Here is a 144,179-nt window from a genome sequence, read left to right as displayed (position 1 = left end):
ACCCAGGGATCACTGTATGGAGAGCAACTAGACCACTGAATGACCACCATGGTGCAAAAGACTGGAGCAAGTGAGCCCGGGCACAGTCAGCTGTGATCATGAATCCCCCCCCCTTCGGCATAAGTGCTTCCAACTTCAGACTTTGGGGGGGGGGGGACACCAAGAAGTCTAATGTTGTGAGCTCCTTGCCTGAATGGTCTCCTCTCTTCCTCACTGTGGTCACCACTGCCAATTATCTTACCCTCTCCATCTGGGTAGGCTGTGCAGATTGGGCTCAGATGGCATGGTGACAAGAGGCAGACTCTCCTTATCCTCCTTACTCCACCTGTCTACTGCTGAACTGTCTTAAAAGGTGAGGAGCACAAAGGCAGTGACTGCACAGAGAAAAAGAAAGCAGGGCCACGAGGTGTCAGGGGGCCCATGGCTATGATGGGAGCCTTGGCAGCTGCCCAACAGTGCTAAGCCCAAGCTATAAGTGCACATACTTAGCAGTAGGTTTCGGTCTCTTTGGCTGACCTTGCTTCTGTTGGGATCAGAGGTAATCATTTCGTATTTTGATATTTGGGTGGCAAGTGATTTCAGTTCAGCTACGGAGTCCATAAACGCTCTGTTTTGAGGCTAAAGGCACCTTGGACAAAGAGTGATTTGTATCAGGTCTGTAGCATTGAGGTAAGGAATGAGGTCCTTCTGAGCTGCTTTTTGTGACACAAAAATGCATGGGGATTTATTATGTTCATTCATGTTATTCAATACCTTTAAAAATCAACTGCACCCTGCCATTCCAAAAGGTTCAAGGCAGCTAACAAATAAAATACAGAGACTATCTATTGATTTAAAAAAATGATGAAAATTCAATGAAGGTGCTTCATCCTGATTTGCTTGCACAAATCTCTCCCGCAAAATACTGACAGCGTGGAGGCCTAAAACACAGAAAGCATCATTATTTAAAAGAAGAATCAAGAGCAGCCAGTGCTTTTTCGGAAGAAATGTTTAGGGGTACTCTCAATTTGACTCAGGAAAAGCACCATTTTATACTTCAAATCGGGGAAAATAAATACAGCAAGTGGACAACAGTACAAAGGTTCACAAAATGTTTAGGGGTATATGCGTACCCCTGCGTACCCCCAGAAAAAAGCACTGAGAGAAACAAAAAACAAAAAATGGCAGAGGAAGACTTTCAGGGAAGGAATCTTCCATGTCACGTGGAATTTGACTTGGGAACATGGGGTAGAGGTAGAGACTTGCTCCACTAAATGGTGCCTCTGCTTAAGATCATATACTGACCCCTTTCAGTTTTAGTGAGATGGATATACACATAATTAAATTCAATGATTAAAATAAAAAACCTGCCCATTTAAGGCCAGAGTTAAGGCTATCTCCCAGTGGTTCAAGTTCCAGAAGCCAGGGAACTAGAAGCCTAGGCTGATGTCTTAACAGGTGTGTCCTGTGATCAGCAGTGCTTTTGTGCAATTCCACAATTTGCACTTGGTTAGAATTAACCTTCCATGCAACCTGAAGTGCCTTCTGATATGACACCACCATTTAATGGGGTGCATAGTTTTTTGCTATGTATGTCATTTCCCACACCGTTCTTGACATGGCATGAAGAGCTCCCTGATACTCAAACTAGAGTCTAAAGAAATCTTTGTCATTGGCCCCTGTCATATAAAGGCCACAATTCAAGTCACATAATCACTATTTCCACCACCCCCAGTCCAACGTTGTCCCTCTATCAACTTTTTTTTTGGTTTGCCTTTAGATAACAGTATGGTAGATCTCATTCATATATTTTCCTGGGGAGGGATCACTATTAAATCCTAAAGTATATTTTGTGCATCTCATGTTACTGTGAAAGATTTGAGCAGCTAACCCCTATTCTATCTGCCAGTGTCTGTATTTTAAGGTGGGGAGTTGTACTGAAATCCACATCCATTGTTCTTGCTGCTTAATAATCCTAAAATTACTTGGAAGTACTTTTGTTTGAGAGACCTTTCAAGCAAAGCCAAGGCAGCAGATTAGAGGTTTTTCCCCCTGTTTGTAGACAAAAATACATTAAAACAACCAAGGGAGCTATTACTCTTCCACGTAATTATTTTTAATGTCTCCTTAGACATGTAGAAAATGCCTTTTCGCTCCTTGGGGAGAAGAGCTAAAAGGGGGGGGGAGTCCTTTTTTGTTTTTACATTTTGCAGTGGGGCTTTTGTTAAATGTTGCTATGTATTCCCATTGTGCAACACTCACCCTAAAGGACTTTAAAAACATTTTAGGGTTCTAATGTCTAATAAAATAAATGGCAGAAATCCACAGCCACTGTTAGGTTATGATTTACTGTATTTATATACCACTTTTTGGCACAAAGATTCCCAAAGCAGTGAGTAACACATTAATGCTAACGAGAGAGAGAATGAAAGTACAATAAACACAGTAAATCAACCAAAACAGGATAAAATAGCACCATCGCCAAATACCCACCAATCACATTTGTGAGATGCATTCATGCTGTCATCACAGATGCAGCGTTTTCCATGAGAGAGCGCCCTGGAGGAGTGACACAAAGGGGAGAAGGCCCCTTGGTGTCACCCTCTTGCCCACTGAGGCCAACCTACCAGCAGCAACCCACCACCAACAGCCTCCAAATAAATAGGCTTTGCCGCTGGGAACCACTTGAAGCTGTGCCAGAGTTCTTACTCTTCACGGGTGGGGCTAGCAGGCCAAACCCTCTGACTCCCTGCCAACAGGCTAACATTCTGCAAGTGCGTGAAGCCTTTAAGACCTATGCAATGCTTTTGGGTCCTAAGTGGCATACCAAAAAACTGGAAAAAAATATTCATTAATACTAGTATTATATATGTACAGATGTTAAAAACAGTAGCCATCCTAAAATTATCAAAATGCAGATCAAATCAACAGGGTTGGTTTTTTTAAAACAACAACAAACAAACAAAACAGTTTTGTTCCAATATTAAGACCTGCCTGATTTTATTGATCTATCTCTGCTATGGTGTATTTTTACTGTTTATGTTTTAAGAATGTATGTGTAAGCTGCCCAGTGATCTTCAGGTACTGGGGCAGTACAGGGATCACCATTAATAAACAGCTAGGATTGGACTGGAAGCGAGCCCAAGAAAATATATCCTTTGAAATCAAGGATGAGCAAATGAACAGAGCTATCAAGGAAGTTCAGAAAGAATGAAGCAGCCCTTCAAGTTCTTTGTTCAATATAGAATGTTAATGTTCTGGGGAGGAGCAGTGTGTGCCAAGGAGAATCTGCCCAGGTATACACATTTTGATGACAAAATGAGAACCTTTGCCCATAACCCAACATAGAGTTAGGTGAATTTTAGCTCATTGATCTCAATGTGCAGTGATGACACAAATCAGAAACAATTTCCAACGGTGTAGCTATGTTTCTTTGTTTGTTTGTTTGTTTGTACCTCACATTTCCCCCTAACAGGACTCAAGGCAGCTTATGCTAAAAATACGAACTGCTAAAAACATAGAAAAAAACAAAACAATTAAAGATTGATAGAATTAAAACTATGTACATATAGAAAATCTATTAAAACCACACAAATAATTACAATAAAAACAGCATGGCCTCAGCCTTTTCATTAAAAACAATCCCAAAAGCCTATTGAAATAGGAAAAACAAAATCGAAAATTCTTTCTAGTAGCACCTTAGAGACCAACTGAGTTTGTTCCTGGTATGAGCTTTCGTGTGCATGCACACTTCTTCAGATACACTGAAACAGAAGTCACCAGATCCTTAAATATAGTGGGGGAGTGGGGAGGGGTATTACTCAGAAGGGTGGTGGGAATGGGTGATAGGCTGATAAGTGTGGAAAACCTGTTGACGACTCTAAACGGCTGCAATTAGTCTTGCAGGGAAAGGCAAGGGGTGAGATGGCTAAAGATGGCTTTGTTATGTATAATGAGATAAGAATCCAATGTCTTTGTTCAAACCAGGTTTCTCCATGGTTTTAAGTTTGGTGATTAGTTGCAATTCAGCCACTTCTCTTTCCAGTCTATTTCTGAAATTTCTTTGTATTAAGACAGCTACTTTGAGATCTTGCAACTAATCACCAAACTTAAAACCATGGAGAAACCTGGTTTGAACAAAGACATTGGATTCTTATCTCATTATACATAACAAAGCCATCTTTAGCCATCTCACCCCTTGCCTTTCCCTGCAAGACTAATTGCAGCCGTTTAGAGTCGTCAACAGGTTTTCCACACTTATCAGCCTATCACCCATTCCCACCACCCTTCTGAGTAATACCCCTCCCCACTCCCCCACTATATTTAAGGATCTGGTGACTTCTGTTTCAGTGTATCTGAAGAAGTGTGCATGCACACGAAAGCTCATACCAGGAACAAACTCAGTTGGTCTCTAAGGTGCTACTAGAAAGAATTTTCGATTTTGTTTTGACTATGGCAGACCAACACGGCTACCCACCTGTAACTGAAATAGGAAAGTTACAAAGTCAGGGAGCAGCCACCGAGAAGGCCCTTGGTGTTAGTCTATTGCAGCAAAAATGTCCTTAAAGATGAACCAACTTATTATAGCAGAAATGTTCCTGGACAAGAGTCCACTTACTTCATGAAGGACCTTTGCATCCTAAATCTTCACTTGATTCCAGCATCTCTAGTGCTCATCTCCTTATCTTCCCGCAACTTATTTCTCATGGCCCAGCTGTCCTTCCCTTGACCCCTTTCTTGACCTCTTGCAACTCCTACTTCTCATGCTGAAAGTTGACCAGGGGGTGATAAGAGGGAGTGTTTCCCAGAATTTGTTTAAGAACTGCAATTTGTTCAACACCTATCTTTCCTTCCATCCCTGCAAAATGGATGCAACAGGAAAGGAACAGGAACTTCTGAGATCAGTAATAGTGGAGGCAAGGCACTGAGGTGCTTATAATTCACGAGTTCTTCCTCTGGTCCTGTCTGTTTTCCCCAGGCCAGGAAGGCTAAAATTTGGGAAAGAGCTGTTAGTTCAGCAAGGAAGCTGCTTTAGATAGGGAGCTGATACAGAAGCTGGAGAATCCACCTCTTCCTGGCTCTCAGCATGGCCCATGCACTTCTCTATCCTCCTAAGATAGCCTCAGATGCAGCTTTTGTAGCAGTTCTGAAACCCTGCCAGGCTCACCATGTCCCTTGCTCCTGTGGCCATGGGGGAGATTGGGATGTGGGTTGCCTGAGAGTATGAGGAAGAAATACAATTGTATGAACTGGGATCTTGCTTTGGGTAATCCACTACCTTGGTCTTGCTGATCAGAGTTAAATGCCTTAAGTGCAAGGGCCAATGTTGCATGATGGAGACTTTAAAAAAAAACTCACAATGTAGAGTTATTGCATGAAGGCATAATGAATAATGGAGGTAATTAAGGAACGGAAGGAGCTTGAGTAAGGAGAAGATCTGTTAGATTATGAATTCATTTCTTCAAGAACATGATGGAAGTCCCACAGTGTGGGAAACATAACATTCAATTTGACAAAGAGTTGAAATGTGTGCCACAGGGAACAATCCTGCATTGCCATGTGGGGCTTGACCTGCATGGCCTGGTCGCTCTTTTCCACTTTTTAATGATTGTGGATCCGGGATCACAGGGAATTAGCCCACTTGGTGTAGGAGACTGGCGTTAAGACCCCTTGACTGAATTTCCATGACTGATGCATTCTGGATGACAGATACAAATATGCCCTTCAAGGTCTGTATTTCCCTGTATATTAGAGCATTTTAAACTCTTTAAAGTGCTCAGATTTAATTAAGAGTCGGCTGTTTAACCACTGAGTTAATTTGCACAGACAGAATATTACATTTCTTGCATATGCAAAGTGGGTAACAGAGTAGTAGTGGTAGCAGCAGCAGCAGCAGCAGCAGCAGCAGTGGGATCTTCAACAAAGTTTTTGCAGTGTATTATTCTCCCTTCAAAAAGGCATGGTCCTGTTCAGGCTTCTAGACAGCCATTCACTCCGAGCAGGGCAAAAATTCTCCCAGATTCATATTTGCTGATATTGAACACAATTACTACCAATTTCCTGTGTGTTGATGAAGAACAATAAAAGAGAGAGAGAGAGAGAGAGAGAGAGAGAGAGAGAGAGAGAGAGAGAAATAGATGATAGAATAAAATAGAAATAGGGTTTGCTTGTTTTTATTCTACTGCTACATAAAGATAAATTAGAAACATGTTATGTTTCATATTCTTTGTCTGTCCAGAAAATTGTAAGAAACTAGTTATATTGTCCACATATTCACATAACAGCAATAAGAAGCAATTTGATTGCTGGGGCAAGGGATGGAAGAAGGTCTGTCAATGTGAACTGGGAAAGGTTTACTATAGCAAAAGGCAGCTTAGAGAGCTCAAGTTTTGATAGGTGGGTAGGTATATGAGATATCATGTGTGTAGAAGGGAAAGTGCTTTTACAGTTTGAAAACACACACACATACACACACACACACACTTTTGCCCAAATAGAATTTCAGTACAAGCTGCCAAATAAGGTATGATCGGAGTCGGATTTTATCCAAGGTCTGTTTTTCTTAATTATCATTATGAAAGAGCTACGGTCACAGGAATAAAGTTGTAAAATATTAGATGTGTAAAATCGTCTCCCTAGGACAGTCCTGTGAACAAAGAAACACACTGTTTTACGAAGACTTGGCTGCAATTTAAGATGGAACTTGTAATCTGCTACTTCAGTGGTTGCCTAATGGAAGGACTTTTCTTGCCATAAATTGGGGAGAGGGGGGATCTTCAAGAACTGTGGTGCATGATGGAGGGTGCTAATCTGCTAATCTGTTTAGGAGATTAATCTGAGGTTTAGTACAAACAAAAGAGAACACCATTTCCTCATATAGTGCATCTTGTAAATTCTTAGCAAATGTGAGTTATGGAATCAGACTAAGGTCTATTGTCATGATTTCCTGGTGCATAGGACCAATTTGCAAACACAACCCCATTCATGTCAACTTGCGTTCAGTGCAGAGCTGTCAACCTTCCTTCCTTCCTTCCTTTTTTGCATTGGGAAACAGCCATAGCTGTCAACTTTCCCTTTTTTTGCAATGGGAAATGATGCTGGAATAAGGGAATTTCCCACCGAAAAAGGAAAAGTTGACAGCTATGGTTCAGTGGGGCAAACTTCCAGGTAAATGGGTATAGGATTGCAGCATTAATTGTTAAAAACAACCACCACTCAGAGCAAAGAAGCTGTGAGCTAGTCACAGATTTGGCTGCTTCTGAGAAGGAATAATATGGGATCTGAAATAGGTATTTTAATTATTTGTCATGCTTTGACAGTGAATTACAGTCTTTTACAACTTGGGCAATAAAATATGTACTGCTATCCTGACATTTGAAATATGATCCTAGTTTATGTTGAAATGAGTTTTGGGACAAGCGGCCACAAAAGGAGCAAGCCAATGGGTGTTGTGCTATTGAAGGGAATATAGCTGTATATCATCTGCTCCTGGGATACTCAAGGATCGAGTGACCAAAATAATCTCCTTGTATTGCTGACAACCATTCTTTCTTCTGGCGATTTAAAAAGTAGAAACATGAAGTCATAGTCTGTCCTCAGCATTGGTACTTAATTGGGGTGGGTGCCGGAAATGTAGAACATTTCATCCTGCTTAACTGTTTGCACTATATCTTTGCTACAATAAACATGGCCTTGACTTCTCTTCTGTCTCAGAGATGTTACAAATGACTTACATTGACTCATCAAATTGTCTCTCTGTGTCTTCCCAATGACTCACACTGACGCAACAAAACATCTCGCATACTGTACTTCTTTCTAAACACACTTATTGATTCACTAGAGACGTGTGCTCCCCCCCCTTCCAATGGGAACGCTTTCTTGTTAGTTTTGGGACATTAAATTGCATTTCTGAACACACAGGCTTGAATCCTGGTGATATAAACACTTCATAATATTTTTCAGTATGTATTTTTCAGTGAGAGCTGGACCATCAAGAAGGCTGATCGACGTAGAATTGATGCTTTTGAATTATGGTGCTGGAGGAGACTCTTGAGAGTCCCATGGACTGCAAGAAGATCAAACCTATCCATTCTTAAGGAAATCGGCCCTGAGTGCTCACTAGAAGGACAGATCCTGAAGTTGAGGCTCCAGTACTTTGGCCACCTCATGAGAAGAGAAGACTCCCTAGAAAAGACCCTGATGTTGGGAAAGATGGAGGGCACAAGGAGAAGGCGATGACAGAGGGTGAGATGGTTGGACAGTGTTCTCGAAGCTACTAACATGAGTTTGGCCAAACTGCGAGAGGCAGTGAAGGATAGGCGTGCCTGGCGTGCTCTGGTTCATGGGGTCACGAAGAGTCAGACACGACTGAACGACTGAACAACAACAACAACAAATTGCTTTATCTGAGCTTGGATAGCTCATTTGGTTAGAGCATGGTGCTGATAACGCCAAGGTTCAATCCCCGTATAGGACAGCTGCATATTCCTGCACTGCAGGGGGTTGGACTAGATGATCCTCAGGGTCCCTTCCAACTCTACAGTTCTATGATTCTATGTTGAAAGCAAATTGAATACAGTGGTACCTCTGGTTACGAATTTAATTCGTTCCAGAAGTCCATTCTTAACCTGAAACCATTCTTAACCTGAGGTACCCATTTAGCTAATGGGGCCTCCTGCCGCCGCTGTGCGATTTCTGTTCTCAACCTGAGGTAAAGTTCTTAACCCGAGGTACTACTTCAAGGTTAGCAGAGTCTGCAACCCGAAGTATCTGTAACTTGAGGTGTTTGTAACCCGAGGTATCACTGTAAAAGATAAACCTCTGTAAACTGGGCATAATCCAGTTATCTGACCTGGGAGTAAATCCCATTGAACTTTGTTGTTGTTCAGTCGTTCAGTCGTGTCTGACTCTTCGTGACCCCATGGACCAGAGCACGCCAGGCACACCTATCCTTCACTGCCTCTCGCAGTTTGGCCAAACTCATGTTAGTAGCTTCGAGAACACTGTCCAACCATCTCATCCTCTGTCGTCCCCTTCTCCTTGTGCCCTCCATCTTTCCCAACATCAGGGTCCTTTCTAGGGAGTCTTCTCTTCTCATGAGGTGGCCAAAGTACTGGAGCCCATTGAACTAAACAAGGCTTATTTCTGTATAAAGGTAAAGGTATCCCTGATGGTTAGGTCCAGTCACGGACGACTCTAGGGTTGCAGCGCTCATCTTGCTCTATAGGCCGAGGAAGCCGGCGTTTGTCCACAGACAGCTTATGGGTCATGTGGCCAGCATGACTAAGCCGCTTCTGGCAAACCAGAGCAGCGCACGGAAATGCATAGACATAGACATAGACATAGACAATTGTTACTAAGCCCTGCTGGTGTAGCAAAGTCGCTGTGTTAGTCCACCGTTGCAAAAAACCAGCAACCTCTGGCAACAAAGGCAAGGACTTCTTTCAGCAGAATAAACTCTCTGCCACAATAAACCTTTGCCTTTTCTTGGCCTTCATAGCAGTTAACATTCACTGTGTTCATTTCCTTGGAAGGAAAGTTTGTTGATTTTAGTGCAGTATGTTCCATATCTAAATGCCAATAAGGAAGTGATGCAGAGGGCCAATTAATGTGCATCTTGATGCATTTGGGATCAGCATAACAACCTTAGAGGACCTTTTCTGTTTCCATCTCTGAAAATGACTTAGAAACATTTTATTTTTTTAAAAAGCCAGCAGCTGGTTGGCCTAATGATTCTTCCTCCTTGAAATCAACAGGACTTTTATTTTTAAAATAATGCATTTAGGATTCAAGATTAGGGCTACCTTATTCAAATTCAAAAAGTGAAAATCCAGAAAGAAATGTTGTTGAGCTTTTCTTGGCAAGAAGCGTTTTTGGCAAAATCACAAACAAATTTGACTTGTTGGGCTATTTTTCAGGAAAACTGGCAAAAACGACACTGCCAACATGCGTTGCCATATGTCCAGATTTTCCCAGACATTTTGCCAATGTCCGCCCCGACACTGCTTCGGACTGCAGTATTCCAGGTATGTCCAGGAAATTCTGGACATATTGGAACCCTGTTCAAGACCTCTGCAGTAGCAAATGTGGAGAGTCATGAGGTCTGCCCCCTTTTCCACCAATTTGAAACTGAATAGGAAAGGTTTTAGACTCACTTTTATTTTTCTTGTATATTTGAGAAGACCTAACCACGGCTACACTTTCTGAGCAGCCCCAGCTAATCTTTCCATAGATCCTATTGTGTGTCTGAGATGTTTAAAACGTCACATAGATCTGAAAGATGTTACCGATACCTACTCTTATATGAACTCTTATTCACCAGAATCTTGGCTGGAACTAGCTGTAGAGGGATATTTTATGGCCTTATGCAGCCTCGTGATTTATGTTCAGTTTTGCCCTAGCAATATGCTAATAAATTTAACAAGACCCCTGTAGTACCCTCGTACTTCATTTAAAATGAAGCTTGGTGCAAGGTGAGACATTGCTTGTGGGGGCAGGGAGGCAGAGAAAGGGGGGCGATGCTCTAGAAAACTGGAAGAAAGAGTGCAATTCACAAATGCAGGAAGTAGTAACGTGTGGACCTAAACCGGTTAACAAACCAATCTGTGAAAACAGCTTGAGCAATTTCAGACAGCTGCGATCCTGAACCCACCGGCTAGAAATAGAGCTGGAAATCATTATGGGACTTAAAGAACATTGTGATATTAAGCATACTTTCAAGTTAGTTGAGTCTAACCTCCATTCTGAACCCAAGCACAGCCCCATCCTATGCATGTCTACTTGGAACCAAGGTTGCAATCAAAACATAGTCTGCATTGAAACACAGGTTACCTCGCAAGCAAATATGGATATAGGATTGTGTTGCACCATACCCACCCTCAGTTCAATGGGTTTTACTTTTCTATTAGGTAGGATTAGTGCTTTTTTTTCTTTAAAAAAAGTTTAGGGGTACTCTCATTTTGACTCAAGAAAATCACCATTTTATAGTTCAAATTGGGGAAAATAAATACAGTAAATGGACAAAGATTCACAAAATGTTTAGAGGTATGTGTCCCCCTGCGTCCCCCCCCAGAAAAACAGCACTGTTGCATAGGATTGCAGTTGATGCCATCCTGTGCACATTCATTCTGATGGAACAAAGGTTCAGATCAGGGCTTTCATTTGGTACAGAGCTTGCTTCCAGACAGGGGAGTTAGAGGGATCCACTCCAGTTCAATGAAACCCCAGTAGTGAGTCATAAACCCAGGTACAGGCTTAATTGGTTTATGAAACTGGTATAGCCCCAGATGCTGCAAGCCGCTCAAATGGAAGTGGACCAGCTTAAGAGGTGTGGATCCCAGTCACCCAACTGCCCCCACTCCACACCCATACACATAGGTAAAGGTAAAGGGACCCCTGACCATTAGGTCCAGTCGCGGACGACTCTGGGGTTGCGGTGCTCATCTCGCTTTACTGGCTGAGGGAGCCAGCGTACAGCTTCCGGGTCATATGGCCAGCATGACTAAGCTGCTTCTGGCGAACCAGAGCAGTGCATGGAAACACCATTTACCTTCCCACCAGTTGTTGTTCAGTCGTTCAGTCGTGTCCGACTCTTCGTGACCCCATGGACCAGAGCACGCCAGGCACGCCTATCCTTCACTGCCTCCCGCAGTTTGGCCAAACTCATGTTAGTAGCTTCGAGAATACTGTCCAACCATCTCATCCTCTGTCGTCCCCTTCTCCTTGTGCCCTCAATCTTTCCCAACATCAGGGTCTTTTCTAAGGAGTCTTCTCTTCTCATGAGGTGGCCAAAGTACCTATTTATCTACTTGCACTTTCACATGCTTTTGAACTGCTAGGTTGGCAGGAGCAGGGACCGAGCAACGGGAGCTCACCCCGTTGCAGGGATTCGAACCGCGGACCTTCTGATCGGCAAGCCCTAGGCTCTGTGGTTTAACCCACAGCGCCACCCATGTCCCATACACATATCCTGCCGCTATAAGGATCAGTGCAAGGTTCCTAATCCAGAACACCCTGAGGCACTCTGTTAACGTCAAGGGCTCAGAATTTGCAGCCAAAATCTTTCTTATGGTTGGGAAAGATATGACAGTATAAATACCCTCCGCCCGGCAGACAAGTGTTCATAGGATCATTTCGAAATAGTTTGGAGAGGAATAATGTTCTGGGAAAAGAGATTAGAAGCACTGTGTTTCCTACAGGTGCAGAAAAAGCAACTTGGTCCCCGCCTCCCCTGTTTATCTCTCTCGAGACCCCTCTCCCCTTGTCTTTCTTTCTTTCTCTCCCCTCCTCTTGTTCTTCCCCAAAGTTGAATCTGGGGTCAGAACTTCTAATTGTAACCTCAGACTGGAATTCCAGATGGTGTGTTCAGGACTCAGAGCAAGTCTCAGTTCATCAATTTCATGTGCTCGAGTGTCTGCTCTGGCTGCGGCCCCGACTCCATTCCCAACGTGGCATTAATGCAGAACAAATTGAGACATATCCTCTCGATAATTAGTTCCAGGATTGCCCAAGATTTACGGTAAAATAATAGAGCAAACTCCACAAAAGCTGGGGGGATTTTTTTTTGCCTCCTACCACCAAACAAGGAGGAGGAGGAGGAGGAGGAGAGTGATTTGGCTGAGATGCTGCTGCTGCTGCTGCTGCTGTGCAAAGTTGGCACTGGAGAGGGTGAAGAGGGAGCCAGGACTCCGGATTAGTTGCTGGTATGGGAGTGAAACAATTAGCAGTGCATGAAGCTAGGAAGGAACCCAGAACAAGAGAGTGCCATATATTTATAAGCTGGGCGAGGATGAAGAGGGTGGGATACATAGCACAGCGCAACCTATGCAAGCCTACTTGGGAAGGATGTGGAGACTGTATCACATGTACTCCTGTCTTGCCCCTTATATAAAGACTTGAGGGAAGAGATCATCATGCCGCTTATACTCACCATACCAGGCCGCTCGCCCGAGGACATACTGTTTTTCCTCCTGGCAGACCAGAATACCCAGACAACGGAGAAGGTAGCCAGATTTGTTGAGAGGGCCATGAAATTGAGGGCTGCCAGCTGAATAACAGTGCCCCCTCATAATTAAGATCTCATTATTCTTGTTTTAATTGTGCCGAATCCCGATTCAGCTCATTTTATTGGTTATATATGGTTTTTATCAGTATCTGTAATATTTTTTTTTTAATGCAACGGCCTGTGGGCTATGCAAATAAATAAAGTTTGTTGTTGTTGTTGTACTTGGGAAGGAGCCCAATTTAAGGCTGACTTCCGAGTAAACGTACATAATAATCTTGGGTCTTGGAACTAAATAAGTCCTACTGGTTTTATGGAATTTTCTCTCTGTGCGGGGGTTTTAAAAGTAAAGGATCCATGGTCTGTCTACTAGAGGGAGGTCCATACACTCCCAACAGCCTGATCAGGCCCCTACTTTTTTCACCCCCACCCCCACAAAAGAGCACAATCATCTTACCGCATTTATAACTGCCAGGAGGTGCGGTGCTAGCAGGGAGGCTTAAGATAGCTTGAAAAAGTTCTCCAGTGGAAGCCTCCGTAAGTAAGTTGCACCGCGTGGGGTTTGTTCTCAGCCAAGTGGGAATAGGATTGCAGCCCGAGAGTCTCATCTATCCACCAGGTCCCAAAAGGCCCCCACTAGTTTGAGCTGTGGTGCGCCTGGCATCAAGCAAACCACAGAAAACGGCTACCCCTCCATTGTCTGGCCCCATTTCCTAGCAGAAACGGCGCCATGACCCCGGATGGAAATGGGAGGGCCTTTGGTCTGATCTGGCAAAGGAACTCAGACAGACCAAGCGTCTGCACATGCAGCCCCAGTGCGCTCAATAGGGCTTAGTCCCAAGGAAGGATACAATACATAAAGTCTTTTTTATTTTTTAAAATTAATAATCCAGCACAATAAATTTACAACACAGGCTATAAGTTAGACACCCAAAAGCAATAGCAGTCATATCCCGTGACCACACAGAAACAGATCAAAAGTCTTCCTCGCTGTTGGCTGGGATCTGTCAGATGCAAGAAGGAAAATAGGTTTTCTTTTCTTTTCGTATTGGGCAGATTCCCATAAGCACCCCCAAAACAAAGGGCATTACCCTCTCATTGTGTTTGCAAGAGGTTTAAGATAGACTAGGCCCAGATGAACTTCCCAGCCAAGATTGGGGGGGGGGGGAGCTGGAGGTGGAAATCCACTGGGTCCGACTATTTGCCTTCTTCCTTAGGCACACACTCATTCTCATAATTGGGCAATTTTTTTTCTCCAAAAGAACCGCTAGAGCGCATTTACTCAAGACTAAGAAGGGACTTGGGTGGCACTGTGAGTTAAACCACAGAGCCTAGGGCTTGCTGATCAGAAGGTCGGCGGTTCGAATCTCCGCGAAGGGCTGAGCTCCCGTTGCTCGGTCCCCTGCTCCTGCCCACCTAGCAGTTCGAAAGCACGAAGTGCAAGTAGATAAATAGGTACCGCTTCTGTGGGAAGGTAAACGGTGTTTCCGTGCACTGCTCTGGTTCGCCAGAAGCGGCTTAGTCATGCTGGCCACATGACCTGGAAACTGTACCGGCTCCCTCGCCCAGTAAAGCGAGATGAGCACCGCAACCTCAGAGTCGTCCGGGACTGGACCTAATGGTCAGGTGTCCCTTTACCTTTAAGAAGTCTCTGATTTAAAATATATATTGTTAACAAACGCTTAACTTATCTATGTTAGTTCCTGATTCACAATCTGGTTAAGTGGAAGTTTGTTTGTTTGTTTGTATATATCATTTATAGCCCAGCTTTCCATGAATTGTGCCCTTTGGCGGTTAAGAACATTAATACATATTTTACAAGGGGGGCATTTATTCTCATTTGTCTTAGTTGGACGGGCTCCCCCATTCTTTAGATACATTTTCTTTGTAAGAAGAGCCATTGTTTTTAATCGATTCACGCAACTGTGTGCATTTCTCTTTCAATGAATTCAGCCCATTCCTCTCTCCCCTATGTTCTGCATTAGTTTCAGACATTTGCTCCTGAAATAATGATCGTTATCTTACTGCCCTATCGTAATCATCTTTATTCAATGGCACTTACTCCCAAATAGGTATACTGTACTGATGTTGGGAAAGATGGAGGGCACAAGGAGAAGGGGACGACAGAGGATGAGATGGTTGGACAGTGTTCTCGAAGCTACTAACATGAGTTTGGCCAAACTGCAAGAGGCAGTGAAGGATAGGCGTGCCTGGCATGCTCTGGTCCATGGGGTCACGAAGAGTCGGACACGACTGAACAACAACAACAACAACAACAAAGTTAGAATTGCCGCCGTACACAGCACAGTTCTATTCGCGTCTACACAAAAGCAAACTTAAATTTGCTCGGTGGAGTCTTACTTCCAGGTAAGTGGGTACAGTGTTACTTCCTTAACAGTTACAGGTGGGTAGCCGTGTTGGTCTGCCATAGTCAAAACAAAATCGAAATTTCTTTCTAGTAGCACCTTAGAGACCAACTGAGTTTGTTCCTGGTATGAGCTTTCGTGTGCACACGAAAGCTCATACCAGGAACAAACTCAGTTGGTCTCTAAGGTGCTACTAGAAAGAAATTTCGATTTTGTTTTGACTTCCTTAACAGTTCCTGTTGGCTGCACTCCAGACAATCAATGGATTTCCATGGGTCTTTCTTTCAAATATGTGCGTGGGTTTAGGGCTGCAGCCGAAGGCCCCTTTCTCTTAAGTCCTTCAGGGTTAGAGAGTGCCTTCCCACCGAGCAGATCTGGCTGTGAATGCAAGCGTGCCCCCTTTCGCCCTCGCTGCCCCCGCCGCGCTGAACTCCCGGAGCAAGACGCGCATTAATTAAAGTCTCTCCCGGCTCCCTTTCATTTTTCATTGGTCCACATCTTGGGATTGCCAAGGCGCTGCAGCCCAATGGTAGGCCTGCCCTGGGATCTCATAATGCATACTTCGGTACCGGCTGAGGCCAAAGGGAGGTCAGCGGCGCTATTTATTACTTGCCTACGTTCCTTCGCTCGAAGGAGTCCATGAATCTTGACAGATAGCTCGCCTCTTGTCTGTTTTTACAGTTGCACGTTGCTGGTGAGGTTACAGAGGAAGCGGGAAGAGACGGGCTAGAAGCGCCGAGAATTCCCTGGCGAGGATGAGCTAACAGAGACCCGGCTCGTTTCTCTCTCGCTCTCCCTCTCTGCTCACAGCCCCCCTTCAAAGATGTGGATGACAACACGCCGAAGTTGAAAGGAAGGAGTCTGGGGGCAGAGGGAATCCCTCTCCCTTTTGCAGCGCGCCTCTTTTGATCTCCGAATAATATATGTCTACACGCCGATCAGCGCGAGTGGTGACTCGTATTATTATTATTATTATTATTTTACCAGTTTGGTTTCCTGTGCCGGCGAAATCGCTCCTTGTCATTCCCCACCCCACCCCACCCCCACTTCTCGAGCTGAACCTTTCAATGGCTGCACATCGCTCCTATAGCGCTGGTTTATGTTGCTTACGATGAATCTCCCCCCCCCCCCTCCACCAACGCTCCGATGAGCCCGGAAATCAGAGTGCAAAACAGAGACAAATATGCCCATTTCCCTTCTCCAGTAGAGCGCGATTGGCGTTTCGGTGTGTGTTTGCGTGCATGTGCATTTTTCTGGAATGCTTGTTCCACGAAAGCAGCTTCTTCTGCGCCAGCCCTGCTTTAAGCACAGATTCCCCCCCCCCCTCCACACTTTTCACAAGCTAGGTGGAAACATCTTCTTTTTAAACATTTATTTTTTTCAGAGGGGCCAGGAATTCCCCACCTGGAAAGAGCTGAAGCTGACAGATTTAGGCCTGTTTGGTATGGTGGGGGGAAGGGGGTGGAGAACGCAGCCTATAGCTCTAGCGGAGGCGGGATGGATTTCATGGCCGGAGCTCCGACAACGTTCACAGCAACTGGGGAGTTTTTCGCTGAAGGCGCTTGTTTGTGCGGGAGGTGTGACCTAGCAAGGGAGAGATGGAGGAAGAGAGAGAGAGAGAGAACTAACGCCTGGACTTCCTGGGAAGAGGTTTGCGTACATCTTCATACCCGTTGCAGGCGACCAAGACTTATCGTCGCGTCTCTCGTGCCCCCCTCCTCTGCAGCTGAAGAACTCAAAATAGTCGCAATCGTCTCCAGTTACACAAATTACGTTAACTTTCTACTCTGCCTTTCAAACTGCGCCAAATGCAGTCGAAACCCAGCTTCTCCTGTTTGTAGGGTTGCCGCCCTCGTAGGCTGCCGTGCGGGACGAAGGCTTCTGTGGAACCAGAAAGCCTGCGCACTTTGCTCCTTTCTTGGCCCGCCCCAAAGGTCCAATGGACGATCCCAACAGGTCTCTTTCAGATTTTTCCCGGGGTGGGGTGGGGGGGGGGAAGAGAAGGACTGGCGTGGAAGGGGCTAGAAGCCAGAACAGCCCCTCTCTTCTCCATTCGGCTGTTGAAGCTTCCTTCTCGAACCCTCGACGGGGAAAGGGACACGTTTGAGCTCCGGATATTGGGAATGGCGGAGCTTCAGCCGATTCACAATGCAAAATGGTTCAGGCACACACGCTCCCCGCCCCAGTTCAGACTAACTCTCTGCTGCTCTCCTAGAAGCCTCTGCCTGCCCCAGTGACTGCCTTCTCAGCCTAACCTACCCCACAAGGTTGTTGTGAAGGGGAGGGGGGAAACAGTGTACTGTATACCACCTTGAGCTGCTTGGAGGAAAGGTAGTCTATGATCCATGTAAGAGTAGCCGCGCCCAGTTTGAGAGAACAAGAAGGCCGCTCGGCGCAGCGCTGCCGCCCGGGACTGCGCTTTCAGAGCTGCAGCTTCGTCCTGGCGCGCTGGGTGACAGGTTCGCTCCTGGGAATGGGGGACTGGCGGCCGGTGATTGATTCTCTGTCTCTTCGCAGCTCTCGCTGCTCCCTTCACCCTCCGCAGCTCCTGCCTGGAGATGGTTCACAGCTTTGTTTTCCCCGGTGTTGGCACTTTAAATAATCAAACCCTTGCAGTGAGTGAGAAGAAAGATATTTCCCCCGCTGCTTCTCTGCTGAGACTCAACAGCAAGGAAAAAGGGCAGAAATGCGCTTGGATCTCTCCCCCCACCCCACCCCCGCTCTCTCCACTTCTTTGAAGGCTGCAGTCCCTGAGCGCATTTACTTTGACGATTCAGGCCGCATTCCTTCGAATCTCCTTTACCAGGGGAGTAAGACCCGCTTGATTTCAGTGGGCTTTGCTCCCGAATAGACACGACGGAGGAGGATTGCAGTCTGAATCCTGGATCATACCTCACCCGCCCATCCTAAACGAGATCAAATCGCTTCCGAAGCTGAGTGGGGGAGGGTGCAAGCAGGAAAGTGAGAGTGCCGGAACGACACTTTCGTTCCCACTTTCATTGGGCGCTTTCCACGGACGTGGGTTTGGAATGCTGCTCCTGCGACATCCCGCGTGTCTGCTCTTCACCAAAGTGGTGGGGTTAAACCACTGGTTAAGCGAGTCGTGTGACTGAATGCCAGAGCAATAGCGAAGTAAAGATTCCCAACATCTAGACATTTTCCCCCGCACTGGAGGCGTCGGTAGACCCTGTTTCTACGGCTGTCCCTCCCAAATATTTTTTGGAATTTGCTGGTTTCCATAAAATGGGAGGGGGCGCGTCATTGGCCATTTATTGTTGCTATTGTTTAGAGAGCGGAGCACTTGTCTTATCTTTCTCTTCGCCTTCAAACTCAAAGGAGAAACGCAATCAACCAGGTGTATCTGTTGTTATTTTTAAATGCGGCGAACGAGGATCTAGAAGCAAAACATGAGATGGGACTATTTTGCACTGGGTCCACTGGGGAAACTGACCGGCCAATGGGCTTTCATCCATCCCTGCTATGGTCTCCATTCCTGAAATTCTGAGCCTCTCCTCGACGTCAGCAACAAGTGCCACTGGAAGCCAGTTCCATCCATTTCAACAGGGTACGGGAAAATTTAAGGAGAACTTAGCCGGGAGGGGGCGGAAATTTGACCCTGCCACTTCATGGGGGGGGGGGGGCTTATCAGTCAGCGTGACCCACGCTCAGATCCAGCCAAACCACACTGATCTGAATGGATTTCGTTCAGTTAGACGGAAATCAGATTAAACACCAGTGGCTGTGTAGTTCATTCTTCCCCACTCCTTCCAGAGGTCTGAGGGCGGGTTATTCTTCTTTGAAAGCCAAAAGCTCAATAACAACTCTGAACTGTACTATGTAAATAGACAAAAGCTAACCTAGAAAAGGTCGACCAATTTATAATCCGGACCAAAAAAAAAAAGCTAACACAGGGTTAAGACAACAACGGCCCTCGCAAAGAGCTCTGGTCCATCTAGGGCCGCAGGGGTCGTTCATTAGTGCCGATGGCGAACCTGGGATACGGGTCGTTGACAGATTATATTATTATCTCGGTGGTTCTACGGCACTTAAAAAGAGCCTTTGCCAGTTTAGAGGGAAGAGCAAATGGGAATTGCTAAAGATTTCCCAATAGTTTAGGGTGGGGAGATTAAAAAAACAACAACAACAACCATTAAATGGATTAAAAACGGCGATGCCTATTCCGCTTGTACTCAAAAAATATAATCTCTGACTGAGTATCTTTCATTCCGTGCTGAGAAAAATGCTGCCTGGATTTGTTTGAGATGGAGCTGTTTGGCAAGGAAAAGATGACGGTATCCGTGTTTAAAAGGAACTTTTCAATTATCAGAACGGATCGGACTTCTCAAGCATTGCAATTTAAACCACTGCAGTTTTACGTGCCTATATTACGGCAGATCGGAATGAAATGGCAGAAACAAGGGGAAACCCAGAAAGCGATGGCTAGCGGTTAAATAGGCACCTACCTGTTACCGCTTGTGTAAGGAGCAAAAGGAACCTTGAGCGTTTCTGAACTGTACCGTTTACCACTCTCCGAAGGCAAAGGCGATTTTGTCACTCTGCAATTGAGTTCAGTCTAAGAAGGAAAAGGTATAAACTTACCAAAGTCATTCAAAGTTGAATTCTGTAATTATGTGTCCGAAACACTCTCTCTCTCTCTCTCTCTCTCTCTCTGTGTGTGTGTGTGTGTGTGTAAAGGATAAGTAAAGGTCCTTTACAAACCATATCCCATATTGAAGTTAAACACACGCACTCAGAGACACGATTAGGAAACAAAATAATTTTGATGACTTGGTTTGATTCGGCACTTGCTTTTAACTGAGAAATATATGGGTGCTATTTTTAAAATGAAGATATTTGGCAATCCTGTACTTTCCGGACACTATATAGTCCAATGAATAAAGAAATCAGCAACACAATAAACTTGGGCATTGTGTGTGTGTGGTGTGTGTGTACTTATTCCAAGTAACTATGCATTTCCAAACTTTACAAGATCTTTTAAAAAGGTATAAATTGCTGCACTGGTTTTGAATGTTAAGAAAGTCTCATAAGCTAAGCCTGAAATTCTAGATGTTGCCCTTTTCATGTACCAAGTAACCCTGTCCCCTAGAGAGGGTTATGTTAACTAGGTTGTTTAATACCTGCTGAAAAACTGCACGTGACACCAGAAGAGTGATTTGCAACGTTTTGCTTCCTCTCCTGTAATATACACCGGTAAGTTTATTGCATTAAATTTCATCTGTTAGGAGCTGTCATCAGAGCCAGATGTCAAAAACGGCTCAGGCTGCCATCTTGAGGCTGAGATTCTCTCGGCGAAAGCGCAAATGGTCTCAGTGCGGTTTACTTCCGAGTCGATGTTATTAGCGTCAGTGTCTGCTCCTATTTTCACGCGTAATAAAGTTCCACTAAAACAAGTAAGTGGCTGCTAGGTAATCCCACCCCCCACCCACCCCACCCCCGCCATGAAGGATCGGGAGTTCAGTGGAGGGACGGGGGGGGGATATCAGGGTGGGCACAGAAGGGGCAAAGTGTGTTTCTAAGTGGGCGACAAAGAAAAAATAGCAGCATATATGAATGACAGGAGTTCAGAATGGGAAGGCAAGTGGGAGGTGAGATTTGGGGGGGGGGCGTTGCTTGCCCCTGCCCCCCCCCCGGCCGTCTGTGCGGAAATTAGTTGCTTGGAGAGAAAGTCACAACCTCTATAAGTTATATAGGTTATTTGGAGTGTAGACAAATGCACAAGCTTGGGCTTGGGTGCTAAATAAAATCTGAATATTAACTACGTGGAGATTTGGAGATGAGTTTTATCACACTCCATGAACACAGTACTCTCATTTTTTTGTAATCAAATGCGGTCCTTCTTTTAAGCTGTTTGCTAGTTGGCGGGCATTTAAACAGATAAAGTAGATGCCACACAGAATCCCACTTTCCACTAAACTGTATTGTTTATTATATTTGCTTTAGTAAATCACTCGCAGTTTCTCTTACACAACCCTGTGAAGTTGGTTGGGTTGAACGACCGCTACTTCGGCCAAACACCTTCTAAATCACAGTTTCTTTTATTGCAGCTCCTCTTCAGAGTCTCTCCGGATCAGACCCCCTAATGGAGGACAAAAGGTTCTTAGGACGAAGTGTCTGCCATCTTACAGCCTTCCTCCAATCCCTTGCAGTGAAGGGAGAACAAACTTTGTTGGTCTCTAAGGTGCTACTTGAAGGATTTTTTTTTATTTTTTATTTTGCAGTGAAGGGACAGGAGAACCAAAGGGGCTGTTTATTTAGTCGGGAAGAGTCCACTAAAGGGATGTCTTTAGAAGTCCACTCTATCCGGAGGGTTGGTTTTGGACCGAACTTAAAATCCTTTTCGCTGCATTGAGGAATTAGGTGCATGTCAAGCACTCTGTACACTGAAAAGTGTCGTAGAAGCAATAACATACAGTTGCTACATGATCTTACGTAGCTGACTCTAATCAACAACTTCTTATGCCACAATGAAAAAAGGGTCAAGTCTTTGTGGTGCCCCTAAGACTCTTCTGTGGTTTCTACTGCCGGAGTAGCACAACTACTCTCCGTAAATAATATATACTATGTCCATAACATCTTCCCTTTCCTCATTCGAATTCGATCGAGGGTATGAGTCCTGTATTTCTGAAAGGAGCCTGCTGCACGGTGTAGTGGACAGAGCAAAGGCATGGTCTGAGAAGGCCTGGATTCAAATGAGGGCTCCGCAGTGAACCAGGTCCCTATCATTAGGCCCAGGGAGGCACTGCTTCAGGCAGCAGATGCTGGAATGCCGGGAGCATCAATGAGAGGGTAGAGGCTGCCTGCCCTGCTTCCCCATAAGCGAACCTGCTGCGCCATCCTATTGTTGGTGTAGCGGTGTGATCCACCTGCTGGTTCAGGCACATATGCCTTATATGTGGAAAGCGAGAGGGTCACCACCCCTTCGGCTCAAGTGGCAAAAGTGTGTCGAGTCGAGAGCGGGGAGCAAGAGAGCGGGGAGATCCTTGACAGGTCAATACAGATGACCAGTGACGACACCAGATATAAAAATAAAACCAGAAGAGGCAAAATGAACTGAGGGGAGGTGACCTTGTGAAAAATGACTTTTCTTCAAGTAACCGCAGGGATCCAGCAACAGAGCAGATACGCCTCAGCTGATGCTGTGAATTTAAAGCTCTTCTTCAATTCACGGGATTAGAAGAAGAAACCTTCCTCTTAAGCAGCCCCATTATTTGTACTCAGAAGTCAGTCCCACTGGTTTCAATGGACTTACTTCCGAGTAAGGCGTGCTTGGGATGGCAGCCTTATTACTGCATACCTCCTCCATAGCCCTTATAGGAGGAAGAAAAGCCGGATTTAGTAGGGGAGGTATTCTGTAGCGTAGGGCAATTAAATAATAAGGTCTGGGAAGAAAGGATGGCAGAGGCCTGGAAATATTGTCATTTCCTTTTGTTCAGCTCAGCTGTTTGGTGGAGCAATTTCACTAGGATTTGGGCCTCAGGTCTGCAGCATCCAGGATCATGAGTCCCTAGGACGGCTGGATGGCGTCTTCTTCCGGCAACTCTTGCAGCCAAACTGGTGCCAAACTTCGCTCTGCTTTCCTTTGGACCACATCAGTGAGGCCAAGAAGTCTTGTATTCTGGGCAGCCCAGGAGGACCTCCATACACACTGCCCAGGCTTGCGCCCCAGGAAAGTCACTTCAGTGCTGCTAACACAGCAAAAGCAATTATGAGTTACTGGCCTCCGCAGCCACAGCAGGCGCTGTGATTCCCTAGCGGTTTGACTTCACCCTCGGAGGCGCACTCCATTGTCTCCCGGGACAGACCACCGATGCCAACAACTGCTTTAAATCCTGTTGAAGTGAGAATCCGCCCTCATTGTTTTACTGTTTGGATGCATATTAACACAACCACTGGGCTCACTGAGTGCGAAGGAAGCAGTGATTTACTTTTTTTTTTTTTTAAACGCTCTCCCTTTCGTTCTACTTTTCCTGTTAGTCCCCCTTTCCCTCTTTTCAGTGGATGTCACCTTCTTGACACCTGCGCATCTACTAGCATTTATATAGTGCTCAGTGCCCCTGATAGTTCTTAGAAACAGGTTGTAATTTGTCTAACTGGCTCAGAAGGTGATGGACACCCACGTATGCTGAGGGAGTGAGAACTCCTGGCTGAGGTGAGATTCGAATCGGAGGCTTCCTGTTTCGCAGCTCAGAGGTAGAGCTGCAAGATGAGCTTCACCGGCTCCTTAAGGCCATCGTTAGCTAGACCGGCTTCCATAAAAGCACACGGGGGAGCCCTAAAGCAGGATTCGACCTCCAGTGAAATTCAGGCAGAAGCACTCTCGGATGACAGCCGGCCAACCTAATGAATATGAGATGAAGAAGAAGAGGATGGAGTATATTTGTGCCACTTAACACTGGGAGCATTAGGGGAATCTGCGACCCCAATCGGATGTCTTTAATTTAAGAACTTCTCAAATTAAATCCTTGTGTGCTTCTGGATGATAGACGGACATACTCCCAAGACATAGGCTGCTACACAGCATGCATTTAAAGGACCCCCAAAGAATCCTGGAAACTGTAGAGCTACAATTTATACAGAGCTACAATTCCCAGCACCTCATGTTTAGGATTATTGCGGACAGGGCGTGCTTTAAAACTCCTGGTACGTCTTATTTATTTAACTAATTTTGTGCATCGCTTGACTGTAATAAAACCTCCAAGCGGTTTACAACCCACCCCAAGAGAACCTTATTAATAGACACAGTTAAAAGCCGATATCAAAACATTCAAAAACTAAAATTAGCAATAAGTTAAACATAAATCAAAACACACATAACTTCTCCATGTCCGGACAGGCTGGGCTAAATGTTTAAGCAGCTCTCCGAAAGCTCCTGAGTCCTGACGATGTCAAGGGGCAGGGAGTTCCAAAGCGTAGGACTGCCATACTACAAGAATCGGTTTTTTGTTTTTTTACCACTGCGGGACGAGAATTGAGAACAGGTGTTATGAGGGCACGTGGGCATAGCCTGGCTCAGCGTTGTCCACCCTGACTCCCAGGGTTTCATCCGGGGAGGGGCATTTCCTTGGAAAGGTCGGGCGCTGAATTGGGCATCTTCCGCTTCCAAGCGCCTTTTCTCCTCCCTGAGCCTTGTCAAAGTTCCCTTCGCAAACTAAGCCGCTTATGGAGCCAAGCCAGCCTCCGAACATTTCGCCTCAGCAGCCTCCAGCTTGCCTGGGAAAGAAACCCGGGTGTGTTTAGGTCGGGTGGCTGAATTCAGGACTCCGCGGGGTGCGGGAGGGCTCGGTGTTGCGCCCCCTCCGTCCGCGCAATGGCAGGAGAGCCGCAGCGAGAGGCGTCTGCCTTGTCCCCTCCTGCCCCCGGGGCTGCGAGTGCTTCTGAGGAGCGCGAAGGCGGCTGAGGCGCCGAGCGAAGTGTGAAGGGAGCGCCCGCGCGCTGCTGCTGCCACTGACTCCTCCTCCTCCTCCGCTGCCGCCTCGCGCGGCTCGCCCCTCTCAATTAGCTGAGCTTTGGGGACTTGAGGCGGGCAAAGCAGCCGCTGAGGTAAGAAGTTCAAGGCGGCTCCTCAGTCAGTCAGTTCGCGCCTCCCTCCTCCCGCGCAGCCACTTCAGCGGGCCAGGTCTTCCCCTCAGCCGCTTCCCGCCAGTCCCGCGCTCGGCTCTTTTTTTTTTTTTTTGCCTTGCTCTCGCTTGCCTTTCTTTTCCCTCACACCCGCTCTCTGTCTCTCTGTCTCTGATCAACTTCGCTGTCCGCCGGACCCGAAGGCGACCCTGGAGACCAACCTCGCGCTGTCGCTTTTGCCCGCTCCCGCAGGGCTGGAGCCGGGGACTTGCGTTCCCAACCCGGACCCCGCGTCGCCGAAAGGGCTTGGCTCGGCCGCCTGGTGCCTTCAGCCGGACCCAGGCAGGGGCCCGAGCGCTTGGAGCAAGTGCAGCGCCGGCCCCGGAGGAGGCGGCGGCGGCAGTAGCGGCGGCGGCGGCGGCGGCGGCGGCGGCGGCAGCGAGTGGTTCCCGGCGCCCAGGCGGAAAGTTTGCGGCGACGCCATGGGCTCCGACGTGCGCGACCTGAACGCGCTGCTGCCTCCGGCCGTGCCCTCCCTGCCGGGGAACGGCAACTGCCCCATGCCGGTGAGCGGCGCGGCGCAGTGGGCGCCTGTGCTGGACATTCCCGCCCGGAGCGTCTTACGGCTCGCTGGCTCCGCACTCGGCCTCATCAAGCAAGAGCCCAGCTGGAGCGCCACGGAGGCTCACGAGGAGGCAGTGCCTGAGCGCCTTCACGGTGCACTTCTCGGGCCAGTTCACCGGCACCGCCGGAGCCTGCCGCTACGGCCCTTTCGCGCCGCCGCCGCCGCCGCCCAGCCAAGCGCCCGCCAGCCAGGCGAGGATGTTTCCCAGCGGCCCTTACCTGCCCAACTGCCTGGAGAGCCAGCAAGCCATCCGCAACCAAGGTAAGGCCGCCGCGTCCATTGGACACGCCGCGTATGCGCGCCAGCGTGACTGGCTGCCTCTGGGGTTCTCTCCTCCATCGCCGTGATTGACAACAAGGGCTGGAAGATGCTCCCGTCTGACGGTGCCATCGCTGGACCACAAGCCGGCTGTGGCAAACGTGGGAACCCGAATCAGAACCAGTCTCGCAGGCGGGCAGACCTAATCATCGGTCTATTGAGCTATCCCCACTCTCCGCATTTAGCCACGGGCTGTTACAACTCAGTTGTTATATAAAGAGTTGGTATATACGGCGGCCTGTGTATAAATATCTAGATATTTCAGTGGGAATGTTCACATTGGGCCATCCGACGCACACGTGCTGCAATGCGAGTCCACGCGAAAGCAAGTTCCGCCGAGTTCAAGGGGCAAGTCACGCTGCAGCCTTCCTCCCAAGGGAGTGTGCATAGGATTGCAGCCGTACTTTGCCGAGAGTACGCCAGCAATCTTAACCATTGTAGGGATGTGCATTGTTGGTTTGACTGCATTGTAAATATACCGCTTCTCAGTCAAAACGACAGCCGTGTCTATGTGGAATTCGAACGGGAGTTGCTTTGAAGGAAGGTAAAAAATCTGGTTGCTAGAAATGTGAAGTTCGGCAGCTCTGGAATTTCACATTTCAGACTACTGTACCGGGAAAGCAATAGGTACCAGATTAAGCAGGCGGCAGGTGAATACTTCCGAGCTGGGTGTTGGAGTGGATTAGATGCCAGTGGCACTCCCCCCCCCCATGTAATTTAAAACGATAATTAACTTTTAATAAAAATCACCTGATAGGCGACAATGGGGCATGCCTTTAATTGTGTCCTATCCAGATGGCGTTGTGAATTATAGTCCCCTCCCCACACACATATGCAGACAAATTGCTACGAGATTAAGCGGTTTGAGGGTTTGGGGTTTCAAAACTGCAATTAAGCGTCGAAGATTCTAATCAGTTGTGGTCCTGAAGTATTCGCCATGTGTAACAATTGTGACATTTAACGCTCCACGTGAAGCTGGAAGGAAGGGGGTGGAAGTTATCGGGCGTTTCTCCTTTGGGTGCTGCGATCCAGATTCACTACTGTACAGTCAGTGGAACATTTAGCGCTGATTTTGTGGTAGCTGCCATTTTTAGTGTTAGCCTTTCCGGCTGTTCAAGTACCGGATGAGCATAAACTCTTTTCCTAGTGGTCTTCAAAGAGATAGATTCAGTGGTGTTTCAGGAAAATTAACTTCTCCACCCTAATAGCGATGCTGAGTTCAACAGGACTTATTTTCTTCTAATAACTGTACCTAAGGCATGTAGTTGTACATAGGATTGCAGCCTAAATGAGTTTATGAGAAGACTCGCTGTTTTTCCTTACCCCATGTGCAAAAATTCTTCTTGTATGTGTGTGTAAATTATCCTTAACAGTTCTTTGGGATATCAGTTTTCCTGTCAGTTAGCTTACGTTTACTTATTCTCACTCCAGTGGTGCCTGGTGTTAGTAAAACTCTTAAATCCGTGCTCTGAACACGCGCCCACTTCGTTCCTTTTTTAGCTAACAGGTTGTAGTGCTACTTGGAGATATCCTGGCAAGTACATAATGGCGCTCTTGATTACCCTGCGAAATGTTTGGTTAATGTTATAGAAACCAAACCGCGGGAACGACACTTACCAACAGGAATTTTAAGATTGATTTGACTGGAACTAAATTCCATAAACTACCTTGTGCAACTTGCATGCAGGATTCTTTTGCCAGCACTGGAGATGGTGGGAATTATATAATGGTTTTTCCCCCTGCAGCGTTTTTTTAAGGGCTGGGGGTGGGAGAAAGGTAACATTAGGCAATTGGCTGACCTGCTCATATTGAGAAGCTAAACCTGCCCTGTGCTGAAACGTGTGGTTTTTTTTCCTCGCGGGTTTTTTTTTCTTTTCTTTTTACCTCGCAGAGCTTGGCTGAATAACAATTTTTACACAATAGCTGCAGAGGAATATATTAAAGCTGCCGTCTAAAAGGTGTAAGTTCTCAGGGGAACGGTGTACTAAACAGTACCCACCCCATCCTCAGCAATAAGTGTGTGGTAGTAAGTTCTGTTGAAATCCATAGGACTCAAACTGCGATCCTAAACGCACTTTCCTGGGTGTAAGTACCAGGATACTCAGTGGGATTTACTTCTGAGAAGACGTGTGTAGGATTGTACTATTATCTCGTTAGACTCGGGGGTTTATAAGAACAGTTAAGCTCGGCTCTAAGAACCTCTGCTGCTCCCTAAACAAATAAATTGACCCAGACATATAAATTCTATTGATTTCGGTTGAAGACACGTTCGTCTATTTAGGAACAGGAAAACAGGTGACTGTAAAACTGGAAGCAGCTTGAAACAATTCTTCAACTAAAATGCTAAATTGTTCTTGCTTTCATCTAGATTCCTATATGTAAAAGAGAAAGGCGTGTCCTCTACTGCGAAATTAGTGGGACCTAACCTTAGACCCTGAAGCTCCGATTCAATTCGGGGGAACCCCCAGGTGGCTTGTTTGTGACCTGAACAGTTTATTGTGCCCTGAGTTTTCCTAGGCAATAGCCTACTTTAGCAGATGCATGAAGTGGAAGTACTATATAATTATTAGTGAATTCCAGAGAATTATTTGTTGTGAATTCCATAATTACTCGTGTTTGCTTCTGTAACTTGATCTGTTGCAATACAACACCGACTGAGGCTCTCAACAGCGTCTTGGAGGGAAGGCATCTTTGAGAAAAGCGAAGGACCTCCTTTCGCTTACTTTGCAATTGTCCCTTGAAAATGCGGTTCTTGAACAATGCAGAGCAGCCCAAAGTATGATTAATTTCCAGTAAGAATTCATTTAATCGAATCAACAGTTCACAGTAGTTCACGCAGTTCATACAGTTCGCCAAGTTTTACTTTTGCAGGAAACCACTCAGTTTATCATTATTTTAAGGAAGTTACCAAATCAGCATGGCTAAAATTTGTAACACTTCCATGGATAAAGTGAGGAGAGAGAAAACTTTTAAAAACCATTTTTAGGAAGTGTAACCTTGTTGGCGGGTTTCAAGATCTAGAGCTTTGTCTTGCAAAATGTTAGGTTAGGGAGGCAATCTCTTTCATTATTTTGGGAAGCCACTCCTTTTCTAAATAGCAGTTAACCTCCCTCCCTCCCCCCATCAAGTTCTTGCATCTGGGTCAATAGTAATTTTTTATGGACCCTGCCCTACTGGAATGCTGATGTTTGGTTATTGGGTCTGACAATTTCTGACTCCTTAGCGAATTCCACATGATGATGATGATTCCTATATAATGTGTGGCTTTCTGTGTATCATGGGGGAGGGTAGTTAAATTAATCAGAACTGTCAGAATGGAACAGAAGTGCAATTCAATGTCTTTTGATGTGAACTGCCAACCTGTACGCCACCAGTTGATTTTCATTTATTTTCATTTAGATATTATTTTTATTCCACTCCTCATTTAGAAAAGGCTCCCAGACAAAGACTTGCAATTTGAAACTACACAACACAAAAGGAAAATCGATTGGGAAGGAGAAGGAAATAAGCAAACTCAGATATAAGTGATTAGAACCTCGGAGTACTTCTGTTGCTATGTTGATCCAATTGCATGTTCTTCGTGTATCTTTCTCCCTGTATGTACGCATGCACATACCTGTGAACATATATGCATATATAATACACACACAGTAAATTTTTTAAAGAACATTGCCTTGGAATTCTCTCGTTGCAGTTAGAATTGTTTTGCATTATATCACTTTATCATGTGTCGATTAAAATTCACATCCCTTCTTACACCTTTTTGTGTGTGAGACCAGAAATATATTTGTTGTCAGTTATTGTTAGTTGTTGCAAAAGAATCTTTCTAGATTAGCTAAAGTGTATAGATATAGGAAAAGAATTGGAATGATAGCAGGATAAATGTAATTGTTAACATTAAAAGAATGCAGGGGTAATTAGCACAATTTATCCTAAATCCATGCTTTCCCGTGGACACATTAAGCAACAGCAACTTTTATATTCTGTTTTTAATAAATCAGATTAGTGTTGTTGAAAAGTGCTAAATAGAAGTTCCACAATTGCTTTAGTTCTCCTCGCCTTGTTTAGTGTTGAGAAATCGCTTTTGGAGGCGTGTATTTTGTCCATACGTCCTACGTCCGAGACACGGTAATTCTGTCAGAAGCCAGAGGCTATATATTATATTAAATCAGAATAGCGAAAGAAAACAATTTACTTCGGTAGTGCAGTGATGCTTGTAAAAGTAAGAATTCGAGTTCTTATAGCTGCTGTTTTGATATGAAAAAAATAGACTATCCATACTTTTGATTTTCAAAAGGGCGCATTGAGAAATATGGGTTTCTTGGCAAGGTGAGTCCTGGTCCCCTGATGAGTGGCAGGTTCGTCCTGAGATTCAAACTTAGATCCTGATCTTTATATACTCGAAAGCGGGTGATAACAATATGCTGGTTTGCTTTAATTACTGCATCACAAGACCAACCGCGAGGAAGGGTATGATTTAAAAAAAATGTAGAGAAGAAATTTAACGATAATCCAGAATAAAAACAAACCACCAGCGTCTTTCTAGCTGAAACAGGCGAACGCAAGAGAGGGCACGAGAGAGCATTATGGCAGGACACCAAGGTTTCATTGGGTGGCTGGGAAGAATTTGGGGAAGCTGGCAAACAATGTTTTGGGCACGAATATAATGTTCTTGCTTTGAATCAGTCAAGGTTGAAGTTTAGGTTTCAGACGAGTTTTCCACCGTGGGAAAGATATTACCTTGATGGTTTTGCCAAGGCTTTGGGGGGGGGGGGACCTTCCTGCTTTGAATCTCTTGCCCCGTGCGCGTCCCCCTCCCCCGTCCCTCGTCGCTTCTATTCTTCCATGCAGCTGGGCTCCTCCAACAATTGTATCCCTTCAGAAGATTTGCCTTCTCCGCCAGATGTCCAGATCTCAATTATTTTCAGCACATTTTAATCAGCCCGGCCTCTGATAAAGTCCTAATTAAAGAGCCCTCGCTATCAGAGGGCCGGTTCAGAACTCGGCCCCCTTATCGCATTCCTGAAGCTGTGGGTCAGGCAACACCGGAAAATGTGGCCAAAACATCATTCTGCTCCGAGTCGAATTGTGAAGGTCACCCAATAAAGTTGCACGCTGGGCCAAGAGTAACGAACAGATCTGAAGTGTCAATGCTTCGGGGAAAGTTGAAAAGGAAAGAGGAGAGAGAAAGGGAGGAGGCAAACCTTTGCTTTGTGGGTTATGAGCGGAGATAAAGAAGCCCGGGACAGCTGCAGCAGAGAAGTGCAAGGGTTGGGCACCGGCTGTCAACGCCGTCCGTGCGCCGGGGGGGGGGGGAAGGAAGGCTGAGCGCAACAGAACGCGCCAGGCGCACGCAGCAGCCTTGGAGAGGCGCTTCCCGCTCCGTGCTCCACCGTTGGCCAACTGGCAAGGGGAGAACAGTGCTGGGTACCTTCCTTCGCTTCTTGTGGAGGGAACTCTCTGCCTCGCCTTTCAGGCCCAAACTTTTTTGCACCGCTGTGGCAGGAATAGGGGTGGGGAAGGGCAGTTTCCAAAAGCGCTTTAGGAAAGCACGTTTTCCAGAGAGGACAAGATAAGAACGCAGCCCATTCCATATCACTGTAAACACTGAGATTTAAGCCCATTTACATTCAGATCTAGGATAGGCTATACTGGAGTTGCAACCCTATGCGTACTTGCTCGAGATTAAGCCCCATTGAGCACAATGGCTCCTGCTTTCGGGAAAACGGTTGCTGAGGAAATATCGTGCTACAAAGAAACTTGCTTCCAACTAGGCGGCCTTTAGACTCACTTCAGCAGAAATAAGTTCAGGATCGGTACCGGCATTTAGTCCTGCTGACTTCAGTGGAAACCGGTCGATTCAAATCTAGCTATTTCACTACCTCACTGTAAAAGTTTGCAAGAATAGGAGCCACTGCAAATATTTTATACAGGAAGCAGGTACTCCAATCTACTTTATGCTGAGATCCTAAAGCAAAAAAAAGTTGCAATCCGCGTGGATAATTTTCTTCTGGATCAGCGCCATTGGCATCAATGTGGCACTCCAGGAGGCCAGCACCAACTGTACTTTAGGAATAAGAGCTTAATTCTACGATCCAATCATTGCTTTCTAGAGCCAAGTTCCATTAAAAGCCGTGAGATTTACTTCTTAAGCAAATGCCTTCAGGTTCTGGGTCTTATTTACACTAAAGCAAAAAGGGCCCGGTTACTCCGATTTCCTAAATTTGTAAATAGTAACGTAAGGTTACAATCGGTATGTAAAATGGTTCACAGGCAGAATAAATCAACGCGGGTGGCTTCCAGATTTCATCCAATGAATTTCAATGGGTTTTCACTGTCAAGGATGGTTGAAGCGCGGGATCACGTTTAGGAAATCAATAGTACTTCTGAGTAAACATGCTAAGGATGTTTGTTCTCAGTACACAGATATGTGTTTAGGAATAGAGGTCTAAAATGTTGTCTTCTACCAGAACCTTCTGTGTTTTATGTGTTTCTGCTTTTATTTGGGTTGTCATTGAGGGATCTGGAAGAATTTCCCCTTCGCGCTTCTCTCCCGAGTTCTGTCACAATATGTCTAACATCCATCATGATCACCCCCGATCTACTGCTTATTGAAAGAACGGCCACTCCATCAGGAGTCCGCCAGATGCATCTAGCGAAGTAGGCTGTTGCCCTAGGAAAGCTCATGTCAAGGAAAAGTGTGCAGCGGCGCTTTCCCTCACTTGCGTGTGTTGCGCAATCTTGCCTGCCCCCATGCTGCCAGTTTGGTGTTCTCTAAATAAACGGTGGTCTTGAAAGAGGGCGGCGGCGGCGGCGTGGGGGGGGGGTTGAGAAGACGCTAGTGTTTAAGTATAACTAAGAACTTGGCAAGCATAGAGTTTAAAATATATTTCTAAGTCAACTTAACGTGTGGTTGGGAAACCAAGGGTAGATCTCATAAGGGCTACACTAAACATTCTTTGGTCTTGGGGTAAATGCTGATGAGCCGAGAAGCCTCAAAGATAATATTACTTTGTAATTACTTTTTAGCTGAAGTTGTTTAACTGGCTCCAAGTAATTAATGAAAGTTGGTGTCCAAACGCCTGATTTACGATTCGGTGTCACCCTGAGGTCACTAGAGGCGATCCGTTTCCATCTGAATTCACTCCGGTTTTTTTTTTTTTAAATAGGCTGTTTATTATTATTTGAGCGAGCAATTTTCGCTTAAAGTAGGAGGCTATTTTTCATTTAACGGCCTGCCATTTTTATTGCAGGCTCTTCAGAAAGTTAATCTTATAAAATAAGTGAGAAGTTAAGAGAGAACGAGATTAAAGGGTACCTTTTACATGTGAAACGGGCAGACGAGTTTGCTCAACAGACGGGGGACTTTCTCTTAAATATGAGGAGGAATTAATGAAAGCAACGCTCACTGCGAAAAGCGACCGGCCTGCCCTTTCCAGGCGCAGCCAAAACGCCTGACTCCTAATTTCCCACCGAAGCATCGGTCCTAGGCTTGACTAGTCTTGACAACAATATTTGAGCCTCGCCATCCCAACAGCCTACTTGGCACCTAGATTCCCAAACACAAGTCATTTCCAAGTAAACAAACTTATGATCTCGTTATGACTTGGCAGCGTCGCATTGAGATCAACGTTAAAAAAAAAAAGTGCTTAGAACTGTAAGATTCCCCCCCCCCCCGCCCACAGCTCCTGCAGCGCGTGCCTGAGCGCGTACTACTCAGTCCTCCTTGCTCCCAGAGAGACACAGAGAAGCGGCATAACATTGCCCTCATTTTACAAAAAGAGAATTGAGGCACAGCGTGGGGAAAGTAATTAGACGCGCGCCTCGGATGTTAATGGATCTCATAACACCCAATGATCCCCCTCAGCAGTTCTTGGCCACGAGCAGAGTGTGTGCTGGTGTTTATGGAAAGAAAGAGTTACCTTCCACTAGGCCGAGTTCGGATGCTAATTCAGGAATTAAGGAATGACGGAGAAAGTGACGCAAGCAGCCTCAAAGACCAGATTTAGAATGGATTCGCACCACAGTCATAAACACAGAGAGAACTATTTTGGTCACGCCGTGGGTTTATCTGGGTTCATTGAGCAGGCTCTCTCTTCCCGAAGGAAGGAGCCACCAGCGGGGGCTTCAGGTTTTCGACGCCTGCCTGCCCGGGGAGGGGACATTCTTTCAGGAAGCCGCTTCATGAGAAAGTTCAAGGGCAGGCGATTCAACTCCTGGTTCTTGACAATGTTGCTCTCTTGGCAGGTTACGGCACGGTGGCGTTTGATGGAACTCCAAGTTATGGCCACACCCCCTCTCACCACGCAGCGCAGTTTACAAACCACTCCTTCAAGCACGAGGATCCCATCGTCCAGCAGACGTCTCTAGGTAACTACTTAGGCTTCTATAGTGGTACTGATAATCATGATCAGGTTGGCAGTGTTCTGCCCTTATGTGTACCCATAAAAAACTCCGCTGCTGTTCAAAATACCTTCTCAGAGATTACACCATTGATAACGGAACACAAGTGTGGTCTTGTGCACATAAAAGTAAATTAATCATAGCCTAGACAAGTGTAGATTTCCTGAAGCTCATATGACTTCAATAGTGCAAACCTAGGCCTCACTGCTCCTAAGTGTCTCAGTGAGTGGGATTTATTCCAGTGTAAGAGTGGAACAACCTGCATGGAATACAGTAAGGATTACTTCTGAATAAACATGCTTGTGCACTATAAGTAGTAGGTTTCATTGAAAGTGCAACTTTTACACACACACACACACACACAGACAGACACACAAATGCTTATGGACAAAAGTCTAAGCCGTCTCCTGCCTAAGTGGACACGTCTAGTTTGTGTGACTGAATTATCTATCTATATTACTAGTTGGACATTATTGTGATATTATTGACTAAATATTCAGGGCATAAAGCAGTCAAAATCAAGCAGTTTTAGATCCCATTGAAACCACCTTGGGATTTCAAGCTTGATAGTGCTCTTTGCTTGGATGATGCTCTTAGCCAGGCATCCCCAATCTGCGGGCCTCCAGATGTTTTGGCCTACAACTCCCATGATCCCTAGCTAACAGGACCAGTGGTCAGGGATGATGGGAATTGTAGTCCAAAACATCTGGAGGGCTGAAGGTTGGGGATGCCTGCTCTTAGCATTTACAAAAGGTGTTTCAAGTGTTGGAAGTCTTAATGCTACAATCCTGTACACAATTACCTGGGAGCAATTCCTAATAAAGTCATGTTTAGGACAGCCATATAAAGCTGCCCAGTATTACTGCTTACATCAGAGTAATTGTGCTGCGTACAAAAAGTCCCAAATTTAATCTTTGCTTCGCTTCTGTAGGTAGAGGTGGGAAAGGCTCTTTTCTGAAATCCTGGAGAACACTGCCAGTCAATGTAGTGTTATAGGCAATACTGAACTAGATGAATAAATTATCTGAATTGGTATAGGGCAGCTCCCTATGGTCTAACTTCCATGTGACAAATGGGAGGCTGAGAAAAAAGCACTTTGCAGGTTTATGGTTGAAGGGAGATTTGAAGGTTTTATCATCCGATAGCTCTCACAGAACTGGGGATCTGACGGAACACTTGCAAAAACCAAGTGTTCGTCTGTTTTCCATAAGATTTTTTGTCAACAGCTACACAGCTTAGAAATAACTATAGGCATTAGCTCTGTTCTACTCAATGATGAAATATCTACTGAAAATAGAAATCATTACTGGTTCCAAATTATTGGATACTCAGGTGCCCCATGCCCCCATCGGCTCCTGAGCGTGAGAAAAAGCCCTTCCTATCGCTTACAGGATGTGACATTAACCCTTCTGAGTATGGAAACCAGCTCTGCTGTGGGGTGGTAACTTCTCTGTGGTTTGTCTGCAGGTGACCAGCAATATTCGGTGCCTCCTCCTGTCTATGGCTGCCACACCCCCACGGACAGTTGCACGGGCAGCCAGGCTTTGCTTCTGAGGACCCCATACAACAGGTGCGAAGCCTTTAGTTCTGGTCTCTTAATCTTCCAGTTCTCTTGTGTACAGTTCACCTCCCAGATATTGGCAAAACAGCTTTATTGTTGGTGCAAACGCCTCCGAAGTTGAATTGCTGTCCTATACCTCCTCCTTTCTTCTTCACCCCACCAGACTTTATTTATACAAAACTCTCATATTCAGGCCTCCAATAACATGAGGAACATCTAACTTTAGCATGTCTCTAATTCTCCTTTCAGAGAATTAAAGTTGACAAAATATAGCCGTAAATATTAAAATGCAAGGATAGAAAACCGTGTTGCTCTTAGATGCTCATATTTGTTTTTTATTAAAAAAATATATGATGTGGCAATGTTATTGGAAGGTACATTGAATAGCTTGTAGCCCAAGTCCCTTGATTAATGCAGGATCTGCAGTGCCTTTCTTTACCAGAATCCCTGACAGACTGCCCTCCAGCATCTGATTTAAGCACCTCCAGGGAAGAAGATCCCATCACAACCGGAGGCAGTCTCATCCACTATGGAACAGCCTTTTGCAGTCAGAAAGTGTCTCCTAATGTTTAGCCAAAATCTATTCCCTTGCGGTTTCTACCCTTGATTCTAGTCCTGCCGTCTGGCAAACAAGTATTTTATTCTACGAACTGCCCTGAGATCTTGTGATGAAGGGTGGTAGATAAATGAAACAAACATCGTATCTATTTTTGTTATTTTAAATTACTCCACTCTTGTTGCATTTTTTTAAAAAATAAATTCATAAGATTTCTACCCCACCTTTCCTTCCAAGGAACCCATTCAATTCTCATTGAAAGAATTTTGTGACTCTAGGCCCATATTTGTTAACAGTGGCTTTCATTTAAAGTGGAGTAGTCTTGATAATATAATGCAGCAAAAGCAAAAAAAGAATCTCGTGGCACCTTAAAGAAGAACAAATTTATGGTAGCCCAAGCTTTCATGTCCCAATTAACCAGCCAACCCCTTCAGTAAAAAAAAAAAAAGGTTACTGACACAAAATGGGTGTATAGATTATAGAGCATTAATTACATGTATTTGCTAAGCCTGGAACAACTGGGTTTATTCTGTGTTTCATCCAAGGCCTTGTGTCTTGTCCTCTGATAAAGCTGCATTCAGATCTAGAAAGGAACTCAATCCTTTTCTCACAGTCCAGTTTACTAGGACCTTGGAAGCAAGTTCAGTTTAGGGTCCACTGAAGTTAATGGGACCAATCTGGCTGGACACAGAAGTATTACTCAGTTTAACTGTGCTGGGTGCCTGGTCTGTCAGTGAAATGGAAAATTAAGGAGCTCGTTCATATGTTAAGTAGTAAACCGAAGGAAAGGATGCGCTCCTTAATTTTTCTCCATTCTGGTCTGTGGCAAAAGTCCATCTCTCTGACAGAAAGGAGGAAGGGAGTTACCCGGGTGTGTTCCTTTCCACCACCGCAGAATGGCAGGACCAAATAGGAGCCACTTCAAAATGTCAAGGCGTCCCTGAGATAGGTAGCATCCCGGAATTCTGGGGATGTAAAGTTTAATCAGCGCAAACGGCCTCTTACCAGAGATGGATACCAACTGTGAGAAAAAAGACCAAACTGCGGGGTTTCACAGCAAAATAATATTCTCTTTTTTTTCAAAGTCGGATGAGGGATGCAGTACCTGAAATAACATCACTACAGGAGATGTTGGTCGTTAAAAAGCTTTTTCTTTCCCCTCTCCTTTCGCTGCCGATGGGGAAACCGAGGTTGAAAATGTAACTCGCTCAAGGCCATCCATACTGTGTTGATTTTAAAATAAACCGTTCCTTTCCATTCTATCCGGGCTTAGCTTTGTGGCCCATCCAGCAGGCGTTTAAAAATCAAAACAACCCTCATCTGCTACCCTTTGCTTTGAAGTGATGGTGGAGCGGGCCCGGGGCCGAGGGGAGAAGAGGGAAGCACCTTTTAAGTTTGTTTTGAGCTTGTTTAGGAACCCGAACAAAACCCTCCTCTCCGCTCTCTCCCACCTATGCTTCAACTTTTGGTGAACTTGGAACCAGTCCCATGTCTAGGGAGCTGCTAAGAAACGTGCGCGCGCAAAAACAATGTACTCCTGCAAAGGAGAGCGATGCGGGCTTTCGTTCTAACTCTACTGATTGATATTGTGCAGCTCAGTTCTCTAGAAGCCCCTTTGCTAGTGAGCCTGACTTAAAGTCATTGAAGGAGGGGACACGGGAAAAAAGGGTGCATGGATCGGATGGATGGGGGGGGGGCAGAGAGAGAGAGAGAGAGAGAGAGAGATAGAGAGAGAGAGAGAGAGAGATGTTGCACAGGAATAACCGCGGGGAGCAAATCTCGTCTCTGCGCAGTGCGCACCTCTGTGGGACACCATGATTTCTTTATTTGCTGGGCGTGTTTAGCAGTCAAACTCAGTTCCACCTCCACTGTTTCTAAAGGAGCCTGCTCCCAAGTCTGCCTGCGTCGGGTAAACCTCCTGAACATGGTTCCAGTACATCGGGGCTGCGGAGACTCCTGTGCCTCTTACATTATTTCAGATTAGGGCAGATCAAAGGTCTCTGCCCCGCGAAACCTCACAAGGAGGGCCAAGGTGGGGCGGGGCGGGGCGCGGCGCCCGGACCTGAGTGCCTCTCCTCCTTCGTAGGTGTTGCTCTGCGGGAGTCACGGAGCCGAGCGCTGCGCTTGCTTCATTAAACTTAATGAGTGAGATCCGAGTGGAGCAGGGCTGGGGTGTCAGCCGTTAGCGGAACCGAACAAAGTATCCTCTAGGCTCTGTTTGTTGGCCACCGGTCGGTGCCAGAAGCAATGCGGCAGCAAACGAAGCGGAAAGAGATGCATTGTGTAGCCAAGACTTCGGCTCTAATAGGCTCCCTAGATTCTATGTCCCATTTATTATTGTCGGATTAGGAGTAGCTGTTTGCTGCCCAAGTAATGCTTCTCTCACCTGATTTGCTTCGCACATAGTCCGCACGGTTTTCTGCTTTAGGTAACTCAAGAGTTTCTTGCAGAACCATGATTTGCTGACTCCAAACGCCTCGCTGTGGAATTAGCCTCCTTCTGCAAACTACTTTCCTTATAAACTGGCCTTCCGGTTTGATTGGTTGAGGGCCCTCCCACCTCTCTGCCCTTGCTTACACCCAGGTACTACAAGTCAAGATGTTGCTCCGTAGGAACCACTTCAATGGGACTTACTATTTCTAACCAAATATGCATGTTATCAAAATGCCACTGCCACCTTAACCTGCTTCTTCATCCATTTGAGAATTTGTTTAGCTTTGCCTTCCAACTGTGGTAGATATGAAGATACTCAGTATGAAAAAAACTGAAGAGCAAACTCTGAGAAACAAAAATGACTACATTCCTCAAGCATACTATCTTTGGAAGCACAGTTAATAATATTTAATGGCTAGCTGGCAAGACATTCACTCACTGAGCACAATTCCTGTCAGTGACCACAGTGACTTGTTTATATATATATATAAAATACTTCATTCTGCTGACTTAATAACAGCTAGAACTTCATTAAGATAACTTTCATTATTTTAGAGATAGTAGTCATGTTGATCAAGCTGGGTAGTAAACTCTCTGAGCTGCACAGAAGCCCTCTTTGGACAGAACCACCCTCCTATGGAAAACTCATCGATGCCAAGACAATGCAGAATGCAAAGGAGTGGGGTACAGGCTCCAGAAGATTGGGTTCCTAAGCAAGAAAGTGGCATGCTTCCACTCACTTACATCATGTCCTTACTCTGATGCTTCCATTATTTCCATTTTGAAGGCCATGGCATAACAAGTAGCCGTACATTTTGAAGTGCAGGAGCTTCTCATGACACTTCCCACAGAGTCACGATCCCTGAGAAAAATGCAGGCAGCTTGTTGATATACCTCCACCCCACCAAAGAGCAACAGTGCATAGTATAAAACCCATTTTATTAAGACCATCTATGGCAGTCATAGAATAGTGATCTGGCAACGAGTGTGTGTGTATTGGTTTGCGTGTTGGATTTGGGCTGGAGAGACCTAGGTTCACATCTCCATTCAGACATCAAACTCACTGAGTGAACTTGAGCTAGTCACTGGGTGACCTTTTCCATTCTCTCCTCCACCCCTCACCCCCCCAAAAAACCCTTACAACTCTGGCAAATGAAGCCCTGGCATAGTACACCACTGCTCTTTCTATGCAGAGAAGTATCAGAGCTTTGCTCCCCTGTGTTCCTGCTCCACTATACCAATGGGCATGACAGCTCTGTGCATACGTTGCTAAGAAGCAGGAAATGGAGATACCATAGCTTGGTGCGTGCATCTGCACACGTGGAGTCCTAGTACTGTGGATAAGGAACTGTTTAAAAATCTGATCTTTAGAGCCCCAATTTATACCATTTTTTTTTGTTTCTGAGGTTTAAAATATCATTTACAGTGTGTTTCATAACTTTATTTGCAACTGTGGACTAAACATTATTTAACGCTGATGTTCTCATAATTTTGACAAAGCAACCAGATTATGTACTAAGCAGATACATTTTGCAGTTTATAACATGAGCAGAGCTGTTCAAATCTGTATCTCTCAGCGTCCCTCCATTTAACAGCTTGATCCATCCATGGCCAAATAAACGATGTCTAAAAACAGTTCTGTCAAAGTATCCAAAAGCATAGGGCGAAAGTACTTTTGTACTTTTCAATAACTATTAAAAAAGCCATAGCACGTACTGACTTGGTTAGCACTTTAATAAAACTGCTGGAAGGTGTTGGGTTGTGCTGCTGCAGATGCACCATGGCGTTCATTCTCTCTGCACTCCTCCCTTTTCAAGGAAGCTTCATTTCCAATCTGTGCACGTCCCTAGCTTCCTACTGGAATCCTATAACCTTTCACAGTACAAATATTATGGTGGACATTTTTTTGGGGGGGGGTCCTGCTTTTGGTTTAGTAAATGTTTTAGTAAATGTTTCTTCCTTGTATCAAGAACAGTTGCCAGGATAGCTCCTTTATCTATGAGTGTGTGTGTGTGATAAGGTGCAGCCAGTGCTGACTGCAGGTGCCTTTTTGGAGTGCTGTATGCATGACATCATCCCAATGCCATCCCCATCCTGCACTATTTTCCAATCCAAAGCACATTTTGCTGAAACAGTTGTAATCTGCTTTGTGCATAACATGCACTTCTCAAGCACTTGCTGCAGACGTGTGTACAGAGAGAGTGCTTTGCCAGGTCACCTCCTTCTGGGGTAGACCTACTGACATTGCAGGGCTGTGCCACTCCCCCTCACTATGTTTAATTTGTCATTGAACGAAATAAGTAAAATAGGAAACAGGACAGTGACCCTCTCTTTCGAAAGGGTGAAAAGTACCTGAACTCAGCTGACATACTAATTGAGGAGAGGGGTCTAGAGAACACCAGTGTGCACTAGTTGGAAAACATGCCCGCCGGTGTACATAGACAACACAGATAGTAGTTGCTGCTTTAGAGGAAGTTATTGTTTGAAGGTGTGTACAATTGCAAACTGTTACGTACAAAAGCACACTGAAAAAACAAGCCTACGTGTATACAAAGTTTATGAATTGAACTGAGCGAGTCTGAAAAATGTGCAGTATGAGTGAAATATTTGAAAAGGGGAATTTGCCCAAATACAGCTTCTCCTGTCATAGCAGAACTGTTAAGTAGGAAAGCTGTAGTAGGCCTATCTGGAGAAAAATATTCATTTGTTCTATATAACCCTTAACAGACAGGAATCTCCTAATTGTTGACTTGGCAACCCTAGTTGCAACATAATATCTGTTTTTCAAGAACGTTGTGTTGGTATTTGATGGTCAGGCGCAGAAGGCAAAGAAACACCGTACTCCAAACATGCATTAGATATCCAACAGTTGCAGATCTATTAAAATGACATTGTGAACTTTTCTGTATCGTGCAGTTTGATGTAGTAAACATGTTTAATGCTGAAAATTTACTATGAGTCACACTTACAAAGACTTTAAGAGTGGAGGAGTTGCAGTGCAGATTATAGCTCTTTCTGCACCAAGGTTAAGAACTCATAGGCAGCAGTACAGGCCAAAACAAACTCTATATGATCTACTACTGGTTTCCTTTTAAGTCTCTCCCCCCCCTTTTTTGCTTAAAGTTAACTTCCTTTTATTTCACTCCAACTGACATTAATCCCTGTTGTATGAATGTCTTCCCCTCCCCCTGGTTCATTTTCAAAACATCTTTGGAAGGGAAGACTGACTTTTGTAGTACTTTCTTTGCAGTGGCTTAGGAGGTTCAGTTCATAATAATTGAAATAATCCAATTATTTCCAAATAGTTCTAGTACTTCAGACTCATTTTAAGCAGATATTTGAATAGATCCATTGGTTCAAAAATGTATTCTATTGCACATTGATATGTAAGCCAAATTTAATGAGATTTGAATATTGTTGTGGGCTATCCCAATCTATGAGTGGCACAAGATTCCAGGGGGTTGCAGGCACTGACCCAGGGTTCAGTTTCCTCGTAATGAGGGACAGAGGAGACTGTGGTGTCTTTATGATATATGGTTTATTTACACATATATTCAACCTGAGCCTACAATGGAGGGGCTCACAGCATTAATGCCCCGAGAAGGTCTTGTGTCTCCCATAGTCACAGCCTTGGATTCAAGCAGATATCAAATATGTCTCTCCCTCTCAGGCTTCTGCGCCTGCCTCCTGCTTCTAGCCCAGCTCTCTCTCACACAAAACACTGGCTTTTGTCCTTCTAACTACCAGCCAGTTGAGGGAGGGGAGGCCTACCCACATGCTTGGTGGGGCATTACCAAGAAGCTGGCCTGGCTATTCCAGCTGGATCCAGGAATTAGAAGGGACTCAGGCATACAGCCCAAGCCCTCAACCACTCACAACACTATGCTATATGACAGAAGTTCTTCTAGCAATCATAAAGGGCCTCATGGAATTATTTCCTGCTCCCTCATAAATCAGAAACAGTATTTATTTATTTCTTCAATTGCTCATTCTCTGGATCTTCCAGGCTTCTATTCTGGTTCATTGTCACAGATGACTGGAGTAGAAACAGAAACTAGCAATTTGGGTTGCATTCCTGTACACACTTACCTGGCAGTAATTCCCAATTTATTTAATGGGCCTAACTTCTAAGTAAATTGATTGCACTGTCAGGGGAATAATCTGATCATTGTGGTCAGAAGAGGTATCTTCTAAGGCAAAGGGCCTCCTGTAGAGTGAACTGAGGTTGCACTGACACTATCTCATTTGTTATTTTTCCATACATTTATCCAGAGGTGCTCTGTTACAATCAGTTACTGTGCATTAGCCATTCAGAAACTCTTCTCTTCAAATTGCAGTCTTAGGGTTATATTACGTATGTTAATGAATCTGCACAATTGCAGCATTTACACCTCTGTGTATTGCCTTCCACTTTACAGCCTGCTCACTTCAACAGCAGTTGTTTTTCTTCTTCTGGGAGGCAGGCTTCAATCAATTACACAGCCATGTGCCACAATGTTTGTCCTTAATTCAGGGGTGACCAATGTGGCACCAGAGGGTGAACATACATCCACAGAGACATTCCATGTGCCCACAGGGTCATTCCCATCATGGAAAGAAAGAAGTCTGCTACACTGCTTGTTTGAGGGGTGTGTGGGTGGGTGTGGGTGTGTGCATAAGAGCCAATACTGGCCTAGTATCTGTGCATTAAAAAAAAAGTTGATCTTTTTCTCATTCACTCTGTGCCATAGGAGCCAACTCCTAGTGACAAGGTCCCTTTGGCTCCCCCAATAAAAAAAATGAGGGAGCCACCCCCCCCCGCAAGCTGAGTGGAATTGCCATTCAAATGGTGTGCGTGCTCCACGTCCTACGATCAATTATGTGGGGCAGGGGTTACCTGGGTCCCCCAATAGTTTATTTAAGTTGGCACCCCTGCTCTATGCTCTATCAAGTTTTGATCTCTGCTTTGAGTTCTGAGCCATTCTGCATAAAACAAAGCTTTGTGGTCCCCATTCATCATAATCAGTAATTTAAAAATGGCGATTTCCTTTCCCCCTTTTTGTCCAAAGTGGATGAAATTTACAAGCACAAATTTGCAGGTGAATTAAGTCTGCCAAATTTAAGACAAATTGGTCAAGGGGCTTTTGTCAGGAGGTTTCCTCTATAAAAACTGTATTAGGGCAATACCTTTATTAGGCTATCTAGAACTCCACTATTCATATTAATGTCATGCTTTCAACAGAGGAAGAGAGGTTTGTTTTTTGCTTTTTTTTACCTTAAAATAATTAATAGGTGGCTTAACGGTCAGGGGTCCCTTTATCTTTAAGTATTATATATTCTTCCTTGTACATTTAAAAATAAATAAATCCAGGACTTGCTTGTGTCCTCAGGTCTCCAACAGACCTTAAGCATGAAGCTCTGTTTTCATGTGTGTGTTAAAGCAGAGCAACACAGGATTTTAAAAAAGTCAATGATGCTTTAAACTTTTTTTTAATCCTCCACTGCTGTGCTTTAACAAACAATCCAGAGTTCTTCAATGATCTGCAGGAACCATTTTGCACAGCCTCACTTCTTGCAAAGTCCACGGACCTAGAGAAACAAGGAGATATAGAAAAATATAAAGCTAAGGGTTCAGAAAAGTATAGGGAAAAACAACAACAGAGTGACAGGACAACATGAGGCTTTTGGGAGCCCTGATCCTACCCAGTGGGGTTTATTGACATTGTGCTTCAACCCTGGAGGGGGCTGGGTGGACCCCAATTTGTCTCATTATTCTGCCTATGCAGCCAATGCACACTGCTAATGTGTGGTGCCCATGACAGTTTTTCTTCTTTGCAAATGTGTTCATGGGTCCAAAAAAGGTTGGTGACCCCTGCCTCAGTTAAATGATTGATTAAAATAGAAACTTTGAATTCTCAAAACTTAAGCAATACACACTGGATTTTCACTAAGCTGGCAAAAGGCACAATACCATTCAATTTTCGACACAATCTAAACTCCCAACAGGGTAAATTTAATGTATGTTTTGGATAGGCACGAAAATAGTTACAAACAGTGTGAAGGCTGCAGTGCAAAAACTGGTATATAACTTATCCATTCTTCATCGGAATTTTCAAGATTTTCAACCCAGCAATTTTTGGAAGATCAGTTTTATATCTGATGCAATTGTTTCTCACTGTTTTTTTAGCGTTTGCATGGATTGTTTTCTTGTTTTAGAGTTCATTGAATTGATTTTATTTTTCTTAGAGCATCCATCTCTGTGTTTTGCTCAGTTTTTACCATGTTCAATACGTAGCTGGTTTTAAAATGTGAAGCAGCCCATAAATTTGTGTAATAAATAAACAAACATTTGGTCAGATTATACCCCTCACTAGTTGCTTCTCCATACAAAGTATATACAAGCTGTCCTGACTGCATGACAAACAGAATTTTCAGGTTTTATAATGACAGAATACTGAACGCTTAGCTAGAGTCAATAGTATGGATCTATAATATTGTAGAACTAGGAAAAGTGCAAGAGAAGGGCAACTAAAATGACCAAGGAGTTGGGAGCAGCTTCCAAACATGGAAAAGTTTAAACATTTTAGGTTTTTTAGTTTAGAAAAATGTGAGCAAGGGAGGTCCTGATATAAAACTATGAATAGTGTTCTCAAAGTGGATAGGGAGCAGCTTTCTCCCTACTGTAACACCAGAATTTGAGGTCACTCAATGAAACTATTTTGCAGCATATTTTGGAGAAACTAGGTACTTCACAAAAGCATAATTAATGTATAGAACTCACTGCTATTTAATTTGGTGACAACCATTAGGTTAGATGGCTTTGAAAGGCAGTTAGACTGATTTTGCTCCATGAGTCTTTCTATCAATGGTTATTAGTTATGATGGCTACCTGGAACCTGCTTGTTCATAAGCAACAATTTGAGATGTATTGCCTGCCTTCACGACCTATTTATGGTTTCCCAGTGGGTATCTGGTTAGCCTCTGTGGGAAGCTGTATGCTGGACTAAATGGATCCCTGCTTTGATCTAGCAGGCTTCTGCTTAGGTTCTTAAGATACTACAACCTGTGCATGAGTTCAAAAATTGTCCTGATTTCTAAATCCTTTTGGCAATTGCCTTCTCCTGTATCTACATAAATAAAAATGGGTTTTCCATTCAAGCAAAAACTGCATATGGTCTGGCTACTCCTGTCACTACAGCACTGCAAGATGAAAACACTGCCCTAGCAGAAATCTCCATTTAGTGTAACTCATAAAAATATACATACAAGTTGTTTCAGGGCCTGGGCCTGGCAACCTGAGTGGCTTTCTACTGGTGACAAGATGAGTAAGTGTATTACTTGATGAAAAAGCAAATGAAGGGGAAAAAAGGAGATCTTGTGGAGGAGGCCCTTATAAATGAACTGTCAAATGAAATAAAGTTAAAGGAAAATCTCCTGCTGTAAATGCAGAGGTCTGGCGCTTCTAATAAAAATCAGGGCCCTGGAGGAATTAATTACATCAGCATTACAGGAAGAATTCATGGAATTGCAAAATGTAGTGGCACAGACCAGCACGAGATGCTGTTGCAAATGGGGAAACTGCAGGAGAGTCTTAACAATTTCTGAGCTGATATGCAGGACATTGTAGTCACATAATAGCAGTTTAGACACTCTCATGAATAATAGCATTCAGCGGTAATGACAAATGATATTATGCATACTTCGCAGCTGAAGTCATTTAACTTTATTTCTTTGCTTCTAAGGGTGTATATTAAAAGTGGTCCAGCAAAATCTTAAGAGAAAACTCTTCTATAAAATATATATATTTGCGTCAAATTAGTTCTAATTAAATTTAGAAAGGTTTGGTGATTTATAGTGGGGTGTGTGTGTGTGTGTGTGTGTTTGTTTGTGTGTATCTATCTCTACCTCTATCTATCTGTACCTCAAAATTCACAGTGAATGGCCAGCATACCAATACTTCCCCCAGAATAATGTTTTCTGATAACAAAGAACAGGGCAAATGGATGTCTCGTAGCAGAGCAGGGCTATGTGCAGGCTGCAAGAAAGCCTTGGGGTGCCCGATATGGCCCTGGGGCTTTATGTTGTCTTACCCCTATGAGTGAGAATCATAGAAGGTTCCTTTAGCAACTTGTAAGAAAGTTGATCTTAGCTGTTTGTACATCAGTACTTTTCTCCTAAGAGCTCCAAGGAAATGGGAGCATTTCCGTGTAATAATTAGTCCTCTGAAAGAACTATGCAGTAACAGGAGCACCAGCTTGGCCCTGCAACTCTTGGGTACTTGGGGCTGTAGGTGCCCACGCAGCGTGCATGAACCTAGAACCGAAATTTGTAGGTGTGCGGCCCCTTCGTGAGTAATATTGTGGGTGCTTGGGCACCCAGGGCCCCAGGGAGTTGGCACCTATGTGTAGTAAGTATTTGCTTGGATCACTACAGTACTAACCTGCTGTTATGGGGTGGAAGTGTCCAATGACAATCATGCAATTGGTCTTGCAGCTATTTTAGTTCTCCTTTTTTAAAAATAGAAACATTTACATACCACCTTTTGCCCACATCAATGCTCAAAGAATAGTCACCGGATATTATATTAATAACATTAAGATGATGTTGTCTAAGAATGTTTTAATTATAATAAAAGTGAAACAAGAAAAAGCATTTGTGTTCACAAACTTCATAGCTTGTCCACACATGGTGGAGCCCAGTTTGAAGTTCTGGCTCTTATGGGTTTTTTTTGTTTGTTTTTTAAAAAACCTGGAGTCAAGTTACTTTATGAAGCAATATTAATCACCTATCCCTATAGCTGTTTCAGTTAATTAACTACAGTGGTACCTCGACTTATGAATTTAATCTGTTCCGAATGCACATTCGTAGGTCGAAAAATTCGTAAGTCGAAAAAAGCGATTTCCCCATAGGAATGCATTGGAAACGAAAAATTCGGAAAAATTCGTAAGTCAAGTAAACCACATCTAAAATTCGTAAGTCGAGTAAACCGCATCTAAAACCTCCAATGGATGTCCTTTGGATGTCGAAAAATTCATAGGTGTGTGGGCACTTTTTTCATTTGTAAGTCGAAAAATTTGTATGTCGAGTAATTCGTAAGTCGAGGTACCACTGTATTTCAGTCTTCATTGAAGAGTAAAAATATATAGGTGGAACTGAGCTAACGAGCCCCATCAGCAGAAGCCCTACAGAAGGACTTCTGCTTGCATTATAGGGATTTCCTTCTTCTTCTCCTCCTCCTCCATACCCCAACGCCCCTAAAAGTTGATGAGGTGGGATCCTGGAGAACCCCCAGAACATCACATTGGGGAAGGAGAGGGGACTTCAGATCAAAAGAGCATGATGCTGAATTCCACCCCAGCTCCCCGAAAGCAAGAAATTGCTGTTATGGGTCTATAAATACTGTAATTTAATTGCATGTAATGTTTTTCTTTTTTGCAGAACTAATTTCGTTATAGCATATTTTATGGACATTTTAAAAACACTATAAGGGAAGTATTTAGCTAAGTGTTACTCTGAGTAGACCCACTGAAATTAGTGACCTTAACTTGTTCATTATGTTCAGTGAGTCTGTTCTAAATAAAACTTAGCTGAATGCCACCCTGAAAGTAGTATGATATATTCTCCTCTGATATTCTCTTCTTTTTTATATTTCTTACTTTTTAATTCAGCCTTACAGATAAGCACCATGTTGGCAAAACAATAAATTGCTTTAAACTGGTTTACCTTTATTTTTGAAATGTTTTTTTTTAAAAGAAGAAAATAAGAATATTGCTTCTCACTTAAAACAAATTATTTGAACTGGATCACATAACTTTAGTTCTAACTTTAAATATTTTTATAACAGTGACAATTTATACCAAATGACCTCACAGCTTGAATGCATGACATGGAATCAAATGAACTTGGGATCTCAACTTAAGGGGTAAGGTTTATGTTTTTGTTTTGTTTTTAAATCAATCTTATATTGCAGAATTATGTAATAATTTTTTTAAAAAAAGGACTTATCAAAATATTAAACTTCTTGGCATGTGGATATTTATCACTGACATCCTGGCTGTTATGTTTGTGTGTGTTAGATTTTGAAATGCTCAATAAAACCATATTTTTCTTGAGCGTGTTAAGCAGTTAAAGGGCACAAGAGAGCAATATTATCTAATTTGTTATGAGCTAGAATCTTTTATATAACACATTATAGGTACGGATTGCATTCATTTTATAACATCTGAAAAAAATATGGTGCAGTCATAAGCACTTCTGATAATCATGCTTTCACTTACACTGGTGTAATCTTGTGGATTTCCAGTGTCCATTGATGTACAGTGAAATCTTATTTATGTCTACTCAAAAGTAAGTCCCATTGAGTTCAGTTGAACTTACTCTCAGGTAAGAACATATATGACTGCACTATTTTTCACCAGCATTTCTTAACAAAACCATACACTTCGAATAAATTTGCAGCTCTTTGGAATAACTCAATAAACGGACCTGATCAAAATCTGTGCCTACTGCATCCAACCCTCCCAAAACTGCAGGGCTGTGTTGGAGAGAGTTGGTGAGATGGAGAGTACCTAGGACCAGGGCCAGCAGACAGAAAATAAGATTTGGGCATAGTAACCACATAGAAAAGGCCAAGGTGACTATTGCCAAGTCTGACCAAGGATACCAGATGTTGGGGTCTGGGTGGTGCCTGGGGTTGGAAAATTGAGTTCTCTGGGTTTGGAATGGACCCAAGTGCTAAAGTTCATCAGTTTGGAAAGGATGTGGAGGCAGGGTCCAATACAACAGGATTTTATTCACTTATGATACATAACAGAAGGTGGATAGGTGGGGAAAACCTTGTTTGGCCATTTAATTTTCTGTCAACTGGCCTCAAAGAGTGGAAACCCTAAGCTTCATCTGGAAGCTTTTACAGCTTTGCCAGGTCAGAAGAGACCAGTGGTCTGCTTGGATGGTCTGTGTCACTCTGGAGCTTGAGACTGTGGGCCTGGAGATGGTTTTAGTCTGTGGCCTTGCTTGCTCGCTCACAAAAAGAGCAACAGATTGCAGGTCAAAGCCACAGTGACTCCCGGTTCCAGCCACAGTGGCTCCTGACAGTAACAATGCCACAGCCCACGCTTTCCTTTTCTCCATCCCTTTCCAAATGTCTTATTTTAATCTTCCTCTCCATTTCTTTATACTTTTTCCATCTCTCGCGTCCTTTTATTACCTTGAATTCTCATAGATCTTACATCCTTTGCCTTTGCTTTTCCGCTGTCCCTCCCATTTTCCTTAGCTTCCTCCCTATGGACCGGACTGTTGTTCTCTCCCACCTGTAGGGAGTGGGCTCCAGTCTGGCCACTGCTTGCCCAGAAATTGTTTCCTGTTACCCTGGAAGCAGGAAGTCCTTCTTGAAGGAGCCACATGCTACTAAAGATATTTGATGAGGCTGCAGGCAGGATATGGGGGCTGTTATGGACAGTGCACTCCTTTCTTTCCTGAAGTTTGAACAAAGTGGGGAGATGAAGGTCATTTTAAGTATAGCAGTCTGAGGACAACTCATAGAATTTAATGTTGGCTAGCATGTTTGGTGGGGTAGAACCTTTCGACTGTGTGAGTTAGAAATGTTATTTGTATCTGGTGTGTAGATTTGAAATCAACATTTGAGAGAAAATAAGAAAATGCATTTTCACAAATATATTAAAGAAATGTTCCACTGTATTTTAAATAATTATAATTGCTTTCTTTTCATTTATATGTAATTGTTTTTTTCTGGCAAGGTGTTGCATCTTCTGAGAGTAAAGCTGCAGTATTTTATTTTATTTTTAAAAAGGTGGATCAGTATTAATTAACTAATCGGAAATAGTTGGATCCTTCTGGAGTTAGCATGTTGAAAATAATTTTGGTTTGAAGAAGAGCAAATTTCCTTATCCTATCTTAAAACAATATTTATTTGTGGACTGAAATCCCACAGTTCAAACAGCCTAGCTGCAGCTGGAAGAGTTAGGCTCACTTAGTCTCATTGAGACCAATGTGAGTTAAGTGCACATTTCTCTCTGCTGGAATTCCTCCGCTCCCTCTCATTTGAGGTTTTGAATTAGTTTTTCCTGACTATGCTTTGTATATTTGTTGAAACCAAGCCCTAACAGAAGGATGAAAAATTAGATCTGAGCATTCCCCATCCACACATAATCAATTATTGTCAAGAGATTCTTTCTTAAAAAAAAAAATAGTGGGAAGGGAGACATGAAGAAAAAGTAGCTGCTCATCCAGGTCTCCCCCCCCCAAAAAAAATCCAGCATGTGCAGACATACTATGTACTTATTATACAGAAGCCCTGGAATGAGCTGAAAACTAAATAAAGATAGAGTGTAAGTAATGTGAGTTTGACATGACACTAAACAGAAATGGATTAACCTATAGTGCAAGAGATATCCTAACATGTCACTGGAAATCTTAACCAAAATGTACACCATCTAATTATGGGGAGGTAGCATTATTAGATAGCACTCTTATTCAGTGCTACTTGTTTTAAATGATTCAGCATTGCACATGCTAGCAATTAAAAAACAACACTTTTCCTATTTCAGCTCATTTTCTGTGTGTTGGACATCAGGAGTCCCCCCCCCTTAAAAAAGAAAGGAAATAAAATTGGGCCAGTAAGAGAATTTACAGTGAGAACAGTATAATGGAGCACATTGTTTATGTTGCTATGGCAGCGCTGAGAAAATGTGTCATATATTATATGGAAAGTGCTACATATAAAGTCACACTAAGATGACTGAAAACCGAAACCTGTAGTTATCTCAGCGGTATGGTTGCAATCTGTTGCAAATAAACGGAAGTTAATGGTGCTCCTTATTCATCCTGGTAAGCTTATAAAAACAAATAAGCCCTACTCCTAGGATGTAGCAAACTGTTATATCCTCTGTTGCAGGGCTTGGGAACCCATGACCCTCCAGATGTTATTGAACCACAAATGCCATAATCCCTGACCACCGGTACTGGCTGGGGCTGATGGAAGTGCAAACCCAACATCTGGGAGACCACAGTTTCCCCATCTCTGCTGGATACTTTGAGCACAGATGGGAATAATATCAACAGCACATACCTCCAACTGATTAAAGGATTCTTAAGCTACTTCCTTGGCGAATGTTATTGTATGACCCATGTAATGTGTTTGCAGACTTGCATGAGCCCCTGTCAGGCAAAAATGCAGGATACAAATAATCAACAACAACAACAACAATAATGTACTCTTGCATCCCATTCAGATATGGTACTTGTTACATTGCAAAAAAAAATTGTGCAGGATAAAATTCACATTAAATAGTAACATAAAATGCAACGGTAACATGGTAATGAACTGAGGCCAATGGTTGACATCTGGCATGTACGGTAACTCAGGAGAGAGAAAACGGAAAGAATACCCAGTTTTTCAACAATCCATCACATTACATGGTTTTGATTTTTTAAATAACCACTTCTGCCTTTTTTTGGGAGGCCACTTCAGACTTTTCTCCTTCATTGTCTGCAATTTCCTCTTTAGATATGATGTTTTGTCTCTTCACTGCAAAGTGGAGAAGCATATAAACTTTGTCTGAGATCCAAGTAATTAAAGCAAGGAAGAGGTTACTCTTTAGGGATCTGAGTGGTGGTGGAGGAGGAAACCCCCTGGCTTAAACAGAAATATTGAAAGTAGAATAAAGTAGACAATAAATGGCATTCTACACATCCATAAGTGCAGACTTTTAGCAGTGGTACGACCTGGATTGTTTAGGAGGAAAAAGCAAAGAGAAGATGGAATCATGATGAACGATCTATGGTAAAGTCAATTTAAATGTTTTGGTATAGGCCAAGATTGTAGAATCTGTGGAAAATCAGAGCTAGACATAGCCTCATCGTTGGTAATATGAGCCAAAATAGTTATCTGTCTTCTTTGGCTGAGAGAGTTACAAAACACAGCGCCTTCAGTTTCAGTTGCCATGAACATAAGCTACTCTTCCTAAGATTTACATCTTTAAAATACATGGGCTGTTCATAAGGGATTCCCAGGAGTTTAGTGTTTCAGATGTTTCCCTCCTTCTTGAAGAACTTAATGAATATTGGCATCCTTCTTTGCATTGAAATGTGTGACTTCTATATATCTCTTCACAGATTATAGCCTTTATATACTTGCTGTCATTTTCATATGTGATTCAGTTAATGTTTTCTTCCCGAACTATACTGCAACAAAATAATTGAAAAGGCTTTCCAAATCTGAGAAATGGTTGTTGTTGGTTTTTTTAATGTACCATAGCAGATTCTGCTTGGGGGCATATGTGATTGGACATAGGCATAGCCCTAAGAGCACACAATGATGGGTGGTGTACACAGAAATCATCTCCATATTTAGCTTCTGGAACAGCCTTCCAGAAGGGGTAGATGTTGCTGGATTTAGGCCCCAATTTGTCAAACACTTGGTTTTAGTACGATTGATGATTTTCTGAAAGGGCTACTACATCCATCATTGCTGTGTGCACATTTGTAGTTGGAATCACTGTCCTTTGAACAGCTCTCTTCAAGGGTCACCAAGCTTTGGGCCCCACTTGGAATTTTGAGGAAGTGCCATGGGCACCAGTCATAAAACAGCTGCCAGTGAGGTGTGATGCAACACAAAATGGTTCCATGGTTGTGGCACAACACACAGTAGATACTGTGGAGGCGCAACCACATCTAAAAGAGCAGAAAAGGAGATGGGAACATAAAATGGTGCGGGCATATCACCCACCTGTCAGCAACCCCATTAATTAGTGGGAAAGGTAACCAGTTCAGCCACTGCCACACTCACTCAGAGAGAGGAGCTCTTTGCAACTCTCTTCTGTTCAAAACAAATGGGAAGGTGTATGTCCGATGCTGGAATCCAGGGAAGTGTGGATATGTTTAATGGGGTATGTTCAGTGTAGAAGAGTCTGAGCTTGTGCAAACAGGAACTGGGCAGGAAGAGCTAACATGTTATCATGTATTTTTGAACCATAAACAACTTACCTAAGCCACACACACACACCACTGCTATATCCCTGTCCAGCAACTGCACTTCTCAGATTCGGTGCTGCTGAGAGTATCACCTGCCCTGGAAGTCCACTTAGAAACTGGGCTTTTAGTGTTGCAGCTCAAGACCTCTGGAATTAATTATGAGACAGCTGTCAAGTGTTTAGGTGCCTACGGAAGATGTTTCCCTGAGTTGTGATCCAGTCATTTGTGAAAAATTAATTGTACATCTATAGAGTTTGCAGAAATAGTTTAAATTGTTTTTAGAATTTGGATTGATCTTACTTTTTATTGTGTTGCACACTGCTTTGATGGCCTCAATCTGTGAAGAGGTTTATAAATTTGGTAAAACACTGTATAAATATATAGATATATTCTGAGACCCTTCACCATAGGAAGTACTAGCAGGCATGCTGGTGTCTGTGGGCACTGCATTGGTGACACTGAAATAATAGCAAGTTTATGTACTCTGTTGTGAGTAAACCTTAAACACAGATCAAGTGATGTATATGACATTTGGTAAAATCACACATGCACAAATGAGATGTGTTTTTCAGGAACCTAACCCTGCTCTTGAGACTGTGATTTCATAGAACCAGAGTTAGAAGGGATCCAAAGGATCATGTAGTCCAACTCACTGCAATGCAGGAATCACAGCTACATTTAACTGTTTTTGATACTGATTCTTAATTTGTCCAAACCTACCCTCAGACCTGCTGGTGAAAGGTGGGTGATAAATTCTTTTTCTTACTAAAGCAATACACTCCAAATATAATTAATTCACATGACCCTAAAATTAAATTGCAATTAAACCAAACCGTTCATTTTGTGTTTGCCAAAAATGCATTTAAAATTATGGTGATGACTTATTATTTATGAAGTGCATGATATTCTAGATACAATTAAAAACAAAAGCCGAGCCCTTGCCAGCGGTGTAACAGTCAATGAACAGCAGTGGGAATAATAACAAAGAACTACAGAAGGAAATGATACGTTATTCTAAGGGAGGTTCATCTACTGCTTCTTTTCCATAATTTATCTGGTAATCTACCACTTTAAGCAACCCTCTTTTATGCTACATGCACACAAAAAGTAGAAGCTAGGATTCCTTGCTTTGTGAATAAGTTGTTATATTTCTACTGCTGAGATTTCTAGTTTTTATAAATGCCGTGTGGGCAGAGCAATTCTAACAAGGGACTAGGGAGGTGTGGAGTGGCAAATTTACTGCTGCCTCTCCGGTTGCCTCCTGCTGGCCAGGCAGAAAGGGGCAGGCGGTAGTGGGTTTGTTTGTTTTTTGGTGTGTCAGCTCCAGGATAGCATATTGGGAGGAGGCTTGAATCTAGCTGATCCAAACTTTCTGGTGCCCTCAGTCCCTGACCCCACTCATGCCCTGTTGGGGGTTTTCTGCTGGATTCTGCCCACCGGGACGAAGCTCAGAGCTTCCACTGTGGCAGAACCTGCCTCCCCACCCAGCACCACTCCTCTCTGCTGGTGGAGAGGTGACTGTGCCAGCCTACCCCTTCCCCAGCCGTCAAGTGGGGCTATGGATTTTCTTTTAAAAAACAACAACAACCCAAAGCAATATACAATAAACTATATTTAAATAACTGCAGAGGTTCCAAGTCGTATATTAATCATAAACCAGAACACACGAGGGCTTATCAGCAACGTTTCACACTCTTTCCAAATAGGTCACGCTGAAGTAACACATGTTCACAGATGCATACCACCTTTTCTTTACCCTGATTTTACTGGCATGGAAATGCATGCAGTGTTCTTTGTTTACAACAGGGCTTTCTCACCTCCTCCCTATCCCATCATAGCCTGGCATGGCTTCTGAAAAAAAGCTGGTCCTTAAAAAAGATCCTATTCAATCTAAGTCAAAAAAGGAGAGGTGTATTAAATCTATACAACACTGCCAATCTTTGACAATTACTTTCTCCCATGGTATGTAGTTTAAACACTAATGACCCGACTACATTTCTGTCATCTACTACTTTTTTCATGGCTATGGTAGTTCCACTTGCAAAAAAAGAGGTTTTGGTTCTTTTCTTCTTCAAATTGGTGACTTCCCAATATGATCAGCACGTTAAAAGGATTTCCAGAACACTGACTCCCAGCAAATGTCAAGTACAGTACCTGCCATCATAAAATTTTCTGGGAGCTGCCTGGTGCTGTTTCCAAGCCTGAATATAATTCAAATTAGAACTCAAAAGGCAAAGACTGCAATAAGCAACAGGAGCGGATCAGGATATGCATGAGCAGAACCCCATTCCCAACTCCCCGTCCCCAGTAGAGGTGTTCTTTGGGCATTGCAGAGGTGGTTTTGCAAGGTGTTGGGGGCCAAAGCAAGAAGGGGGAAATGGAGAAGCTAATTTAATAGTGGAGCTCACTGAAAGCAATGGGCTTAAGAGTACCTAACTCTGTATCTGAAGAAGTGTGCATGCACATGAAAGCTCATAGCAAGAACAAACTTAGTTGGTCTTTAAGGTGCTACTGGAAGAAAATTTTTAATTTTTTATTCTGTTCTAGACTGTGGCACTGGCCTTGCTTGGGCAATGAGAATGCCTCAACAGAGTTTTACGTTTTCTTTTTAAAAAAATGTAAATAATCTTCATAATGCATCTGTTTGGTAGTAGCATTATTACCAAAGAAAGCAGCAGTGTATTATTTTTCAGTGCTATGATTACAATTGTTCTAAATAATCAGTCACATTGAACATCATTTCATTATTTCCCTAAATGAAAGTGGCATATTTCCTGCGCCTCACATTTTTGGCTGCTTCTCCATGCTAAAATCCTGATCTCTTTCTTGAACTGCTATTTGCATGTCGATATCCCGATCCCTCCCGTGAAATAACGACACAAGACACCATAAAGTAAGGTTAAATGGAGAATGAAAGGCCACAACTTTATTGGTTCCGGTTGTTGAGCGGTATTGGCATTAGGCATTGGATCTAACTAGACTATATCCGACTCCAGTACGTCGTGCTGGCAGTCCAGGAAGGGTTAACCACTGTTGGGGTGAGCCCTTGCTGCTGCACATCAGCTAAGGACACACCCCGTGATCACCGATCCGGGGCGTGCCTTAGGCCCTCACCAGCCACGGCTTCGGACACGGACACGCCCCCCGGACTCCTTTACGAAGTACCCTTCAGCGCTTGGGGGAGGTGCTGGCCCGTCCTCCCCCCCCACATCCTGACCTTCCTGACCTTATCCAATGCCTAACCGCCAAACCAAAGTTGTGACGAGTTGCTACGAGGTAGGCGAAAAAACCACAAGGCGGAGCCAATTTGCCAGGTGGAAAAATTCCTACCTGGCCCCTCAACGGCGACCAATCATGATCCATAGCAAGGTCAATAAAATACCTAACCTAAAAAAGGGGAGGGTGGGAAGGGAAAGCTGGAGAGTTGGGGAGCCCAGGTGAAAGAGGGCGAGCTCTGGCTGCGTGCCCACTTAAATGCGGTGGGCACGCCCTAGCCGGCTGAGCCGGTTGGCCAGCCAGCTGGGCACCGCACCCAGAGCTCGCCCAATCGCGGCAGGGGATGCAGGCATCCCCTGAGCACGTGTAGGGCTCGTGCTACACTGCAACCCCCCCTCCTTTCTAAGGGCGGAAGGGGCTTTGCATGTCGATATCCCGATCCCTCCCGTGAAATAACGACACAAGACACCATAAAGTAAGGTTAAATGGAGAATGAAAGGCCACAACTTTATTGGTTCCGGTTGTTGAGCGGTATTGGCATTAGGCATTGGATCTAACTAGACTATATCCGACTCCAGTACGTCGTGCTGGCAGTCCAGGAAGGGTTAACCACTGTTGGGGTGAGCCCTTGCTGCTGCACATCAGCTAAGGACACACCCCGTGATCACCGATCCGGGGCGTGCCTTAGGCCCTCACCAGCCACGGCTTCGGACACGGACACGCCCCCCGGACTCCTTTACGAAGTACCCTTCAGCGCTTGGGGGAGGTGCTGGCCCGTCCTCCCCCCCCACATCCTGACCTTCCTGACCTTATCCAATGCCTAACCGCCAATCGAGCCAAAACATTTGGCTCGCCGCCAATACCCTCACCTCCGAAACCAATAACTAATTACTCTGCAACCATTGTCTTATATCTAATATAACGTCCGCTAGCCACACATCGTTTCCTGCGTCAGAAAGGTGTACACCATCATTCCTGTACAAAGCAGTCTCATTGAACTTTATAGCGGGGTGAGAGATGACCCGACCCCTCATTGCGACCACGCGGCGGGCCACCGCCTTATCCAGCAGCTTTCTGGCTCTGTTCACCGCAACCGGGCAACTGCAATCTCGCCAAACACTCCGCTCCAGCAGCGAAGACCAGAAAATGGTCAAATTTGGATAAGCGACCAACAGTCCATCAAAGTCCGAGAATATTTGCCATTGTAGGTCCACGCCTTTCCGATATGCCAAATCATTTTCACCCAATTGCACCACCAAGGCGTCAGGTGGGCCGTGCGCTGCAGCTCTAGCTTGCACTGTAGGGAGGAACTCGTCCCAACGCATCCCCCTCCTAGTCAGCCAAGTGATGTCCACCTGCGCAGGGAGCCCGAGGTTGCGACCCAAGCCGCGGTGAAAGGCCCGGTCTCTGGCCCAGTGCACGATGCTGTGGCCCACTAACCAAATTCGTACGCGATGGCTACCTGGAAGAGGTGACAAGAGAGGTACTGAGAAAACTGTGCAATCAGATTAAGCGTGTAAGTTGAAATAGGCTACCTAAGTGGGCAAGAGGTCACTTGGTGTTACGTAAATAGCCCTTGTATGCTTTAGACTTCCAGCGCCCCAAGTCTTTTATCCTCTCCACTGATAAACCCATGTGCATAGCCGTTGTAGCTGCACCGATACGAAAGGAGTGTGCAGCGAACTTTGCAGGGGGAAGACCACAAGCTGCGACTGCCTTGCGCATCACCCTTGTAAATTGCAGGCGCGTCAGTGTTGAGCCATCGTGATGTATAAGTAGTGGGCCCGGAGAGGGTGGTCTGAGCTGCAGGAAGCGGCGAGTGTCCTTTACTGGACACGGGCCCTTTAGCCCCGTGGCTTGTAGGCGCATCCAAGCTCCGGACCCCTTCTGATCTGTTTTAGACTGTCGAATTAGGATCAAAATTTCTGAAGGAGATATTTTTAGGTCCTCTAGCCTGATACCCCGATTAGTTTGGTCCTCCCATACCACCTCGCCGATTCTGAGAGCTCCGAAGAATGTAATCGAATAGGCCGCAGAAAATAATCGAGCCTCAAATTTTGACCAGCAAATTTTTCTTAACTGCGCATGTATTTGTGACAATATGTCAAATGTGATGGGTTGCCTGTCATCCAATTTTGATGGCTGCAGCCTGCGCCAACCCTCGAGAGCCTTCCTCACCACAAAGTCAGCACAAGGGTCGATCGAGAAAAGTGTTTTGCTAAAGAAAGATATAGCCGCAGACTGGATGTTAAGAGTTCTGGCGGCTCGACCCAGCCTCCACAAGTGTGATAGGTATTGCAAGACCTCCCGCTCGTTCGGGGGTGCGACCGGACCTATGCCCGACGCCTTCGCCCGGAAATTAATAAAATCAGCCCATGCTTTTTTATACGACTTAAGAGTGGAGGGGGCGACTGAAGCAGATACTCCCTTCAGGACGTCACACTCCCAAGGCTCCAGAGGTATTCCGGGAAAGGCTCCGGTAATTGCTGCGCCTCCGGTGCCAATAAGCGGAAGCGGTCCATCTGCAAACGAGATAAAGCGTCCGCAATATCGTTATTTAACCCTGGAATAAATCTGGCGCTGAAGCGGATGTTTAGTTTCAGGCAAGTCAGCACAAAGGAGCGCAGCAGCGCTGAAACCCTAGGAGAGCGTGACGATTGCCTAGAGAGAACACCCACCACGGCCTGGTTGTCAGTCCAAAAGCATACCTGGTGATTCCTAAGTTCGCTGGCCCACAGATGTACTGCCACTACAATTGGAAAAAACTCGAGGAAAGTGAGATCGCGCGTGATCGGTTTGCCCTTCCAGTGCGCTGGCCAAGGTTGGGCGCACCATTTCCCTCGGAAGTAAACGCCAAACCCCAATGAACCTGCCGCGTCGGATTGTACTTGGAAGTCAGTCCTTAGCCTGATTGTATCTTGCCACAGGGAAACCCCATTAAAACCGTCTAGGAATTGCAACCAGTTTTGAAGATCAGCCTTCACCCCTTTATTAAGGCGCACCCTGTGATGAGGTTTTTTGAGGCCGGCGGATAGCCTGGCCAATCTTGCGCAAAAGGGGCGACCTGGGGCAACCACTCGGCAGGCGAAATTCAAATGACCTAATAGGGATTGTATCTGCTTTAGGGTGACTTTCCTCAGTGGAAGGAGCTCCTGTATTAACTTTTTTAGAGCTGTAAGTTTTTCTTGTGGCAATCGGGATGTCTGGGCGATGGTGTCCAACTCTATTCCGAGGTAAGTGATGGTGGAGACAGGGCCCTCGGTCTTATCTTTGGCTAATGGGACGCCCAGTTCCTCGGATAATGATGCAAAAGCCCTTAAAAGGAAGGCGCAATCCCCACTATTGGCGCTAGCCATGAACAGGAAGTCATCCAGGTAATGAGTGACCCCCTCTAGACCGGTTCTGAAGCGCAGAGCCCATTCCAAGAAGGTGCTGAAGGCCTCAAAAGCTGAACAGGCTACTGAGCAGCCCATTGGCATGGCTTTGTCAACAAAGTATGCTTCTTTGAACTTAAAGCCTAGCCACTTGAAGTCCTGAGGGTGAACCGGTAAAAGGCGAAAGGCGGACTCTATGTCGCATTTCGCCAACAAGGCCCCTTTGCCAAATGTGCGAATTAGCTTAATGGCTTGATCAAAAGAAGCATACTTTACTGAGCACAACTCATGGGGAATTCCATCATTGACCGAAAGCCCCTTTGGGTGTGATAGATTGTGTATTAGGCGGTACTCTCCTGGTGCTTTCTTTGGAACTATACCCAGGGGAGATATGTGTAAGTCGTGCAGGGGGGGGACGGAGAATGGACCGGCTATTCTATGTGCCAAAATCTCTTTATTAATTTTCTTTAGCGCGACGTCAGGCATTTCCCTCACAGCCTTTTGATTTAGCGGGTTCCGAGAGGTTGGGGGATGTGCAACTGGGATCCTAAAACCCTGAGAAAACCCTTCCCATAAATACTTAGCTGCTTCCCTATTGGGATAGTTTGAAAGAAGTGATTTTAAGGGGGTGAGTTTTATAGGGGAGAAGGCTAGGTCTAGGGAGGGGTTACTGGCGATTGGAACCTGAGGCCTGGGATGGTCCAGAAGCACTTCTGGTACCTGCGTGGCCGCCACCCCTACCCCCACGAAAGGACTGCTTGCCCTTGTAACAAGAAGTGGAGGGGTGATTGCCCCAGCACCTGTCGCACTGATGGGCGAATTTACAGACGGGTCTTTTACACCACCCCTTATTGTACTCCCAGCATACCTGCAGATGGGCTTCCTTTTTGTATTCCGTCTTTACCGATTTATATGGGTCTGGTTGCTTCTTATCCATGTAAGGGCCTACATGCTCATTCCAGTAATTCTGGTCGACTAGGTCCCAACGCGTGGTAGCCAGGAGTGACGCATTTCTACGAAATGCCTCATCGTATGTTAGAGCCGCCGCTTCCCCCGCCTTAGCCCGCGCTTTTCTTATATGGGACAAATAAGCCAGGAGGTGCATGGCCCTCTTAGGGTAAGCAGCAACAACCACACCCATGAAAATCTGAAATCCATCTAACCAATTTTCGAACGTTCTCTCCACCCTGGGCTCCCTGTACCTCCGCCTCCCGTAAGTCCTCCTCTTTTCTCCCTTGGCGGTGACCTTAACCGGAGGGAGGAGGGTGAAGATATCAACGTAATCCCCATTCAATATTTTTGTTCTCTTCTTATTCGTTAGGTGATTGCCCAGAATCACATCGGATGACACAAAGGTGGAGGTTTTTACTTCCGGTACTAAGGACCCCCCCTTCCACTCCAGAGTGCCGTTAAAGGTTTTCCTATGTGAATTGGCCCTCCTTTCGTGGGCCCACAAAGGAAGACCAACCAATTCTTCACCCTCCCCCCAATAGCCTTCCATAGACGCATCACTATCTGAATCGGAAGACGTACCTGACTCATCCTCGGTCTCCGAGTGCTTACACTTTTTAGCCTTCTTGTGAGCACTCTTCTTAGACCTCTTCCTCCCCTTCCCGTCCTGACCTTGCTCTTGCTGGACCGAGGTCGAGGTCGTTGCCTCCTGAGTAGATGCTGAGGTAGAAGGCCCTGACTGGACGGTTGTAGTTACCGAGCCGCGTTCCTGCAGATTAACCGCAGTTGAAGATCCTGTAAGGGGAGTAGCTGTGAAAGCTGGAGAAGCTGCGGAAGGCTCTGGGCGAACAGCTGTAGCGGAAACTTGCTCCTGCTCCTCCTCCTCCTCGGATGTTTCGGACAGCACTCTCTCCTGGGAAGCGGTCTCTTCGGACTGGGTCTCCCGAAAGCAGCTAGGAACACCTGGGGAAGACTGAACTACAACCGAATTAGATTGGTTAGAAGCAGATTCTGAGGCTGATGCTTGCGACCGGGTTGATACTCCCTGGGATTGCGAGCTGGCTGATTGCGAGGTGCAAATAGGTCATGCTGAAGTAACACATGTTCACAGATGCATACCACCTTTTCTTTACCCTGATTTTACTGGCATGGAAATGCATGCAGTGTTCTTTGTTTACAACAGGGCTTTCTCACCTCCTCCCTATCCCATCATAGCCTGGCATGGCTTCTGAAAAAAAGCTGGTCCTTAAAAAAGATCCTATTCAATCTAAGTCAAAAAAGGAGAGGTGTATTAAATCTATACAACACTGCCAATCTTTGACAATTACTTTCTCCCATGGTATGTAGTTTAAACACTAATGACCCGACTACATTTCTGTCATCTACTACTTTTTTCATGGCTATGGTAGTTCCACTTGCAAAAAAAGAGGTTTTGGTTCTTTTCTTCTTCAAATTGGTGACTTCCCAATATGATCAGCACGTTAAAAGGATTTCCAGAACACTGACTCCCAGCAAATGTCAAGTACAGTACCTGCCATCATAAAATTTTCTGGGAGCTGCCTGGTGCTGTTTCCAAGCCTGAATATAATTCAAATTAGAACTCAAAAGGCAAAGACTGCAATAAGCAACAGGAGCGGATCAGGATATGCATGAGCAGAACCCCATTCCCAACTCCCCGTCCCCAGTAGAGGTGTTCTTTGGGCATTGCAGAGGTGGTTTTGCAAGGTGTTGGGGGCCAAAGCAAGAAGGGGGAAATGGAGAAGCTAATTTAATAGTGGAGCTCACTGAAAGCAATGGGCTTAAGAGTACCTAACTCTGTATCTGAAGAAGTGTGCATGCACATGAAAGCTCATAGCAAGAACAAACTTAGTTGGTCTTTAAGGTGCTACTGGAAGAAAATTTTTAATTTTTTATTCTGTTCTAGACTGTGGCACTGGCCTTGCTTGGGCAATGAGAATGCCTCAACAGAGTTTTACGTTTTCTTTTTAAAAAAATGTAAATAATCTTCATAATGCATCTGTTTGGTAGTAGCATTATTACCAAAGAAAGCAGCAGTGTATTATTTTTCAGTGCTATGATTACAATTGTTCTAAATAATCAGTCACATTGAACATCATTTCATTATTTCCCTAAATGAAAGTGGCATATTTCCTGCGCCTCACATTTTTGGCTGCTTCTCCATGCTAAAATCCTGATCTCTTTCTTGAACTGCTATTAAGTTATGGCTTAATGTGGTATCTGTTCTGTGTAATCTCCCCCCACTTCCCCCCAACTGTTTAAAAAACATCCAGGGTTGATGGTGATGAATCACTCAGTTTTCATATTTTATGCTGATGTTTGCTAACTTGACTCTGGGTTCCCTAGAAAAAGCTTAGTACATCTTTATTAACCTGGGGCTCTAGTTTATCCATCTTACGAACAATGCTAGTGCAACAAAATAAAGGTTGTGGAAGGAAGTAATTCAAGGATTCGTACTTTTCAGATATCTTTTTGTGATTTTTGAAAAACAAGGTTGTCATGATTCTTCAGAGCGGCTCTGTTTTTCATCACACATTTTATTATATAAGATATACATTTAAATAGCCTTGGACATACTATATACTATTATGCTCAATCATTTTACATTTCTTCTGTCCCAAGGATCAAGGATTTCCTGGTCTTCTAAACAGAGAAATATATAATGCTTGCTTAACATTTTTGGGGTATTTTTTGTTTCTCGGTTGTGAATGCATCTTTTTTTAGCACTTGAAACAAGGTGTTCAAACTGTTTGAATTGGCAGTTGTGTTTTATACTGCTCTAGGCTGTTGTGGGCTGTCGCAGTACAATCCAGGCTGTGGGTCGTATCAAAATAATACATACTCCGAGTAGACTAATTGAAACCAATGGACTTAAATTTATTACAGTGTATCAATGGGTCTAATTCTGAGTAGGACTTAGTTGGCTACAAACTATTTATGCTGTTGCTGTTGCAAATATAGTTTTTTGTCTTTTATTATTTTTTAAAATAACGTCTTGCTTGTAAGCCACCCAGGAAATTTTTATTGAAGGGCAACTTTATAGGTAATACTAAATAGTAATAATAATAATATATTCATCCATACTTACATAATGCACAAAGACACATGGATGTTCTTTTACTTAGGAACAGCAGTGGAAATTTTATTGAATACATACATCTTGGGGTCCTCCTGTGGTGCTATGGTTTAGTGTATGTGGCTATTAACCAAAAGGTTGGTGGTTTGAGCCCACCCAGGGATGGCTGTGGGCAGGATTCCTGCATTGCAGGGAGTTGCATTAGATGACCCTCAGGGTCCCTCCCAACTTTACAATTCTATGATTCTATAATATTTGTTTTTTTTCCCTTAAAGACTGACTGATGAGGATAAAATCTACAGTTTCTTATTGCTCTGTAGATTAGAGAATCCATTTTTTATTCATGCCTCTTTCCTTTTCCATGTTGTTTGTGCTGGGTCATTATAATAGGATGTGATATTTGGAGAGGGTTCCTTGGATTATACCAGGGGTGGAGCATTTTAGGCCTAGGAGGTGAATGGGACCTTCTAGCCCTCAGGACTCTATACAGGACATTCGCCCACTGGCCATGACCCTCAACAGCCATGCTCTGCATCTGCCACTACATATGGCTGGAATGTCCCCTTGAAATGTGATAATAATTCTTGCTTGCCTGGAAGGAGGATATATAGTGGTGTGTGTGTGTGTGTGTGTGTGTGTGTGTGTGTGTGCGTGTGTCTAACCACATTCACTTTGACCGCTCCCACAACTGACATGCATTCCCCAGAAGTTTGCCCATGGGCAAGTAACCTAGCTTCAAGGTAAAGAAGAGTTCTGAGCACAAATGGTCCCCCCCCCAAAAAAGATCTCCATCTATGCCAGTAATTTCCATTCTGTGTGCTGTGCCATAATAAACATACTACCTGAGGCTACAGTCCTTAAAACATACTTACTAGAGAGAAAGACACAATGAAATATACTTCTAAACAAGCAGGCATAGGATTGTCGCACATATTTTCAGTCTTGCACAGTTACCTGGGAGTAAGTTCCATTGAATTTCCATTTAGGAAGCACACTGAGATCAATGACTTATGCAGAAGTCAAGGGATGTGTGTCGTGTAATTCTTAACTCTTACACGACTTAAAAGTAAATGTTTTTCTTCAAGTGTAAGACTAAAATGGTTCTCCAGTTTCATTTTAGGATAAAATTGTTTGTCTCAGCTATCAGAAGTTTGGTAAATACAGGTTTATATTTATAGAAAGTTAAATGTTGCAGGATGAAGTTCACTTATTTTTAGCCTTAAATTGAAAGTCCTAAATACTTCATGGGAAATGTTTGGGTTGCATCCTTGCTGCACAGAGGGGGATCATTGATTTCCACAAGGTAACGATTTCCTTGTTTGTTGATTTTACTAAAGGTTAAGCTACAGTACATCTTCCAAGCTGATATGTGGGTTAAATAGTTAGGACTCTGATTTGTAATCCTATCCTGTGGCTGCACCACTGCTGTTCTTGTAAATGTCATCACTTTCTCAGTCCTATCTGGTTATATCTGAGTCATGAGGTGCTGACAAAAACCCACTGCACTTAATGTGAAACCTGAGGCATTTTGCTCATTCCAAAGATATTAGCAATAGCCAACTTGGCATTTTACTGATAAATAACTTGCACATATCTACTGCATTAACTTTTGCTTCTCTGTGTTCCCCCACCCCTATCTGTACTATTTTTTTTTTAAGTAATCAAAATTTAAAGCACTACTAGGCAAATCTTATGCTCTGTCTTTGAAACCTATGTTTGAAACAGAATCACTAAGTTTCCATTACGTTTCCTTGGTCTATTTAGTTGTTTTCGGATTGAATGAAGGTGTGTCGCTAATACTTCATCAACAGAGTATAGTTAATTTCCTACCTTTAGCCTCTCTTTATTTTCAGCCATGCAACAGGATATGAAAGTGATAACCATGCAGGCCCTATGTTATACAGCTGTGGGGCCCAGTATAGAATACACACCCATGGAGTCTTTAGAGGAATACAGGTAAGTACAGTATATTTCAGAAAATGTACAATTCTAAATGGATATCCAGGATGTCATTGGAAACTGCTGCTTTTAAGTTAAGAACTGGATTGGGCCAGTGGTTTCAGATGCCCATAGGGAGCTCGCCAGCAGGAGCTGAGCATGACAGGATTCTCTCCCTTCCTTTTTTTTTTTTTTTTTAATAAACTTTATTCTTTTAAAAAAACATACATACATAAAACAAATATCACAACATACAACAAAACATACTATAGATACAACAAAGCACCACTTAGACGAAGAAAAGAAAAGGAAGAAAAGAAAAAAGGGAAGAATAAGGATAGAAAAAGAGAAAAAAATAAAATAAAAAGAAAGATATAATTATTTACATTCTTATCAAACATAATAATCCGATACAAACATCAAAAACAAAAAATTATAACATAATTTCCACAAATTAAAACATTTCGATGTTAAATAAAAAGACTTCCAACTAAACTCGCTGTTTCTGCTGTTCATTGTCTATATTTATCGCACAGTTGTAAATTTTTCTTTTTGTTCTTTTTTGTCTCTTTATTACCTCTTACTTGATTTATCATCTGGTTCAGTCTATTTCTGCTATTAAGGAGCTCCTAATACCATTATTCTCCAGGTATTCCTCAAATAGCTTCCATTCAATTTGGACTTTTTGTTTAGTCTGCTCTCTTACCCTTCCAGTGTTTATCGCTAACTCAAAGTATTCTAACATCAAGTTTTGCCACTCCATCATATTTGGTAAAGTCTTATTCTTCCAATTCCTGGCTACTAATATTCTGGCCGCTGTTATTCCATATAGTATTAGTGTTCTTTTTGGTTTTTTTATCTCATCTGGCACTATGCTTAGCAAAAATAATTCCGGTTTTTTCTTAAACGTACATTTCAGTAATTTTTTCAATTCTTCATAAACATTATTCCAGAATATACTAGCCTCTTGGCAATTCCACCACATGTGCATATATGATCCACACTCTTTATCGCACCTCCAGCATAAATGTGATCTATTTTTATACATTTTGGCTAGTTTATCCGGTGTATAGTGCCATCTATACATCATCTTAAGGGTATTTTCCCTCAAAGAATAACAGGCCGTGAATTTTATATCTACTTGCCAAAGCCTTTCCCATTGATCCATCAATATGTTGTGGCCTAAGTCTTGGGCCCATTTAACCATTACCGATTTCACCTGTTCTTCTTTAAGGTCCCACTCTAGTAATAGCTTATACATACGTGAGATGTATTTGCCTTTATTTTGTATTAATTCTTTTTCAAATTTTGAGTTCTCTTTTGCAATGCCCAATTTTCTATCCATTTTAAATCTTTGTTGGATCTGGAAATATTGTAGCCAGTCATTCAGATATTCCTTTACCTCTTCATATTTTTTTAGAGACCATTCCTCTTGTTGTTTTTCTAGTAGTATTTGATATGTGGCCCACCTCCCCTCCATATTTGTTTTTTTAACTGTAATAATTTCCACCGGTGAGGTCCACAGGGGTATTTTTGGTTCTAAAATTCCTTTATATTTTGACCAAATGTTATATAAGGATTTCCTTATAAGATGGTTTAAGAACCCCTTGTGGACCTTAACCTTATCATATAACAAATAGGAGTGCCAGCTGAATCGATTCTCTGCTCCCTCCAAGTCCAAGATCTCTGGGTTCTCCAATGTAATCCACTCTTTTATCCATAATAGCCCTGCTGCTGCATGGTACAATTCTAGGTTGGGCAATGCAAAACCTCCCCTCTCTTTACAATCAGTCAATAGTTGGTACTTTATACGGGGTTTTTTCCCGTTCCAAATAAATTTCGTCAATTCTTTTTTCCAGTCCTTAAAGCATTTCATGCCCCCTAGAATTGGAATGGATTGAAATAGGAATATCATTTTCGGCAATATATTCATTTTGACAACGGAAACTCTTCCCCATAATGATAAATGCAACCTGTTCCATATTTCCATATTTTTCTTAATGTCTTTCCAGGTTTTTACGTAATTATCTTCGTATAAATTAATGCTTTTAGGGGTTAACCAAATCCCCAAATATTTTACTTTATTTTTAATCTCCAATCCTGTTATTTGTTGTAATTCCCTTTTCTCTTTTAACTCTAAATTTTTGGTTAATAATGATGTTTTTTGATAATTTATTTTTAATCCTGCTAATTCTCCGTATTCTTTGATAGTCTCCAGAGCTGCTGGTATACTCTCTAACGGGTCTTGGGTTGTTATTATGATATCATCGGCGAAAGCTCGCACTTTATAAGAATTCTTACCTAGTGTTATTCCTTTTATTTTCTTATTATTTCTAATGTTTTGTAGGAGAATTTCTATTGTCAAGACAAACAGTAAAGGTGAAAGGGGACATCCCTGTCTTGTTCCTTTGGAAATTAAAAAGCTTTCCGTCAGATTCCCATTTATTATAAGTCTCGCCTTTTGGTGATTGTATATTGCCTCAATTGCCTTTTGCATTCTTCCCTCTATGCCAATTGTTTCCACTTGTTTTTTCATAAACTCCCATGAGACATTGTCGAATGCTTTTTCTGCATCCAACAATAGTAAGGCCACCTTTTTATCAATTTTAAATTCCAGATGTTCTATTATATCTACGATATTCCTTGTATTATTATACAGTTGTCTCCCGGGTATAAAGCCCGCTTGGTTGGGGTGTATCACTTTTTTGGCCAGTTCTTTTAATCTGTTTGCTATTATTCCAGCGAAGATTTTATAATCGCTGTTTAACAGGGAAATTGGTCTATAGTTTGACATTTTTTCCTTATCTGTATCAGGTTTTTGCAGGAGTGTGACATATGCTTCTTTCCAAGAATCCGGAATTTCTGTTTTTTCTAATGCATGATTCATTATTTCCAGTAAAGGGGCTACCAAAATGTCTTCTAATCTTTTATAATATTCTATTGGTAGGCCATCTGGCCCTGGGGTTTTCCCTGATTTACTCCTTTTGATTGAGTTTTTTATTTCTTGTATTGTTATAGGGGTATCTAGTTCTTTCACTTCTTCTTTTATATTAATTCCAATTTTATATTTTTCCAAATATTGCTTTATCTCCTCTTTGTTTTCATCTTTTTTATTATATAATTGTTCATAATATTGGACAAATTTTTCCATTATTATTTGTGGATCATCAATAGTTGTTTCCCCTACTTTTATTCTATTTATTAATTTTTCATTTCTCTTTTTTTTCAATTGCCAGGCCAAATATTTGCCCGGTTTATTTGCAAATTCAAAGTTGTTTTGTTTCCAAATCCTTAAATTCCAATCTATTTCTTGTTCTATTTTGATTTTGTATTTTGTTTTTAACATATTAATTTGAGTTTTTAAATTTGGTTTTTTTGGATTTTTATGTAGCTCTTTTTCTTTTTTCTCTAGTTCTTCTAGAATTCCCCTTTTCGCTTTTTCTCTTTCTCTTTTTTGTATGGCATTTTGTTTAATAAAATATCCTCTAATTACTGCCTTACTGGTGTCCCATATTGTTTTTATATCTGAATCTTTTTTGTTATTTAGTTTGAAGAATTCTTGTAATGCTCTTTTTGCGCCATTTATTACTTTTTCATCATATAACAATGAGGTGTTCAATTTCCATCTTTTAATACCTGACTTCCATTCCGAATTTAAATGTAGTAATATCTGGTTGTGATCTGATATTGTTCTAGGTAATATTTTGACTTCCTGGACTCTACTTAATAGTTCAGAAGAGAGCCAAATGGCATCTATTCTGCTTGCCATATTTTTTGAATCCGAAAAGAATGTATATTCTCTTTCGGCCTCATTCTTGAATCTCCAGGCGTCTTTTAAATTTAAATTTTCTATCATATTAAAGAACGATATCGGTAATTTCCCCTTTTTATTTTCCTTTCTACTTCCTGTTCTATCTATTTTCGGATCAATTACTCCATTTAAATCCCCTAAAATTACCATTTTACTTTCAACATATTCCAGCAATTTTGTTTCAACCTTTTTAAAGAACTCTGCTTTTTTAGTGTTTGGCGCATATATTCCTATTATATGTATTGTTTCTCCAAAATAATTTATTTTTAATACAATTATTCTACCTTCCGGATCTGAAAATATTAATTGTGGTTCTAAACTTGTTCTTACATATATCACTACTCCTTTTTTTTAACTTCATCTGCAGCTACAAATTCTTGTCCTAGTTTTGGGTTTATCAGCAGTCTTTTATGCTCTTTTTTAATATGCGTTTCCTGAAGACATACAATATCATTCCTTTGTTTTAATAATATGTGAAATATTTTATTTCTTTTATTTTTACTGTTTAATCCATTCACATTCCAAGAGGAGATTTTGAGATTCATTTATTTATTTATTCAAATAAAATCTGTTGATTTTTTAAGAGAGAAACGGAATAAATAATATATTTTATTATTTATTCACTATCAGAGTTGCTGTCTTGGCGTGAAGTTTTCTGGTTAGGATTTCCTTTTAGTTGTTGTTTTTTTACTCCCAATTCATCTTTATACTTTCTAAAGAAGATATCTGCATCCACCGGATTATCAAACCTCCTTCTTCTACCTTTAAAGTGGAAGGATAATCCCTCTGGATATTCCCATTTAAAAAATATGGAGTTGGCTTTGAGAGGTTTTGTTAGAAATTGGTATTTATCCCTCTTTCTCAAGAGACGTGGAGGAACTTCCTTCAGGATTACAATTTCTTCCTCATCTATCATAAGTTTCTTTTGTCTCCTAGTTTGTAAAACCCTGTTTTTCCATTTATTTGAGGTGAATGTTATTAAACAATCTCCTGGCCATTGATTTTCTTTTGCTTTTTTCGAATTAACTCTGAATAAGCTTTCAGTATTGTCTGCTAATTGTTCTTCTTCCACTTCTAACCAGGTAGCTATTTCTTTAGTTAAGGCCCCTTGTAGGTTTTCATCCAACCTCTCAGGGACACCTCTCAGTCTTAGGGTCTTCTCCTTGGACTGCATCTGTAACATAGACATCGCGTCCCAAGTAGCCTCTTGTGTTATTTTAAATTCTTCCCTTTCTTTATCTGCCTTTTCCCCCTCTTTTTTATAATGCTTTATTTCCTTAGAGGCTTTTTTGATGATCTCTTCTAATTGTTGTGTTTTGGTTTCCCCTTCCTCTATTTTTTTTGCCAATTCCTTATTTTCTTCTGAGAGCGCATTTATTTGTGCTCTCATCTCAACAATTGATTTTGTATTGTCTTCCACCTTTATGTTCATTGCGTCTAATTTTTCCTCAATTCCATTCATTTTGTTATTCATGTCTCTTTTCAATTCAGTAAACTCTTTTCTCATTTCGCCTATATCTCCTTTCAGGCTTAAAATTAGTTCTTTCACTTCCATGTCTATGTCTTGGCCTGAGTTCCTTCTACTCTGCTGATTATAAATCACACTTTGATTATATTTCTTATTTGTTGACATAATAATATCACCTTTTCAAATATTCTCAGCCAAGATTTCACTACAGTTTGCCCCTTATTTCTTTTCAATCCTTGGTTTTATTTTACTAGTCTTCAATTATATTTTTAAATCCAGCCACTAGGGGTCACAGTTTTCCTTTATAGGGGTGTTATTACAGTTCAGGCCTCTGGTGTCGCTGTCCTCCTTTCTTAAAGTTCCAGGTCGAGTTGCAGTGTCAAAAGTGGCCACTGGTGTCGCTGTCCTCACTTTTTGGATTTCCAAGTCAGATTGTAGTGTTCAAGTTGACCACTGGTGTCGCTGTCTTCTTTCCTCACAATCCTTCTATCTGCGGTCCTTCTTCCGTTAATTTTGTTCTTACTTTTTGTTCTTTACTTGTATCCTTCCTTCCTCAATTCCCAATTAAGTTTTTAGAAGTCCACGCCTCCTCACCATCCACGCTCCTCCATTTTCTTTCCAAAGTTCCCTTCCCGCCAGGCAGCAACCAAACAACAGCAGATCAGCAGCTCATAACGGCAGTTCAGCAGCTCAACAACTTATTTAATTCTCCGGTATGTTCTTTTCCAATTACCTCCTCTTCCCCCTCAGAGTTTCATCAAATAAACAGCGCGGAGAAGTTCGCCTAGTACATCAGGAAATCGTATTGTCTATAATAAATTCAGGTGTCCTTACTCCCTTTTATCCCCCCTTTTCTGGTTGGAGTCCGGGGGGAGGGTTTGTAGCAGTACAGTTCTTAAATTTTAAAAGCAATTTCTCTGAACCTCTTAATTTCTGTGCTAGGTTCTTAACAGCGAGGTTAATTTCCTCTGTTCTTCCGTCTCAACCCCCTTATTTCTACTCTTATTTTCCTAGATGGCTGGGTTTATTTTAAATTGTCCTTCTTTAATGCCAGCTAGGTTGTTCTGGGGTGACAAAAATAGGAAATTTTACCGCTGACCACCTTCCCGGTAACGAGGCTTCTTGCTGGTAGGTGTTGTACCCACACGTCCAAGTCCCCCGCTCTCTCGTCGCAACGACTTAGAATTCGGAGGTCTCGTCCGACGCCGCTGGGTGCTCTGACTCAGGGTCACTCCCTGGGTCTTTATTGGGGGTCGTGCAGCCTTCACGGAGCCCCGAAAACCTCTCCAGCAAGCGCTCCCCTCTAGAGTTATAGCGGAGCTCTAGCGGAGCGCGTCCATCCTGGTGCGCGGTAAAACCGGAAGTCCCGTGACCTTATGACTCTCGACAGCTTCACCCTTGTCCTTTTCAGGATTCTCTCCCTTCCTGTGGTTTCCAGCAACTGGCATTCGGAATAATTACTGCATCTGACCATGGAGGCAGCCATCATGGCTAGTAGCCACTGATATACTTTATCCCCCATGAATTTGCCGAATCCCCATTTAAACCCACCTAAGTTGGTGGCCACCACTGCCTCCTGTGAGAGTGGGTTCCATGCTTTTAACTATGTGCTGTGTGAAGAGCTTTCTTTTGCCCGCCTTGAATTCTCCAACATTCAGCTTCATTGGAGGTCCATGAGTTCTAGTGCTTTGAGAGGGAGAAAAACTTTTATCTATCTACTTTCTCTATGCCATGCATTATTATTTTTTTTACACTTCTATACAGGATCTTTTCTCCACTGTTCTACTGCATCAGTAATAAACTCAGTGAGAAACCATTGGCTGACTTAAAGAAAAAGAAACAACAGAAATTATTTCCATTAGAACAAGCTACAATATTCCTCTAAATGGGGAACTTCAAAGTGGCATTGCACTTTCCTAAATATTAGATCTGGCATGTCAGATGACATCTGATTATTTACTGAAGGCCTGAAATTTTCATTTTTTGCTAAGCAGTAATATGTTAAAAGGAACGCGGTGGTGCTGTGGTCTAAACCACAGAGCCTAGGGCTTGCCAATCAGAAGGTCGGTGGTTCGAATCCCCGCAACGGGGTGAGCTCCTGTTGATCGGTTCCAGCTCCTGCCCACCTAGCAGTTCGAAAGCATGTCAAAGTGCAAGTAGATAAATAGGTACCGCTCTGGTGTGAAGGTAAATGGCATTTCTGTGTGCTGCTCTGGTTCACCAGAAGCGGCTTAGTCATGCTGGCCACATGACCCGGAAGTTGTCTATCGGCTCCCTTGGCCAGTAAAGCAAGGTGAGCGCTACAACCCCAGAGTCGTCCGCGACTGGACCTAATGATCAGAGGTCCATTTACCCTTTACCTAATACGTTAACGGAAGAAAAAATGATTAATAAACAAATTAAATAAATAAATATTAATTACAATAGATACGTTTTGAGTTTAAGGTAGTATAATTGAAGCAGTTATTGCATGCACTGCTTCCAGTTCTGAAAACTGGTCATATAATAACCCAAATTCTTAATGCCATTATAGGATGTGAGACGAGTACCTGGAGTAGCTCCTATGATTGTTAGATCAGCAGGAGACACAAATGAGAAAAGACCTTTCATGTGTGAATATCCTGGCTGCAATAAACGATATTTCAAACTGTCTCATCTGCAGATGCATGGAAGAAAGCATACAGGTAAGTTTTTTAATTGACTGCAAAAATTGTCCCTAGTTAGAAGTCTGATTCTGTGCTTTGGTGTTCACTGTACTGGGAATTGAACCCATTCATATAAAATGGCTATTTACATACCAACAGCAAAAGCAAGTGCTGATTTGCATAAAATTCGCATAGGTTTATAGGTATGCAAATTTATATACAAATTCATATGATAATACAATATATATATAATAGGAAAGACTATGACTAGGTGACCTTTGGGCCTTCTTACTGCTGATGGGGAACTTCAAGGAACTACTGTGGTTTTTAATTAAGACTTGGAGTGGACCCTTCAAGTAGAAGACTCCTTCAGGCAGCAGAATACATGACCATGCTGTGTTCATAATCCCTCCAACATGGGGCATTGTAGGGGTCCTTGGGCAAAAAAGAGCAAGATAATCCTTCAATAGTCACCTCTAATAGGGATGCGGTGTGTGCGTGTGGTTGCTTTGCACATACAGCACAACTGAATGACTACCTTATTTGTCAGGCATGGCTTCACAGATCTTGAAGGGTTTTTTTAAGGAAAAAAATGCTTCTGTATATCATTCCAAATTAATGATTTGTATATGATGTTTTTCCAGTGAATTGTGCTTGATAATACAGATATATATATGGGGGTGGAGCTGGGTGTGCTCCATAAGATTCCTCTTTCTCATCACCTAGATATTTATACATGACTGGCTTATTACATTTCCTGCAGACTGCTCACTCAGATAGTGTTACCCACAGATGGATTAGAAAACATGCAGAGCTCGGATAGAAAAAATGGAATTCATATCAGCATTTCTTAATGTTTCAACACAGCTTTTGCTGACTTCTCATGTGCCCTTTAGCTGCTTATTGAGTGCTTTCCTGGTTATTAACAATGCCATTAACTGAAACATATAATAATAAAAGGCATCTGGTTGATTAGGAAGCTGAGAAATACAATGGGGAAAAGCAATATAAACAATACACTGGATTAAGTGGTAAGATTTCAAGGAGCTTTCAATCACCATTAACATGACCCAGCAACTATGATTTGTGTTTTTGAAGGTTTTCTGGAAATTAGTGTATGGTTTGGGAGTCTGGAAGGAATGCAATTTTGCGCTTTCCAGCCAAAATGACCCCCCCACCTTCTTCCCCCGTGCACTGTTCCAAGGATTCGCCTGATCCCACCCCCCACATGAAGGGGGGGGGGGAAGCCCTATTGCACAAACAGAAGTCCTTATGCACTGACGTGACTCATTAGTAGAATGCCACTTAGTTTTTTAATCAGTGAAGTGTGCTACTTTGTACCCATCAAAGTTTTCTTCTCAGCAAAACTGTAAACATGTTTTGCACATAACAAACAACCGTATAACTGGCACAGTTCTTGCAACAGTTTTTCTAGTTTTGAAAAGCAAAATTTCATTAATTTAACAAATTTATATTAAAGATTTTCTTTGGAAAGTCATGGCTCCTTCTCCAGGGAAGGATACAGAGTGTGTAAATTAAACAACCATCTCTTCTTCAGAACATTTGCATAAGTCACTGTCACAAACCTGATGACCTGGAGCAGCTCACCCCAGTTCATACTGGGTCTTTGTGGTTCTTATTACACATTCTTTCATGACCAGACCATTTTGTTCCCACCAATCACTGTAGACTGGTCTTTTCCAATGTAAGGATTGCCTTTAGATTTAGCTTATGAAGTTGTTCTCTGTGAGTATGCACTTTCTGGGTGTGCAGTCTTTCCCATCTCATCCAGTACTCCATTTCTCTTCAGAACAATAATGTTTTTCAAGGCCCATGGATATATTCATGAACTTGGAGAACTATACCAGTTATGAGGTATTGTACTATGAGAGAAAAAGTATCAGCACATATAAACTCTTCTGTAAACTGGATGCCAACTTTTCAGCTCTGGCTATACATTAGGATGGCTACACGGTAGCTTGAATGACAGCCTACACCTGCTGAAAAGCCATTTTCTACATAGGTATTAAAGGTGCAGGAGCAACATCTTCCTTTTCTGGTCATCCTATGCTGCACTGATGCAAGTTGCTGAGTTTGCTGCAAGCACACATGCACATACCAAGCTAAGCTGAAGATCAGCATTCCCATAATTACACCTCGATTACATATAACAGACAGCATCTCCTTGGTATGACTGGTTTCTCGCTCCCCTTCTATATAAAAAAGAAACATTCTTGAAGATGCGATTGTGCTTCATGACTCTTTTACAATCAGGCAAATGGATGGAATTCAACATTGAGCTAATACAATTGTTCCATCAATGCAAGCATTTCTGCTTGCTAGATTGAATGACCTCTGCTTTTCTCTCCCTGTGAGTTGTTCTGGGGGTTCTCCTGACTCTCCAGACCTGATGGGAGTGGAGAGGAGAAATCTCCACCGTGCTGGTGAAACTCATTGCCCTGCTTCCTACTAGCACAATTATTTAGCAGAATCTGGCCCCAAGTCTTTTGCACCTTAGATTTGGGACCAGATAGTGGGAAGATAGCTGTGAAGATGAACCTTCCAGGTGTTTTCCTAATTAAGGGTAAAAGTAAAGTACCCCTGACCATTAGGTCCAGTCACGGATGACTCTGGGGTTGCAGCGCTCATCTCACTTTACTGGCTGAGGGAGCCGGCTTTTGTTCCGCAGACAGCTTCCAGGCCATGTGGCCAGCATGACTAAGCCGCTTCTGGTGAACCAGAGCAGCGCATGGAAACACTGTTTACCTTCCCACCAGAGCAGTACCTATTTATCTACTTGCACTTTGATGTGCTTTCGAACTGGTTGGTTGGCAGGAGCAGGGACCGAACAACGGGAGCTCACCCCATTTAGGGGATTTTTAACCGCAGACCTTCTGATCGGCAAGCCCAAGGCTTAGTGGTTTAGACCACAGTGCCACCCGCGTCCCTGTTTTCCTAATTACCAAAGGCAAAAGGGACAGGAAAGGAGATTACTGGTGTTCAATATGGGGATGTCCCTTAAACTTCACTTTTTTGGGCCCTTATCAGTCTGCTGCCTCAACAGAATAGAATGAAGTGGTTTAGCCTTGAGGAGAAACGAGTGGGAGACAGCTCTCTGGGGAACATCTGCTATTTCCTGGAATGTATGCACCGAGTGTAATCTTGAGGCCAGTTTAAATTTATAGATAGCTAGTGTATAAAAAAAGTATCATGAATGGGGTTTTCTACATAACCACAAAGCTCTTTGAAAAATAAATACACACGGTCATTCTTCCTGTAGATGTTTCATAGCTGGTTTATCAGGTATTCCCCATTGAGTGACTTTCCACAAGTTTCTGTTGCTTACATTTTCAGTGGTAATAGTTTGATATCTGTCTTCACCTTTTTGGAAGGAGATGGGAATAGGTTTTTCTGATGTTCAGCACATTAAATTTACCATGCTCTAAGAATAATTTGTGCACCCAAGCATGAATGCACAGTAGCAGCAGTCTGCATTATGGATTATGGATTATGCATTATGGATAGATATGTGGTGGTCACCCTTAATCTATGGCTTTCAGTAGGTCAGATGTTGCTCATCTGGTCCCCTTGTGTGCTGCTGAGCAAGTGCTTTCTATGAGCCCAATCTGCATTGGAAAGTGTCCAGAATTTAGCGTTGTGCTTCTGGCATCTCATATCTCAGCATGTGTCTGAATCCTGATGTTTACTAGAAATTCATAGGTAGCTAGTTATAGGGAGGAGGGCAGTAGCCCAGTGGCAGAGCACATACAAATTGCATCAGAAGCATAACAAGATGCCCCATGTTATCATTCAACAAAGTGCTTGGGGCCTAGCATACTTCTTACACTGAATAAATATCAAATAATAGTAGCAATAGCTCAAGAAGAACACACAGAAGCTGTAAGATTTGTAACAATGCCAAACGCCATTCACACATTGTACATGGTTTGCTATTCAGCATATAATTCCTGACAAGTGAACTGTATGACACTCATGTTTGTATTTATGGGAGTAAACTTGAAACATCTTAGGTGTATAGGGTTGCATCTGACTAAGTCATACTCAAGAACAGTGCTTTTTTCTAAAAAAAATATTTAGGGATACTCTCATTTTGTGTCAAGAAAAACACCATTTTATAGTTCAAAAATAAATACAGTAAATAGACAAAAGTACAAAGATTCACAAAATGTTTAGGGGTATGTGTACCCCTGTGTACCCCCAGTAAAAAGCATTGCTCAAGTGTAGACCCACTGAAACTAGTGGAGGTCAATGGATTTTAATGGATTTTAATGGATTGAGCATAATGGATCTACTTTGAGTATGGCCTAGTTGGATACAACTCATGAAGTGTGATGACGTCCCTGGGTTATTGAAACATTCTTGATTACATAAGTGGCTTCATGCATGTTTTACATCAAAATCTAATTTGATTTCCTACTGACGAAAGTTTCTATTCAGAAATGCAGAGACTTGTGAAGATAGTAAGATTCTGAAAAGGGTAAATGACATATTCTGTTTGAAAACATTCCCACACATAGATGAATGACAGCAGAGGTCTGTAGCAGATGGTTGCTGTAGCTTAACTTGAGAAAGATATAACAGTTCCAGTAAGCCTGATAATAACAGAAGACCATTGTTTGCAATGCGGAAGCAGTGTGAAATGTATCACTTCATGCTGCTCAAATGCACATGCTTTAGAACTGCATTTGCACTGAACTTTGGAGACTACAATCTGCTCAGTGCATTCTGTTCCACCAACATTTTCTGCCTTAAATCTGCCAAGGCTTCAGCCTTCCTCACAATCAGTTTTAAGGCACAGCAATTCCTACGGGAGACCTTGTGGCCAGATTTAAAAGGAACCGTTTTAAACACATGTGACAAATATAACTTTTTTCATAAATAAATTAATCTGAATGGACATGGAAACAACCCATTTTGGGTTTTAAAAGCCAGTAAACTCCTTTGGGTGACTTCCACAGGAAGCTATAAAGATTCTCTTACAGATATCCAACAGAAACATTTAGATATTGAACTCCTTGCTTTCAGTGTAAATGTGAAAGAGCAGTTAATATGGGTGATGTCGCTTGCCATTTGGAAAAGACATAACGATGTTTCAAAGCAGTTGCTTTATGGCATGCAAAAACAACTCTTTTTAATAAGAATAAACCTAGTTTACAAAATAATCATATAGCATCTTGAATAAACTAGTACTGATCCAGTGTTTATTAGCCCTGAAGAAATGTAGAAATGCATGCTACTATGCAGGATTCATAGCTGTGTGGTCAGAGCATATGCTTTGCATGAACAAGGTTCCAAGCCAAATCACTAGCATCTCTAGAAGACAAAAGGGATGCAGGGGAACCCAGCCTGAAACTCACTGTCACTCAGAGGAAGTCTGCTTTGCATTTGTAACAAGTTAGTCCTTCAGGGTGGCAGCACCTGAACTTTGGAATTCCCTGCCTATTGATATTAGGCTGTCACCATCACTACCCTTTTAGATGCCTGCTGAAAACGTCAGCTTTGGCAGGCCAATCCAGACATAAGATTGTGTTACACCTGTTCTTAAATCTGCTTCAGATGTTTTATTGTTCTTTATTGTTTTTAGATTTTTTTCCCTTTTAAAAATGAGTATAATATGTTTTCATTTTACTTTTCATCTTTTTTAAAAAAAATCACAGATGTGTTTGCTCCCCTGGGCTCCTTTGGGAGGATGGATGTGATATAAAAGCAACAAAATGAATAATCTGTGCTAGATGCACCCATGTTCTGATTCAGTACAGTATAAGACAGGTTCATATGCATTCCTCTGTTTCTGATGAACATCTGAATTGACCATTGACTATAAATATCTTACCAATACACATTTGCCTGTTTTGCTTTAAATGCAGTATTTTTTGTTTGTTTGCTGTTTTCCTTCCTTGGCTATCAAAATATTGAAAAGTTGGGACATTACAAGTAACAAGCACATGGCATTTCTGTCTCAAGATTGAAAACTGGTATGAAATGACTTATTGTGACAGACTGAGGCATGTATAGAGTTACCATATTTCATAAGCCTCTTGCCTGCAAAGGGTCAGAACAAAGACTGCCACCACTCTGGATGTTTATTTGGCCTCTATAGAAAGCCCTACTAAAATCTCATATGAATTGAACCCCAGTATTTTTTTAATTTTTTATTTCTTTTCTAAATCATTTGGAAGGTTCTATTAGACATGGTTTCTTACTTGCCAGTTGAAGCTACAATCCTTTATGCTGAGAAATGGAGACTGAGCAATGCAGCATCCATAGAAGAATTTGGGAAAATGCCCTTACGGCAAAGTTGACATATTTTACTAGATCTAGAGAACAAAATCAAAATCACAGATAGGACAATTTTGGGGGCAAGATGAAGGCACGGCCTTTCTTCCAACAAATGTTATGGTCTCACTATCTATTAATGTTGGAAGAAAATAAGCATATTATTTATGTAACTTTATCCTTAGTTATTTTTGGTAAATTGCTGCTTGTGATCTTGAATTATTAATCACTTCCAGTACATGTTGACCTTCTTCAAAAATAATAAAATAAAATAAACCAAAACCAAAACGAAACATGGGCCCAGCTGTGGCTTAGATAGACAGTGTCTGAATATTCTCAAAAACATAAGATGCAATTAAGAAGTAACAAGAGTTCTGGTCATGGAATGAGCTATGAATCCATAGAAGCTCCTGTTCAAAGTGATTCTCCCTTACACTGCAGTCTCCAGTAACACCTCTCACTCTCATTTGGAAGGTTCCCTCTTCCTCCGAGCAGATTTAAGGGGGCTCAAAGGGCTACTGCAGGCACCTTCTCCCCACCATTCAATAAACAGGAGTGTTCTGTAAGTGGACCTTCATTCATGCTTCGCTTGGATCCAGCCCACTGAAAGCCCCATTATGCAATCGAAAGTCCTCGTGCAAGTCTTCTGCTGCTGGGGTTGGTTTGGCGAATCCCACCCTTGGTACTTAAAATCTACAAGGTTGTCAGAACAGCTTTTAAACTGATTTCTGATGGCAGAAAACCGACAGAATCTGACAAACATCTGTTTTAACTTACTTTGCATTAAGTACACAGATGGGGTAACTGCAGTATACGTAAGTTGTCGTATCCATAGTATTCATATACTGGTAGCAAAATAAACTGCTTTGCCACAGTTCAGATGTGACTGCATACCCAATTCTTCCCATGCAGAGATTTTCCTTGAAAATGACATATAAAGCACCCCTGCTACAACACAGATACATTACTAGCCTGCTTTAAATGTGTATGTGATTGAAAATTGTTCTAGTGTGTTCGTATGGGCATTAATTTTCCAACTTTATTCACATTTTTCAAATGAAACTTGTTCTCCCTAAGGTGAAAAACCGTATCAGTGTGACTTTAAGGACTGTGAACGAAGATTTTCTCGTTCAGATCAACTCAAACGACACCAAAGACGACATACAGGTTTGTTGCATGCCTTGGCTTTTGAAATTTGTAGCAATTTGCAGTTTCCATAACCTAGAGTTTGAAAAATTGAATTCTAATTCCTTTCTCTTCTCCTTACCCCTGTAATTCAGGATTATGGGCTCATGTGTCATCAATTGTTTGGATACATTCAAATTTAAACTGCAAAAAAGCAGTTTATTGAACATATGCAGTGGATATTTTCATGTATCATTAAAATTGTAGCATGGCTAGCAACACTATCACTTCTGTTTTGGGGTGAATCAAAAAGATTTGTGCTTTTGGTACTTATTGTTAGATGCAGGAGAATCCAATTGTTTTTAAGATGAATCAATGCAAAGAACAAATATGTTGTCCATTGATACAGGTGATCCTGATGAATAATCCTGTGAAGTTATGCAAACTTCACTAAGTAGAAACATTGTTATTTGGAGAGCCATTACATGCATTTATACATTTTATTTACATGCATAATTTATAATATATTATTAATGCAAACTGAATGCCTGATGACTTTGATGTCTTTATTCTGGAATTGTTAAATCAGTTGTGAAAACCCTCTTGTCTGTGTCTCAGTATTTCAAACAAAGCAGCAGATTATATTGCTATTTTGCTTTCTTGGTTTTCTTGACAACAGGGATGGGGAAACTTCATCAGATCAAGCATCATGCTTCCTGATAGGCCAGGCATAAAAGTGGGTGGTTCAATGGGTGTGACCTGTGCCTTTGTGCAGTAGGTCACATTTGAGCTATGCAAAAGTCAGAGAGACCTTTCATCAAGATGGCTGCTTCTTCAGCTGTGACTGTTCCTGTACAGAGAGAGCCTAGCCACAGTGATCCATGCTCTGGTAACCTCCAAGCTGGACTACTATGCTGCATTAAACACTTCATTTAGTGCAAAACATGACTACTAGGTTTTTAAAGGGTACAGCCAGAGCAATTTATATTAGACCTATGTTGGAAGACAAGTATTGGTTGCCTATTTCCACCTGAGCCCAATTTAAAATGCTGGGGTGTATTTTTGAAGAAAGTAGGAACCTCTGAGCTGCCAGTCTAATTTGATCCAACTGGCTAGTTTGGTTCATGAGATGGCTTTTGTCAGCCCAAACATCCACCTGCCAATCACCTGACACCAGGTATGCTTACTGTGGCCACCAGAAATGAATTTTGTGCAAGATGCACTTTTCATGGCACTGTACATTGTAAACTTTCAGCTGCCCTGAAGCCCCCAATTTCAAAGGCTGGTTCTAGGAGCCATTTCCGTTTGGCACCATTTTCAGCTGCTCAGAGCAGTACACCGTCAGGAACAACCTTCAGCACAAAACAGAACATCTGGTGCAGTACTCTTAACATAGCTACACTGAAGCTGCCTCCTCACTCTTTCTCATCAGTTAGAAAAAGTAAGGACCCCCCCTTCTGTTCTTTCCATTTCCCAGTGAGTAAACATGCACACACACCCTTTTAAGAGTTAGTAGAGGTGAAGTTATGGTTCAAATTTGTTTGGCCAGAATGATGTGAAAGTAGCAGCGCTTTGATTGGATTGAAAATCAACTCATACTTGGGAAAGACCCATGGAAATCAGTGGTCCTGTGAATGGGCAACAATCCTGAGCATTTTATATGTTTGTTTTAAGAAATAATGATGCAGAACTTTCTGTACCAAATTTTAGAATATCTGGGGTTAACATATATAGGGTTGTACCCAGTAGTGCCTTTGGCTTAGTGCAGGCATCACTAGCCATAGACTTGGGGGCTTGATGCAGTCACCAAGCAAATATTGGGGGACCCCAAACACTCCACATATTTTGTGTTGTGCCAAAAAGAAAAATAAAGAAAGTAGAAACAGTGATGTGGTGGATAGTGAAGTTTAACTCTCTCTGTCCAGCCCAGCACTCTTGATGGTGATACAATCCAGCCCCTCCTCAGTCATCAGATCAATCATGTTGTGCTGGTCCCAAGGGTGATCCAAGAGGCGAAGTCCAAGTCCAGTCCAAAGTCCAAAGAGTCAACGAGGGGTCAGTCCAATGTAGTCGAGGCAGGGTGCAGGGCAGGAATCCAGGCAGGGTCAGGAACAGGAACACAGGCAGGATCTGGCAAAAAGCAATGTTGCTTCCGCAACCTGGGGTGGGATCTGACTGCCCTTTTATCTCTGCTGAGGTAATGGCCGGTCTTGATCCCCCGATGACTCACCACCCTGTTTTGCCCAAAGGTGAGCATGCCTCCTGCGAGTACTCAGGTCTCTCCTTCTCTCAGACCTTAGTCTCTGCACCTCGGGAGACGCCGGTGGGTTACTAGACCCAGGGGCCGCCTCAGCCTCTCCTGACCCAGCCGGTAGTGGAATAGCTGTCAGTGATGTCCCAGCTGATGGCAACGAGGTATTCTCTGCATCTGGAGCCAGCACTTGGCCCAGCTGGTGCTTGTTGCAGGGGAACCTGAGCAGACTGAGGCTCTTCAGGATCAGGCCCCAGACTAGGTTCAGCTGATGCCTGCGGCAGAGGATCTGGTGCGGACTGAGCCTTCTCCGGTTCTGAGTCTGAACCCGAGTCCCAGGCCATCACACATGTGATGACTAGGGAGGGGGCAAGAATCCCCCATAGCTAATCTACAGGGGGATGAAGGGGGATGTGCCCCGTGCATTTGCAAATGAGAGTGTGGGGCAGCCACATCAACTTTCAATTACGCCCACAAGCAGGGGTGTACCCAGGGGTTACTCAGGCTGGCCCCTGCCAAGGGCGCAGGCCCAGGGAGGTGCAAAAAGTGGTTTGTAGTGACCAGAAGCCCACCCGCATGCTCCCTGGGCAGGACTTCCACTACTCCGGGCGGCCAGGTGAGGCACACAGGCTCCTCTGAGCACATTGGCAGAAGAATTTGGTCACTGGTGTGAATCGTCACATCTCTGCAGGGGGCCCATCCCAATTGGCTGGTGGCACTATTAGAAGTGTGAGTTGAGCACCCAGCAGGGCTTGGAGGGAAGAAAGCTAAAGAGAGTGGGCGAGAGTTGCAGGAGGAGGAAAAAGGGAGGGAGGGAGGAGGAAGGATGCAGAAGGGAAAGCAGTGCGTGGAGGGAGGGAGAGAGGGAGGTGAACCAGTGGAGGAGGAGAATGTGGGGAGATGGAGCAGAGCACACCCAATGGAGATGGCCATGGAGGAAATCACTGGAGGAGTGTGGAAGCAGGGGCGTCGCAGGGGGAGCGGGGGGGGGGGGCGGGCAGCGCCCCTGCTGGGGGTGACACATCGGGGGGCCGCCCCGCCCACTGGGCTTTTTTTCTACAATTTTTTTAAAAATTCTTTTTAGGCTATTTTCGGCACTGCCGGGGTGGAGCCGCAGGGGCCGCCAGCGAGTCGGGGTGTCACCCCCCTCGCTGGCTGCTCCTGCGGCTCTGCCCCGGCAGTGCCAAAAATAGCCCCCGCCCTCCAGCGGCTTTTCGCGGGCTGCAGAGGCTCCAAAAACCCACGCCCGGCACCCCCCGGGGGCAGGGCGTCGCCGTGTGTGCGTGCATCATGACGCACACACCGCGATGCCCCGCCCCCCGGGGATGCCGGGTGGGAGCTTGGGGAGCCTTTTTGGGCTGCAAAGAGTCCCGAAGCCGCTGCTGTAGCACCCCCTTTGTGCTACAGCAGCGGCTTCGGGACTCTTTGCAGCCCCAAAAGGCTCCAAAAGCCCCCGCCCGGCATTCCCCGGGGGCGGGGTGTCACTGCGTGTGCGTGCGTCATGACGTCATGACGCACGCACACGCTGTGACGCCCCGCCCCTGGGGGTGCTTCTTGGCTTCCCGCCCCGGGCCGCCAAGGGGCTAGGAACGCCCCTGTGTGGAAGGCAACAAAAAGCAAACTTTTGGAGTTTCTGGTCCATGGTCTCTCCCGGCTTCGGAGGAACCAATGTATCTCCTACCAAGAGTGCAAGGGATGGGTGGTTGGGTGCTGATACAGCTCCTTGCAAAGGGCGCAAGAGAGCATAGGCATGCTGCTGTCCACACGTGGCATGTGCCCCTCTCCCCAGGTTGGTCAAGGATGAATGTATCCCTCAGACCAAAAAAGGTTAAGTACCCTTGTTTCAATGGGTAGTGTGCCATCCAGTTTCTCCAATTTACTTCACCACTCCATGCCATATCCCATACTGTCCCAGAAGTCTCCAAACCCTCAGGAGCAGCTTTTTGGAAGGGGGTGGGGAAACTTAACCAGGAAGGGAGTGAATAAAAGAAAAGAAAATGCCTTGGTTTGTGGAAGTGCTTTCTGCAAGGGGAAATACACCATTAAACATTTTTTGTGGGCATCAAACATTTTGTTAACCAATACTAAAACTTTAGGCTTGGTGATGAAGGACATGAAATATTGTGCTTAGCTTTATGGCTGGTTAGCTCTTTTGTTGGATAGCATATCTTTTGCTGGATATAGAAAGTAAACTTCCTAGGTTAAAGCATATAATTGATGGATCCTTTTTTTTTTAAACGTGTTAGGAAAATATGTAGTCGAAACAAAATTCCTTCCAGTAGCACCTTAGAGACCAACTGAGTTTGTTATTGGTATGAGTTTTCTTGTGCATGCACACTTCTTCAGAAAATATGTAGAATATTGAACAAAAGTAAATTTCAAATTTAAATGAAATAATGCCCCAAACACTAAGCTGCAAAAATAATCAGCACCAGAGGGTGTTCCTCATTTGCTACTTTTCAAGCTACAAATCTGGTAGTGAGTTAATCCTTGCTTGCTTTGCCAGGAACAAAGGCACTGTGAAAGCACTAACTGGAGAAAGAGGGTTGAAGAAAGGTTATGAAGTTGAGAAGCCTGATTAATGACCTTTGGGATGTGTAGGCATGTGCAAAGAGAAAGATTAATTTCGGTAACTATTAAACAACAAAAGCAAAGCAAAAATCCATAGTTTGGAGGTCATAAGCAACTGGTGTCCCTCACTCCTCTGAAAAGGTATTGGAACATGGGACTAGACTTCTTTTATCTATTTAGGTGTGAAACCATTCCAGTGTAAAACCTGTCAGAGAAAGTTCTCCAGATCTGACCACCTGAAGACTCACACCAGGACTCATACAGGTAAAACAAGTGCGTATACTTTTTTCCCATTTATATTTTTAAATTTATTTTACCTGAATTGATTCTGCTACGTTTTAAATGCATATGGTAGTTCCAGAAATTAGTGAATGTAATAAGAGGCATGAATTAGACAGAGCTATCACTACCACATGGTGGAAAAGTAAAACTCAAATAAGGGTGCAAAAAAAAAATGCTGAAAGTTTTAGAGCTTTTCTAGGTGATATTGGCACATTTCTTTTGGTGCTATATGGAAATGTACTAGACAAGTGATCCTGCTTAGTCCATCCTATGAAGCTTCGTGTGCCTTCACCTGAACATTAAGTATTTGAAAAATAGTGGCAACTGCACTGAAGCTGGAGACTGTAGGATCATATTTTGAAAGGAATGTAAAAATCATCTGCTGCTTTCATTAATGGGTCATCTACAAAAAATTCTTAGAAGTTTAGAGTGGTGTTGCCACTACAAACAACCAATCCCCCTCTTGGTATATCTCTGTCAGGACCACAGCTCGGCAGAAGGGGCGATTTAGCTTTCACCCTGCTCCATTTTCTTCTAAAAATAAAATAAAAATCATATCCTGCAATACATAGCTTCTGTTTGTCCCCAAAGCTGCCATTTTCTGCAGCTCTGGAGGCAAGTTGCAGCTTCAGGTAGGGGCAATTTTCAGCAGCGCAGGATTGCTGCCAGAGGAAGAGTTAAACCCTACTCCCTTGTGCTAAAGTGCTGATCTGAATTGTGGCTTTGGTGCTGCATGAGATTAGTGTCGGATTTAGGGTGCTGCAGGTGGTTTTCCTGCACAGGGAGCAGAGGCGAGGGGGCACTAAATAATAATTGTAATTTTAAAAAACCAATATTTATAAGCGTACCTTTTAAGATCCACAAAAAGCCACTGAACCAAAAGGAATTGTTGTGAAATATCAGAAATAGAGGGTGGCGGCAGCAATTTTTGTCCTCGCTTAGGGAGCCACATTGCCAAAGTTTGCCTCTGATGGGGTTCAAATACACCATTAACATAGAACGTAGTCCGCTCCTGAAAACTGCAGTGCATAGAGTACTAGTTATGTCACCTTTGTGCTGACCTGTTCTTCTGAGGTTGGATGCCTCTCCAGTACTGTAGTGTTATGATACTATGGTGTTCATTGCTGAAAGTTGGTGGGGTTGGGATGGCCAATAATAGGCTGCCTTCTAATGTGAAAAGGAAGCTGAAACTGGCTTAGCCAAGAGTAGAAGTTGCCCATTCCTTTGTTTAAAAGTGAGTAGCACTTCTTAAAGATTATTGTTGATTTGGTTGTTTTTATTGTTTAATGGTAATTATCTGTAAGCCGCCTTGTGAACATTTCCCCATAAGGGCATATAAATCTGCAAACAAACCATAAACAAATAACTGCTTTAAACTAGGCTACTACAACAGGAGAATATCATTCCATAAGTCTCAGTTCTGTATAGATTTTGAATGTTCATTTCGCATTGAAAAGAATAATAGAAGCTATTGCCCAGAGTATGATACATAGGGGGATGAAGCAGTTCTCCTGCTGAAGCAAACTAGATCTACTCCTGAGCATTGCCTGGATGGAAGATCTGTTGGAGACATAAATAAGGCACTCTGAGCTTTTTTGGAGGCAGAGAATGGTGTATTCATTTAAATATTTTTAAATGAAAAGTAATAGAAGCTAAGAGCACCACCCATCTCCCTTTGAAATCACTGGGCTAGACTCCAAAGACCTTGATGGAGCACCATATATTTAAAAGTTAGGGACATGCTTTTTGACATTTTCTATTTGCTAAGAAGGGATGGGCCTAGATGATAAAAATTCATCATATGACAGTTTAATAACTCTGTGTTTTGTTGACAGGTGAAAAGCCTTTCAGTTGTCGGTGGCCCAGCTGTCAAAAAAAATTTGCTCGGTCTGATGAATTGGTCCGTCATCATAATATGCACAACAGGAACATGACTAAACTTCAACTTACACTTTAGATGTTTCACACTGTCTGTACACCAGATGGACCCTATGAACTACTGCAAACATTTCAACCATTGTCTGTCGAATCTTTAGGAAATCTCAGATGCCTTCATAATGCGGTTGAGACAAGTTAACTAAACTGTAGGATAATGTTCAGTATAGGCCTCTGCTTGGAATTTTGAACCTTCCTATTCCAAAACCTCGATTTGTAACATTATTATATAATTACAAGTTGACTATGTTATACTTTAAATATTATGATAGACTTTAGCTATGTATATTTGTTCTTTCCTTAAAAGGTTTTGTACTTTTTATTTCTTACTTGAAATTTGCAAGTGCAAGCTAGTGCTATGTCATGCTCATATATAAATGATTGGTATGTTTGAAAGTCTGTTTCATGTATACTGTGTGCTTACTGCAAACACTGAAGTTTCAAAATACTGCTGCAGTCCTGTACAAATACTGAGTCAATTTTAGTAATCTTTGTACTGCCCAAATGGGACAATTTTATATCGTTCTGTGAATCTTCAGTGTCAACCATTCCAATATCTTGCTTGCAATCCTCAGAGTTGTGGGTGCTCTAGTAGTTTCTTATATGCACATGCAATTCATCTGGGGGTTGGATGCACACTTTGATGTACACCAGAGCCCCACAATTCACATAGGCTTGTGCAGTTCCCACAATTGTTTACACTGAAGAGAGGGAAAACAAAGGGACCAGTGTGGCTGGTTTCAGAAAGTAAATAAATAGATGTATATGGGGGAGGCCAGGACCACACAACGCCTTTCCACAACCTGTGCATGCTCAGTTTAAAGTCTGCACAGAACCTATGAGCATATAAGTATATATGAATAGGCTTCTCTATGTGCGATCGGGAACCTTCATTTTTCAGGATTCCTGTTCAAGTGGCGAGAACCCTATACAGTGATATAATCATATGTGTTATGCAGACTGGTAATTGAATGTGCCTTAGGTAGGAGCAACATTTAAATGAGAGATGCTTCTTGTCCTCCTCAGCCATCACTGAGTACAATATTTTTTGCACCCCAATGACTTGGTTCCTAACCGACACAATCGTCCTGCTATTGGAGACTTTCTTTCTCCTCCCCTATTGCCTTGATGAAGGGCAATAGAAAGAAGTGCTGGTATACATGCAGTCTTCTAAGGAAGCTCAAACAATAAGTTGCATTGGACTTTCCCTCCTATAGGAGACTATGAGAAAGAAAAACAAAGTACAGTATGTACAATCTGCAAGATCACTAGCTTTGCTTCTAAAACTGGTAAAGTTAGAGGAACTGATATTTTTCTATACTGAAAATGAAAATCTTGCATTGAAGTTAACTTGTTTTAACACAAACAGCATTAATGTAGAGAAAATGTATGTTTGTTATTTGTATTTTGAAGCTGGTTTAAATTTCAACTTTTTAATGTTAAATATTCCACTTTGAGATACAGATCCTCACACAAAGTAAAGTCAGTATCATTGTAAATGTTTAGGATTTGTTTAACATGCAGCCATGCTGGTTATATGGCTAGCAAATTGTGTAAAATAAAGTTAAAGTTGAATTCAAGAAGAGGCTGGTCCAGAATTTCCATTAACATATGGCTCTTAAGCTACACAAATAGCTCTTAAGTGACTTGAACGTCTTCTCATTTACAATTATATGTGCAAAAATAAATGCCCAATGTGAGGAAATATATTATTTCAGGGTTTAGGGGTTATTATTTACGATTAATTGTTTGAAGTGGTGTATATATGTCTATAAATATATATCTAATAATGTATTGCTCTTAAACAATTAAAATTAGAAAGTGAACAAACATAATTTAGATGCATCACGGTTCAGATGTTGCTACAAGCTATTGATACCACAAAGACTGTAACCTGCATTTTTCACTGAGCTTTCAATTAAAGCCCGTTTAAAAAGAAACAAATAAGAGTCCAACAGATGTCTTGTTTCATGGCTGGTATTAGGTTTCAAATTTCTTCTCCAATCGTGTTGACCTCTTTTTGTATATAAAAGGTACCACCAGAAGGGATGACCACTAGTTAACCTGCCCAGGTCTTGACCACAATTTATCCTTCTCACTGGGGAATTGTACTGACAACAGTATCAAATTTCATATTATGTTGTGGAGAGTTGGTTCACTCTTCTTCCCAGATACTTGCAGCAGTTTTCCTTTAAGAGAATGACCCACAGGCCACACTTGAATTGGTCTCATTGACTTCTGTGAATTATCTTTCCCTACTTTGGAATAGACAAACCCAGATAAGGATTACAGTCTCACTACTGTTAATCATATCACCACACAATCCCAACCTAACCATGGCCGAGTGCATTCTTATTTTTAACCACATCTGTATCCCACATTTCTTCCTATCAGCTCAGGGTGGTGTACACAGATCTAGGCTATCTCAGTTTATCCTCACAACAATCCTGTAAGGTAGATTAGATTTGGAGAGAGTAAATGTCTGAAGGACACATTGTGACCTTTGAGGCTGAGTGGGAATCTGATCTCCACAGACACTCTAATCACTACACTATATTGGTTTTCCATTTCCTTGCAAGAGTGCTGAACTAAATTTTCTGACTAGTATCTTTGGCATAGTAATTATTATCCAGCTCCTTTTCAAATCTCAGGGAATGCTCAACATGAAATGACTACTATAGTAGGAAGTTATTCATACTGGCCTGCTCCAAGGTGGTGCCTTCCAAATGTTTTGGACACCAACTCCCATCAATCTCAGCCAGCATGATCAATGGCCAGGCAGAATGGGAGTTGTAGATTAAAATATCTGCAAGGCACCACATTAGGAATGGTTGTCTTATATAATTATATTTAATTTACAGTGGTGGTGTACATTTCACCTATGCATTTCACATATTACCAAGATGTATGATTTGCCATCAAGCATACACTCAACAGGGAATGGTTGCTAGTCATAGTTCCTTGATTAGAGCACCTGCATCATGATACATGTTTGCAAATGGACATTTGTTGTTGTGCACTTTAAAAATATTAGGTATAAACCAAAAAAAGAGAGAGTCTGAAGTGACCCTTATTTCCAGCACTTGAATCATTGTGCATAATAAAGTATGGATATGGGCAACAAATTTATTATTATTATTATTATGGACATTAACTTCTTCTTCTTCTTCTTCTTCTTCTTCTTCTTCTTCTTCTTCTTCTTCTTCTTCTTCTTCATACCCCACCCATCTGGCTGGGTTTCCCCAGCCACTCTGGGTGGCTTACAGCACATATAAAACATAGTAAAACATCAAACATAAAAAACTTCCTGATAGAGGGCTGCCTTCAGATGTCTTCTAAAGGTTATGTAGTTCTTTGTCTCCTTGACATCTGAAAAGAGGGTGTTCCACAGGGTGGGCGCCACTACCAAGAAGACCCTCTGCCTGGTTACCTGTAACTTCGCTTCTTGTAGTGAGGGAACCACCAGAAGTCCCTTGGAGGAGGATCTCAGTGTCCGGGCTGAACGATGGGGGTGGAGACCAGGTATACAGCCAACTGGATTTTTCCACAGTAATGGATAATATATTATAAGGCTTGGTTGGTGCATACATGCCCTTCATTACTTTTTTTTTAAATCTTGCAGTTTATCTGGATCTGTATGTTGTTGGCATCCATCTGTCTTGAGACACAATGAATGAAGTTAAACTGCTGTGTTAGCAGCACCAAAGTGGCATCCCCAGGGTGCAAGCCTGGGCAGCGAGTATGGAGGTCCTGGGCTGCCCAGACATCAAGACCCCCATCTTGGTCTGACTGATGTGGTCCAAAGGAAAGCATAGCTATACCTTTGGCAGCAGCTTGGCTGCAGGGGTTGCCAGAAGAAGGCATACAAGGCACCATCCCACTGTCTTAAGGACTCTGCTTCAGATTTGTGTTGGGTTTACTCCTTAGCCTTTTCTTCTCTCAAAGATATCCTGCAAGGCAGCAGTGGTTTAGGATCAAAGTTTTCTTTCTCCTAGGTAGGCTACCTTCCCAGGTTGACAAGCCCTATCTGTCCCTCACTTGCCTCTACTGCACTCGCAGAAACTGCTTTCTTGACCTTTGGACCTGCTATTGTTCTCATCCATTCAATCCACCGGAGCCTGCTTCACATGCAGTAGATGCCCTAACTCACTAAGGGCTTGAGACTCATCAGCTACCCTCACTTGGTTTAGCTGGCCAGTTGAAGCTGTTCTCAGGGTGTGGCCACTGTAACATGCTGACAGCCTATAGGAATCAAAGGTGACAGCTGAGTTCAGGGTGAGAACCAAAGGTGGACAAACTACCCCAGATGTAACACGACACACATCAGAAGTAGGGTGCGTGTGTGTATCATTTCCCCCATGGTAATATATAGAACAAAGAGAGCAAACATGATGAGGCTTATGCTTTCTGTTACTGTTTACTGATGCATCTTTTAGGATACGCCAACAGTTAATTCTTCAAGTCCTTTCTTACATAGGGATTGAATCATCTTCTTTCAAGGGAACAGTGACTCATTTGTATTAGCCAGCTTTATCTTTTGCTGTCAGGAGACAGTAGGCCTCTGGAGAAACTCATAACAAGAGTGGCATTTCAAAAGTCATATGTTTAGCTGCTTATGCATATTCACAGGCACTCCACCCCCATATTTATTTATAGATATGGATTGGAAATAGATACATGCACAACATATGATTTCCAGATTATATATCCTGATGATTCAGGTAAAAATGCCATCTTAAAAAGTTTAGAATTAATAAGAATGCATGCATTTAATATATTGAGGATGGTTTGGTTTTACCTTGCATCCCAAACACCTGCTAAAATGGATTTATGCTACAAGTCAAAATGCACAATAGTTAAATAATTTTAAGAACTTGTTTATGATGAATAAAACTGACACTTTGAGAATAAAATCATAAAAATGTTTTCATCTGGGTTGTCACCAATTGAAGAATTCTTAGTCGAAGAATATTATGAGATTATAAATACACTGTTTTGAGTTCAGTGGCATTTATTGGTAAGTATGAACATATGCACACTTATCTGAGAGTAAGCTCTGTTCGATACTATAAGGCTTGCTTCTGAGTAGCTAGGTATATGTTTGCACTATAAATCTGCTTAAATCTGCATATATATATATATATATATATATATATATATATATATACACACACACACACATATATACTACAAGAATTCTGAAAGTTACTTTTTTTAAAACCATTTCAGTAGGAAAGGGTTGGGCAGATCAAAGCACCCAGGCATCCCGCTAAGTAGGTGGGTCACCATAGGGACGACCTGTACCCATTCAAAAATTCATCTCACCTTAGCAGTGAGGACCCAGGTGTCACCCCAGATCATTATTTTCCTTACTCATAAGTTTAAGGCATAAACTACAAGAATTCTGAAAAGAAAAATCTCATTTTCGATGATGCCTCTTCCAAAATGTGCAATTATATGCATGTCTACTTAGAAGTAAGTCCCATTCTCTTCAACAAACCACACACACACACCCTCTTTCCTGTAGCTGCAGCCTATATATACCTCCCCAATACAGATCTGTTAATGGGCATGAATAGGATTGCGCTGGAGGAGACTCTTGAGAGTCCTATGGAATGCAAGAAGATCAAACCTATCCATTCTTAAAGAAATCACCCCTGAGTGCTCACTGGAAGGACAGATCCTGAAGTTCAGGCTCCAGTACTTTGGCCACCTCATGAGAAGAGAAGACTCCCTAGAAAAGACCATGATGTTGGGAAAGATGGAGGGCACAAGGAGAAGGGGACGACAGAGGATGAGATGGTTGGACAGTGTTCTCGAAGCTACTAACATGAGTTTGGCCAAACTGCGAGAGGCAGTGAAGGATAGGCGTGCCTGGCGTGCTCTGGTCCATGGGGTCACGAAGAGTCGGACACGACTGAACGACTGAACAACAACAACAAAGTTAGGTATCCAAGAGAGGTGTGCCCTGTCTTAGGTATTCTTCAAAGAATGGTGTCCCCCAACATGAGTTCTTCAAGTATGCCTTGTGATATAATTTTTCCAAGGTACCTATGTGCCTTTTTTGAGGTGTCATTAAATAGCATTTGACATTCTTCCATGATAAACAGATTGACTCTTCAGTTTGATTTAGTGGTATAAGTAATGAAAAGGCTATTTGTAGCGTGTGTGTGTGTGTGGTTTTCTTAGATCCATCCTTCTTTTAATCATTCCTAATAGTTCCAATTACCTCCCATGTGTCGGGTCTTGATGGTAAGGATCATAAGGAAAGTGGAACAACATTCGTCGTCACTTTTTCAGAGCAGTGAGTCACTAGGGACCGTGCCAGTCCTGGCCCCAACCAAGTTTTAGAAACAACTACACCAGCATAGATCCCAGCCATGCGTCACATAGATTGTGTATAGCTGCTGTTTTCTTAGAACATGGAGTCACCGCTAGAACAAAAATGGGTGTGTGAATGAGAGGCTTCATAGACCAGAGAAAAGTCTACCAATATTACTTCCATCACTTTTCATCATCTCAGATACAGTGGTGTGAAGGAGTGTCAATTCATTCATCTGCTACCAGCCATCAAGTGGCAAGTAATCGGGTGAGGAACACGCATGTGTGAATAACATCCAAGGCTCTCCTTTTGCCTACTGTAGAATCCTCAGCTAATAAGTGAGCTAGAGATATTTGATTTGGCTTTGTTCACTGTGAGGTTCCCATTAGTTTGTTTATTTTTAAAAAGGCATTTGAAAGTTGTGAGATTCTGACTCCTCAGTTTTTCTCACCATCATTATGAAGCTGCATCAAGCCAAATCCATCCCACTTCCCCTTCCCCCCTAGTCCACTAAACCTGCACAAGAAAAGCCCAAACACAAAAGACACACTTATCCTATCTGTATGAAGGCTGCACGTGTGTTTGAAAAACAGACTTCTGTCTTCAGGATATGAATGAGAAGCCTTGATCTTCATGGGAGTGCTGCCAAAGCAGACATTATGGATCATCCAAGGACCATGTAGACTAAGGTATCCAACCCCACCCTGCAAGGTATGGGAGCAGCCACTTTGTTAAACACAGACACACACAGCTGGGTCTGGTGTGACAATGAAGTCTGATAATTCTAAGTTTTTAGCTATACACAGTGCTTTTTTATCTTAAATAAATGTTTAGGGGTATTCTCATTTCCCTACTCATATTGAAATACTGCCCCTCAATGAGGCCAAACTTAGATTCACAAAATGTTTAGGGGTATGCGTACCCCCATGTACCCCCAGAAAAAAGCCCTGACTATACATACGCTCATTGTTGCACATAATCATAAAGTCTTTACTACTGCAGTTTAAGGTCCAAATTATACTTGATTCTCAGTTGTTTATTCTCCTCTCTCCCAAGTATTTTTTTTTTTAAAAAAATAGCTGTAGAAGCTTCATGGGAAGGGTCTGCCCAACCATTCCACCCCTACCTATTTTCCTGTTCAAAGCCTGGCCCTGCATTCATTTCACCCTACTGCAGAAAAGATGTGACTTTCAGTATCTCTTTGTCCATTAACACCTGAAGTGCTTTCTGATTCTTCCCATTAGTTATTGGCTCACAGCTCCCGGGAAGGGTAATTTCTGAGGCTAGATCGAAAACTCCCTCCTCTTCCAAGGTAATAGCTATGGTTGATCTATGTTCCAAGGACCAATCCAAATTACTTTTTATGATTAAGAGCTTCCACTTCGGGACTTACTTAATTTGTGGGGAAAGCAATAACGTTTTTGTTTCTTTCCCTCTCACTTTGGGCAAAATGGCTCACTAGAGGGAAAGAAAACCCCAAGGCTCAGTCTACACCCTTTCCCATTGTAGTTACAAGTTTGAGGACTGGAAAAGTATCAAATACAGGAAAGTAAGGAGCAATGATCGCAGCAGCAAGAATGAGTAAAATACTCCCACAATCTGATTTTACCATCTGAAAATGACATTATGTGACAATAAAGCAGTAAATTAAAAAGCCAACTTCAGCAAATAGGCCAACATAACTGTATGAAGACCTGGCAGAACCACACAAGAACTGCACTTTATCTAGTTCACCAAACATACCAATATAGAAATGATATGGATGAGAGCACTATAACACAGTAGTGACCTGAAGACATGTCTGCACACAATTTTTCTATGGATTTATTCCACAAATCATGTCCTCTGTTGCTCTTTTAACTAAGATCAGTGCAACTGCTCCAGTGTAAAGTGGACTGTAAACTGTGGTTCTCTCTCTCTCTCTCTCTCTCTCTCTCTCTCTCTCTCTCTCTCTCTCTCTCTCCTTTTCTATGCAGCCAGAGATGTGCTGACATGAAGCTTTAAAAAAAACCCTCTCATATTAGCCAGATGGTCTGTGGACTGAGGGTCAACTATTGCTGGGGAATGTGGATATTTAGTCAATATATTTGAATGCCTTCATATGCATTGTTCACATGGCCATAATTGAGTGCAATCAACACTGTGTTTTCATATATTTTATTTTGATTATCTGGAAATAAAGGCAATGTAGCAAATTTAGGCTCTGGAACAATTAGTTCTTTGGTTATGTCTGAAAGTAGGCTGAAACACTTGAGACCAAAAGATTTTCACTGAGAGACGTTCCTGACACATGTGGAATAAAATGCTTGTTATTCTGTAGCCTTTCTAACACAAAGAAAATATGCTCTTAAGGCCCCTCTACCTTCCCCTCCTAGTTATAAAACAGTGCTTTCAGAAAACTTCAAAACCACCTATCTGGACTGCTCAAAAATTAATTTTGCAGTATAATAATCTTCAACCACTAGATGGCTCACTCCCAATTTTTTTATTTATTTATTGACATTTATTTATATACAATTTTATAGCCTCTAAACTGCAGCTTGAAAGATGGGTTTCTTTAGTTATGTAAGAACATTTGAATGCTCTCACAGGTCAACCTCAAAATGTCTTTGTTGGGAAGATGCAAGTGTTGTGCATTACTTTTGAACCCAAATGTCTCATGCTGAACTAGCAACCAATTCTCAAATTAAGGCCTGTATCTTCTCCCTGCATGAAAATAGTTGAAGAGCTCAGAGGAACTAATGAACAGTTCATTCATTGTGGAAGAGAAAGGAAGGGCATTCTTCCACCAGCTCAGTGGGTACCATATTTTAATTTAACTGCTTTATGGCATGCACCTACGGTATGTCTTCAGAAGCCCTCCTCCATCACACCTTTTTGGCTAAGCCTTGCGCAAAGAGAAATTATACCTCTGGCTGAAAATTAATAATGAACGAAAAAGAAAAATCACAGTGAGGAGTATCCTATCAAAACAAACCATTCAAGTGCCTTCTTTCCTGAATTTTTGTTTCAGGGAAAGAGAGAAGGTGGGGGTGGATTTCAGCCCACAAACAGGCTGCAGCTCAAAGCAGCCTTTTTCACTGGGCCTCTTTTTTACCAAATCTCCAGTGCTATGCAACAGGAAACCCTTGGCTCACCCTTCCTCAGAGCATTAAAAAGTCCAAGCAACAAAAAGCAGGAAATGCATGGCAAGCAACGGAAATGCGTGGCAAGCATCCCAGGGTGTCATCCCTACCTCATGGATAGGCAGATGTTTGATTCAGTTCACGTTAGAATGTGAACCTACCCAATTCAAACCAAAATACAACCATTGCTCAGGGGTGAAACTAGGCTTTCTTTCTTTTATTTTTTTAAATAATTTTTATTAAGTTTTACATAACGAATTTTAATTCAAACAAACCATCCACATCTCCCTGAATCCTTTGACTCCCCTCTACTCTTCCATTGTTACCATTATGAATCTTTTTTTCTCCAACTGCTTCCCTTGTTTTCTCTATTTTTAAAAAAAATAATAATCCATTTTTGCCATAGTTTTTCGTACATGAAAAGCATTACTTAAATCCTGCCAAAGCGTTTAGTTGTTAACAGTGTTCTCTTAAATACATTATAATTTCCAACCCCCCCCCATTCCTTCTTAAAATCCTTTTCTTCCTGGTTTCTGATTTTCCCAGTCAATTTCGCCTTTTCAGTGTAATCCACCACCTTCATCAGCCATTCATCTCTGATTGAAACTAGGCTTTATTTCACCTGGATCAAAGCCCCAGTTTGGCACACACACCACACATTTGTGTGTGCACACACAGAGGCTGGGAGCCTCAATGTCACCCCTTTGGAGGCTTCACCCAGGGCAAAAACCCTGGCTAGCCCCCCCCCCCCAGCTATGGCGCTGCATTGCTTAGTGTTACATAGCTGGAATGCATGAAACTGTCTTATACTGAGTCAGAGCATTAAACATTCTAGCTCACTAGTGTGTATACTGGCTAGTAGTGGCTCTCCAGGATTTTAGACAGGGTTCTGCCACAGCCACAGCTGGTGATGCTGGGCACTGAACCTGGGACTTTCTGCATTGAAAGCAGATGCTGTAACACTAAACTGCAGCCTTTTCTCATCTCATTCTGCTGCTGTGTTTCCTAACCCTCTTTCCCGCCTCCTGGCTGTTGCAGGGCTCTTCTGGCCTTGCATCAGAGTCCTATGTCTTAGAGATAATCTGGCAAACATATTTACTTTCCCCGAGCTTCATATTTATGAACCCTGAGCTCCATTTTAGAATGACTCTCATATCATAGAGTTTCTATATTCCTAGGAAGAGCACAGCTGCCTGTAAGGAAGCAAGTTGATGTCTTGTCCTGTTTTGACTGGGATGCAGGAGTTCATCTCAAGTCTGTTGCTGACTTCACCCCTTGGAAGACAGTCTGGAGACCACAAAACTGTGCTCTGTGACACAGCGGGTCAGCAGGCAGGACAAACAATGCGAGAACAGTCTAATATTTCTGAGCTCTATAAATTCCTGCTGTCTGTCCCAGGCGGGACTCGAAACGCTTGTTTAAATTCTGTACCATGCTCCAAACTGCCAGAAACCATTCATACATAAGCATATTTATCTGAGCCACAGTGCAGTGCAAGAATTCGTCAGGACAATATGTGATCTGGTGCTGAAAAAGAAGGCTGGGGGGTGGGGTTTTCTGGCCAGAGATGAGGAAGTCTAGTCCCTGCTGAACTTTTACGACTGATAAAGACGACGTCTGCTGGCAGTATTCATTTTTTACTGGGCCATCTGCATCTAGTCAAGGATAACTTGACTTTTGGCAAAAGCCATTCATCAGAATCAGCCCTGCACAACTTTCTCTTGAGGAGTAAAACAACACAAAAGACACTGAGATGGTTAATATACTTCTCCCGGTGCAGAAGGTCAATGCTGGCATAAACAAACCAGTGTCATAGTAACACACAGAAGCATTGAAGTTCCCCCGACTGTTTATGTGGCTGATGCCCCGTTTCTTTTTATCAGTGGTTGTTATCATTTATTTAGCTCTGCTTTAGCTGCTCCATAAATCTTTATAACAGTGTTTTTTATTTTCCTAATTTTTGTCATCTCTCTTATCGGCTTTTATCACCTGTTTATGTACACACTACATTTGCTGCTACTCTGCTGCTGCCACTGATTAAAGTTGTGTTCATTCTTGGCTCCCATCTTGCCCAACCAATGTCTGAAACCCTTGGTTCAAATGAATGAGCAGGGTTGCTTATATCTTGCACCGGATAACAGCTTCATCAAATAATGTCAATGAATAGGATGCTGATGAAAGTGTATTTGCTCAGAGCCCTCTTTACAGTAGGGTTACTCAAATTCTGGATCAACAAAGGATCAACGGCAGAGCTAAGTAAACTTTCAGGTGGGCTTCGGGGCCAAAGGCAACTGCCTCCTCTCCCCTGCCCCCTGCCCCCTGGCTATGCCATATAACATTTTTGTTGGATCAATGGCAACTGCCTCCTCTCCCCCACCCAATGATCCACCACTCCCCCACCCAATGCTGATCATCGGGGTACAGAGGAGTTGGGAGGAGGAAGCAAAGGAAGGTCTCCATTGCCTGAAGAAAAACAAGCCAGAGGAAGTGCTGAACAAAATTAGAACAACTAGTCCAGAGATGGAAAGAAGAAAGAGTCCCTACCAGAGAGGAATGGCAAACTAAGTCGATGGACTACACCAAAATGGCAAAGCTGACTGGAACTCTCAGGAACCAAGAGGACAAAAACTTTAAAAAAGAATGGGAAAGTTTTCTAATTTATTTAGGAGACCACTGTAAGCAGATGAAAACATTAGCAGGATTTTAATTATCCATAACAAATGCTATGGATAATATGGATAGATACAAAATACAGATTATAAAATAATATGCAGTTGAAAATGTTGACAATAGGACCCGTGGAGGGGATGGGGGGAAGTCTTGAGATTCAGAGAGATCTCTTTATACGGATATGTATTTGGTATTGTTATAAACTTATATTTGTAAAATCAAATAAAAATGATTTAGAAAATAAATAAATTAGAAAGAGCAAACTTAATGTTTCTAGTTGTGTGAGGGTTAATTGATACAAATTAATGAGTGGTGGCAGACTTTCCACATTCAACAGAGAGTATATGAGACAAAATGTGTGGGGACATGGGGCGGGTTTGCATGTGTGCCTCTGCCCCCCTCCATTGCTACAGAGGGTGCATGTTCAGGCAAATGCCTGAAAATACCTTCAATGACATGGTTTAATATGTGTGAACTGACTACCTTGAAAAACATTGCTTTGGAAGCAATGCGAGGTGAGGTGAATGTCCCAGCCCTGATGTTTGATATGTGATGGTTTGTTCACACATACAAGCCACTGCTGGCTGTTGCCACTGAGTGATGCGTAGCTGAGGGTCAATCTACTGATGGACATACTGTGTACCTCTGTGGAAGAACAGGAAGTGGGTACCTTGTCGTCAGGAAGCACACCATATTTTGGTGTATAAGTTGCATACAGTACATGTTAAAAATTCAAATGAAAATATACTTTGTTTCTACACTGAGTATGACTTTGCTGAATAATTCTATACACACTAAATTGTAAGCAAGTCCCATTAAACTCAGTGGGGTTTTTATGATTAGACATTTGTTGGATTGCACTGTAAATGTGCTTAGAATGCAATATTCATTCATTCATTCATTTAATTTCATAAAATTTATACAGTGCTTGATTGTAGAAAATACTGACAGAGGTATGTATTCATCACTCTTCCAAAGATCGGTCCTAAGGAAATAAACCTAAACATTTAATATATTTTGTGAGAACTTTTGAGAGCAATTATTTATTTTCCACCTAGGAATGAATCATTTTTTTCCTTTTTCTAAAAAAAATGCTATCAGCTCCTTTGATCAATGTACATTTCATTGACCCAGGGTCAAATATCTTCTCAGGTCTTCATCGTTCAGAGCAGTTGCTAATTCTCACTTGATCAAGATTCTACTGATTTAGCAACTGTCTGGAGAAGGACAAATTTATGATTCAGCTCCTTTTTTTCCTCCTTGAAACTGCATGATAATTTGTGGGAATTAGCCTCTTGATAAGATAACAAGGGTGGACAACGTGCAAGTAAATCCACCAAGTACAATTTGCAGTGTTGTTGAATTCCTTAAGATGTGTTGCAAAGACACAAATGACCATTAAGGGATTAGGCCTTTACTAGCTGAGTGGCTACATAGAACCGAGGCTTAGTAAATCACTGGAGTACTAGGTCATAATCACTGCATGCTGGAGACAGTCAACATCTGTGTCCTAATGCACAGCCAGTAAATTGAACTGAACAGAGTTTGTGCCAAAGAATAAGAAAATTAAACATTGCAGCAATGCTCTCCAAGTTCTCAGACTTCCAGGTCATACTGCAATCGTCCCTCCTCTCTTTTTTGGCATAAAAAAACCTTTCCTTCCTCTTAGTATCAGCATATTTTGGTTTTTGTAATCTATTTCTAGTCCTTTTCCTGCTTGCAAGCTGTATTAACTTTATACTGAGTTGGAAAGCAAGATAGCATTTGCAAACATTCTTTTTTAAATGAACTGTGCCTTAGATGTTTTTGCTTTCAAGTTTGAACTACTTGCTATTATTTATTTATTTATTATTATTATTATTATTATTATTATTCACACACATAAATAAATGCATAAAACAAGAAAATATTTTTTTGAGTGGGGAAATGCCAGTGTATTAGAAGTTTTTGCTTTCCAGTTTGAAGTGGGTGTCGATGCTTATATCACATGGGAGTTGCGTAGGGCCTCAGTTATAGAACTCCCTCTAACTAGAGGAAAGGATAGTTGCAACACTTATGGGATTTTGTCACACGGCAAAAACACAACTGCTTACTAAAGCATTTGAAGCCCATGCTTAGATCATTCTTAGCCTTTAGTTTCCATTTGTATTTTTGAATTGCTTATGGTCATTCTATGGTTCATGTTTGAATTGTGTCTTATTCTTTGAATCAATACTGTTTGACTGTTATATGGAAACTGTTCCAAGTGCCAAATAAATAAAAGAGAATAAAAGTCCTGGCACCATTATTTTTTTTAAGAGATATGCCTAATTTCCTCACTGTCTGATTTTCTGTTTGAGGTAATTACATGAATGTGAAATAATGTGAATGTCTGCTATGTATATATGCTATTGTTTGGAAATAGCTCCTCTTTATTAAATGTGTCTTTTACGCATTTTTCAGGGGCTGGCAGGGTTGCAATTATTTCTGAAGAAAGTGAGAAGGAAGTGTGGTTGATTTTTCCATAAAGAACAAATCTTTGCCAGTGTACCCCTTCAATAATGTCACCTGTCCCAACTAAGACTTACTAGTTTAAAGGCCTGATGGATGCAGGTAACTACAGAATATTCACTTGCTGGATCCCAGTGCAAAACACATGGGAACTGACAAGAACCTATTACATTATAATTCAGAATCTCCACAAAACTATAGAAAAAGGTTGTTTTCCCACAATATAAACGAATAGCCATTGCTTAGTTAATTTTATGTTCAGGGGGATTTCACCACTGGCTGATTATTTTACACTCAAGTAAATCTATTTAGAACACTGATTTTGTATAAGAAGAATGAACTGTTATATGTGCATGTGTGGGAAGCAAATATGATAAGAAGTCCTCCATTAATATATATAAATATATATATCATCTCAATGAGAATCAGCACTGACTGATGTGCAGTAGTAGTTCAGAAAGTATTTAGTTCCATTCCAATCTGGGTTCAGGCTGTGGGACTGAATCGGCAGGCATTCATTGCTGGCTGTAGTTTTATGGATAGCCAACACTGTGCTGCCTTGAGTGATGTTCTGCAACTGGGAGAAGACAGAATATTTTTTAGGGTGGGAGGACACTTGCATACTCTTCCCCCATGCAGCACCATTGAAGCCAATCCCATGGAATGTTTTGCTCTTTCCTCTTTTGCGCTTCGGCATGTGGGGTTTCTATTGCAATGACTACATAGTTTGCCCCTTAAACATCACGGATTGATCATGAGAACCAGCTGGGCAGTGAAATTAGTGGCAAGATCTCGACCACCTCTCTCTTATACACACATGCAAACACACACACACATACACACACACTTCAGCATATGAGATAACATGGATTATAGCATAAGAGAGAGTCTCTCTCTCCCTCTCCCTCTCTCACTTGCACCCCCTTCCCCCATTTACATCATTTCCACTTCTGGAATGAAGAAATGCACCAGCAAGTACCATGCAATGATTTCACCTCTTGACAGAAAGCAAAGGGATTGAACCAAGACACGATACATCTGCTTTACGACTTTTAATTGCCTTTGTGACCCAGTTCATACCAAGCCCTCTCAAAGCAGAGGCCCTCGGTATGCCTCGCTAGAATAAATCTCGGTCAGAGATGCACTGCTTAAGAAAACACCGCCACCTAAAATAGCAACACTCTTTCTCCTTCGCATAAATCTTGGGGTGCTTATGGGTGACCTGAGAAAGTGAGATGCTGAGAAATTCAGTTGTCTGGTCAATGGCTTGTTAAAATTTCTGAGGGAAAGAAGCCTATTACTAACTAAGACATGAGATTCCTGAAGTAATAAATTACTGGAACTTCCATTCTTGCACAGCTCTGATGGCACAACTCCCATGCACTTCAGTGGACTCTTGGAGCATAAGGAGACTTCAGATAGAGTTGCATATGGCTGTTTATTGCAATCTGTCGGATTACTTATACAGAATGTACAAGTACTGATAAACTTGGAATTTTAATGTAGCCTCTAGTGGTTCATTAAAGAAGAAACTGGATTAAGACCAATAAAATGTGTGTGCGTATTTTCTGGATTTATACCAGTAATGTGTGCCTCTGGTACCCACATTTCATATACATATTACAGTGTGTTTGTGGTGACTTGCGGGCCCAGGAGCAGGAAGCTCGCGACTGGCATGGGACAATGACAAGGAAGATAAACAAGGCAATGGACATCAGCATAGGGTTAAAATAAGCCACAACTTTATTGATTACAGATATAAGTAGGCTTTGGCAAAGGCATTGTGTATATATCCTGAACCAACCAACCAACCCAGCTGCTGATTGATTAATTTTGGCTGGGTTGACCTTAGATTAAGGGTCACCCTATGGCATACATCAAATCAGATCAATCCCACCAGGACTGCCATTTTTTGAAGGACATTATGACCCAGCAGCCCCTGTGTGGGCTCCCAGACAGAGACACCCCCTCCTACACACCATTAGTGGGGTACCTAATAGGCTAAGGATCCAACCCTGTGTCTTGTCTGCCACCTGCACTGACCTCCCCTATGGCCGATTCGCTACCAAACCACTCACATCTGCAACCAATCCTGAAGGCCCTTAGCCGCATCCATTAACCAAATGTCATTCCCCGCTGTTGACAGGTGCACTCCATCAGGTCTGAAGAGTGTCTTATCAGAGAACGTAATGCCAAGATGTCGAATCACCCAGTCCCTGAGCTGCGACACCATGTTCTGTATTGCCCTGTTCATTTTCCTTTGCACCCATTTTATGTGCACGGGCTCCTATGTGCCTCACCAAAGCTGCTCCAACAGTTCAGCCCAAATAAAGGACATGCATCCCAGTGCTTTGAGATTTGCTGTCAAAGGGAGATTGATGCCCTTCTAGAAGCCCAGATCATTCTCACCCAGCTGGATGACTAGGGCATCTGGTGGGGGGCCCTGGCCACAATCCAGACAATAAGCAATGCCATCAGGCCATCTATGACAGTGTTCAATCTACATTATGTAGTTTATGGCTTTTAATTCAGATATAGTTTTTGAAGCATGTTGTTTTCAATGACAGAGACTTAGGGTTTTGACTTGCAGGATATTATTGGGAAGCTCAGGGAAGTTTTTAATGTTTGATGTTTTATTGTGTTTTTAATATTCTGTTGGGAGCTGCCAGAGTGGCTGGGGAAACCCAGCCAGATGGGCAGGGTAAAATTATTATTATTATTATTATTATTATTATTATTATTATTATTATCATCAATGCATTCCTCTGCAGCCCAGTCAAGTGATATGGGCTCTGGTATCCAGGCCTCAAGGAGTTGCCCTCAAAGGGTTATGGTTGCATGTACATGCACTCAGTGGACAATGCATTGCCTACTTGGGCACAATACTTTAAAAAGACCACCAAGAGGAATGGATAAGTCTCACAGCTCCCCTGGTACAAACGTAACATCCTGTTTGCCAAGGAGTGCAGGCAGCCCATAGACTTGACCACTAAAAACAAACACACACACATTATCATCTTAATCCAAATATGTCTGCAGTTTACCAGATTTACAGAACAAAGCATCCTTTGGCCACAGTTTAATCAGGGATGTCAACACAGCCTGCATCTATTCTGTCTTTTTTATAATGGGTCAACAAAGCACCATCTCCTCAGTTCTGATTGGTTTCTCTCCTATGACCCACCAGAGATTGCTGGACTATAGTTCCCATCATCTCAGACCATTGGCTGCGCTGGCTGGATCTGATGGGAATCTGACAGGTTCCCCAGCTGAATTGAGCCCCTGTGCTGAGGACATGCTGCCACTAAAGCATTGAAGAGGAGCCCCTGTCATAAGCTACGGCACTGCACAAGGACCACATTTCTGTGCGTGTTGAATTTGAGCTTTACAGATACCACTGTAAATTGTAGTGCATATAAGGAATTTGTAGATGATGCATGTTGCCAACTTTCAGTGTTTTGAATGATGGTCTAAAAATTCATTCTCACCTGTTAAGAAAGGTACACATTAGACACGATCTCTTTATGGATAACAAGGCAGGACCTGTTGTTATGCTTTCTTCAGAAGAGGAAGCAAGACAGCCATCCTTGCTGTGGGAATCGGTGCTAAGGAAGTGGGTGTGAAGGAGAGAGGATGATCAAGAGAGTCTTTGATTAAGCTATATGTAATATATTACGTATGTAATATATTAAGGGACGCGGGTGGTGCTGTGGGTTAAACCACAGAGCCTAGGGCTTGCTGATCAGCAGGTCGGCGGTTCGAATCCCCGTGATGGAGCGAGCTCCTGTTGCTCGGTCCCAGCTCCTGCCCACCTAGCAGTTCGAAAGAACGTCAAAGTGCAAGTAGATAAATAGGTACCACTCTGGCAGGAAGGTAAATGGCGTTTCTGTGTGCTGCTCTGGTTCTCCAGAAGTGGCTTAGTCATGCTGGCCACATGACTCGGAAGCTGTACGCCGGCTCCCTCAGCCAGTAATGCGAGATGAGCGCCGCAACCCCAGAGTCGGACACGACTAGACCTAACAGTCAGGGGTCCCTTTACCTTTACCTTTAATATATTAGCTGGCACTTCTACATTTTCCTTTTTGTTAGATAGACAATTTTATTCTCTTTTCCTTTAAAAAAAAAGACATAACTTCTGCTTTCTACATGGGTGTAAAATAAAAGATGAAATAATTTGGCAAAAGGAACTATGTTGGTAAAGATTCTGGGCTTCACAAACTTGAGTGCCACCTACTGGCTCTTTATCTGCTTACCAGAGATGCTCTATAACTTTTTTTTGTATTTTTTAGGGATTCAGGGAGAAGGAAAGAAGAATATTTATAATGGGGGAGGGAATCTAGTTTCTGATAAATGACTTCACCTAAAAATTTCATCCACTCAAATACTCATTTTAGTGAATGAAACCATTGCTGAGCTTTAAAGCACTTCGTGCAGTGCACAAGGATTAGGGAGAGCTACATTTATTGATCAAAGAGATCTAAAAGACCTTACGGTCATGCTAAAAGGTTTAAGCACAAAAAGAGTTTAAGTGCTAAAATGTTGTTAAAGTGTCATCATATACATATCAGTTCCTTCAGCATAAACCTGGAGCCCTTCCAGTTTTCCTTTTCAGGTTTTGGTTTTGGGCTTCCCATGGGTATCTGGTTGGCCACTTTGAGAACAGGATGCTGGACTAGATGGGCCACTGGCCTCATCTGGAAGGCTCTTTGGAGGTTCTTTTCATTGTGCATTCATGATTGTTTGAACGTATGTCCTTTCAAAAGGGCCTTCGAGAGATGGAAAGAAGATGAAGTCCCTACTAGAGAAGAATGGCAGATGAAGTTGATGGACTATGTTGAAATGGCTAAAACAACCAGAAGAATCAGAAATCAAAATTTTAATAAGGAATGGGGGAAATTTATAACTTATCTTAAAGACCATTGTAAACAGTTAGAATCGGTAGTAGGATTAGAATATCACTTGTAGTTTAAGGGTGAATTCTGGATACAATGGAGATGTAAAAGATTTGGACCATCATAAAAGATATGGAAGGAAATGATTAATAACAGGACCCACAAAGGGGAGGATGGAAGTCCAGGAGATTCCTTGGAATCTTGTTTGACATATCTCTGTAAAATTTTAATTTGAAAAACCAAATAAATAAATTTTAAACAGCCAAAAAGCTTTTGACATGGAACCTCAGCAAAGACTCCAGAGTAAGCTTAGTAGTCACAGAATAAGAAGAGAAGTCCTCTTGTGGATCAGGAATTATTTGAGGAGCAGGACGCAGAGTACTTCTTTGAAAAAAGAGTTGGAGAAAGTGGAGTCCCGCAAGGATTGTTACTGAGACCTGTGCCTTTTAACTTTTCATAAAGGGACCAGTGCTTTTAAACTTTTCCTAAAGAAGTGAGGTGGCCATGTTTGCTGACAATAATAACTTGCTCAGGGTTGTCAAAACAAAAGAGATTACAGAAATGATCTTTCCAAACAGAGTGAATGAGTGGGAAAATGGCCAATACAATTCAATATAAAGAAGTATAAAGCAATGCATGCCAGGACAATAAATAAATAAATCTTAATTTTGCATATATATTTTGGAAAAGGTTAAGAAAAGGAAAAACAAAATGATCAAAGGGATGGAGTAACTGCCCTTTGAGGTACAGGTAGTTAGCCGTGTTGGTCTGCCATAGTCAAAACAAAATAAAATAAAAAATTCCTTCCAGTAGCACCTTAGAGACCAACTAAGTTAGTTCTTGGTATGAGCTTTCGTGTGCATGCACACTTCTTCAGATACACTGAAACAGAAGTCACTTGTAGCATTTCAGACTTTTAAGTTTAGAGAAAAGGTAAGAGGCTCCATGATAGAAATTTATAGAACTATGCATGGCTTGGCAGAAGTGGATAGGAAAAGGTTTCCTCTCTCTCTCATAATGCTAGAACTTGTGGACATCCAATGAAGTGGAATGCTGAAGGATTCAGAACAGATTAAAAAAAAAAACTTCATGGGATGCAGCACATAGTTAAACTGTGGAACTCGCACTCACAACTTGGATGGCTTTAAAAGAGGATTAGACAAAGACATGGAGGTTGGGTCTATCCATGGCCACTAGCCACAACGGCTATGCTTTGCCTCCATGGTCAGATCCATAAGCAGTATTTGAGCGTGAGCGACAACACCCTCCTTCCCAGCAGTTTCCAGTGACTGGTTTGTAGCCATTGAAGCCGCAAGGCTCCTGAACTGGTATGAGGCCCAGGCAAAGAGTGCTGCGTTAGCCCAAGAGCACCTTCCTGGACAGGGGGATGGGACTGGGCTTTAAGCCTTTTTCCTCTTGCACTCTTCTAAGAATGAACTGTAATTCATATCTTATCTCCTGCTTTGAAAATGAACATCCTTCTATTCTTATCATTGTGTTTCTGTTTTGTAAAACATTTTTGATCCTCGGCCATATCCTTCTTGGCAATTACTGTTAAGTTGTTCCTGTTCGGTTATGTGCTGCAGTGGATTACCTTTCTTTGGACTGCTCCTCCTTTCCATGACCACACCGACGGAGCTCTCTTGCCCGTAAGCGTAATCGTTTTGCGGGGAGCCCTGCATGTTCTCCTCCAGCTTAACTGATAGCAAAGCAAAATTCTGGGAAACCAGCTTTAAGAATGAAAGAAAGGCAGATTAAGGAGCTGCTTTGGCACTCAGAAAGAAATCTAGGCACTGGTGCGTTGTCTATCTGGCACAAATGGCAATGGAGGCTGGTCTACTAGGGCAAATGGGGCACTGCCCCACCAATCTCTATCTGCCCTCAACCACACCACCTTCCTAGCTTTCATACAGCCAGCCCAGACATGAATCTGGCTGTCCTTAGTTTCAATGTAATCATTGTAGAGCTCAGCAGGAAAAATCAAAACTGTGGCAGCACCTGTCATTGGCTCTGGCTCCACCTACTGTTGGCCTCCTGCCTTACACTGTGTGGAAAGCAACAAACAAATAAACAAAACAAAAAAGCCACTCAACAGTCCTGCACTCTAACCACTGCACCACACTGACCCTGCATGTTGTTTTCAAAAGAATTCCGTAACTGCTGGAAATAATTCCGTAACAGCTCCTAACATGTGTTTTGTAGGACAAAATTCACACTAAAATGACCATATAAAACAAACTGATGTGGAAATGGGGAGAATTGGAGTTAAGATTGAGAGGAGGAAAAACTGTAAGAAACTGAGAGTGAGAGATTTGCCCATCCCAAATGGCGACAGAGGGTTTTATTATTATTTCACAGGAAGATGCTGGCTGTTTGCATTTCAGGCTTGAGCGCTGGTCTCTGGTCTGTGAGTGGACTTCAGGTATTCCAACCTGTGCCTGCCAAGTTCAGGCAGAGACTTTGCAAAGGAGTGATGTTAACTGGAGCTGGCAGTACAAACACTCTGACCTTAGCACTTCAGAATGCTCCTCTGCATTTGTTATGGTTTCCAAGGGTTGGGGGTCAGAGTTCTTCATGAAACATGTTTTGTTTATGTTGGACACCAAACACAGAATAACTTGAAATGGGCGGGTGGGTGAGGGGAAGAGAGCCAACTCAAGCAGAAATGTGAGCTTTATCTAAGCTGGATGAAATGAGTTTGCTGGCTTATTAGTGGAAAGTGCAGCTCTTGGCAAGCTGGAGCTCCTCAAAGCTTTGCTCAGAACCTTTTGAACAATTGATAGTTTTGGTACGGAAGGTCTTAAATCTTCTGTCCTCTTCATGAAAGCCACGATGACAACTTTTTAAGAAGAGAGAGGAAAGAAATAAAGAAAATATTCCATGTGGAAGGTGACAAAAACAAGACTGATCACAATCCAGTGTACTATAAAAGCCAGAAGTGCCTCAACAGTTTGTGAATGGACAGGAATGTCATTTCCTTGGCATGAATTGCATGACTTGATGGAATTCCAGTCTCTTCTGCCATGCTGATTGTGAATTCATAGCTGGGACTCTAGGCTATCCTGACAAATAAGGTTATTTGATGGAATGAGGTAGCTGAGTTGGTAGAGCATGAGTCTCTTAATCTCAGGGTCATGGGTTTGAGCCCCATGTTGGGCAAAACCATTCCTGCTTTGTGGGGGATTGGACTACACGACTCTCATGATTCTTTCCAACTCTATGATTCTATGAGTCTATGAGATGGGAATGCCAAGGTGAACCTCCATATTTCTGCTTGCCAATCCCATTTATAAAGCCACTTACAAAGGAAGTTAATAATAATAATAATAATAATATTTATTATTTGTACCCCGCCCATCTGGCTGGATTTCCCCAGCCACTCTGGGCGGCTTCCAACAAAAATCAGATACAAAAATATTACACATTAAAAACTTCCCTGAAAAGGGCTGCCTTCAGGTATTTTCTGAATGTCAGGTAGTTATTTATCTCCTTGACCTGTGATGGGAGGGCGTTCCACAGGGAGGGCGCCACTACCGAGAAGGCCCTCTGCCTGGTTCCCTGTAGCTTTGCTTCTCGCAGTGAGGGAACCGCCAGAAGGCCCTCGGCACTGGATCTCAGTGTCCGGGCTGAATGATGGGGCTGAATGATGAAGTTTGCATTGGTTTGGATCCCACGAATGCGAGTGGAAGAAAATTTGTGAAAGGCAGCCTCTGCCTTATTTTGTACAATTCCCTCTTGCCACTGCAACTCCCCACACCCCATCTTAAGCCATTCAGTAGGTAATCCTGAACCTCTGGAGAAGTTTTTTGGGGAAGCAAGGAGCTGCAGGAGGAATGGCCTGGGAAAGTCCCCTCCACAAACTTCCTCCCACTTGTGGTTCTCAGGACCCAATCCACTGCCTGTCAGTTGATGTACTCAACCTGCTGAAGGGATTTGTATGTCAGATTAAGACCTAAACCTATCTACCTGGGAACATGCCCTTTTGAATTTAAGGGAACATTTCTGAGATCAGACTCAGTGAAAGGCAGCTTCCTATGTTGTTCCCACTTAGGATTGTTTGTATGACAAAGAATAAAAGCCTTTTGTGACATCTGAATGCTGTCTAAGTGCCACGTCAATTTATATTTTTTACCACTAACTGAGCCAGCATCTCGGCTGTACACAAAACCAAAACATTTGGGGAACTGCTGGTGCCTTACATTTGGCAGCTTAATTAAAAGTAAGAGGCTTTTTCTAGGTTCATTCACTTAATGAATGAACATCTTTTCCTTCCAGATTTATTTTAATATGGATTCTGTGCTGTTCCTGTCTACCCTTCCTCCTCTCCAGTTGCCTTACCAAAACAAAACTATTGACTTGAGTAGAGAGTATCCATGGCATGTGTGCTTTTTAAAGACAACCAATAAAATTTACAGCCACTTTTGCTAGAGTGATGCCCGTTTCATGTTTCTCAGCTGTATGTATTCATAGAGTGTCTCTCAAATGCCAAATGGAAAAGGAAGATAAGGAAAGATGTAGAGGAAGAGGATTAAAATAATGAAGACTTAAAACTTTTAAAAGGAGATATGCTTTCTGAAATGTCCTCTAGTAAGAAGTTCTAGAATAATAACTGTAATTATAGATCGAAAAATGTTGGTTCAAAAGCAATAATTCAGCAAATACATTTCTATAATCATTCACACTCATTTTATGCTTCAATCCCAAGCATATATATTTAGAAATTAATTCTAATTGTACTTCTGTATTTTTATTTTTAGGATACTTGGGATGCTATACACAGGTTTTCTCAACCTGATGCCCTCCAGATATTTTGGACTACAAATCCCATCAGCCTAGCTGTATCTCCAATGCTAATTTGGTTGGGGCTGATGGGAGTTGTAGTCCAAAACACCTGAAGGACCTCAGGCTGGGGGAAGGCTGCTGTACAGACAAAAGACAGGTCTCTGCACCATGAAGTGTAAATTCTAAATTAAGATAGGGAAAGGCAATGGGAAGAGGAAACAGAAAGGAGCAGGTGTAAAAAAGAGCAGAAACAGAGTGGATGGTGTGTTGTGAAGCACTACTGACCTGACCTCTAGTTGGTTGTGTCACTGCTGCTTACTGGGAGATAGAGGGTGAGGGGGCAGTGACCAAATCCAACTCTCCTGCTGGTGCATTACTGCATTTACAATGCACCAACTTCCCCCTGTCCCCACCACACCAATAAGCAGTAACACTTTCACCGTTTGGAGGATATTATGAGGGCAGGGGAGGCAAAGGGTGAGTTGGACAAAGAGGCAAGGTTGAAGGGATTTACATATGAGGTTAGGAGAAGGAAATCAACAGGACTCCGCAGCAAACATGATTGGCATCAAGGTGTTAAGTGTGTCAGTCCATGATGCTTCAAGGCTGGGGTTCCCTAGAATAAAACATTTCCCCCTTTTTTTCCAGGAACCAGTGAGGCATGCCATCTTCAAATGGTCTATCTGTATGTGCAGCCCCTTTGCTCAGATGCTTGTCTCTTTCCAGCCCATCTTGGCAGACAGGATTCATCCCACCTGCCTCCAAATCATTCCTGCTGCTGTCAGGTTATCTCTTTTTGAAATAGTGGACTGTTCGCTTGCTATGAAAATAGCAAGGGAAATGCTACATGCCACATTACTCACAGAACTACCAGGTACTTGAAGTGCTGAGCGATTATGGACACACCTCTTTGGTCCTGGCTTCATCCAGGCTTCACAGCCCTCTTTGGCAGACCCCTCCTGCCCAGCGTTTATTTACTTGCTTAGTTAAAACATTTATACCCTGCCTTTCTTAAGTGAGGCCTAGGAAACTAACAATACTCAACAACAACAACAACAACAACAACAACAACAACAACAAATATTGCCTGCAGTAAAGCAGCCATAAAGCACAAGAACTAAATGGATTAAATATACAGCAATCACCAGAAAATGTTCCAATTGCTGGCATGAAGAATTCAGCAGGAGTGCTATTTTTGGCCAAGATATGAGCAGAAAGTTGAAAGGGCAGAAGCATAATTTGTGGCTGGGAGGTGGGAAGAGACGTGATGTTGTGACAAGTCACATTTTGACACATTGAGTGATGTCAGGGTCTGAGCCAATGGCCTGTTTAAACCCCTGCACTGTCCCCATTGCTCTGTTTAGTTGCAGGGCAGCTACCCAGCATGCTCTACAGACTTTGGCAAGTCACTTTGGTGTTCAGTGGGAAGTGGACTTGTGGGCAGCTTTTCTCTCTTCCTCTTCACTATCTGCATTTGTGGAGGTTGGGATTAGGTGATGGTTGTTGTTAAATAGTTTAATCTACATTGCCTCCCAGTACGTTTCCGAGCACAATTCAAAGTGCTGGTGTTGACCTTTAAAGCCTTAAACAGCCTCGACCCAGTATACCTGAAGGAGCGTCTCCACCCCCATCGTTCTGCCCGAACACTGAGATCCAGCGCTGAGGGCCTCCTGGCGGTTCCCTCCCTGTGAGAAGCGACGTTACAGGGAACCAGGCAGAGGGCCTTCTCGGTAGTGGCGCCTGCCCTGTGGAACGCCCTCCCATCAGATGTCAAAGAGATAAACAAATATCTGACGTTTAGAAAACATCTGAAGGCAGCCCTTGTTTAGGGAAGTTTTTAATGACTGAAGTTTTAATGTATTTTTAATATTTGTTGGAGGCCACCTAGATTTGTGGGGTATAAATATTATTGTTGTTGTTGTTGTTGTTGTTGTTGTTGTTGTTGTCGTCGTCACATTTGGCAGGGAGGTGCAGGGTAGAGAAGTAAGGCAATTAGGTGAGCACATTGGGGTACTAGTTATTTCTGGAGGCCAGCTGCTCAGGGTAACCTATGGACTGGGTGTGGGGCACCCTTGAGTTGTGAGGCCCTGGGCAGGGGTCAGGGAAACCTCCCTATGGAACTTAAGAGTGTGGCTCAGGTATAATGCTGAAAGGTCTCCTCTCTTGGGCAAAGTGACTCACCCAAGCCAGTATACAATTATAATTGCCCCCCACGCCAATTGTTATTTCCCTCTTTTGAGATCGGTAGCAATAAATGTGGCTCTAGTTCGCTCCATTTCTCTCTCTCTCTCTCTATTATCCACTCCAGCCACAAATAATTCAACCACAGCAATAACACCACTTCCTAAAGTGGTGCCCCTGAAGCTTTTCAGAAGGCCGTGAGGGAGAGTGCAGGATGTGTCCCTGAGGAGAGGCAGTGCCAAGGCATGTGTAGTCCTGGGAGCTTTATTGTAATTACCCAGTTGTGGTGTATTTGCTTTGCAGGTGTCTTTGACCAGATCCATAGCATTGACTCAACGTTGCCTCTTTTATGGTTGTTTGCCAGTGGAGATCCACACACACCCCCGCCGCCGCCCTGCCAAGCTTTTGCCATTACGCAGCTTGAGCTCAGACCAAAGGATGAAAGGCAAATACAATTTCAATAGACTTAATAGAATAGATCAATCTTTTTTTTTAAAAAAGAGACAGAACAAATTACTGCATCTGTTTGGTGCCTTTACTACTGTGGGGGTAGAAAGAAGTCAAGAGCTGAAGCTCCTTTGTCTTACCTTGGTAAAAGATCCTAGTCTGGAAGTCAAACACTATTAACTTTAATGAAGCAGCTTTGAAGGCTGGGAAGAGACAGCCGATACTATACTTCCCTAATAATAAACCACGCCGACAGATAAAAACAAACATGCCGAAGATAACGTATAACATTTCAGAGAAGCGGGCCAATAATTAATGTAAGTTGATGTGATCTTTGCTTCTCTTAAAAACCCATTGCTCCTTATGTTGTGGTAACTTCTAAGGAGCAGAAAAATGCAATCCTGCTGTTAAAGCACCATCGAAGCAGGTTATTACCCAAAGGGAAGCAGGAAATCTGTGGCAGAGCCAGGCTTTTGCATTGCCACTGATAACAGCAATCTTATCATTAGGTTACGTCTTCAGGTTGGGAAAGGATCTTGATGCCCTCGGACCAGGGGAGCAAAATCTTTGCACGGAAGACAATACCGTTGGGCAAAACTCTTAGGTTGGTGGAGTACTGCCAGCAAAGCAGGTAGAGCTGAAGATTTGGTAACAAAGGAATCATAACTAGATGGAATCCAATGCTCACTCAGGGCTTGCTCCCACTAGCGCAAAGTTATGCATGCAAAAGACGCGGGGTAAGAAAATGCTGAACACCAAATTATACCAAGGGTTGGGAACCTCACGTCCCAGAGGCAAATGTGGCCCCTAGGCACTTCTATCTGGCCCTCAGGGCTTTCCGTGTCCTTCACCAGCCCTGCTCTGCCCCCTTCTTGAGTGCTTCTGCCTGGCTGGAATATGTCCCTGCTGCTTGCCTGGATGCTGCTGCTTGCCTGGATGGAGGATGGGGAGATGTGTAGAAATCTCTGCCTTTTGCATGGCCAGAATGTAGCTTACTGTACAAAAATAAGAGTTACATCCATTGCTCCACCTACTTTTCCCACTGGCTCCAACATGGTCATGTGGTCCCCATAAGGTTACCCACCACAAGGGAATGTGGCCTCAACAAGGGAATCCAACTCATATAACAAGACACAGGACATGAGGCTACATCACTCCGCCCCTTATTTCCAGAAGTGTGAAGGCACATGTGAGGAAGAGCTTAGCACAAAGGGAGCACTTTGCTGAAAATACAAGTAGCCAAGGCTAGCAACAGATATCTAGAGCTTCATTTACAGTAGAAGCATTTAATTGCATTATTCATGGTAAGGCATTTTGAGTCTTTGTATAAAAAAAAGTATTTTTAGTAAGGTTTTTTTTGTTGAGAAAAAACATCTTTGAAATAGGATTGCAACCTTAAGAATGGAGGCTTCCTAACACGAATGGGCTATTAATGTTGCTCAGTTCTCTTTTGCCATGTCTCCTGTCTGTAGGTTAGTATTTACTTGAACCCACTTCGTGAGCTTTGGGATGGAAGTTCACCAAGGATCTTGATCATCAATGGGGAATGAAGACTGGTCCCATCACTGCCTAAGCTTGGAGAAGTTATTTGAGGTTCCATACACAGAGCCCACTGTGTGCTGAAGCACCACTGGGGAAATGTCTGCCTCATAAACTGTTGACAGCTATCCCCAGTCAGGAAAACAAGCTCAGCCATTCTAAAGCCTAGGACTGAGTTTCATTGTGATCATGGTGACGTAAATCTAAGTATAATATGTAAGCAGGGAGTAAGCGGTTCTATGATCACGAAGCTGCCCTAGAAAATTCCACAAGGCACCCACATTTGAAATAAGTCATGGGCTACTAAATTATTCCTCTCTGACAGTTGCCATTTGCTTGCCTTGAAAACATGCCTCTCTTGGAGTATCAACTAGGAGCGGATTTCCTCCTGCTTGACCCTTATCAGCAGCCAAACGTCGTAAAGGAATATTTGTGTCCTCTTTAGATGTAATTCTCGGCTTTTGTCTCTTTGTATTTTCTTTTCCTTATTTCCGAAGAGATTTATATGCGAAGCCAGGATGCCTGCAAGTTCACTTGCCCTGCCATAGATTTCACAGGGACTGCTAAGCTTCGACTTGCGGCACCATAAAACATACAGGCTAGTCACTTGGGAGTAAACAAATGCAAGAACATTTGATGTTGGAAATAAGCAGGACAAAGCAGGTAAAACAAAGCTTTTCTGCACAACTGAAAGGAAAAGAAAAACACACACAACAGAAATGGAAAGAGTGATAAACAGAGCTTTGTGCTTTACTACCTACGGTCTACATTTTAAATATAGAAGAAGACTGAATAAAAACTAATTATGACAGCCGCTTGATTTTTTTTGCCAAGCCTGTTTTCTTTTTCCTTTTACAAAGGCACACCTACTGGGGTCATTAACCTTTCTGGACACGTTTGGAATTTTGAGAAAGTGCCATGGGTATTGGTTGCAAAATGGCTGCTTTGAGGTTGGATGCCATAGATAGAATGTGTGGCAAAAAGGGGGGGGGAGTTGTGGGGGTGTGGCATCACACAAAATGGCTGCCACATTTAAGAGATCGGAAAAAGTGACAGGAGTATTAAATGGTGTCAGCATGTTGCTCAATGTTATGCATTGCAGATTTTTGAAGGGAATATTTTTGGTGATTTTTCGTGGGCGCTATCGGAGGTACTGGCAGGTGCACTAGTATCTGAGGCTGGTGGGCTGGCAATCTCATATAAACTATAATCATACTATGATGGAATAGTAATATATATATCATTATAGTATAGATTTGATGTAGCAAATATGCTTGGTCTATTTTTGCTTTGACCTGACTCTATCCTGACAACCAAGATTCCTGCTATCTAGGCTAACACTCTTAGCTTTTGCTCTGACAGGAGCCAGTAGCAATGTAAAGTCAAAATCATTTACCACCTATTGTTGCTTCCTTCTTCTTATCAAACCATCTTAAGGCAAAAGTACACATTACATGTAACCAGTTGCATGTTATATTTTCTTCCTTTTCTTTTTTCTTTTTAAAATAAAAGCAGCCTACAAGTCTCAATGGAGGAGAGGCTGTTTAACTATTTCCCTTCCCGTTACAGGTAGGTAGCTGTGTTGGTCTGCCATAGTCAAAACAAAATAAAATAAAATATCTGAAGAAGTGTTCATGCACACGAAAGCTCACACCAAGAACAAACTTGTTGTTCAGTCGTTCAGTCGTGTCCGACTCTTCGTGACCCCATGGACCAGAGCACGCCAGGCACCCCTATCCTCCACTGCCTCGCGCAGTTTGGCCAAACTTAGTTGGTCTCTAAGGTGCTACTGGAAGGAGTTTTTTTTTTTTGTTCTTTCCCTTCTCGTTATTTTTTCTGCTTAAATCATTCCATATAATTAGTACCAAGATCTTTATTCACACAGGGCAAAATGTTTGTGAAAGGAAAGGTTTTGTGTGGGGAAATGTCAGAAAGGGAAAAGGCTAAGCTGCCCCCCCTCCTTCCCCCCCTTCATTCCTCTGCTGAAGCTTGGAGCCTCAGAAACTACATTTGTTTAAAACTGCATTTGGTAAGAAAGATAGAAGCAACAGAGGAAAGAAATATGGCTGTGCAGAAGAGGTAGTTTGGTTCTCATTCTGTCAGCCAGGTACAGCTAAGCATTTTTGAAGTAGAAGAGTTATTTTGGAGTGGCTTCTCTGTTTTCATCTGGGGAAACAGTTCTGTGAAAGCATTCCTATTTTCAGTTCCACAGGAATTTTAATGATTTATTCCATAAAAATGACTGTTTAAAAATGGTGCCCAGTTGCAAATCTGTCAAAAGACAGTTTTCCTGCTTTTTAACAAGGATATTAAGATCATGAGAAGAGTAGCCAACTTTTTAATAGCACAAGCCAAATGTTATAAGGTAAATGTAGAAGGCAATATTGGAGAAGCTTGACCAAGCTACAAATTAAAATAAGAAACTGGTGTGATGGAAAATGTGCCATTTGAAGGGTCAGTTACAGAGTTTTAATTAAATTACTTTTTATTGATTATGTGTTTTAGTTTTCATGACATTTACTGTACTATAGGTTGCAACTAAGTTTTACTCAGAATAGATCCAGAGGTGCAATTGATAGTTAAGTCCACTGATTTTGATGCATCTGTTCTAAGCATGGCTTTATTTCATTCTCTGAGGACTCATGCCTTTTTGTATTTATCTCTCCAGTTCTAGTCTTTATTGTGATAACCTTCAGTTTTAAAATTTGAATTGACTGAGTGAATTATTTGCTGGCTTTTACATTTATATCCTGATATGTTTTAATTGGATTGGTATCACATTTTAATTGTATTTTATCATTGTTTTACAGATTGTATGTAAGCCACCTTAAAGGTATCTTAATAAATAAATATAAATAAAAGTGTTTTCCCAATCTATCATTTAACTTTTATTCAGGTGTTTTTAACAAGCACTTTGTTGTTGTTCAGTCATTCAGTCGTGTCCGACTCTTCGTGACCCCATGGACCAGAGCAGTTTGGCCAAACTCAAGCTAGTCGCTTCAAGAACACTGTCCAACCATCTCATCCTCTGTCATCCCCTTCTCCTTGTGCCCTCCATCTTTCCCAACATCAGGGTCTTTTCCAGGGAGTCTTTTCTTCTCATGAGGTGGCCAAAGTACTGGGGCCTCAACTTCAGGATCTGCCCTTCCAGTGAGCACTCAGGGCTGATTTCTTTAAGGATGGATAAGTTTGATCTTTTTGCAGTCCATGGGACTCTCAAGAGTCTCCTCCAGCACCATAATTCAAAAGCATCAATTCTTCGGCGATCAGTCTTCTTTATTTTATTTCATGAAAATTGAATCTGTCTAATAACTCTGCTACTACAAACCAATCAACAAACCAACAAACCCTGCTGAATTGGCCTTTAATTACACTTATAGAGTTTGGGTTGTTTTCTTGACCTAGAAAGTCTGAAGATGACACACTTTTTAAAAAACAGATAATTCCTGGATGGTTTTACAAGGAGTTAAGACAAATTTGTGGAATATAAAGCTACCAATGACTATTAGTCAAAATATTTATGTAGGCTACTACGTCCAGTGACAGAAGCAGTATGCCTTCAAATACCATTTTATGGACATCACAAATGGGGAGGGTTTTTTTTGCTCTTGTGTCCTTCTTGGGGGCTTCTCATAGGCATCTGAAGAAGATGCTGGACTAGATAATCATGTGGTCTCTTCTCATGTTCCTGCTTCCCACTACCTCCTGATATTGGTTCCACCCCAAACAGATGTTTGCCACAGAGACTGCAGACATTTTAATGTGTGTGTGATTATTTAATTATGCAAAATATCGGGAGTCAGACTGAGCCACAGAACTTTCCCGACTGCCCAAGTTTGCCCACTTTGGATGGAGCAAGGAAAGCTTTAGCACTTCGCTTACACACAGATTCAGGTTTTAGAGAAGTATGCCCTCTTGTGTTCTGTTTGAGAAAACAATAAAGCAAAATGTGTTTCCCACAGCCTGATCTTCTAAAGCATTAGCATGGATGGTACCGAATCCCACCCCCCTAAAGAATGTTATGCATAAAATAAATACTACTTATGACTCTAGGATTCCGGAGTAAGAAAAAGAACACAGAAGAGCCCCGTTGGATCTAGAGGCCTCATGGATGTCCACACAGAGCACATGAGGGCAACAAGAGAGAACTCCTATGCATGTTCCCCAACAACCGTTATCCATGCTGCCTCTCATGATGAATGTAATACCTGGCCAGTGTTCTTTCCACCTGGTTCTTTGTCTTTTGTGTGCAGATTTTGATTTCAGGTGCTCTCTTTTAAGGGACGGAGGACGTTTTGGTTTTTTTTGTTTGTTCTGTCTGCATTTTAAAGAGAACTTTTTTTTCAGATCCTGGATTAACACAGAGATTGGAACATAATTATCCTTTGGGTTTCAGATTTCTCCGAGTTTTGCAGTATAGTTGTCAGCTCAGAAAAGTACTCAGATGCATAACTCTGCCACCACACACTTACTTCACTAATGTGCATTTAGAAATCTGTGCTTTCAGACAAAATATGTGACTGAATACATATTTTGTGCTAAAATTAATTATTTATATATGATTTTTAAAATACATATGTTTTATTAAGATTGATGGGACAAAATGGACTTAAAAACACCTGTGAAATTGACACTGGCACTCTGTCCCTGGTGGGTAACTGGAAATTAGATACAAATGCAGCCATCAATTCCTCCTATGCTGTTGCTGCTTATTGCCATGGTGCCTCTGTGGGGTCTTTGGGGTCATTTGGGGGGGGGGAAGGCTGGCCTGCACAGGACCTGTGCCTTAGCTGCACCGCTGGGACTCCTGGCAGCATAAGCCCACTCCCAACAGTGGATTTTCCTTTCTCTCCAGCAGTGTAGCAGCAATTGCATCATTTCCTGAACCCCTTTGGCCAGCCTTCTGGTGACTAAAGAAACCATTCAATACAAATCACCTTGAAATTACATCGCACAGAAAGCGAGCATTCTGGAGATATTGGAGGTACTCTCTTGAATCACGTTGAATCTTTAATAAAGAAAGAACATGCTGCACATAGACGGGCTAAGAAGAGCTGCCAGGAGCTGCCACAGAGACGCAGATAGATTTGGAGGCTCATTCAACTGCAGTTAGCCAGCGAGGGAAGACTGAATGGCTGGCTGCCCTATGATGCCACCTGCAGCTCCATTCTGGCAACCCATGTGGGAATCTTCTTGGTTAGCATCCTCTGAAGAGGATAATGGCCTATGAATAATTTTAGGCAAACGGAACGTTGTAATTATGATTCTTAGCTATCGAAAACGATACAAGTTTCTCAAAAGGGCAGTAGATCTTGGTGTGCTGCTAGTTAAATGACTGCTGTCCTCTTTCTCAGCCTTTCTGGTCACCAATCGCTACCCTTCAGGAATGCATTTGGAGGCAGCCTTCAGGGAAAGTTCCCTTCAGGTCTCAGATTGATGATGTAAAGCAACAGACCTTAGCATTTCCTTAGTCCATCACAATGGTGCCTGTAACACCTCAGTTCACCAGCGGGCTGGCAGATGCATAAAACAGGCCCCAAAGCTTGGATTAATTTACCAGCATAGCATTTGAATGGTGGTCAGTTCAGCGAGCCGGCAAGAGTGCCAAAAAACTGAAGAAAATTGTAGTCCAGTGCTCGAAAGCTACATTAATACAGTAAAGATTTGAAATGAACTTTTAAAAAAGTCTATTACATGCTTTTTGGCATAATGTTCGGGAAAATAGTATGATTTTCATTATTCTACACAACATTTTTTAAATATAAAAATGACATTTGAATCATTTCAGAATCTTGCTTAGTAGCGGCTAAGATTTAAATGCAGCCCTGAAATAAAAAAGTGGGGTGCTGCTATGTTGTCGTGTCAAAATAACTTAAAATATTGTAGTTCGAACATTAAATTATGTATGTAAGGGATGGCTTTTAAAACAATACAGGAAACCATTCACTTTCATTGTTTTGGTGCAGTGCCTACCCCCCCCCCCTTTATAGGAGCCCCATTTAAACTGACTTTTTCAGGGCAGTAGGTTGCAGAGTACAGTTTTTGTACGTGAGAACAACAGCCTGTGAAGAGAGCATAGCAGTATCCCGTTTCAAATTGGTATCAATTATACAGGCCAAAACAGTCTGTCACTGACAGACAGTTTTGTGGTGGACACACCAGTGTTTTTCTAGGCGAAAGGGTAATGATCATGCTGTTAATTCTTCATTAATAGCATGGAATGTGAAGGTGAAAAATTAAGCCAAAGGAAACAACAACATCCACAAGGGAAGAGGTAACACTTTAAACGTCGTTGAGAAAAGCTACCAGAGCAAGAAAACATTATCAGTTGGGGATTGGGATACTTTTGATTGTGAGTGCTCTCTGGAAGAATTTGTCTTTTTAATAAACTTAGGAAAGGCTGGTCTGATCTCGCCTGGGCGTGTTTGCAGAATACCTGCACCAGGACCAGTTGACTGGAATCTCTTTAATATTCAGAAGGAAAAACATTCAGATGTCACCAAAACCTCCAGGAGTAGGGCAATATTTGAGTTCCAGGTAAATGGATGTAATTCTGTGCTGTCAAAGTGGTCAGGTGAGAAAGGAAAACTTGCATTTCCTATCTTAAGTGATGTGTACAATTTAAGTAAGCAGCTTTTAAATGCCTTAATGGAACTTTTTAAACATTCAGCTGTTAGTGTGATTACAAGATACTTCACAATGTCATTATGGCATTTCTATGTATCTTTTATTTTACCTTTCCACCATATTTACAAGATTGGATTCATAACTTGACAAGCAAATACAGTTGTGTGGCATATTGTGTGAACTGGATGAGGATTATAGCAAACCCTCCATCCTCAGACCACATTGGGAATAAGAAATGTTCCACATTGATTGCATCTTGAATTAATCCCGGCTCCATACAGGATTCACCCCTTGCATTGTCTTTGTCACTGGCCGGACGATGTATTAATCCTGCAAAATGTATGTCTTTTTTCCTTGCCTTCCAAAGAAGCCCAAATACCTAATGACTTCCTAGATTGCTACATAGATCAGACAACGTTTGCCCTCTAGCTCACAAAAGCTCTTGCTATCCAAAATGTATTCATCTACAATCTGCAGAACTGTGTGTTTTTATGTACAGCAGATTAACATGGCTACAAAGAAACCTAAACCTGATAATTTTTATTTGAAATATGAAAAACTAAAACTGGTGGGCATTTCTGTATATTCATTGGCTGCCCAACCTGAACATGGTATCCTATGAATATCTAAATGAAATGTAAACTGTTTGGCATTGAATAATGAGCAATGCTTCCAAGATCTTTCCAGCAGGTGGTTTAGGGAAGCAAAATTGCTCCAGATGAATGTGAAAAATGGCCCCACTATACAGAACCACAATTAATATTTTGATCATTCAGTCTGACATTTTTGCTCTTTGCAAATTATTTTGAGTGCATCATTGGAAATAAACCAAATTCTCTTTGCCTTCCACTCCAGAGATTATGTTACTAAAATATGATGTATAACGTTTGGCTCTTATACTACCACTTCTGTACTAAAGCTCCAAAAGGGCCCATTAGATCGTTAGAGTCTCTGATTCTGAAGCTGTGTTTGAGATCAGAGAAGCAAAGCCTTTTATTTTTCAAGATAGAAAGGAATGTGCAATTATCCGACAGGAGGCTACTTTTAATCTCAGTGAAAATTTAGGTCAAAAGAAAATTGACGATGGTAGTTATTATCTGTAAAAGAGCCCAAGAGATTAATCTAATGAAATGCCACACCATGAAATAAATTCTTAGGATGGCTGCACTCACAACCAGGTCAACATCAAATAAGAATGAACTGCATACAGATGCTTTTGCACAAATAATTACATCTGGTTGTTCCTTGAGAACCAGGTATTTTTAGATTTTTCATACTGTGATACTAAACGCTTCGTGAAGAAATATCACATTCTTTAAAATAGATTTTGGCTGAATCCAATGTTGTTTGGATTTAAGTGCAAACCTCAGGGAAGTTCTTAGATTCCAAACCAGAAATGTTCTCATGCATATTTCTCATACTTACTCCTATAAATAAATCATAGAATCATAGAATCATAGAATCATAGAGTTGGAAGAGACCACAAGGGCCACCCAGTCCAACCCCCTGTCAATGTTTCCTTTCTGGTAGTGATGATCACCTGTTGATGAGAAGGAGAAAGTGACTACCTTTAACAGACTCAAAAAACAGGCAGCAAAACTGCACTTCATGCATTAGTTTCCTCTTCAACCAGGCCTTTGTAATCTATACAATATATTTTTGTTGTTGTTGTGTTTTGTTTTCTACATGTGTACTATTTCTTGTTTCTTCTGTTTTGTGTCTTATCTTACTCTGTGCACCTAAAATTTTGAGAACCAGTGTGGTGTAGTGGTTAAGAGCGGTAGACTCGTAATCTGGGGAAAGCGAGTTCTCCTTCATGGAGAGCACGTGTTGCGGTGGGGGCTAACAAGACACTCCTCTGTTGCTGGGCGGGATTGGATAGATGGCCAAGGCATGTGATTGGGTTCTGCGGGTTGTTGGGGAGATTTTTATGTTCCCATGTTTGATGGACAGCCCAGAGGCTATATATTCACTGTGCACACAGCGTGAGCCCCTCTTCACTGCGTGCATTGAATCACCCGCCTGCCCTCCCTATAACTTAGGCTTGTGTGTTGACCTTGCTATGCCTGTCATGGGGCCGTCTGCTTTTGGGGCAGGGGCCTGGTAGGAATTTTTTCCATCTGGCTGATTGGCTGGTGCCATTTGGTTTTCGCCTACTGCGTAGCAATTAGTCACAACTTGTAAGGTTGTGGTTAGGCATTGGTTATTCAATTGGTTGGTGGAGGGGAAGTGGTTGGCTGTGCCTGCCCCTCCAATGCTGCTGCTGCGCGGGGAATTCCGTTAAAGGAATCCAGGGGCTCACCATGCTTTTGTCCGTAGCCCATGGTCAGGGGCTAGGGCCACGCAAGAGCCCCTGGGAACATTAGGGGAGAGGCGAGGGCCAGACCCCTGACCCCCATTCCCTCCCCAAAGTGTTTTCCCTTTACTGACTTCCGCTAAGCAGACGGGTGTCAGTCTGTCCCCAGGAGGGGACAGATAGTCGGAACCAATGCCTAAGCAACCACTCACATTTTGTACTTTAATAAAGTTGTGGCCAAAATTATGCCAAAAACCTTAAACTTAAATTTCTGTCTGACGTGTGTGTTATTTGAGGGGTGGCTTGGGGACCTCAACATGCAACCGGGTTCGCGTCTCCGCTCCTCCACATGCAGCTGCTGGGTGACCTTGGTCTAGTCACACTTCTTTGAAGTCTCTCGGCCCCACTCACCTCACAGAGTGTTTGTTGTGGGGGAGGAAGGGAAAGGAGAATGTGAGCCGCTTTGAGACTCCTTCGGGTAGTGATAAAGTGGGATATCAAATCCAAACTCTTTGGCTGATTAACATTCTACAGTCTTTTAAATGGATTTGTAGGAAGGGGCTGGACAGAGTTTTCCAGTTCTTAATGTACATTATTGTTTCATTTTCTTCTTGTTAGAGTCCCCAGCCACCGTGGATTGCCCACTCACAATATTCAAGGGCATCCAAATACATAACAATGTGCTATTTGGGAAGAGGTTGGGGCTGAAATAGCCATCGCAGCAACTCTGTGGTATGCTAACCAGTCTTCTTCACATGTCTATTTTATGTTGTTATTATAGCATAGGGCAGGGATGGAGTCTGTGGCTTTTGAGAGATTGTTGTTGGACTACAGCTCCCATCATCTGTGACCGTTTGCCATGTTGCCTAGGACTGATGGGACTTGGATTTCAACAACAGCTGGAGGGCCACAGGCCACCACTTACACAAGTTAGGATTCATGAACTATTTTACAGTATTCAAACTTCTCACAAAAAGAGGCAGGCGATTGTCAATATCGCCTGGTCAGTTCATAGGAGCCCCAACCCTAGTTATCAAAATAATCAGTTTGAATCTGAAACATGCTGCTGAGGAAGGGAAGCTTTGCTGGACACAAAGGTACAAATTTGATGCAAGGTCTTGGTATGGGGCTTTGAGTGTTTACAGAAGGAAGGGAACCCAGAGGTATTTGAATTCTTGTGGGGGCCTGTATCCTTTTAGTAATCAAAACACACACACACACACACACACACACACACACACACACACACACAATGCTGCTGGTTCGTTGCCAGGGACAGGCTGGATGAGGAAGAGTGGTGGAAGCCACCCACCCAAGAACCCTGCAGGGAAGGCACAGAAGAAGATGACTTAGAACCCAGATCCTGGTGGGTCCAGATACTGGCCACACCTCAGAGGAGGGGACAAGCTGGAAGGTACTAGAAGCAGGAAACTTGAGGGATCACAAAGAGGTAGAAGCAGGCAGATTGCCTGGCGCGGAGTGATGAGGTTTCCAGTTTGGATGCAGGCTCTGACAGAGGGGAGCCAGACCCTGCATCTCTCCTGCAGCTCCATCGCTACAGCTTCTTCTGCTGATGGCTCTCTGGCCCCACTTACTCCTAGAACGCAAATGTTGCAGAGCAATGAACCAGACAGGCACAGAGAGAGGCTCCTGTGGATCCTTGTAGCAGAATATTACAGGAAAGGAGCTCTGACTCAGAGGGCTAGAGAGCGAAGGAGGAGCTGCACACCAGTTTGAGCAACTTCTTCATTAGAGGGGTTTGCCTTGATAAGTTTCCTTGTATTTTTTCCTTTGCTTAGTAAAGAAATTAACAGCACATCAGCCTCACTTCTCCCTCTCTGACCTGTGAATGACCTGCTCTTCCTGTCAGCTCCAAGACATCTAGTGTATTGCTAGAGGAGACCTGGGGTGTCCTGGACTGCTAGAGGAGACCTGGGGTGTCCTGGATTCAAATCCTCACTCAGCTATGAAGCTCAGTACAGTATCTCTTAGTGCAACCTACACCACCAAGCTTTTGTGAGGCTAGAACTCCTTCCTGAAATAAAATGAGTACATATTAGCTGTAGTGGCGGAAATAGCCTTTTGAAAATGAATTACAAAATATCCTTGCAACTTTTGCAGGCCTCACGCCGAAACTCAACATTTGATGAAGGGCGAGGTAAAGTCTTAATACTGCATGAGCCAGTCATGTTTTATTTATGGTAGCTATGGTTTCATTAAAAATGGCCCTACCTGCTAGCATAGCACAGCTATGCTTTTAACAGTTTTTATCTGGTTGTTAAAACTACACAGGTGATGAATATTTCATGAGGAGAAAGAGCAAACCATTTAGCAAACTGAATTTGTTCTAGAAGCTGGTGCCACCTAGAAGAGTAATGCCTGTTAATTCTGTATATATAACCAAAGTTGCCTGTTAAGAAAAGAAATTAAATGGCTGCGCATGGCATTTCCAAGAAGTCAGAAGGATGGTTTCATTCAGGCGGTAAATTAGTGTCTACACACACTTCCCCATTTATGTCAAGGAGAGTAAAGGGATCCTTTTTCAAATGCAGTTTTATTTTACAGGTTTGGGAAGGGAGTCTTTTAGCAGAGTGCACTTTCAGCTATGATTTCATTTTTGTTGTAACTTCTGTCTTCCAAATCAGAAATTTTACATGCAATGCATATCATAGAGATCATGTTGGCCTGGAAAGAAGGCCAAGAATTGCTGTATGCCGAGATAACATCATAGCTAAGAAGAGCTGACTTGTGTTTGTCTTTTATTTGCATTACCCGGAATCTTGACGTGGAGCACAACTTTCTGGGTGCAGTTTTAGGAATTTCCACTTGGTGGAGCTTTATGATTGAATTTTTAATACATCATTTTCAAACATTTGCAACTCAGACAGAACAAGATACAGCCGCAACATCGGTTTGCAAAAATGCAATGAAGATTTGTTTTGGACTTGAATTTATTCAGGACTTCTTCTCCCTTGATCCAGAAATCAAATCATTTGGTTCAGGTTATAGATTAATTTGTTTTCTTAAATCATGACAATTGACCTTTGAAGTGCCTTTCAGTCTACATAACTGAAAAAGAAGTTATACTATGAATAAAATAAAATAAAAATACAGGCTGCTCCTAGACTGTCACTCTTTTCGGGTGGGATTCAGCCACATGCTGCCAAATTCAGGTTGCATAATTCAACCATTCAAGTTGATTCGGAGCTTTTGTGCAACAAACCCGCTTCCCCCAAAACAGGACCATCTGTGATAAGTCAAGTGATGGAGAAACGTACTGGAAAGTGTGGAAAGATGCTTGCAGATGCAATAACATTTAACCTCCTTCAAATACATGAAAGAGAATGCTCTATAAGCATTCAATCAATGACCACAATGTACTTGAAGCTTCTTGCTTGATAATTCTACTGATATAATTAATTTGGAGAAACCTGCCCCCCAGTGAATCTAATTGATAACATTGGTTTCCCCTCCCCTCCATACTGCATATTTCTGCTCGTAGTTCCCCACAGTATTATTCATATTGTGAGGTGCTTTACAGTGGTGATTGCATTTGCCCTCTGGTGTAGCCTATGCTTATAGCAGGACTGGGCTGGACTTTCGATATTTCAAAAGTTCATCCTGAACTGAGAGCGGGGGTGGGGGAAGTTCAGGGGCCAAAGAGAGGGTGCAACTGCACCCCCTGTTCTGCAGATTTGGCAATTGAGAAGATGGAACTAATCATAGCTCCTTCTAGCTCCAATTAATTGACAGCAGTGCAAAGGTCTTTGCTATGGAAGCCTTCCTTTTGCAGCTTCTATCATATACAGATAGAAGGCAGGGCAGGGCTGTTCAGAGGTTTTGGCTAGGGTGGCAGATTGACGAATATGTCCATTTCGGTTTCGTTGTTTCTCATCTTCCCAATCTTAGATTCAGTTCTTCACATTTCCACACATAAGCTTGTGATGATTATGTCCTCATACAAATTTATCCACATTTTATTTTAACTTTCTCCTAATATATACATTCTGTATGCAATTTTGCAAAACATACACTCCCCGCCTCCCAGGCAATTGATCCCACTGAAATGTGTTTTTGCATGTTACTTTCACTAATATGTGCCTTTACCTGTTACCTGTACCTTGGTTTTTGAACATCTCCGTTTTTGAACATTTCGGTTTTTGAACGCCGTAAACCCGGAAGTTAATGCTTCGGTTTTTTAACATGCCTCAGAAGTCGAACATGCCATGCGGCTTCCGTATTGAGTTTTCAGTATTGAGTTTTCCAGATTGAGGCTTCCATATTGAGTTTTTGCTTCTGAAACGCTTCGGAATTCGAATGGTCTTCTGGAACGGATTACGTTCAAAAAGTGAGGTACCACTGTATATGCATTCTGTACTTAACTGGAGAATTGCATTGCAAAATTGAGGTGTTTGATGCTCAAAGAATGGCTGAACAAGAAGACATGTGAGCGCATAGGAAGACAAGCTAATGAATTGTACAGATACACTGGCAGGCGGTCATTTTTGCATTGAGATGGAAAGAACATGAATTTACTTTCTAGTTGGACACGACTATTCACACTGCCAACCATTGTTGTCAAGCTTCCTGGGACATTTGTCAATTGCAAACTTTTATTTTGCTGTAAGCAGCAGGTAAGTGGAAGAGATCTTGCCCCCATCTCAAATTAGTCGACTTTGCTCTGTGAAAAGACTTCTCACACACAGCCAACATGGTTTATCTTCTGTAGCTCTGCAAAATTTACTCAAAATATGACTTCACTTTCAGTGAAGTTTCTAGTCCTCATTATGATGAGGATGTGATTGAAAATGTTCATGTAGACTTATTGAAAATCTTTGTTTTTCAGGATGTGTGTTTGCCCATGGCTACACCTCACCTCTCCTCTCCCCTCCCATCCTCTCTCCCCCTCTCTCTTTTGAAATGTTCCCTTACACCACCTTCATTTATCCTACTCCCCAAAAGACAAATAACATCTCACCAGGTTTTACAAATACTCACATAACAGCTTCAGATGAAAACATGTTAATTGAGCAAGTTTAGCTAAAACAAAACATCACACGAATATTATCACTGTGCATATTTTGCTTTCATTGCAGCATTTGAGCCTTCTTGGCACAGACTTCTGATTATTTTGGCATGAGTGTGAACAGTTTTGAATATACTATTATGCAGAAGCATGGATTAATTAGTCAACAGGGTCAAAGAACCTGGAATGTTATTGTACACAGGACTATTACTGATGTGAAGCTAGCTGGTGCTCAGCTGAGGGAGCTGTAGGCTTAAAGGCACTCTGATGTCTTTCGGAAACTGGGAAGAAAAATGTCTATTCTCCAAATAATCTATTCCTCTATTTCCCTGACCCTTTCCTCATTCTTTATCACCAGGGCAATTTGCATAAAAATAGGATCTATGCCACTTATGAGTTTGTGTGTTCCTGCTGCTTATTCATCCCTTGAAATCTTAATCCTTTGTGGCATTTATATAGTACCTTTCACCCCAAAGCACTTTACAGTAATTACTAATTGATATAAAAGGATCACTTCATCCACCCCTGACATGAAGTCACCTCTGTGGTGAAACCAGCTGTTTAATCATGTAGAGGGTGGGGGAGAAATCATAGCAATTTATTACAGAAAGTAAAAAATGAAGCACACAGAGGAAAGATGAGGAAAATGCAAACAAACTTCAATATGTACTTTGGCTTTGGGCAACCTGGAATGATGTTTTTTGCTTTGCACAGGGTTGGACTAGATGAACCTTGGGGTCCCTTCCAACTATACAATTCTATGATTTTTATGTTGTCAAAACTGTAATTAATTCATATTTAATTACCATATAATTATTTCTGAAGTGGCTACACACAATTTATAGCAAAGTAAAATGTTGGTAAAAAGGTAAAGGTAAAGGACTCCTGACCATTAGGTCCAGTCGCGGACCACTCTGGGATTGCGGCACTCATCTCGCTTTACAGGCCGAGGGAGCCAGTGTTTGTTCGCAGACAGTTTTTCCGGGTCATGTGGCCAGCATGACTACGCCGCTTCTGGTGAACCAGAACAGAACACGGAAACACCGTTTACCTTCCTGCCGGAGCGGTACCTATTTATCTACTTGCACTTTTGGCGTGCTTTCGAACTGCTTACCACCTTGCAATTTGTTGTGAGCTCCATGACAAACTTAATTTATTTACAATTTACAATCCTGGCCCAATATACTTTGCCCCACATTCAATCCACAGAATCTGACTCGATTGGCAGTTGAAACTGAATTCAACACTGGGGACAGAGTAGCATTTTCCACCACACCTGAAGCAACAGATAAGACTCAGGGTCCTAGAAAAGGCAATGTGGCAAAAGAGCAAAAAGGCTGGAGGACTCAAGAGGATCAGCTTTGAGCTACTGCTGTCACCACCCCACATCATTTGCTTCTGGAGGTGTTTGTGACACTTTGCCTAATGGCCCTGACAGTAATGGACATCAAAACGTGGTCAGCCAGCCCTGCTGCATTTGAGAGCCATTCTGCTTTTTCCGCCTGAAGCCACCAATGTGTAGCCTCACCGCAGATTTTGAAAATTAGCTTTGCTATTGATACACTGAGGATATAGGGGAAGCCCCAAATTGCAGTTTTCCCCAAACTCAGTAACCTGCAATCCCATATATGTCTCTCCTGAGAAGCGAATTCCATGGAGATCAGTAGGAGTTACTTTCAAGGAATTACAGCCTAACAGTAGCATCCTATAGATGCCTACTCAGATGCAAATGTTCTCAGAAGAACTATGCTCAAGTAAGTGTGCAGCCAAGGACTGCAGCCCCCCCCCCCAAAAAAAACAATGTTTCCAGCAAAACTGCATTGCTTTAAAAAATAATAATTCTGAGCGGTAGGGTTTGTGGTGGTAACTCCCATACTCCTCAAATTCATGTCTGACTTTAATTTTATAGTTTATAGGTTAATTTTTTAATTATTCCATTGTGTGGCATAACTTTTCCTCAAGGGTGCACTTTCTCCCATATTGAGACATAGTTTTTTCGAGACGCTAATAGAGTAGAGATGCTAACGTACTGCCAAGTCACTTTGAGACTTCTTGTGTAAAAAGTGACACCATCATCATACTGGCACATCCCATTCCCCCATTTGAAAATTGTAATGGTCCAGGAATGAGCCTTGACATAAAACCCCGATTTAAGAATCAACTCTGGGTCAAAGTTAGCCACGATAACAATTTGGCACTTGCATTTGAAACAATCCAGCATCATGGAAAAACACACACAATCCCTATGCTTTTCCAAACCATGCTGTGTAAAAAGATTGGGCGAAAAGATTCCTGCTTTGAGGGGGCTGGACTAGATGACCCTCCGGGGTCCTTTCCAACTCTACAATTCTATTATTCTATGAAAATAGTTGTATGCTTCTTTCAGAAAAAAACGTCTCTTTCACATGTATTGGGACCTTTGTGTTGGTATACAAATTGACATGGCTCTGGGGACTAAGAGAATGATCTTGGTTAACCATTACCAGTTAAGCTCCTGCTGCTCCTTGTTTTAAGCTGCCCACTAACAAATTAGAAGATAACAACACCTTGGGGAACATTCTGCACATTCACAGTACTCTCAAAAGGCAAAAAAAAAAAAACCAACCAAAAAAGCATTCTCTCTCAACAATACAGCTGAGGTTTTATCGAGGAAGGCATAGTTAATGGAGGGGAAGAGTTCATAATATCCAGGTGTTTTCTAGTTATCTGTGCTCTTGTGCATCTATGGCTGAATGCAAAATTTAAAATTTCAGAATTTATGGAAACGTATAGGTTGCATGGGGAAAGTTGCATGAATGCAACTTCATGTCTTCTTTTTCTCTGACAACCTCTCCCGTGTGTATGTGTACACACCCTCTGCCTCAGTATGGATTACCGAGGCATTTTACAATGAAAGCTCAGAAATCAAAATAAAACACAAGCTAGAACAAAAACAGGAGTCAGGCAGGTGCATGTTAAGTGTAGGAGTGAATGGTTGGTTACTGAGTATTGAGTGGGTGTGTTTATTGGAAATATGGCGCCAGAGGTGACTCTGCAGGAGGAAGGATGGTGGAATCCACCTATAATGGTCATTATGGGAAGGGGGAGCTATGGTGTTAGAGTTTACAGGTGTTTACAGACTACCTCTCATTCTGGCCCTTTCTCTATTCCTCAGATTCCTGGTTTGCTCTGCCACCATGCCTTCCAGCCTGGTGATGTTCTTTCAGTGCGAAGTCAGTTCATAATAAGGACCCACATTCATGATTTGATCATGGATGAGGAATTTAGCCTGGCATTTATTGTCAAGACCTGGGTGTGTGTGCTGGGTTGGGTTGATCTGATACAGTTGTGTCCACCTGGTCCACAGTTGTGTCCACCAGTACAGGCTAGAGCTGAGAGATAGTCACTCAATGGTCCTTGAATGGGTCAGTTTGGGACATCATGGCCTCCATAGCAACCACAAGGCTGTGTCAGTTTGTCATTGGCACAAACACATAAAGCAGCGCATACCCTGGATTTGATCTTTGTCCCAGGACTTGGAAGAAATGATCTGGAAATAGAGGGGGGTTGAAATAACCCTTCTGACATGGTCAGGCCATTCACTGGTGACATTTAATCTCACAGTGGCAGTTCCTCCCCATGATAGACCCAATAAGATGGTCCAACCTCAGAGACTTTGGGAATGCAAGGGACTCCTGAATGCTCTGGGAAAATTTTTGGGTGTACAGAATTGGTGGTCCCGTCAAGGCTCTAGACTCACCATGGAATGACAAGATGTATTGGATGAGGAACCTACATTGTTTCTTGGTTACTCTGGGGAAGCTGTGGACAATGACAAAGGTTGGACAACAGTCTGAGCACAAATGGTATAAAACTCACTGCAAAGACAACTGAATGCACATTAGTGTGCATGATTGTGCCTAAAGCATTGTAGTGAGGAATACCTTACTGCCTCCATTGCCTCCTCAAATAGCTAATGTTGTCGTCATTTTTTATACTTCAGCATAACCAGAGATACAGGTACTTTTGAGGTACAATTGTATGCGGTATGCTTGCCAGTGTGATCCTATACATGTCTACTCAGATGTAAGTACTACTGAGTTCAAACAGAACTTAGGATGGGATTAAACCAGGGCCCGGCAACCTTTTTCAGCCGTGGGCTGGTCCACCATCCCTCAGACTGTGTGGTGGGCCGGACTATATTATTTTTTGGGGGGGGGGGATGAACTAATTCCTATGCCCCACAAATAACCCAGAGATGCATTTTAAATAAAAGCACACATTCTACTCATGTAAAAACACCAGGCAGGCCCCACAAATAACCCAGAGATGCATTTTAAATAAAAGGACACATTCTACTCATGTAAAAACACGCTGATTCCCAGACTGTCAGCAGGCCGGATTTAGATGGCGATTGGGCCGCATCCGGCCCATGGGCCTTAGGTTGCCAGCCCCTGGATTAATCAAATAGGCTTCCACTTGCACAATGGGGCTTTCCCCCTCCTCTCTGGCGTTGCTCCCCGAATTGGCTGGGGGTGTGTGTGTTAGAAACCCCCCAGAACAGTATGCGGATGGTGATCATTCCATCTAGCAAGCTTATATGACTGAGCAGACAAAAGTTTGAAATCCACCCTTAATGTGCATAAGATCGTACGTGTGTGAGTGTGTGTGTGTGTGTGTGTGTGAGTGAGTGTGTAAAAGAGAAAGAGAAAGAGAGAGAGAGAGAGAGATTCCCTTGCTAAATTGAACCCCTGAAATAAACCACTTGCATAAAGGAATCTCAAGCTTGTTCATTTCTTTCCCCCTTGCACCGAATAAATAGCATTGTTAAAATAGCCAAGTACAATTAAATGTGATGCCTTTACTGCAATTTTGGCTATAGGATTCTGGGGAGTTATCACAACATCAATGAGTATTATTGTTTTAAGACATGCAGCTACTTTGGATGTCAAAGCCTAACCCTGCATACTGACATTAAGCTTTTTAAAAACAAAAACAAAAAACCAGTGCCTTCTGATTTTATTTTCCATGCACGTCTGGGCAACAGAGAGGTTTGTCAGCTTCTTCACACCTTCTGGTAATTAAATAAATTAAATATGTTGCCAGGAAAAGGACTGAGAGATCCAGTAGGTTAACAATTGCCTCTCAGGCCATCTGTTGACATCTATATTAGGCATTGCTATTGAACTACTTGATACTATGAAATCTTGGTTCCGTCAGCTGGCAAACTCCACCAAGAATCATTCCAGAAGGATAATAATGGTGTGTGAGAGATTCTGTGTGGGTCACTGGCTGCTTGCATTTTCATGAATGACAAATAGGTGCCCCCTTCTTGTGGGATGAGAGGACACATGAAAAGAAGAAATAAACAGAGTCAGTGAAGAGAAATGGGGTGCCAGACAAGTAAAATGGTACCCCGGGTTACAAACACTTCAGGTTGCAAACTCTGCTAACCTGGAAGTAGTACCTCGGGTTGCGAACTTTGCCCCAGGATGAGAAGGGAAATTGTGTGCCAGCGGCACAGCAGCAGCGGGAGGCCCCATTAGCGAAAGCGCGCCTCAGGTTAAGAACAGTTTCGGGTTAAGAACGGACCTCCAGAATGAATTAAGTTTGTAACCCGAGGTACCACTGTGAGTGGAAAGTAGCAGAGGGAAATGTTGTGTTTGACCCCTTGTTTCAGTAAAGGTTTCTTGCTCCTTCTCTCTCTCTCATACTACTTTGTTAAATACTACACACTTTACAGTTTCCACTGACCATCAGAGGTGGGGTGGATGAAGACACAAGGCTGGGAAAAACCTTTCCCCTATGATGCCATAGACTCGAATGCCCTCCCAAGGGAGGTCTGCCTGGCTCAGTCACTGCTCTTTTTTCAAGATTTTCAAAGGTCTTCAGGACAAATTATGCTGCTTTTAGATACTTTTGTTTTCATGGGATGCTGACATTTTAATAAGATCCAATGGGACGTAGTGGTTAGAATCCTGGTCTAGAATCATGGAGACCCCAGATCAAAACCGTGTTCAGCCATATAGTTCACTCAATGAAGCTCACTCATTATTTCTCAGTTTAGCCTACCCCACAGGGCTGTTGTAAGGATAAAACAGAAGGGGGGAAAATAAAATTGTAATAATAAAAATTAAGAATGGGATATATTGTTTGTATGTCTATAATAATAGTGTTGTTGTTGTTTTTTAAAAAGTATAATGTTTTATCAATTGTTTTCAATTCAGCTGTGTGTCATCCATTGTACAGTACAGTCATACCTTGGAAGTTGAACAGAATCCGTTCTGGAAGTCCATTCAACTTCCAAAATGTTCAGAAACCAACATTTGGCTTCTTCGGCCAATCGGAACCTGTGGAACCTGCATCAGACGTTCAGGTTCCAAAGAATGTTCACAAACCAGAACACTCGCTTATGGGTTTGCGGCGTTCAGGAGCCAAAATATTCGACTCACAAGGCGTTCGACTTCTGAGGTATGACTGTATCATGAATACAGTACGTATGTATAGAAGCCAGCTCTTCATGCTGTGTGAAGACTATCCAAGAGTCTATGTTATCAGATGTCCACAGTTGCAAGGGGGGGCTGAACAAATAGATCTGAGGCAAAACTGACACTCCTGTGACTTTCATCCCATGTCTACCCATGTACTTTTTCTAGACAAATATACACCCTTGTAGGAAAGGGTGTACTGCATGCAGCGGCTAGCAGAACATTTAATATGGGTTTTAGATTGGCTTAAAATACCGCTAGTCCCACTAAACTGTTGCATAGACTTCTCCAATTTTCCTGCATGCTACATGTTAATGAAGTTTTAATGTTTCTTGCAAAATACATACTCTGATATCTCAATCTAATTTTCCAATTTACATTTAATTGGGGAGGGAAGAGCAAAATATGTTTCATGCCGGGGTGGGGTGGGGGGATAAAACACTTGTAATTGATTTCAGGAATACCATCCAATCTTATCTTAAATTGAGATGCCATAGTGACTACATTGCTGTTTAAATCAGAAAACAAAATTATTCCAGGTACGAGATGATGGTGAAGAGAGTTGTGGTAAATAGCCTGTGAATTCAAATGCAGCTTGCACATCTCTTGAGATTTCTCAGTTCCTACAAATTAGACAAATAAATTGGTAGTTCACCTACTGCATCCTGGTAAACAAACATTTTTCAGCAAAAATCTCTCCTCTATACATTAAGCGGGCCTAGTTTCAAAGACTGTAAAGAGCTGTGGCAGAAGTGATGGGTCTTTGAGTTAGAATTCAGAATAATTCTTGGCAGGACACTAATGAAAAAACAACTAATTCTGACAATTTACCATAGTAACTGAAGCATTCATGTTATTAATGTCAGCATGATCTAAAACTGAAAGCTCAACCACAGTGACGCACACAGCACTCGGCCATTTCCCCTTCCTGTAGTGGATATCAGAGTGGAATTCAGACTTTCATTTGTACACTGGCATTGTCTTACTAAACTGACACTGAGCAGAGTCAAAAGAGACGGATGCTGTACACTGAGGATCAAACAAACCCCTGCAAAATTCATTCAGTGAGTTGTGATTTGTAGGCAAAGTCTCCCTAACCTTAGCTATTACGTTCTAGCCTACTCTTTGGCATGGAGTTGTGTGCACTTTATTTAACATACACATATTTCTTTCTTTCTTTTTAAACCTCTATTTGTTTTATTTTAATTTCTTGCATTTACAGGCCACCTTTTCCGCTAAGAAGCTCAAGTCAATGTACATGGTTCTCCCCTCCTCGTTTTATCCTGTGAGGTAGGGTAGACTGAGAGGCAGTGAGTCAGCAAGCTTCCTGGCTGAGTGGGGATTTGAACCCTGGACTTCCAGATTCTAGTTGGAAATTAGACCACACTGGCTCTTAAATGCCTATTCTTAAATTACTCTCCAACATTTCTTCAGTTAAAACAGGGAAGTCCTATTCCATGATGGTGATGGTGATGGTTTTATTATTTATACCCTGCCCATCTGACTGGGTTGCTCCAGCCTCTCCAGGTGGCTTCCAACACATATAAAAACATAATAAAACATTAAACATTTAAAAACTTTCCTATACAGGGCTGCTGCCTTCAGATATCTTCGAAAGGTTGCATAGTTACTTATCTCCTTGGCTTGGGGTTGCATAACTCTATACCTTCCAACGTTTCTCAAATGAAAATAGGGACTTCTTAAGGAAAAGCTGGTCATTTTGGGATCAAATTAGAAATAGGAATGGCTTCTGTAAATCTAGGACTGTCCCTGGAAAATAGGGACATTTGGAGGGTCTGCACCATGTAATTTTTCTGAATATATAGATCAGCTCACATGATTTATCTGTATGCCATGGACTGGTGCAGCTGCAAATTTGCATGAACCTACTGAAAATTATGGTAAGCCTATTTGTTGGCTTACTTACTTACAAGCCTGGATGACTGGGTTTGATCTATGAAGGAGAGGGGAGCGAACAGGCCCATCACCTAAAACTCCTGTTGACTCTTTCAGAACAGTTCAACTCTGATTCACCTCTTGAATGTGTAAACAAATCAGTGGTTGAAGTGAGCTCATGGATTTGTCTTTTAATCCCAGGATAATTGATTCTATAAAAAGGCCCAGTGGTATCTGATGGGCTCATCTCATCTCCCCAGTGGTAGCTGTGACATCTTTGAAGTCTGCAGAGGTGTAACAGGGAGGCCAATTATGCACTCAGTTAGGAGTGTATTCAATTAACAATATTCCTCAAGTAATATTATGCCAGAGGTTTTTTTTTGGTGGCTTAACTACAGAAATCCAGTGTGCCTGGCACCTGCAGCCGCATGGGAACTAATGCTGTTGATCCTGCAAGTCAAGCTAACATTGGAAAGTGATTATCTATCCTAGTAATGTTGACTCTAACTGGCAGCAGCTCTACAGGCACTCCAAACTGCAGGCTGGGGTTGTTTTCTAGGAGGATCAGTATGGCGAGGCAGTTAAAAACAGGCTCTAGTAAAAAACGGGGAGTGGGGGTGGGTGGGGGTGGGGAGAAATTCAGTTTGGTCCTGAAGCTGCATTTTAATATGCCTTGCATATTGTTTCATACTTCCTGAAACAGTGTCCAAACTGAAACGCAATCATCTCTTGAAACTGGCACGTCTCTGAATTTTGCATGTACTTCGCCAGCCAAAGCACAAGTGCACGTAAAATGAATATGTGAGTGAAAAGGACACACAAAATGAATGTATCACATATGGGGAAATTGCTTGCAAATATGTGTCTACAAGGCAAATTTGTGTACCAAAAAATGTCTCTTAAGAAGAAATGCACACTAAAATGCTGATGCAGGAAAAAAAAATTGATGCGGAAATACTGTGAACTGAACTTAAGGCTAGAAACATGAGGAATGGAGAGGAACTGAAATTGCCAGGTCTGTCCATCCCTAGTGCAAACATTCAACTCCCTGCGCGAGACGGTCCTTCCTCCCTTAGGGTCCTCCTCCTACTTCCAATTAGTGCTGCAGTGCTAAAAGAATCATGGGAGACACTAGAGTTCAATGCACCAGAGACAGGCATATGGCCAGAAAACACTTTTTTTTTTTTTTACAATAAAGTATTGGAAGGAAAAGCAGGTTGCTTTTCAAAGAATAAAAAAAAAAATTCAGTGCCCAAACTAAAAAAACAAGTGGATCCTAGTTCACAGACATTTTGCAATAAGCCTTGGAGAGAGGATAAAGTATGTGCAGAAAACATACAGTGATTGTATAGATCTGATGCAGGCCTGCCTTGTAGCCTTCCTCTCTGCTCTGCACCCCCCCTCCCCAAAAGATGTAACAGGGCACACAAATGGAGTGTAAAGTCAATGGGATTACATTTTCCTAATTATTTTCTGGTTGAGGTTTACATCACAGGCACAGAATGAGATCAGCCGGGACTTGCCTCTCGAACAAATCACTCAGACTTAATCATTGCTCACATAAACAACAACGGGGGGGGGGATGCAAACTGGGGGGGGGGGGAGGGAGGCAAGAGAGTGGAGGAGGCTGAGAAAAGACAGAGAAGTGCTTCTTCAATCACAGTGGCAAGGAACAAAAACCTGGAGGGGGGAAAAGCTGTTGGACCGCCACCAAATTCTCCCTCGCTAGAGACGGGAGCCCATCTGCTGAGCTCTGCAACTTAGCTTTAACTACCATTCAGCTTGCGTCTCTGCAGAGATCAATCTGTAGTGCTGGCAGATGGACCCCTGCTTCCCTGAGTCGCTGTGTTATTTGTTTAATAAATTTAATTAATATCCATACCACATTGGATTGCTCCCAGAAAAGGGGGTTGCAGCTCTCTCTCTTTCCCTGATAACTACAGGATGAGTGATTTCCCAGAAAAGACCAGAGAACAGAGCCTGCAGGCCACTGAAAAATTTAAAGTGTCCAGGCGCTTACATTGCTTTGCATGTATTTGGTTGTTGTTGTTGTTGTTGTTGTTGTTGTTGTTGTTGTTGTTCTTGGAAACTAATTTAAATTTCCAGATGAGTATGAGTTTTGGAGATAGGCAGGAGCCAACGTGCATCTTGTTTTGTATCACTTGCAACATTAGCGAGGATTCTAAAAAGCATCAGATGTTATTTAAAATTACTGAGACTTTGATGTGATGCACACTTTGGCTAATTTGTCTAACCTGTTTTTAAAGCCATCAAATGTGCTCCATGAAGAAGTACTTCTTTTGTCTGTTCTGAATCTTTCAGCATTCAACTTCCTTGAATGTCCTCAAACTCTAGTGTTATGAGAGAGGGAGGAGAACTTTTCCCTGTCCACTTTTTTCACATCCTGAACAAATTTATACACCTCTATTATGTCTCTCTCTACTCATCTTTTCTCCATACTAAAAAAAAACAAAACCCTCAAATGTTGTCGCCATCCCTCATTGGTGAGTTGCTTTGCCACCTTGATAATTTTGGTCACCTTTTTCCAGTTCCACAATATTCTTTTTTTAGGTGAGGCAGCCAGAACTGCAGACAGGAATTCCCAAGTGTGGTCACATCATAGTGGCCATGAGTGGCACCTTCAAACTTGCTTGATGCTGAGTCTGTTCTGTTAACTCTGCTTTAATAAAGATCTCTTCCTTGCTTATGGAGCAAGAGCCACTCTGGTCATATTTTGGGTAGGAGGTGGGATACATCAATTTGTAAAATGGCATTATGATATTGGTAGTTTTATTTTCAATTATTTCCCTAATGATTCCATGCATGGAAGATAGGATATACCTGAAGTAGCAACATCTGAAACCTAAGATTTTGCATTAGTGCATCTATCTGCAGTGTTTGTGTGATGTTATGATGTGAATTGGCATAGCTGCTGGTAAGGCATGTTCTAAGAATTTGACACCATGGTACGTAGAACCAGGCTGTTTACTTCATGTTCAGAAGCTGAAATTACAAATAGAAAACATACCATCTATATGTATCTATATGTCTGTAACAGTGATGAGAATCTACCTGCATTTTTTTCTTAGCCATATTGGTTATAAAGCATGCCTGGGGTCAAATAAGATGTCTTCCAGATTAAGCTGGACTTTCTGAATTCAATCTGTGTTTCCCTGTCACAGATATCTATTTCAATTGTGTGATGACTTGGCTAATTTTGTTCAGCTGATTTGTAGCTCACCACTTTCCCTCTCCCCTTACGTTTTAGCTGCATATTAAATGAGTTCATTATCTAGACTGGGATTTCTTAAAGTAGCTTTTAAACACATATAGGTCGTGTGATATCACTCTGCATCAAAGGATTTCTTTCCTTTCTAATAATACAGGGTCATTGGGTTTTTGTGTGACTAGCCAAGCATCCAAGGACTCACAGGCTGCTTGTGGTTTTCAAGGCCAGTGAAGGAACAGAACAGGCTTTCAGCTGAGGTCCAACTAGCTACTTTAGGGATCCCCAAGGAAACAGTGGCATTCTCTTGGCAATGTCAGTGCTGCACTCATTGAATGGGGATAGACAGTGGTGGTAGCAAAGCTGGGGCAGACAGGAGCTGGTTGTGGTAGCTGTGTCAGTGGTATGGGGTTTCTTGAGACCCTAAAGCAAAGGTAAACCATGTGATGCAGAATGGAGTGAGGTTTGAGCAACCCCCCATTGCAGAAAAATCTCCCGGAGCAAGCTAAACACCTGCAATTTTTCAGCAAAAGCAATTTTTACAAGGAAAGAAACTCATCTAACTTGCAGACTTTTATCCGACTATAATCTTAGTACAAGTGAGTGACCTTTCTGCAGAAAAATCTCAATATATCAATGTAATAGAAAAGCCAGCTTCCACCTTTCTTCTCCCTAGAATTCTCTATCTCTTTCCAAAGTCTCACTTCTTCCATGATCTCCGGAAAGAGAAATCACATAAGCAACACTGCTTGGATATGCCTCCTGTCTGGCAATCTCCTCAATATCTCCTCAAGTTTTCCTGGGCTAGTGAGGTACTAAGTATTGCTTTTCTGCCTATTTGGCTCCTATATCTTCTCTGATTGAAAGCTGGTCCCTTTGCTCATTGAGCCTTCTCTTTCACCTTTTTTTTTGGGGGGGGGACGTTAAAAATGCTAATTTTGAATATACATTGTCTTTGCTTGAAGATTTCTTTTATTTTTCACAACAAAGAACATCAAGCTGCTTCTCCTTCGACATGTCTCAGGAGTCTCTCTCTGCCAGGCCAGATGAAGGTGTGAGAGATCTGCGTATTCATTGCACATAGGAGAGATGCTGTCCATTAAGCAAGTGCTGAAAGCTCACCAAAACCCAAAAATCTGTGTTATCTTTTGCTTTCAGTGCAATCAACTTTTTTCTTCTATTTCCTTATTTGGAGCCTCTAATTAAAAAACAAAAAACAAACCCTAAAACCAGGAAGCCTGAATTTCTCCTGCTTGATGGAGAAACTCAGGATTTATCTTTTTTCATGTGCCTAACCAGCATGGGCCCATTTGTTAGATTTGTAATGTGAAGTACATGGAATTAACAGGGTTAGGTCCATCTGACCTGATGAATATTACTGGCTTCAAAGCCATGGAGACTTCAAAGTGGTGGCAGTGACTTCTCCTGTGAGCATGTGCCACAAT

At 42.6% G+C, this 144,179-nt stretch overlaps 1 protein-coding gene and 1 non-coding gene across 2 annotated transcripts; one reads left to right on the top strand and one right to left on the bottom strand.

Annotated features, from left to right (window-relative positions):
- The first annotated feature begins 25,353 nt into the window (after positions 1-25,353).
- WT1 (WT1 transcription factor) lies at positions 25,354-89,147 on the top strand. Its single transcript, XM_033151565.1, is given in 12 exon segments — positions 25,354-25,526; positions 25,528-25,569; positions 25,572-25,619; positions 25,621-25,810; positions 34,115-34,237; positions 35,738-35,840; positions 48,644-48,721; positions 66,279-66,381; positions 74,176-74,326; positions 81,662-81,751; positions 86,712-86,795; positions 88,649-89,147. Coding segments are annotated over 12 exon segments (1,254 nt in total). The 5' UTR covers positions 25,354-25,406; the 3' UTR covers positions 88,771-89,147.
- A 4,841-nt stretch (positions 89,148-93,988) lies between these two features.
- On the bottom strand, positions 93,989-94,138 carry LOC117061676. The gene has a single exon (XR_004428122.1). It is a non-coding gene; the product is annotated as a U12 minor spliceosomal RNA (small nuclear RNA).
- Positions 94,139-144,179: the final 50,041 nt, after the last annotated feature.

The sequence above is a fragment of the Lacerta agilis genome, chromosome 1 (assembly GCF_009819535.1).
Source record: "Lacerta agilis isolate rLacAgi1 chromosome 1, rLacAgi1.pri, whole genome shotgun sequence".
Classification (NCBI taxonomy): domain Eukaryota; kingdom Metazoa; phylum Chordata; class Lepidosauria; order Squamata; family Lacertidae; genus Lacerta; species Lacerta agilis.
This window is presented reverse-complemented; position numbering and strand designations above follow the sequence as displayed.